This window comes from Mytilus trossulus, chromosome 3, assembly GCF_036588685.1.
Source record: "Mytilus trossulus isolate FHL-02 chromosome 3, PNRI_Mtr1.1.1.hap1, whole genome shotgun sequence".
Classification (NCBI taxonomy): domain Eukaryota; kingdom Metazoa; phylum Mollusca; class Bivalvia; order Mytilida; family Mytilidae; genus Mytilus; species Mytilus trossulus.
In genome coordinates, this window is record NC_086375.1 from 44,411,501 (window position 1) to 44,555,679 (window position 144,179).

Sequence of the window (144,179 nt, forward strand, 5' to 3'; positions counted from 1 at the left end):
CTGGCATGGTTCATCTGACCTTGACCTCATTTTCATGGTTCATTGATCAATGTTTAGTTTTCTTTGTTAATGTTGAGTTTATGTGACAGTTGTAATAAAGCTTTATATTTAGGACTATCAACACAATATCAATGATTCATACAGAAGGCGAGACATTTCAGCGTGTGCACTCTTGCCTTCATATAGATACTAGTAATGGAATACTTTTGGCGACAGAGGATTGCAAAGTCTTTATTATTATCCGTCGAAAGAAAAAGAAAAAAAAACAAACAACGCATCAATTATTTTTTATGACTAGCTTTTAAAATATATTTGCTTTATGAAAATTGGGGAGATATATAATATTCATAGATATATTTTTTTTGTGTTTACTTCCTTGATCCTAGATATGATCTCTATGTTTCATCTCAAAGAGAAATAACTTGGGAATGTTACCAGTATAAAAACACATGGCAGCAGTGAAAAAATAATTCTGAGGAAGACCCAAAGTAAAGGTAGGGGCAATACAGAATTTATTATACATTTTAACTCTTAGAAGTTCGTCGCATATACATGTTAAAATGTGCCGCACAGCACTATGTTTTGACCTTTGAATAAAAATGATCAACTGTCCGATCTAAGATATAACGTTTTACGAAACTTCATTGTAAAAGTGGCACAGCTTAAGCTGCAAAGGAAGTTCCTCTGGAAAATTGCATTGCCAACATTTACAGAAGTGCAACTATGACATATAGGATACATTCTATTTGACAAGAAGACTAACGGCTCAGTTTTCTGCAGATTCGCATCATGGACAACTTACTTATATATCTCCGATAAATGAGCTTACAATTTTTCAGTACGAATGTCCTGAAAAGGCTTTTTATTGTTTGTGGTGTTATAAGGTGTTACGAATCAATATAGTAACAACGGAATGATTTAATTAACCTGTAATGCAAGTGCTCAGCACCTTCGGCTAAGTCTCGGTATTTATCACCAACTTTGGCATTTCATTATTTCACAACACCTTGATTGAACGATATTTATGACCTACAAATATGACAGCTTTAAAAACCACCGAAAAGGATATATCTCTTTATATTATCTCATATTATCGCTATTTTGTGCATTTTTCCTTTGATCTTTTTTGTGATAATTTTCATATCATGCTTCTCGCTTGAGATGGAAAATTATCGCCAGAAACTAAGGAGACCACGTGGCGTTGTTAACGAAATTGACATTGAAATTGACAACGGCGTCATAGGTAAAATAGCGATAAACAGATTATCATTGGTCATTTCAACTCGATTGCTTTTCTCACTTTCGCTGTTCCAGCTCAAGCGAGAAAATCAATCTCGTTGAGATGATCAACGATAATCTATAATTATACCATTCTGGTTGTAGAGATTACAATATTTACAGGTCTTCGAGCTAGATTTATCCCGTTATAAGTATTTTAATTGATATTATGCTGTTGTACTTTTTGATATGGAAGGTGACCTCAGGTTGCAGCCCTTTTTATTCGTAGCGCATGTAATGTCGAGGGGTTAAATCCTATTTTGGGTAACAGCCGAATGCATATAAACCTACACTCCTAAATCATCTGTATACATATTTTTGATTTTGAAGTAATCTATAGAGGTACTACCACTTAAACATGAATCTGTCGTAGGGTACACCCATTCCTTAAAGGATGAACAGATGCATTGTTACAAAATTTGTTGAATTGGTACATGTACGTTACATACACAATATATTTAATAACAACACTTACCCCAAAACTGAGAAATGAGTTTCAACGGTGTAGCGTTAAAATAGTTTGCACTCTATAGATATAATACTTTAGAGTTTTAAAGCAAGACTGTAAATTCAGTAGTACGAAATGTCACAAATCTTTAAAAAACAACAACACCTAAATACAACTAATATACATTAAAAAGTAAAATCACAAAAATACTGAACTCAGAGGAAAATCAATTTGGAAAGTCCATAATCACATGGCAAAATCAAAAAACAAAACGCATCAAAAACGAATGGACAAGAACTGTCATATTCCTGACTTGGTACAGGCATTTTCAAATGTAGAAAATGGTGGATTAAACCTGGTTCTATAGCGCTAACCCTCTCACTTTAATAACAGTCTCATCAAATTCCGCTACATTTACATGATGCGTTAAATAAACAGTCACAATTAATAAAATAGTCAAAATATGGGTACATCAGTCATCATCGTATAACAATTTTAAAAGGAACAATTTAACAGGACACAAAAACATCTACTATCTACGAACACATGGATTGATTTGAGTGTCTGACGTCAGAAAAATTATATACGTCACATAAATTTGTCGTTCCAAGGTGTTTTTCCGTACATGTCAGTTCATCTGTGTTGGCGGTTATGATCTCTCTATTACGTGTATTACAATAACACATGATTTTCATAAAAATAATGTTCCTATCTATCAAAACTGTTTTTTGATAGATTTTGTTTCAGCTATATCTGTTGCAGTTGAAACGAATCACTTTTCAGTGAGAAAACCGGAAACATACACAAATTGGACATGCAAAGATTTGAGTATTGAGAAATTCACGTTTTTCCTTCTAATATGCATGTTCGTTTTGGAAATACAGTATACCGCCAAGTAGCTGGTATTTATATTAGAAATACCCCTGAGATTCTTTTGAGTTCAAGTATACAACTTTCAATTAAATAATACAGTTTATTTAAAGCTTTCTTTGAATTCGATTCAAAATACAGCACATATATATCTGCTAACTTAAGTAAAGTATATAACATGTATAAATAGTACAAATATAACTCAGCAAACAAACAAATTGTTTGATGAACTCTGAACGCAGGCCAAATAAAAAAAATATGTGTGTTTCCTATTACCCTTCCCTTCCTATTTTTAAGCTAAAAAAAGATACCCTACAGTTTTTTTTGGCATTTTTCAAAAACCCACGTTAAAGTCAGAATGTCCCTCCCGTAGATCCAATGGTAAAATAAAAAAATAATCCCTCCCTATTTTTTTCAAAGATGTAATAGGAAAGACACATATTATTTGTTTTGCCTTCTGATAATTAAAATAAGTATTATAGGTATCGCATGGATGATAAATTCAACAAAATAAAAGTCATGATTTACAAACAGTTCAAAATATCCAATTCTATGATGAATCAGCACCATACATAATAAAACAGTAATTCTTTGGAAATTTCCTGTCAGACCTTTGCCTTCCAAGTTAATTGTTATGTCATGAACACTCATCGGCTACTAATTATTGCTTAGTCTTGATTGTTTTCAGATAAACATCGTTGTTGTCGTCTCGATTCCATTTTCTTGACTATTGGTAAACCGAACATCAATAGTAGCGCCGACAATAGATTACCAACTCCCATTATGTAGAACGATCCGGTGTACGATCCTGTGCTGTCTCGCATGTAACCTTAAATAATATTTAAAAAAAAACTTAAGAATATAAATCAGTCATAAAAATAATTCCTAAAACAAAATTTATTAAAGGCTGAAAGTTATTAAACTATCTTTTATATTTAGGTTTACATAATCAGAAACTGATTGAAAAAATAACGGACGAACGAAAAATCCTTTACATATTGTACATTCAGGAATGGTTCATGTGAGAAAGAACTGAGGATGATTTGAAGGAAATTTCTTCTCTATGCTTTGTTTCCTTCGGTTTATGATCTAAGATGTCATAATTTTGAAAAATGTAACACTGTTTACATACCGAAATGGCCAGGTTATGTTTGAGGAGTTATCTTCTCACGAAGCACCTGATATTAACTTCGTTTTTTTTGTACGGTTACTCATTGCAGTCTTTACTTTTTTATGAATTGTTTTTTAGACCGATGCTTTTTCTTGTGTTTTACATTTTCTTCCATGATTTTGTCGGTCTTAGACTTTTTTTAAATTTTCCTTCGGTATCTTCCTCTCTATTTTTATTAGTCGATCATAAATGAACTTATAATTGGTTAACATCCTGAAAAAAATGTAATTGTAAGTATAGAATGCTTCTCATTGAAAATTCATATGATTGTAAAAGCGTTGACCGAAGTACATTTTGTATGAAGCCCAATGAAGTTACAAAAGAAGCATTCAATGCTTAATTGCAAATTATTTATATTGCCATAACGACAAATAACCCGCATTTTGTTTTATTAAATTACCATGATTACGATCGCGTTACCCGTTGAACTATTCAACATCATGGTAGAGATACATAAGCAAGCCGTTCTGTCTTAATATTTTTTGTAACAAAAAGTATGACGTAACGTTTTAAACGTTTAAAGATATCTGAATAAAAGCTGAAACAATCTGCCAATCTGCCAAGCGATCTAGCGACATACTTCGCAAAATTAGCATAAGTGAAGGAAAATTAAGCATCGGTGTCAGACTAAGAAGAAGAAGCTGTACAACACGGCAGAAAGCATTACAGGTTTCTAAGTATTCGTAAAAACATTTTACCTAAAATCGGCGCCATTGCTGATATTGAAACTCCGTGAACCTGGATTACAAATGCCAAAGCAGGTGACAAATTCTTTGGACCCACCGCATCAACCAGTAAAAGGGCTACCACGGAATTATACAGTCCACCAAATAGTCCATATATAACACAATACGCTATAAATGTGTGGAAATCACGAATAAAAGAATTACACATACATGTTACTCCCATTATAATAAGTGATGCTGATATAATAGAACTTAGTTTCACTCGTTTTGAGTCGGCAATTAAAGCAACACCAAACCTTCCAAAGAAGTCACACGTGCCAATGATGGTCACTAAGTATGAAATTTCTCTGCCTGAAATTCCACAGTCTCGTGCATACGGTGGAATATATGCCAATTGTAGTCTAGCACTAAAAACTGCGAGGAAACCTACAAGATACACTAGCTTCAAATGATGATTTCGTAAAATCTTGAAATTAATAACACTCAAGATGTACTTAGAAAAACATGTTTCTGATTCAACATCTTTTGTTTCTCGTTTAGTTACTTCCTCATTTTTTGCAAGGAAAACACTTTGCACAGAGGAAGACACATCCGCTAAACTACCAAAGATTGCTGACAAATTCGTAAACTTTGATGCATCGGCTGACTTTGGAATGCCAGCTTGATGAGGGACAGTTGTTACACGATATTCATGCAAGTTTTCTGAAAACGTTCTCATTCTGTAGTGACTATTCTGTGGCGGAAGCTCTATCAACAGTTTTTCATGTTCATTTTTTGCTTTTTCTGATTTGTAAAGTTTGCTTCTGATATCGTCGGCCGATAAAGACAGGTCTTCTTGATTCAGGTTGATTGTAATGTGGTTTCCATTTTTTGCCTCATCCTCATCATCTACGTTTACTTCCATATTTAATTTATCTTGTGGAACAGTGTTTGTCAATGGTCTTAATAATGCACCAGATACTACGATATTTAAAAGCATCCCAGAAACAACAATTTGAGCACCCTGTAGTCCATACGTCTCTAAAAGAGCCTGTATAATCAGGGGAAGCAAAAGTCCTCCAAGACTACCACCAGAGTTTGCTAAACTGTTGGCTAGACCTCTTCTTTTGTCAAAATATGAATTTAGTACTACTACTGATGGCCCGGATGCTGCAGCTTGGCCAATACCTGAACATAAAATACATTTAAGTAAAATGGTAGAATATACTGCAGTTGCATGATGTTTTCTGAAATATATTAGTTCAGTTGATAAATTCAGAAGCAACAATATCGTTTGTGCAAAAAAAGGTTATTATTTAATACCATGCGCACGATACATGTTTCTGTAAGAATTATTGTGAAAAAATGTGAAAGAATATGAATGTATTTATTAATGTTTGTTTTTATGCATGCATTTATGTTTAGTGTTTATCAATATGCATATATGTTAAAAACAACAAAATACTATCTCAGGTAAATATTACTACGACCATCAGAGAGGAAAAAACATTACACAGGTCAATATATCGTCCCATAGAAAGCAAACTATAAGTAATCCTGCATTGCAGGAATGTAAAAATCCCATGATGCTATGTTACAGAGGAGATTAAGCACGTTACACTTTACGTGTAATGACTTACCAAATAATACTCCTTGCGACAGGAGTAAGAATTGAACATTTGGTGCATATGCATTCAGGAAATATCCCGCTGCCATAAGAACTGATCCAAGTATTATTATAGGTCGGAAAGTAAAGAATCTATTTCCAAAGGTCAGTATTAAAAATGCTGAAATAAACAAAAATATATATATAAATGCATTTTTAAAACCCATAACTATTCTTCAAAATTTGTGAAACATTGGGTTCAGAATAAAAAAAAAAGCGTATTTTCATATGTCCAGTCATGCAGCCAAAATACAGATCATACTTCTATTGTTATATTATAGTTCGTTTCTGTGTGAGTTACATTTTAACGTTGTGTTTCCGATGTATTGTTTGTTTTCTCTTATTTTTTAGTGTAAATTCACATTACTATAGGACGTTTCACGGTACTTATCTATCCCAAATTCATGTATTTGGTTTTGATGTTATATTTGTTTTTCTCAAAGGATTTTGTTTAATGCTTAGTCCATTTCTGTGTGAGTTACATTTCAATGTTGTGTCGTTGTTCTCCTCTTATGTTTAATGCGTTTCCCTCAGTTTAAGTTAAGTGTAAACAATATTTTATTAAGAAAAACACAAGTATAAATTATAAACCCATTCACAATAAGGATCCAGTTTTAGTTTGTTACCACGATTTGGTTTTTTGTCCATGGATTTATAAGTTTTGAACAGCGGTATACTACTGTTGCCTTTAGCATCACTGGCTTTCAAATGTTTAGGTTTGAGATTTTCCGAAAAGGTAAATCCAGAAAAGCGCTTAGGACGTACGAAATTTATATAATGTTCATTTCATTGACCTAGTCGTCATATGCTGCCCCAAACCTCTAGTTTCACTATTCTGACCTCCATGAGACCAAAGGAGCGGTGAACAATGTCAGTGCAGAGAATTCTGGTGACTGAGGAACTTTTGTATTTACGCTCCGAGCTACTGATGTGCTAAATATATGATATACGGTTAGTTTATATATACCGATGTAATCAATACGTATACAAACACTTTTTCCTATTAACAACATAAACCAGTGTACAAGACAAGTTAAGTGTGTTTATATGTGGGTTACACTGTAACAAATGAAAGTAAAGTCGTTTAAATATGTCAAGAATGGTTATTGCAACTACAATAAACATTAAAAGGGCATTACTTAGATATTTTCAGTTCTAAATCATACTTACAAGACACACTAAACATTATTTGTTGTGTTGATATTATAACAGATACCGTTGATGCATTACTTTCGAAGGCTTCAATATATTCTACGAAAAACATCCCAAATGCTTTGTTTATGCCAATCACCATGAATGATCTTAGAAAACATGCTGAAATAACAGGAAATAACAGAAAAAAGTAAGACAAATGACACAGATAAAAGTTTAGATATAGTTTTTTCCTGTATACATGCTATTCGCCGCTATTGAAATTAGTCTAATTTGCAGATACTTATATATCTTAGATTGTTAAGATTCATAGTGTCTTTCTTTCTGATAAGGTTGAATATCTATTATTTCACCCCTAGTTTTTGGTGGGGTTCGTGTTGTTTATTCTTTAGTTTTCTATGTTGTGTCATGTGTACTATTGTTTTTTTCTGTTTGTCTTTTTCATTTTTAGCCATGGCGTTGTCAGTTTGTTTTAGATTTATTAGTTTGACTGTCCCTTTGGTATCGTTCGTCCCTCTTTTATATCTCTTCAATCAATAAATTTAATAGGAAGAAATAAAAAAACGTAGCTGAGAAAACAGCCATGCAATAGAGCTACCTTTTATAAATTGTTTAATATTTCATGATGTTTTTTGTCTCATATGCATTCATCTCACTTCCATTTTTAATATTTTTATGTATTTTCCTTTTTATTCGACTGTAAATGTGTGCGATAGGGAACAATAAAGAGATTTAATTGTAATGCTCATCTAATCGTTATGGTTATACAGATTAAGTGGAAGAATAAAAAGTCGCATGGTTAGTTTAACAGAGGATTTAATTTAAGTAAATTAAAGTAAAATAGGAGGAATATCATACGAACTTTCGTGTATAAGAAAGCGAGATTTTCTTTAACCCTGAACCTTCCACTCTTTTTTATAATTAAAGAAGAGAGTTAAGTCACCCAAAGTTTTTATATTTGTCTGCTTTCTTGCTACGCACTAATATTATTAAATTAAATATATCAGGCAAACAATACAAAGCAACAAAATGATATAAACTATAGGTAATCATTCCCTTATGGATATTAATAAGTACAGGTACATATTAATAATATATGTACATGTTGACATATAGTATTTGAATGTGTCCTTGATCCTAGAACATACTCTCTCTCTATATATATATATGTAGAAAATGAAAGGAGATTGTCTTAGATAGCATTGTTAATACATTTACAATGATGAAATTACTTGAAGTGATAAAAATAAAATTAAATCTGACTTTAAAGACGTATATGATTGATATTATTTGTTTCTGCATGCTTTTCTTACACATGATCGATTTCTGTGTAAACTCTGTCATTACATAGAAAGTTGACTATACCTGCTAATACAATCCAAGCCCAACCTCTATCCACGGATCCTTTCATTCTCTTTTTCTGTTTTTCTGCAGACTTTATTTCCCACGTCCAAGTTACATAAGTTCGTCCTACATTTTCACATGACCAGTTAATGTGCAAAGTATTTTTCCATGATAAGTAATGAATTTTTGTGGTGTTATATAGAATATTTGTCTCTAACGAGATGTTTAACCGGTATCAGTAGTATTTCGTTTGTTGATAACGATAAAATGACATTGGAATGTTCAAACTGACAATAAATACTCAGACTGATGAAAATGTATGTAGTGATTACACTAATACTACGATGTATTTCGTCAGAAAATAATAATCGATTTATGCTGAAATAGCAATAAGATAATCATCTGATTGTTCCTTGTATATATATGATTGTATATATTGATTTTTCAATTCTCCTTCGAGTGACCTTAACTTTTTGCTCATAGACTTGATATAAATATATGTAAAGTTCAATGAAACTTATTTGAAAATAATGGAATTAAAATTACATTATATAATAAAGTGCCTCTAAACTATCTCTATAGCAGTATCTACTATTAAATCCGTCGCCCAATCTTGCTCGTTTCTTACATGAATCATACGTCACGCAAAATGAAAAGGAAATAACAGTATTTTTTTACAGAATAAGAAGACAGTCTTCTTCATTTTCTCTTTAACAAATCCTAAAGAAAAATTGAAAAGGCTACTTTATGTATTCCAATAAGTTTAAATGTGCCCCTTTCCTTAAAAATGTGCTATTTACTCTCTCGAGTTTTGTAACACTTATATGAATTTGATGAAAATACAATAACGAAAAATTTGATCATAATAAATAAAATACAGACAAACTCAAAACTCTCTTCAAAAACAATCTTTAACTTGCTGACCTGATTTCAATAATTGGCGAATGAATGTATGGTTTAATTATCTCGCTTGTTTACAAATTTTGAATTTTTCGAAAAACTAAGGATTTTCTTATCCCAGGCATAGATTACCTTAGCCGCAATTGGCACAACTTTTTGGAATTTCGGATCATCAATGCTGTTCAATTTTGAACTTGTTTGGTTTTATAAATATTTTGATTTGAGCGTCACTGATGAGTCTTATGTAGACGAAACGCGCGTCTGGCGTTCTAAATTATAATCCTGGTACCTTTGATAACTATTAACACCACTGTGCCGATAAGACTGCTGGTTGACGTTTCGTCCCCGAGGGTATCACAAGCCCAGTAGTCAACACTTCGGTGTTGACATGAATATCAATAATGTGGTCATTTTTATAAATGTCCTGTTTACAAATTTTGAATTTGTCGAAAAACTAAGGATTTTCTTATCCTAGGCATAGATTACCTTAGTCGTATTTGGCACAATTTTTTAGAATTTTGGATCCTCAATGCTCTTCAATTTTGAACTTGTTTGGTTTTATAAATATTTTGAGTTGAGCATCACCTGATGAGTCTTATGTAGACGAAACCCGCGTCTGGCGTACTAAATTATAATCCTGGTACCTTTGATAACTACTATGACGAATGTCGTATAATGCAAAAAACAGCTAGAGATACATATACCGAGTCAGAGGTCATTAATTATGTGTATACAGCTGGATAATGCGTCACCAGGGTTCATTTGCACTTTACCTCAACTCATGTTTCAATTGCAAACAGTATGTGCGTTTCTTTATTACTTTTAAACTAATAGTTTAATCTCATTTGATGTATATAGAGTAGATATAAGATGTATACCTGTCCTTTTGTTAGGGTTAAAATGGGGAAATGACCCCAATTTCATGGTTCTGATGTAATTTTTAGCGTTTTGGGAATAAGTCAATTTTCTCAGTAAGCAGTTTTTAACATTATATTTTCAATCACAGTCGATAAAGCAGGTCTGACATTTCTCCATTGTTTTCAATTTGGATCTTCTTTTTTCCATTCATATCAAGGGTAATTCCATTAGTTTGACAGCCTTTCACCAGCAATGACGCGAACACTAACTCTGACACTGTTAATATATGATTTCATCCTTTAGATGTAGAATAATTTGATATTTTCCAATATTACCCTAAACCCTCAAACTAGACTTCCAAAATTGAATTCATAATTTTTTTATATAGATAAAATCACCTGTTAATCACCCTAGTTTTTAGTTGGGTTTGTGTTGTTTATTCTTTAGTTTTCTATGCTGTGTCATGTGTACTATTGTTTGTCTGTTTGTCTTTTTCATTTTTTATCCATGGCGTTGTCAGTTTATTTTAGATTTATGAGTTTGACTGTCTCTTTGGTATCTTCCGTCCCTCTTTTAGACCGTTGTTGTTTTCTGTTTAAATAGTTTCGCACTGGTCATTTTGGGGCCCTTTAAAGCTTGCTGTTTGGTGAGCCAATGCACCGTGTTGAAGACCGTACTTTGACATTTGCAAATTGTGACTTGGATGGAGAGTTGTCTCATTGACACTCATATAACATCTTCTTTTCTTTTTGTACTTAATCCCTTATTTCAATAAGTATTGTGATAAGTTGTTTTGGAGCGATATATAGAAATATGTTCGACCTTTACAGTAAGATTTGAATATATATTTTAAAACAAAAAGCTAATTTCATAAATGGGGGGGGGGGGGGTTTGATTCACATACGCTTGGGTATATGATACAGATAATATTTTATCATTCATATGATACTCCCAGGCACTTTGGTCTTCAATGGTGGTTATAAGAATTATGCTAATCTATAAACATAAGTCGCTGACCAGAAAGAATTCAGCCGAATTTAAGAATTACAAAAAGGCGCTATTAAGAATCAATTGAAAATACGAAGATGTTGTCTTTCTGGTCGCTACAGTTTCACTCAATCTTATAATAGAAACATCAAAACTTCTCAACGATATCGTTGACGATATTTCTGGGGGTAAATGTGGATCTTGCATGGTCTACTGGTCATGTTTGCCGCATATAGTTATTCTCTTTAAGAATAGTTCCAAGAAAAAAGCTAAATATTCAAAAAAAATAAAGCATTGAAAAATAAATGAGGCATCAACAACTCTAATCAATGTGTCCTTTATCGTTTTTGAAGGTCTTTAATGTTTTGACTGTTTTTGTTTCTGAAAGTATTTTTTACTCTAATATAGATTTTCAAAATATACAGACACATAAGATGAGTGGAAGAGATGTCGTCTGTTTGAAAAACAATAAATTGTAAAGGATTAAATTTGCAATTTCGATTATAATGCGTATGTGTAGCTTTTGTCTTGCTTAAAATTGCTAATGATGAGTACGGTCTTCAACACGGAACCTTTGGCTCACCAAACAGAAAGCTATACACTTTATATATATGTATAAAGGGTCCAAAAAGTGTGAAACCATCCAAACAGGAAAACCAACGGAATACCCATGATCTGGGAAACTCGTGGAATTTTTCTTTTATATGGCATGGTCATTTTAAAGAAAAAGAGAAAAGAAGGCCCAAATATAAAACAATGGTGAAATGAAAGGCCTGTTTTAAAGACTATGATTGAAAATGTTATGGTTAAAACTATACTAACCGACTTTAGAAACGCAACACTAGATTAATTTTTTGTTCTTTTTGAATGAATGTGTCACCATGAAAAGCAATGACTCTCTGTTACAAACGCCAAAATGATTGTCAGAAAGGTCAACAAATTCTGTCTGACAAGTTTTGGGTTCTGTTTTACACCTTCTGATTTTGCAATTGTCCAACCCATTAATTGGTTTTGGAAATTATGCGGTTGGAACTTGAGGGCTTTAAAGGTTTTCCTTCAATCGATTCTTGGGCAATTCAGTTGATGGGAAAGATTTATGGCATGAATCTGTACGCAATGGCACTCGGCAATTTGATTAGAAGTTGACGTTGTGGCCGTAAACATGTGTGGCAAATGGCGTTGTGTAATCAAATTCTGTTGACGTTTCACTGTCACTACACGTTGATCTGTTCATTGATGGCCAGCAACAAATCTTGTCTACTTGTATCCTTGTCGGAAGGACAGTTCTAAGACACGTTTCTGAAGTCATACAATATGGTTGCAGCACGTATATGTTTTCATGTTTGCAGTATTCTTAAGGGCTAATTTAGTTTTTTATTTCTCGGTCTTGGCAATATGGAGATGCAACATTTTTTACTGATTTCAGTCAGGCAAAAGGATTGAAAGAACTGTTTCACAAAGCAAAAAAAAATGAAACATTCTTTCATGGGTCCAAAATTTCGCTTTAAGAAATTCGTGCGACTTCAAAAATTCGGTATGTTCAATAACCACAGGTAAGTCAGATTTTGATATTTTGTAAAGTAAAAGAAGTATGATAAGCAAGCATGTAAAGTAGTTGTAAGAGAATCAAACAAGATTTGGTTAAAAAATCAACAAAATGAGTGTTGTTTTTTTAAAGTCGTTCAGAATACTTAATGAGAAATTGGACTCTTTACCGTAAAATTAAACATTAACATCCGAACCATGAATTGAGGTCATTTTCTCATTTAAACCCTCGCAAAATGACAGGAATACATCTTACAATTACTCCATATACACAGAATGAGATTAAAATGTTGGTTTAAAGTAATTGAGAAACTCACATACCGTTTTCCATTGATGAAACATGAGTTGATGTGAAGTACAAATGAAAACCCAGCTGTGTACAAATAATTTAGGACACCTCTGACTCGGTATATGTATCGCTATGTATTGCATTTTAATACGACATTCGTCACAGGCGAGACAATAAAACCATACATTCATTCGCCAATAATTGAAATCAGAGTTTGTTTATGAAGAGACATTTGATTTTGTCTGTATGTTATATATCATGACAAAACAAGAATTAGCGACGTGTTTAATGATAATTAATAGTAGATAATGTTATGGAGATAGTTTAGAGGCACAATATCATATAATGTCATTCTAATTCCATTAATTTAAAATTAGTATTATTGAACTTTATATTTATTTATATCAAGTTTATGAGCAAAAAGTTAAGGTCACTCGAAGGAGGGTTGAATAAAATCAATATACATATGCAAGGATAAATCTGATGATTATTGTTATCTTGTTGCTATTTCAGTTCTGCAAAAAAATCGATGAATATTTTCTGATGAAATACATTGTCGTAATGTACTTTTTCATCAATCTTAGTATTTATTGTCAGTTTGAACCTTCCAATATCAACAACCGAAATACTACTGATACCGGTAAAACATCTCGTTAGATTCTGTATAACACCACAAAAAACCATTACTTATCATGGAAAAATACTTTGCACGCTAACTGTTCATGTGAAAATGAAGGACGTACTTTAATATGTATCTTGGATGTGAGAAATACAGTCTGCAGAAAACCTTAAAAAGAGAATGAAAGGATCCGTGGATAGAGGTTGGGCTTGGATTGTATTAGCAGGTATAGTAAAATTTCTTTGTAATGACAGATTTGAAACAGAAATCGATCACGTGTAAGAAAACCACTCGAGACAAATACTATCGTGGTACCATACGTCTTTGGTGAAAGTCAGATTTTTTTTCTCGGTTAATTTCATCATTGTAAATGTATTAATAGTGTCCGATCTTATGTTTCACATTTCTCCTTTCATTTAATTTTTCGACATAACTATACTATGTTCCAGGGTCAAGGACACATGCAAATACTATAAGTCAACATCTATTTTTAATATATATACCTGTACTAGTAGTTTATATCATTGTTGTTCTGTATAGTTTGCTTGATATATTTTATGTTTGACAATTTGTTAATATAAGTGCGCAGCATGAAAGCGGACATGTATAGCAACTTTGAGTGACAAGATAATTAATGATAAAAAAATTAACAAACAGAACTCCCCAATATAAATATATTATAGAGTGGCGGGTTTATTCTTCCTGTATAACCATAACGATTAGATGAACGTTGCAATTGAATCTCTTTATTGTTCTATTTATCACACTCATTTACAGTCGATTAAAAAGGAAAATACATTATTCAAAAATAGGACAAATAAACGTGGAATGAATGCAAAAGAGACAAAAACCCATGAAATATTCAACAATTTATAAAAGGTAGCTTTATTGCTAGGTGCTTTTCAGCTACCTTATTTTTATCATTTCTTCCTATTAATTTTATTGATAGAATAGATATATAAATAGTTATCAAACCTTTTAAAAAAAGACTATCAATCTGAACAATCTAAGATATATTTCTTACTGTGATTTCCAATTATTTCAGCATGTTTTCTAAGAGCATTCATGGTGATTGGCATAGACAAAGCATTTGGGATGTTTTTCGTAGAATATATTGAAGCCTTCGAAAGTGATGCATCAACGGTATCTGTTGTAATTTCAACACAACAAATTATGTATAGCGTGTTTTGTAAGTATTATTTATAACTGAAACTATGATTTCTAAGCGATGCCATTTTAATATTCATTGTGGTTTACAACAATTCCTGGAATATTTTGAATTTTTCTTTTTGATACAGTGTAATACTTGAAGAGTTTGTTGATTACGACCCTTACTACCTAATCTGACTGAATCAATGATACCTGAGAGCGCCAAGAAATGATATTGTCCATGCTGTTATGGTCTCATTGAGGTCAGACTAGTGAACATAGAGGTTTGGGGAATCAAATGACGACTAGGTCAATTGTATAAATTGAATAAACCGTAGTGCTCTCCTGGATTTAGCTTTATCGGAAACTCTCAAACCTAAACATTTGAATGCCAGTAATGCAATAGAAGTATGAACTGTATTTTGTAGTAATCATATACGATTCATATACATGTACTGATTTTTTTACCCTTGTAAATTTAGAATATGTTGAAACTCAAGCTATGAATAACATAATTAATAAGTAGTTGCGTAGAATTTTTAAACCAATATTTCAACAATTTTGAAGCATTACAGTTTTGGGGTTTAAAAAAGCTTACATAAATATATTTTAATTTCATTTCAGCATTCTTGATACTGACCTTTGGAAATAGATTCTTTACTTTCCGACCTATAATAATACTTGGGTCTGTTCTTATGGCAGCGGGATATTTCCTAAATGCATATGCACCAAATGTACAATTCTTATTCCTGTCACAAGGAGTATTATTTGGTAAGTAAATATTGGTTTAAACGATGGGCTGTTAGTATTCTCGTTTTACATTTGTAATTTCGGTGCCTTTTATAGCTGTTTGACTATGCGGTACAAGCTTTGCACGGTGATCTATAGTATACTATAGTTGTTAATTCGATGTCATTTGGTCTCTTGTGGTGAGTTGTCTCATTGGCAATTATACCACATTCTTTTAAATTTAGATGGGGAGCTGTAGTTAATAACCGTACTTGGGTTTTTCTTTAACAAAGAATGATCTTCTAATAACTAAACAAATTCAGCATGATTGAGATCAATAATGGTTATATTTTTCCTTTCTTCGGTTCGATTCTTGTTTTGCAAAAACACTTTTATATTGCTTTAGAAATTATCAATTGAACTAATTTTGTTATGACAAAGAACTAGTATATGTCACAGTAAATACCAGTCGTACATGGTTTTATTATAACATATCAACTTTGTTTTAAATGAAAGTTTGCCCAATTTCAATAATGACCATGTTATGTACATTTTTCCTATATCACAAAAACAATTTGTTAAGAATTAGAAAATGTTTTGATTAAAGCATACATCAAGCAACTTGATGTAAAATAATATCAGGAGTGGTGGGTTTTTTTTTTGTACTTTATTGATATGTATTGTAAAACTACATTCTCAGGGGCCTTCAAGATTATTATTTAAACACTGTTCACCCTTTCCTAAAACATTATGCAACTGCAGTATATTCTACCATTTTACATAAATATGTTTTATATTCAGGTATTGGCCATGCTGCATCAGCCGGGCCTTCTGTAGTAGTACTTAACTCATATTTTGACAAAAGAAGAGGTCTAGCCAACAGTTTAGCAAACTCTGGTGGTAGTCTAGGAGGACTTTTGCTTCCCCTGATTATACAGGCTCTTTTAGAAACGTATGGACTACAAGGTGCTCAAATTGTAGTTTCAGGGATGCTTTTAAATATTGTTGTTTTTGGTGCATTGTTAAGACCATTGACAAACACTGTTCCACAAGATAAATTGAATTTGGAAGTAAAGGTAGAAGAGGATGATGAGTCTAAAAATGGAAACCACATTAAAACTAACCTGAATCAAGAAGATATGTATTTCTCTGCTGACGATATAAGTAGAAAACTTAACCAATCAGAAAAGGAAAAAAACGAAAACGAAAGGCTTTTGATTGAACTTCCGCCTCCGAATACTCATTACAGGAAGAGGACGTTTTCAGAAAACTTACATGAATATCGTGTTTCAACGGTCCCTCATCAAACCGGGAGTCCGGATTCAGCTGATACGTCGAAGTTTGCGAATTTGTCGGCCATTTATGGTAGTTTAGCGGATGTGTCTTCCTCTGTGCAAAGTGTTTGCCTTGCAAAAAATGTGGAAGTAACTAAACGAGAAATAGAAGATGATGAAACTAAAACTGAAACTTGTTTTTCTAAGTACATCTTGAGTGTTATAAATTTCAAGATTTTACGAAATCATCATTTGAAGCTGTTGTACCTTTTAGGTTTTCTCGCAATTTTTAGTGCTAGATTACAATTGGCATATATTCCACCATACGCACGAGACTGTGGAATTTCAGGCAGAGAAATTTCATACTTAGTGACCATCATTGGCACATGTGACTTCTTTGGAAGGTTCGGAGTTGCTTTAATTATCGACTCCAAACGAGTGAAACTAAGTTCTATTATATCAACATCACTTTTCATAATGGGAGTAACATGTATGTGTAATTCTTTTATTCATGATTTCCACACATTTATAGCATATTGTGTTATATATGGATTATTTGGTGGACTGTATAATTCCGTGGTAGCACTTTTACTGGTTGATGCTGTAGGTCCAAAGAATTTGTCAACTGCTTTGGCATTTGTACTCCAGGTTCACGGAGTTTCAACATCAGCAATGGCGCCGATTCTAGGTAAGACGTTTCTACGAATACTTAAAAAGCTGTAATGCGTTTTGCGAAGTATATAGTTAGATCAGCGATTATTCAGAAATCTTTAAACGTTTAGCTTACGTCTATATTTTTAAAATTAATCCTCTGTTTTATATTTAAGAAATCAGATACAAAAAATACAGAGCTATAAGTGAAACACAATTTTGATAGAACAAAATCATGGAAGAAAATGTAAAACACAAAAAAAAACATCGGTCTTCAAAATAATTCATCAAAAACTGAAGACTGAGTAACCCTACAAAAACGAAGTTAATATAGGTAAGGTTCCCCATAACCTGGCTATTTCGATATGTTTACAGTGTTTCAATTTTCTAACTTTGGACATCTTTTATCATGTTAACATGAAAAAGAAGAAAGCAAAACCTAGAGAGGACATTTCCTGCAAAACATCCACTAAAATACGAGGGGAAGGACGGGTAAATATTTCTCTCTTTCAGGTACTATTTCTGAATGTAATTGTGTGAAGGATTTTCGATCGATTGTTTATTTAGTTTGAAATCAGTATCGGATTACGAAAACCTAAATACAAAAGATAGTTTAATTAGATCTTTGACTTTCATCTTAAAAAGAATTTGTTTTAGGAATATTTTTCAATTTTTGATTTACTTACTCGAGTTGATTGTGTTTAAATTATATTTAAGGTTACATAAGAGACAGTACAGGATCGTACACCGGATCGTTCTACATAATGGGAGTTGGTAATTTATTGTCGGCGCTATTATTGTTGTTCGGTTTACCAATAGCCAAGAAAATGGAATTGAGACGACAACAACGATGTTTGTCTGAGACAACCAAGACTGACCAATCAGCAGAGACAATCAAGACTGACCAACCAGCAATAGCTTAATATTAGAATAAGTGTTCATGACATAACAATTAATTTGGAAGGCAAAGGTCTGACAGGAAATTTCCAAAGAATTACTGTTTTATCATATATTGTGCTGGTTCGTCATATATATCTATATATTTTGACATGTTTGTAGATCATGACTTTTATTTTCAGTGTTGCATTTATCAGCCATGCTATACTTATAGTACTTATTTTAATAATGATAAAGCGTTAAAAAATAATATGTGTATTTTCTATGACATCTTTGAAAAAAATAAGGGGAAAGGTAGGGATTGTTTTTTTAATTTACCATTTGTTTTACATTGGGTCTATTGTAGGGACATTCTGACTTTAACGGTGCTTATTGAAAAATGCAAAAAAAAACCTTTAGGGTAGGCTATTTTTTAGTTTCAAAATATGAAGGATAGGGTAATAGGAGACACACATATTTTTTTATTTGGCCTTAGTTCAGTGTTCATCAAACAATTTGTTTGTTTGCTAAGTTATATCTATACTATTTATACATGTTTTATACTTTATTTAAGTTAGCAGATATATGTGTCCTGTTTTTAATAAAATTCAAAGTTAGCTTTAAATAAACTGTATTAATTAATTGAAAGTTGAATACTCGAACTCAATAGATGAAAAACAAAACAGCCTCTCGTCAATACTATTGATATTAAAGGGGCATTAGCTGTCAAATTCATGTTCAGAGATATGACACAAATTCTCATATTTGATTTATTATATACACGTACTAAAACGTATATCCAAGTCATAAAAAGTCCAAAATAAACTACTTATTTGGCAGGGTTGTTGTTTTTTTGACACATTCCCCATTTCTAATCTCAATTGTACTTAATTTAATGCATGGGCTCGATAGTATGCATTATGTTCAGAAGTTGTCCTTTGTTGATGTGGTTCAGAAGTGTTTCTCGTTTCTCATTTTTTATATAGATTAGACCGTTGTTTTTCCCGTTTGAATTGTTTAAAACTAGTCATTTTTGTGAGGCCCTTTTTAGCTTGCTGTTCGATGTGAGCCAATTCTCTTTGTTGAGGACCGTACTTTGACGTATAATGGTTTACTTTGACAAATTGTGACTTGATTTTTTTCTTATCTATGAGTTTTTTGTTTATGTTCAAATCTAAACACCGTTTTATTAACCAGTAATGTGACCTCCGAAGACTGTCGACGGTCATGTAGAGCGTTATAAACATAAGTGAAGACATCAATAGTAAACAAACTCGTGCAATTTAATTGTTCTATATCTGTTTGATTTCATATTACTATACATGATAAACATTCATGTGAATCATCGTTTAGCCTGTATAAGAAAACGTTTTTATGGATCGAATCAGTAAATTAAAGGATTTCCCTTTTTTTTACTTTCAACGTTGACATTTTTTACTGGTTATGATAAATGAACACCTGAACATGCCCAATACATTGATTGATTGATTGATTGATTGATTGGTGTTTGCTTTACGCCGCATCAGCACAAAAAGGCTATATCGCGACGAGAGCTCATTCAAATAATTTTACAATTTACCACGCCTAATTCATGCGTCACAAGTAACACGTTGGAGTCGAACCACTACATAAAAACGTATACGTTGGAGCCAACGGAAAGAAAGGAATTAATTAATAGGAAAGGATAAACCGTCCCGTTAAATTTCAAGGGTTTTTATATTAGAGATTTTTAGGGGTGTATATAACTTGACAATATTTTCGTAGTTTCCTTTGGGATATTTGTTACATTTCGTACCATTGAATGCACGGTCATGCTTGAAATTCTAAAGTACTGGTATTATATCTATAGAGTGCCAACTATGTTAACGCTGCACTGTTGAAACTCATAGCTCAGAAAAGTGGTAAGAATTTTCAAGTGTGGTTGTTGATTTAAGAAGAAACAATGTGTATGTAACATACATGTACTACGGGGCGCCGATGGGACTTGAACTTTTTGTAATCAAAATCAATTGTCACAAATATCCTAAAGAAAACTAATGAAAATATTGTTGGTGATAATACACCCCTAAAAATCTCGGATATAAAAACCATTGACATTCAAAATTGATTTAATTTTGATAATAATAACTGTTAAACAATTTTAATTATAGCTTCTGATTTGTGCTCCTACTATCGTTGAAGAACTCCTAGACGCATAATCTTTATTAAAAGATTTTTTCCTATTTACCAAAACTGTTTTTCGATAGATCTTGATTCAGCTATATCTGTTGCAGTTGTAACGAATCCCTTTTCTGTGAGAAAATCGGAAACATACACAAATTGGACATGCAAAGATTTGAGTAAAGCAATTCACGTTTTGCCTGATAATATGCATTTTCGTTTTGGACTATGCCGCCAAGTGGCTGGTATTTATATTGGGAATAACTTTTCCTTCCAATCGCAAACTTATTATTTTACTGTTAACGCAACAAAAAATAACTTCGTTCTCACTGTAATCTTCATAGCCAGGTTTATTATTCCTTTCCTTCCGTTGGCTCCAACGTATACGTTTTTATATAGTGGTTCGACTCCAACATGTTACCTGTGACGCATGTATTAGGCGTGGTAAATTGTAAAAATATTTGAATGAGCTCTCGTCGCGATTATTGTATATCCTTTTTGTGCTGATGCGGCGTAAAGCAAACACTAATCAATCAATCAATCAATGTATTGGGCATGTTCAGGTGTTCATTTATCATTGTTTATCAAAACCGGTAAAAAATGTCAACGTTGAAAGTTAAAAAAAGTTAAATCTTTTAATTGACCAATAAAAACGTTTTCTTGTACAGGTTAAACGATGATTCACATATATTTTTATCCTATATAATAATATGAAATAAAACAGACATAGAAAAATTAAATTGCACGAGTTCGCTAACTATTGATGTCTACAGTTATGTTTATAACGTGTTACATGACCGTCGACAGTCTTCGAAGGTCACATCATTGGTTAATAAGATGGTGTCTTGATTTGAATACAAACTAAACTAATTTGCATACATAATTGACTTTTGTCGCCCATTTTTCAAATTAGGTTACAGAGGTAAAGTCTGTATTACAAAAATGAATTTTGTCATGACAAAGTAACTTTTGTCCACTGAAAGATAATTTTGTATGACAAAATTTAAATGTGTTGTATGCTACAAATTTTATTAAACTGAACTCATTTTTGTCGAACAAAACTCACTTTTGTCCGTACAAAATTGAATTTCGAGTACAAAATCACAAGAGTCCCATTCGGCGCCCCGTATGTACCATTTCAACAGCTTTTGTAACAGTGCATCTGTTCATCGTTTAAGGAATGTGATACCCTACGACAGATTCATGTTTAAGTGGTAGTAATTTCGTATCTCTTTAGATTACTTTATAATCAAATATATGAATACTGATGATTTTATAGGAGTTTAAGTTCATATGCATTCGGCTGTTACCCAAAATAGGATTCAACCCCTCGGCATTACATGCGTTACGAATAAAAAGGGCTGCAACCTGAGGTCACCCTCCATACCAGAAAGTACAGCAGCATAATATCAAAACAAAATACATATAACGGGATAAATCTAGTACGAAACTTTGTACATATTTACGTAATCTCGACAACCAGAATAGTATTATATGAGATAATACAAAGAGATATAGATTTCGGTGATTTTCAAATCTGTTATATTTGTATGTAGGTCATAAATATCGTTCTGTCACGGTGTTGTGAAATAATGAAATGCCAAAGTTTGTTCTTACAATTTATGATAAAAGCCGAGACTTAGCCGAAAGTGCTGAACACTTGAATTGCAGGTTAGTTTAATCATACCTATGTTGCTATATTGATTCGTAACACATTATAACACCAGGAACAATAAACAGGACATTCGTACTGGAAAACATGTAAGTTCAGAATATCGAAGTTATATTAGCAAGTTGGCCATGATATGAATCTGCAGAAAACCTTAGTCTACATGTCAAAAAAAAGTTATTGTAACTCAACTAATTCTTGCGTATACGAAGGCCTAAATTATAAAACACAAATACATCGTGTAAAGCTGGACCATTACCAATTTGTCTGAACAATTTGTTTTGTTACCATTAAAACGTTTAATCCCGCTGCGAATGTGTGCACCTGTACTAAGTCAGGAATATGATGTACAGTAGTTGTCGTTTGTTTATGTACTTTATACGTGTTTCTCGTTTCTCGTTTTTTTTTATGGATTAGACCGTTGGTTTTCCCGTTTGAATGGTTTTACACTAGTAATTTTGGAGTCCTTTATAGCTTGTTGTTCGGTGTGAGCCAAGGCTCCGCGTTGAAGGCCGTACCTTAACCTATAATGGTTTACTTTTATAAATTGTTATTTTGATGGAGAGTTGTCTCATTGGCACTCATACCACATCTTCTTATATCTAGTTGTATGCGTCTTTAAATATACATTTCAAATTTAAAGGCAACTGGATAAAAAAATACATACAGTATTTTAAAATCACGCATGCAGTATGCATTTCTTGGAACGAACTGCATTAATACTTATCTTCGTAAAAAGCAAAATAGCAAAAACGTGAACTCATATTGCAAAATCAAAAGTTCAAACACATCAAACGAACGGATAACAACGTAAAGTATTATTCCAAAATTAATGTCAATTTCTCAGGATATGTACATGTTGAATGTCACTGCGACGGTTTTGGTTGTTTGATGTAAACCATTTCTATACCCCTACCCCTCAAAACACATTACTGTTTTGGCTTTCCTTATTTTCATTACCCAGCACTAATAGAAAAAAAACAGATGCTGTGTGTATCATTTTTGTATAGATAACCATATAAAGCCTTCAGCAATGAGCAAAACCTATACTGCATAGCAATTAATAAAAGGCCAAAACATAAAAAATGTTAACTTGAAAATAATCAAACGTGAGAACTAACGGTCTGGTTTATGTTAGAAGCAATAAAGCTTTGCTTAGAAGTAGGAGATATTGTGCAAAATATAAAGATTTTTTATTTGCTATACATTTTTTTTACTTTAGAAGAAAATGACTGTCGTCAAAAAGACTGAATACCAACGACCAGTAGACCGAGGTTGGGCATGGGTTGTTATGTGTGGTAAGTTTGTTACAAATCAATGGTGATCACGTGTATTAGCAATGTGTTTGGTTTTATTTCGTGTGGTTGTTTTATTGATCTTTTTTTACGGTGGGTGTGGTTCGGTCAATTTTTCTAAGTATTGAATATATGATTTGACTTTGATGATTTATGTTGTAAATATCGATAAGACGCAACCAAATATTAAAAAACACTCAAGAAACCTAAAAGAAATTAAAAGGTTCCTTTGGAATATTCAGGTTTTTCTAACAAAGGTTTTTTCTATGATATTTTTTTGGCATCTTCAGTCAGTGGCGGATCCAGAACTTTTCAGAAGTGGGGGTGGGGGCTGACTGACTGACCTAAGAGGGGGCACTCAAGTCATGCGTCAGTGATTACCTATATAATCAACCAAATTTTCACCACGAAAAGGGGGGTAGGGCGGGCTCCCAGGGCCCCACTGGATCCGCCTAAGAGAGTATTGTTAGATTGATTGAGTATCATTGTTTGCTTCGACGATTATTTCAATATGTAATAAATATGTGTGACGAGAACAGTTGCATGTTTTCTTAGAAAACAGTAACACATTCACACTATATTCATTTTTTTTTCATTGTTGATTTATGTATTGCAGCCATATTCTTACAGCTATTCCTAAATGTTGGTATCTCCAAATCTTTTGGACTGTTCTTTATCCAGTTCATAATAGTTTACAAGACAAACGCTTCGCTGATATCAGGAGTTATAGCTTTGCAGACGGCAATGTTCAGCCTTTCGTGTAAGTTATTTGTTTTAAAATACAGAAAATTTAGTAGTAAAAACATAAAAATATGTGTCTATGCATTTATTTCCTCAGTCTGATATAAAAAGTTATAAGTCGATTTGCCAAATATATTTTTTCCTTTGTTTGGTCCCGCTTGCTGGTAGATTTTTTTTTATGGAATCTAGAAAATGTGAAAATTCCAAGATGAATTGCAGCTTTATTGCTAGCTTATTTTTTTTTCGATACGCTTACTTAAACTGCTTAAGTCTTGGTTAAGACTTGAAATTAATTGGTAAAATACCGCTATACTAACTAATATAACTTCTATACAACTTAGTTTACACTAATACAACTATATATAGTTGGTTTACTGGTATACCAGTGTTAAATGGCATGGACTGGATACGAACGCATATAGGATGATTGGGGTATTTCTTTCCATTTATCATTGTTTACAAAAAGAGAGACAAAATATACCAATGAAACATTTAAGGAGGTAGACCTTGATTAAGGGAAATAACTCTTAAAATCATCAGTACGTTTGTGTCAACCATTTTCATAGATATGTTCTAAGCTTCAAGTTACATAGATTATTTCCAATCTGTTTCAGGTAAATGCTTAAAATGCATTGATGAAACTTGACTTTTACAAACGTATAACTGACTTAAAGAGTTGTCTCCCTGAACCAAGGTCTATCCCCTTAAATAAACAGATATTGCTAGTTTCAGTTTGCCAGATAAATCTATTATCTAAGTAATATCAAATGTACTTGGGTACAACTATCTCAACATTATTTTCTTATTTTCTGTTTTACTATACTTGTGCTATATATTATGTTTCTCAATGTTCATTGATAAGATAGTAAGTATATTTTCAACCTTTTCAATAATGTTTATAAAAGGCTCTGGCATTTTCAGAATAACAGTGTTGGATTGCTTTTCTGTTTTCCAGAGAAAAAAAATGCACTTAATTTCGAATTCTTGCATGTACAATTCCTCAGTACTTGCTAATTACTAAGCAAAAACATTTTAAAAACCTATAACTTAAATTGTATATTTTCAGCATTGTTCATACTTTCTTCGGGAACAAGGTTACTTGGCCCACGAAAGTTAGTCATGATTGGTTCAATGTTTGTTCCTGCTGGATATCTACTGAATGCGTTTGCACCAGACGTAGCATTTCTGATTCTGTCCCAAAGTGTCTTGTTTGGTACGTTATTTATCATTACTAAGACGATTGGAAATTGGTGATAAAAAATGTTTCTTTCCCCATTAGAACTTCATAAAATTTATTAAGGACCCTGTATGCTATAAGCACACACGAAAACATTCTAATGAATAGTTTTGTTCATTGTTGAATGCGGTTTAATTGCTAGCATTCACTTCGTTTGATCTTTGGTTGACAGAGGTCTTATTTGTCAATCATACCACAGCTCAATTTTTTTTATAATTTCTATAAAAATGAAAACAAAGATTGACACCAACAGGTTACCACAGCATTGTAAGACAAAATTCCCTCCAAATATTTAATTTTCCTTCAAATATAACAACCTAAGCCAAAGCAGTTTATGTGAGTTTTGTGATCAATGATTTCATAATTTTGTATTGCAAACAAATTCCTGATATATGAACCCCAATTTATTTTTCTATGCATGTCTGTATAGACCATAGGAATACGCCGCCAATGTTGTTTTTTTCTTCTTTACGAAACAAGATGATATATAGCAGTTCACGATATCAAAATCAACTCTTGAAACACTTGAAATTTAAAATTAACAAATTCAAAATAAAAGGGACGTTATTTGGACATAAACATTCAAAACCGAGAAACATCCTTATTTAAAAATTAATTATCTTAGTCTACAATACAATGGCCTTGTACCCGTAATTGGTCACAACCGAACCGATGAGAAATTAAAAAAAAATATCTGATTGCCAAAGAAAATTATCTCATATTCCCCTTAGTTAAAGATGTATATAACTGACCATTACTGAATATTTATTTAACAACAATGATTTCTCAAAGAAATTCTATTTTCTTTTTTGAAATAATCTATTAAAAAATGATATTTTATAGGTACTGGATGTGCACTAACTTTAGGTCCTGGATTAGTTGTTCTGTCTTCATATTTCGATAAAAGGCATGGCTTTGCAAATACTATTTCAAACATAGGAGCAAGCATTGGCAGTTTGGTATTTCCGAAGATAATACAAGTATTGATAGATGTGTATGGATTACAAGGCGCCTTGATTTTTGTATCAGGTATTCTGTTTCACAATTTGATTGTTGCAATGCTTTTGCGTCCATTGCCACCATTAGTAGAGACTGCCGGGTCGATAGAGGGAAATATCGAAAAAGAAGAACTTCTTAAATATACCAAAAAAGAAGCTGAGCTTAGTCAGTCGGTCCATTCAAAATCAGTAAAAGAGAATAAACATTCAAATGGGGATGTCAAAGACCTCGGTTTCGGACCAAATCAAAATATATCTTCTTCCGTCGAAGAGAAAAGTTCGCAAATTTTTAACGACAAAGAAGACGAAAACTTAAAGCAACTGAAGGAGACTATTGGTATATCTTACAACGAAAAGAAACTGAGTATGACCAAGGAACTTTGTCGAAGCTCACTGGACTTGTATACCAGTACGGGAAGCATTTCATGTTCTATACACAACTTAAGCATAAATGAGAAAGTTTGTGTCTCTAGTTGCTCACAGTCAAAGGCAACATGTTTTACAAAGACATTATTAACAAGTTTGATTGATTTCAAACTTTTAAAAAACCATAAACTTCAACTCGTATTATTTGTAGCATACTTTTGTATTTTCAGTTGTGGCTTGACCATTACATACATTCCTCCGTTTGCTCGTGAAAACAACATTTCAGACGAAGAAATAGCTATCATTGTTATGCTTTTTGGAGCATGTGATGTTGTGGCTAGATTCTCAATTGCTTGGATTTCAGATTCTAAGAAAATCAAAAGAACGAACATTTTAGGAATTACATTATTAATAACTGGTACCGTAACTATGTTCAACAATTTCTTTACTAATTTTACTAGTTTTGCAATGTTTTGCGTTGTCAACGGACTGTTTGGTTCTATTTACTTTCCATTTGTTCCTTTATTATTGGTAGACAGTGTCGGTGCCGATAATTTACCTTCTGCACTTTCTTTATTGATACTTGTGCACGGTATATCAATATCGATCATGGCACCATTAATGGGTATGTTTTTAATTATTTCATCGTTATTAGAACTATTTATTTACCAATCTTCTAAACACGTTTGACTCAGTCATGACTTTGTTATAGTCAGTCCAAAAATCCTAACGTCCAATCAAATAAAACGTAAGCAAGAAAAAAAGGTTGAGAAAACACCTTTGAAATTACATAAGCTGAAACCAGCGGACATGGTATAACTGGACGTGGAAGAGTTGATTATTTTAGAAAGTAAGGCTTAAAAAAATATTTCAAAAAAATATTCAATACAACAAATGCATTTGATACCAAAGGGACATTCAAACTTATAAATCAAAAATAAAAAGACTAAGCAACACAAACTCCACCAAAAACTTAAGGTGATCTCAGGTGCTCCGGAACAGTAAGCGGATCATGCCGTAGTGTTGCTCATGTTAGTACACACCCGGTAATAAGTCATACCCGGTAGGTCATATTTGTAAAATGGAGACGGGATGGTAGTTACGACACAAGGAACATATCGGCTATCATCTGTGGATGATATCGGTTTATATCAGGTTAATTAGTGTAAATGTGTATTCATGTGTTGTTTTTGTTTTTTTGTTGTCTAAATGTACTTTAATCATTCTAATCATTTTCTGTGCTTTATTTTGTAATTCATTCATTTGATTGTATAGCTCAAATTTTGGGCACCATGATTGGTTAATAAAAATTATCTTATCTTATCTTATCTGTGGAACGGATAATCCATAACGGTCAACCAACTTGTAATGACGTCTGTAAGATTTACGAAGGGTGATTTCAACTTCACCATTTGAAACTCTTTATTTAATAGCTTTCTTGTGAGCAGCAACCCTCTATCAAGGAAATTGTGAATGGGTTTCTGAGTTCCTACGCACATATGTACTGACGGAGCTGCTTTTTCATAAAAAAAAAAAAAAAAAAAAAAAAAAAAAAGATTGCAAAAAAATCACGTCATCTAGTGGTACATATTTTAACTTTCATGTAAACTAAGTATACTTTGTTTTTCCCGTTTTTCTTAGACGTTTTAAAGTTCGCATTCCAACGTATGCCGATTATGTGAGAGGAAAAAGGGGTGTGACTTTAGTAATCTTTAATTTGTATACGCTTAACTCTTATTTTAGGTTATATACGAGATAGTACGGGATCTTATAATGTAACATTCTACGTCATTGGGTGTGGGATGATTATCGGAGCATTAGCATTGTTTTGTGATTCTTGGGTCATGAAATTAGAGAAAAAAAGATTACAAAAGAACAGAGAAGTTGATAGCCAGGTTGAAGAACAGAAATCTCAGAAAAACGATATGGGCGAAGAGGAAGTGGTGTTCGTCAATGGAGAATCAACAAATTAATTCGTCCTTGTTTAAAGATATTAAATCATTTGCACAATCAACTCTTATCTTATGTTTTTTATTTGTGATTGGTTGCTGTTTCATTAACTTTTTCAATCATCTTGTGTTCATACTTAATACTATGCATATACGACATAGATGACATATTCGAGAATAAAAAAAAAGTAGGTGTAGAGTAAAACACCAATATAAGACATCTCTGTGGTCTCCTATACCCACCAATAAAAAAAAACACCATAAGTGATCACCAAACACACACTGACGCAATCATGTTAGTAACATTTAATGGTCACCGATTAACTTTTAAAAATTAACCAGTAATCATGCGCGATGTCAATGTAACATTCAATTGTCACCTATTAACATCAATCAGACATCAATGATAAAAATTACAGTCATGTATGCAACAATAAATGGCCACCAATCAGCATTAATCAGTCATTAATGAATGACATCTCTGTGATCTCCTATACCAAACAATAAAAAAACCAAACACTTTAAGTGATCACCAAAACACATTAATGACCAGTCTTGTATGTAACATTCCATGAATGGTCACCAATAAATATCAATAACACATCAATGACAAAGTCATGTTAGTAACATGATCCAGTGGTCACCAATAAATATCATTATCGCTATTTTGTGCTTTTTTCCTTTGATCTTTTTTTGTGATAATTTTCATATCATGCTTCTCGCTTGAGATGGAAAAATTATTGCTAGAAACTAAGGAGGTCACGTGGCATTGCTAACGAAATTGACATTGAAATTGACAACGTCGTCATATGTAAAATAGCGATAAACAGATTATCATTGGTCATCTCAACTCGATTGCTTTTCTCACTTTCGCTGTACCAGCTCAAGCGAGAAAATCAATCTCGTTGAGATAATCAATGATAATCTATAAATAACACATCAATGACAAAGTCATGTTAGTAACATTCAGTGGTAACCAATCAATATCAATTAGACATCAATTACACAGTCATGTTAGCATTCAATAATTACATTAGATGTATGTTTCATTATATCAGAGTCTCAAATAACTTATTTGACACCTTAGTGAGACCTATATTGACTTATAATTCTGAAATAACATATTTGGACTCATATATAACATATTTCAAAGCTAAAAAAAGAGCTTTGGTTTCTGGGAAAATTGTGGACCCATTTAATTTTATTGACAAGACTCCAATAGAAAACTTGCATCTTGGTTATTGCAAGTTTACCCTTGGCACTAACAAGAGTGCCTCAAATTTTGGTACAAGGAACGAATTGGGAAGACTGTCTATTGAATGTCATATAAAAACCCAAACTATTATGTATTTAGCAAGGCTTTCACCTCAAATTTGAATCCCTTATTACATGAATCTTTTCAATTAACTAAAACTTTGGATTCTAGTGGCACCTATTCATGGTTCACTTTTGCAAAAGATATTCTTTCTGAATCTAACATTGATATAGATAGACTAAAAACCTGTGATAATTTAAAACAATTAAAAAATATTAAAAGCTATATTAAACCCCAAATAAACTCATACTACAACAACCTGTTGATAAATAAGTTAACATCTATTGATGATAAAAGTAAATTAAATTTTTATAAAGCACTTGAGCCAAATCTATTGATCAAACCTTACCTCTCTAACCCAAACTTTGAATTTAGAAAATTAATTACAAAACTTAGAATCAGTGACCATTCATTATTAATTGAAAAAGGGAGGCATTTTAAAATTCCTCGCGAAGAGAGACTTTGCAAAAAATGTAAAGTACTAGATGATGAGAAGCATTTCCTAATAAATTGTTCTCATAATTCAAATATTAGATTAACATATTTTGATTGCATTAATAGAGAAAGTAATTTATTTGCTAATCTCACTGACAATGACAAAGTTATATATATACTTAACCCATCAACACCAACACAAGTGAATAAACTAGGATCCTTTATAAAAAAGTCAATGGAACTGAGGACAGGGGACCCTTTAATATTTACCTGAATTTGTGTATATATATTGAGTTACTTAGTTATTGTCTTTATTTGTTTTTGTTGTTGTTATATGTCACAAACTAAAGTTTATATGGCAATAAAACTTTGAATTGAATTGAATTGAATTATAATACTTTATTCTGATTGGCTAACTGCACATCGCCTGTTATTCCGTAAGCAATTGCATCACTCAATAAAACTTTTCATTCATGATAGCACGTGGTCCCACAATAAAGTGCACAGGTTAATAAAATATATTTTTTTTATATAATTCGTGTTTTCATGATCATAGCTAAAAAATGTAATTATAAGTATTGAATGCTTCTTTTTGTAACTTCATAGGGTTGCTTCCGCGCTTCATACAAAATGTACTTCGGTCAACGCTTTTACACCCCAATGAATTTACAAAAAGAAGCATTCAATTCTTAAATGATCACCGATCAACATCAATGAGGCAGCAATGACACAGCCATGTATGTAACATTCAATGATCACCAATAAATACAATGAAACATCGATGACACATCAATGACAGTCATGTCAGCAACATTAAATGGTCAACAATCAACATAATTCAAAAAGACACCAATGCGGGCTTCTCTTGTTGTATTGAAGGTCCATTGATGGCATTCGGTGCTTGTCTGCTCTTTGGTCGGGTTGTTGTCTCTTTGACTTATTCTCCATTTCCAACCCCAATTTCATGTAACATTCATTGGACACCAATAAACTCCAATCATTCAGTCACCAACAAACTGCAATCAATCATCAATGACACAGTCACGATAGACTTTATTAAACACTGAATTAGCCAGAAACAATGTTCTCCTAAAAGTATGAATTTTCATTTTTTTCTAAATTGTAAATGATATGACTAGCTACAACATGTTCTAAAAGTTTACAGCATCTGCGTGTTAAGGATAGAGGGTGATGAGTTATAACGTTAGGATCGGGTTTGTCGCCGAACATACACTTGGGTCACGCCAGTCATCTGAGATGTTTACAGAGTTCATTGATATATGATTGATTGACAAGATATGAGCGATAGATGTCTTGCACACTTTCATGATTTTTCCAAGGATGAATTCAGTACCAGCAGCTTTGCTAATGTTGATGTTGTTTAGAAGCTTTTCTGTCCCCTGTTTTTATATTTTTACATCAGGCATCACTGGATGTTTACTGATGCCCTTATCTGGTATCAGGTCATCTGCCAGTACAGGTGTCATGCTTTTTGGATCTGTTCAGTTGATATTCTATTTTGTTTTTGAATCAGATGTAATCGAACCCTTTTCTGAAGAGGTGGCCATGATAATAGAGCGTTCAGACTTTTGGGTTTTATGTAGCTGAATATGTTTTTGGGGAATCTTTATGATTTGGTAGTAGAGTGCGTAGCCATCAATGGGTATGCCACATCCATGCACATATCAAATTTACAATAAAATATAATTTGTAAAGTCCTTTATTTTTTGTTTTTCATGTCAGTTTTTTTACATCTTTTTTTTAGTTGTTATTGTTTGACTTTTAATTTAACTTTTGATATTTTTTCAGTGTAGTTTTCCGATGATTTGTCTTTGACTGTGCCACTTTAAAATGTTCTGAATATATGTTTTAGTTTAATATATCTTTATTTGAAAATAGTTTTTAGGAGATCGTTGCTAGCAAGGCATGCGGTTACCAAAAGTTACCATTTTTAGTCAAATTTCCATATGTCTGATAATATGTTTTCAAGCTGACAGTACAGTACTGAAGTAACAATGGTTCATATATAAATCATTATAAAAGGCTGAGACTACTATAACACATTATAGTAGTCTCAGTAAAAGGTCATAGTTTTAGTGGTCCAGGTCCACTTTTGATCGAAAAACTTTTATTTCAAAAGTCAAACAATTTTAACAGTTCTCTACTTATCAACTGAAAACCTATATTTAATATTGTGACGGACAGACGGACATTACTGACCCCCCTTACTTGGGATACATGTGTAGCTATGCGTTATCTCCCTTTCATAACGTTTTCATTTACACCTTTCCCGCGTATCGATTATTGAAGAAACGAAACTGAAACCAAGCAAGGTAAAATAAAAAAGGAACAGGTAAATAACCAGATTAATGGTTGATGGGTATTGTTTAGTTACAAAAAAAATAGTATTATCATGCAGACAAGCTTTATACACAATTTACTCTTAGAAAAGGAGGTCACGATGACCGGTAGAGGATGATATAGGCTAAAAATTATCATATTCTCTTGCCTCTTGGGATTTTGAGTCCTATACTGTAGAAATACACACACTGGGACAAACGCAGGACACTGACACTGCCTTTATTTCATTTTAAAAGTATTGTTCTGTCCAGAGGCGGATTATGGGGTTAAAAATGGGGGGGGGGGGGGGCATCCGCTTATGCAGTCAGTTAAACTGGACCCCTGTTGTGTTCACTTATCGCTACACTGACAACAGGAATGGCCTAAATCGCGTGGTCAGATTTTCCCGTGGTCAGAAATCTGACCACGGGATTTGATAATTTGACGAGACTAGTACATCATGGGCTATGTTTAATTATTCATTATACTGATAGCAAATCAAAGAAAAATTAGCACTTTTATTACCCTACTGAGTTCTGAAGGGAACAAAAGATACCGGCTCAGTTTGTCAAGAACATGTTAACACGCTCGTTGGTAATTTATCTGCGATACTACCATGAGGTTAATTAACAGATACTTGTTATTTTGCGGCATCGCAGTGTTAACATTTGAGGTCATTTCCTATCACTTTAATTGGCCAATTTTATTAGCGAATGGTTGAGTTTGTAAGAATCGTCCAATTAATGCCAAGGTGACAATAGCTCCAACCCGTTCCTTCGGTGCGAAGCTATAGATAGAACGGTGGACCAGTTTAGCAGTCAGTGTGTGAAAGTAGGCATGTTATCATTAAACCTTTTTGTAATGTTGCACATTTGGTGTTATGTTTATGAGGGTAATTTTCATGCAAATTGTTATGCCATTTTTATTTCACTAGCAGTTGTGAAAAGTGTTCGTTATTCATTGTGTTTTGTGAAATTGGTAAAAAGATCAACATGCAAGACATTTTTTATTGTTCGTTCATGGTCAATTTTATTTCTCATTCTTTTGTGCAAATACCCCCCTTTCCACCCCTTGTTTATTATAGGCACTGGCTATGGTTACATCAAGTTGTAACAATAATAAAAAAGCTATTGTAACATTGGAGACTAATACACCTAGTGTGCCAAATTTTGGCTTGTAACTCTAAAACCATAGCATCTAGAGCAAATCTGACAAAGGGTAAAATTGTTTGTCCATGTGAAGATCTATCTGCCCTGAAATTTTCAGATGAATGGGACAATCAGTTATTGGGTTGCTGCCCCTGAATTGGTAATTTTAAGGAAATTTTAAAATTCATTTATGATTTATAAAATAATATAAAAATGAACTGAATACCAGGTAAACAGGTTTACACAGTTCATTAGAACAGCATACACAAAATTGCATCGATAAAGATATAACAGAGTTAATTGAATAATTGTAATTATAAGAAACACCTGTTGTCCATGTTGTTGGCTTAATTACACTGTGTAATCTGTATGTATACTTCACTGTACTGTTTCTTCACAAAAGTTTGTGGGTATATAATCATTAGTTACTTACAGGTAGCCTATAGTAATAGTAATTTATATCTAGAAAGTAACAAGACTCCTTTGTATCTTGCATGTCTGTTTTTCTGCTATGTATTTTGAGCTTAAAAACAGAAGTAGGTTCAGTAAGACCCCTTTTTGGCCCCAAAATATAGCAGTTTTACAAAACTATTAAAATGTAAACTGTTAGTTATTTATTGGAAAGTAAAATTCTTCTGCTACATGTACGTAAATATGGGCTGTTTTTGACAATACAATGCCCATATAGCGGGTAGTAGCACCATTAAGTCATGCAAAGTTACTGAAATCTTCAGAATTTTAGCATTTTATTTAAATTTTGACGGTTTCCGTCTTAAATGAAAGTGGCCGCATTTGTGTTCATTCTTAATATTGAAACGTAAGTTGTATTTGATGATAATACATAACATATACACAGGATGAGGATGAGCAGGGATGCAGCCGCTTTCATATAAATTTGACAAAAACCATTTGAAAAGTGACATTTTTTGGCATATTTGATAGATTTTTCATATTTAAGTTTGAATCAGTGTTTTTAATGACTTAAACAGTAAAAATCTTTCACATAAACTAATTGAATCAACTGAAATAGACACTGTAGTGTTTAAAAAGTGTCCAAAGTCTTTCCTCTGATGAACTTGAAATTTGAAGCCATTAAATCAGGCCATAATGAATAATAGGTTTGTTTGCCCAAACGCTACTTACCCAGAATAAAGCTGCCTACTCAAATTCTTTTATTGTCCTGATTTGAAGAATATTTTTTTTTCAAATCAAATAGGCATGAAGACTAATAAACATCTGATACTTCAACTTCTTTTTTTGAAAAAAAGAAAAGAAAATGTCTACCTACCTACCCACTGTCTCAACCTTTGGGTAGGGTTTGGGCAAACCAAAATATTTTTAAGTGTGGCCTCAGCCCTTACCGGACCTTTACTCCTTTGGAATAATTTATTTTTCGTTGATGTGTCTTTAAGTTAATTTATTTTATAGAGTAACAGAGCTCCAGATAAGCTGCGTATTTGCGTGATCACGCAATTCAAAAAATAGAAAACCCAATGCAATTGCCCATTGCAGGGTTCAATAACCCAATTAATTCAAAGGAAAACCCAATTATATGCCAAAACCATGAGTTCTCAACCCTTTTGTTGGCTACTGTTTGCGTTATTTACCCTTATCTGTTTTCACTTGTTGCGTAATCTATAATATTTTTATTATATTTATAATTGGAAATGTCCTTTCGTTCTAAAAATAGATTCCTGCATATCAAGTAGCTGAAATGGGTCCCTGTTGGCATTTTCCCTTGCTCAAAAGGTACACTTGGTTTTGAAATCATTTCGATCTTCTCGGCGTTTATCCGATTAGCGTGCGTCATGTTGTCATATTTTTTTTCGAATTGCTCGAGATTTATCATAACATACATTGAATTAAAACGAAAGTGAATGTCCGATAAAAATATTGAATAGAAGCATGTTTTCAGCTTCTTTTGCATAGCTGAGGGAAAGATATGATGATAACAACACTCAGCCAGTGTTTTTAGGAAGCGTCCGTCGAACGCATGGGCGTGTTTGCGTACCTCAACGAGAACATAATTTGCAAATAAACATGGGCCTTCGTCAAAAACTGAATCAGTTGCCGTTAGAAAATGTGAAAGGCCAAATCAATTATGAAATGATATGTAATTGGAAACCAAAAATTCTAATAAAGGATGAATTAACCCAGATGTATGTAAATTGAATAAAGCAAAAACATTCAAGTATAGTAAGAGTTTATATACTATTTTTTTTCTTTCGTTTTACAGTTAATGAGTGAATACACACATAGGTACTCCTCTCAGAATTTTTAAATAAAGGTATATAAGAGAAAAAAAGATCTGAGATGAGTGCTTGGGAATGCACATATCCGTTACATTATAAGTTGTGAGAAATTACAAAACTGGCAGAAGGTTAAAAACGGGGCCTACAATTGCTCGTCAGTGAATTAAAAAAATAAAACAGCTATAGCACATATTATTCAAAGAAAGAAACATACTTAAGATGGAAAAACCTCCGGGGTTGATATTGCCTAAATATTCAATAGTGTGTTGATGAAAAAACCCAATACATTAAGGAGCTTGGTGGTGAAAAACCCAATACATTAAGGAGCTTGGTGGTGAAAAACCCAATTTGATATTTACTTGAGGGGTGAATTGGAATTGATAATGCAATTGAAAATCTTTATCACCCAATTACATAAGAAAATGGTGGGTAAAAACCCCAATTTGTGAATTCTTATCTGGAGCTCTGGAGTAAAGATTTGGACAGTAGTTTCCAGTGTAAATCCTTTGAACTCAAGGGAAAAGTTGTACATTGTTGAAATGTGCAAGAATTTAGATTTTCTGGCAAACTTTTCAGCAGACAATACCTGTTTTTGTGAAATCACCCCCTCCTACAGGTTTAAACCCAGGTATTGAATCTACAATGTACACACCTTTTGAAGTTGTACACTGCACATTCATGACATTATGAAGTTGTGTTTAAAGATTACACTCGCAGCTTGTGCAGTAGGATGTTCTGCTTGGGACAATATTCTTTAATAGAAGTATAAGTGTGATAACCATAAGGCAAAATAAAATATGGGTGTTCGCTATTACACCTTATTAAAATAGGGTTGGTTGGTAGTTATTTTTTAATTTTACAATTATTGTTTTACATGAGTCTATGGCAGAGAAGTTCTGAATTCACAGTACAGTGCTTATTGAAAAATTACATACACAGCTATTAGGTAGGCTTTTTCTAAGCTTAAAATTAATGGATAGGTAAGGAAACAGGAAACACACATATTTTTTTTTATTTGGCGTAAGATATGAGATATTTTAAACATTGTATTTCAGATGTTTGTAATGCCACCATTATAAGATATTTTACACTTGTATTTCAGATGTCTGTAATGCCACCAATATAAGATATTTTACACTTGTATTTCAGATGTCTGTAATGCCACCAAAATAATATATTTTACACTTGTATTTCAGATGTCTGTAATGCCACCAAAATAAGATATTTTACACTTGTATTTCAGATGTCTGTAATGCCACCTAAATTATATCATGGATGTGGAAGAGGGGTGTTTGGTCTTAAACAATGGGATAAACCACTACGTAGACCAAGAGTGTTGATTCCAGAAACCAATCAAGGAGAAAATATAAAAAGTCCTGATGCACTAAAAAGTCCAGAGATTAAATGTGGAGGTAGGTAGACACTTTGATATAAAATTTGACATGCAGTTTGATGATACATTGAAATTACATAGAGTTACTTCCCTTTGAGTTTGAAGGCATTTTTCTATCACATTGAATTATAGCTTTTGTCAAAAAAAGGTGCACATGCTCTTTTTCAGTCTTATACTTTTAAGGCAGAGGCGGATCCAGCCATTTTAAAAAGGGGGGTTCGTAACCCAGGACAAAGGCGGGTTCTAATTACATATCCCCATTCAAATGCATTAATAGTCCCCAAAAAAGGGGGGTCCAACCCCGGGAACCCCCCTCTGGAATCGCGCCCGTAAGGGCTAAGCCTCCATTGTTAATCTTAAACGACCTTTCTTTAATACTAAAAGCAGCTAAAAAAAGACTATAAGCCACTGTAAACTTAAGAAGGATGGATGGTTGTGTTTTATTAAGAACACGTTGTAGAATGGTTTTGAGATGGGATGCTGCTTTGTATTAAATGTATTAATCTTAAGTTGGATATTCAAAAAGCTTTTCTGAGGGAACTTAACATCCCACACAGAGACATTTTCTACTCACGCATGTAGAGTTATTTCAAGTCCAATATTAATGTTAACATGCTGGTATTTTTGTCTTGGTTCAGTATTAGGCGATACAATATCCTGCTTACAGTAGCATATTTTTCTGCAGTGGATTTTGTTTCAAATAGACAGGTTGTTGCTTTTAGAAAAATAAAGTTGTCAATTCATTATTTTTATCAAGAAGGCTTCCTCATCAGGCTCATTACCTAATGTCTATTATTTACATGTCCACATGTCTTTTCAAGGTGTAAGTGGCAGTGAGTTGTTTTGCCCTGTGCTTTTACTTTTAAAGACATGTCACATATAGTTAAGAAATTTTATCAAAATTGAGATGAGAGGTAAGCTGCTGTCTTTGGATATTCTGAAATACAACTAAGCCTACTTCAAAATATTTTAAAAGCCCTGAATTCATTATCCTAGATTTTCCATTTAGATTCTGTCAAGGCACAATCTAATAATGATTTTATTTGTATTATAGACTGGGCTAATTATGCTGACAAAACAGATGAAGTCAATTTAATTCCAAATCAGAATTTAGTAGTGAAATACAGTTATAAAGCTAATGCAGACAGTCCATTAGGAGAACCAGAGCTTACCGTTACACAAAAAGATACGGCTATGTTTATATCATATCATCAATATAATAATCTGTGGTCTAAAATTAGAAGTTCTGACGGAAGAGTAGGATATGTACCAACGTCATATGTCATGGTAAAGTTATAATTAGTTATTAAACATGTTGAAAATAATTTTTTGTGCATGTTTTACCCTTACTTGAAGATTCAATTCCTCAGCTGTCTTTACATTTTTAGGCAGTTAAGCTGCCTTATGCGAGCACCCTGGATTTGTGTGCTACCCAATAAATGCTGAAATACGTGCCATTGTTATTATCTAGCTGGATATTATGTTATTTATAACTTATTGGACATTTTTTTCATACTTTTCATTCTGGATTACAAAAAAATGACCAAAAAAACCTGAAATGATCGTCGATTTTCCCAAAAGTTTTGAAGTTGCACATGGGAAGTAGAGCACATTATATATAATTAGGAATCCATATGTATTTTATTATCCCCTGAGCTTTTGGCTAAGATGTCAAAGAACAAATGTATGAAATATTTAATCGCCGAAAATCTCTAAAGACAAGTAGTTTAGATTTCCCAAATTGCAAAAGTCGTAGGAATATTGTTTGTCATCAATACGTAGTCAACTACGTCAGTAGTCTATTAAAATAAGTTCGACTGATCACGCTGTTGGCGGCAATTTTGAATTAGAATACAAAGTTTCGTATCTTTTCAATTTGGACGCAGGGCTTCAAATTAGCGGTGGTCAGAGGTCTTCGACCTTCTATTTTTGCAGTTGGACTTTCTACTTGGTTACTAGCTACACCCGACATACCTTGAAAGAAAATAAAAAAATAACTTTCCAAACATTTTTACCAAAGTTTTCTAATAACAGAATAAACGATCTCAAACTTATTTTCATCATTACTATCCATGACAGCGATGTTCAATTTGTTCAACCGCTAGATTTATACAGAAAATCGCCGACAAATAATTTGTAAATCTGAGAAAAATCGTATCTCACTCCATCTCAAAATCAACATTGAAAATAAAATGGCTGCCGGGGAGGACATTTACAATATTGGATCCGATTCCGGAATCGGATAATGGTAATCCCGGGTTTGGCTATCATTTAAAAAAAATACGGACTGGTGACAAAATACATCTATGCATGTTAAATATATATATTAAAACACTAGAATTGAAAACCAAAAGATATATGTAAAAGAAAGAAAAAGCAGAAAACATTATGTACACAAATTTTAATGTCAAAATCCAATACAAAGTGACAGCTGAGAATAGTTTATCTAACAATATATATGTTCCTGGTAACAGTATAAATTTTCTTTATCAGTGATAAATGTTGGTAATGCATGTTAGATGCTTTTAAAGTTAAACATATTATTGCAATTTCAAGGGGTATTTTTTTCTTCTCAATTTTGATGGGTCAGTTAAAATAGCTGGAAGTTTCTTATACAATGTATAAAAAAAGATGTGGTATGATTGCCAATGAGACAACTGTCCACAAGAGAACAAAATGACACAGACATTAACAACTATAGGTCATCGTAATGCCTTCAACAATGAGCAAAGCCCATACCATTACCACATAGTCAGCTATAAAAGGCCCCGATAAGACAATGTGAAACAAATCAAACGAGAAAACTAATAGCCTTATTTATATAAAAAAAAATAACTATGAAACAAATATGTAACACATAAACAAACGACAACCACTGAATTACAGGCTCCTGACTTGGGACAGGCACAAATAGTGCAACTACAAAAATGTATATATATGATACCTGAATGTAAGCAAATCTTATTATATATAGGTGGAGTCCATTGGGCCACTCTACCTCCTCCTATTTGATAACTTTGAAACGGATGGGATCCCCACCCCTCGACCATATACATTCATGTATGAGACTAAATAAATAATCAAATGAAATATAAGGGAAGTCCCCAGGGTCACCCCACCCCCTCATGTTTTAGAACTTGGAAACAGTTGAGATCCCCACCCCTAAACCATATTTATTCATGTATGGGACAACATATAAATAATCAAATGAAATATAGGGGTGATCCTTATCCTATTTTAGAACTTGGAAACGGTAGAGATCCCCCACCCTAAACCATATATATTTATGTATGGGACAATATAACAAATCAAATGAAATATGTAGAGGGAGTCCCTGGGGATCACCCCACCCCTCCTATTTCAGAACTTGGAAACGGACGTGATCCCCACCCCTAAACCATATATATTTATGTATGGGACAATATAACAAATCATATGAAATATTGGTGGAGTTCGTGGGGCCACTCTCCCCCTTCCGGTTAGAGAATTTGGAAACAGTTGAGATCACCAATCTTAAACCATATATATTCTTGTATGGGACAATATTACAAATCAAAGGAATAATGTGGGGGTCCCTAGGCCCTAGGGTCACTGTTCATCCTCCTGTTTGAGAACTTGGAAACGGTCGAGATCCCCCACCCTAAACCATATATATTTATGTATGGGACAATATAACTATTCAAATGAAATATAAGGGTTCCCTGGGGGTTACCCCACCCCTCCTGTTTGAGAACTTGGTAACGGTCAAGATCCCCACCCCTAAACCATACCGTATAGCGGGTTATTTTCACAGGTGTAAAATTTCGCGATTTTCATTGAATAAGGTATATGAAAAATTTTGGCGGTTATTATTTTGGCGGATTCAACATCTTTAACATTACCTTTGCATGTACACTTTTAAATTCGCGGAATTTATTTTGGCAATTTTGTTCTTTCCGCGAAAATAAGCGAAAATTAACACCCCGCGAAAATAACCCGCTATACGGTATATATTCATGTATGGGACAATATAACCAATCATATGAAATATAGATGGAGTTCTTGGGGCCACTGTACCCCTTCCTGTTTGTGAATTTATAATGGTCGAAATCCACAATCTTAAACCATATATATTTATGTATGGGATAATATTACAAATCAAATAAATTATAAGGGGGTCCCTATGGTCACTGTACACCCTCCTATTTGAGAACTTGGAAAAATTGGAGATCCTCACCCCTTAACCATATATACTCATGTATGGGACTATATAACAAATCAAATGAAATATAGGGGAAGTCCCTGTGGTCACCATACCCCTCCTATTTAAGAACTTGGAAACAGTTGGGATCCGCATCTCTAAATAAAACGAAATATAGGGAGAGTCCCTGCAGTCACCCCACCTTTAAATTAAACCATATATATTCATGTATGAGAACTGATCAAATGAAACATAGGGAGGGTCCTTAGGGTCACCCTACCCACTCCTGTTTGATAACTTAGTGTACTGTTGAACACAAACTCTGATTTCTTTCCAGGGAAGCAAGTAGTGTTGGATAATCGGTTGGAATTACCAATCGATTATCTATTACAATCGGTTGACAGCAACCAACCGACTATCGGTTATAATCGGATCATAACACCTTGCCCTTTTTTTTTTAAAGGAAATCATGCATTTAGTCTCATTGTACTTGTCTAATGTGTATATCCATATCATTTCAGAGTTTATATACCAGTATTCATATTTGATCTTTTGTTTCCATTTCATATTCTGGCATAATTACTACTAAATTATAATTCTAGTACATTTGATAATTATCTATTTAGCAGTTAAAACAATGAATTAATAAGAATCAAGATTCATATTGAACATATTTTATCTCATAATTACCAACAGTGACACTAACATTTCTAAATTTCAATGGTGAAACTCACAAAAAAAATTCAATAACATAGCTGTATATATATGAACATTTGGATGCTTCAAATTAGGAAAAGATATATAAAGTTTTTTTTAACTTTTAGAAATTTAAAATTACCAGAAAAAAATAAAACAATGCATTTGCATTTTACAGTAAACATGGGTATTAAGCCAATGTCTGTTAATTCATGTAGAACGCTTTTATTACTTTTGTAATCATTATTTTCTTTCAATTGTGTCATTCGTGTGTCTGAACTTATAATTGCAAGAATGCGGAATTTTTACATAGTTGAACCGTATCCGATTCGTGATTGTTATATTTTTATAAATGGCGGACAAATTTCGAAAAATTTACAAAAGTAAACGATGTTTGGCAAGCAATCTGGAAAGGAATATGACGTTTTTGATGCTACAAATGGATAACACATTAATAAAAGGCAACTTGCAACACGTTTTAATGAAGCAACAGAATTATTTTATCTAAAATCAGAATTATTTGTACGCTCTCAAGTAACAAGTCCCGGAATTGAAAGAAAGTATTTCATACCAAGTTAATAATCTTAAATACCATTCCATCAATCTGCAAATGCTTTTTGTCACGTTTATAAAGAAGGATATTAGTTATTTCTTTAATTATAGGATGTATGACATTGTTACTGTCATCGACTGATATTTTTTGTTAATACTGTTTGACTGCGCATATGAAATGCAAACAATAAACGGACCGGAAGTTGACAAGCTCAAAGTCCAGAAACTTTAACGACAAGTGATTGAACAAAATCCCAATCGATTATCGACATCGCCAGTCCCAACCAACTGATTTCCGACTTATTCCGATCATCGGAACAACACTAGAAGCAAGTCTATTCATACTTTTACAAGCTCGTACTTAAGTCAATTTGAACTTCTAACAGTCAACCAATACTAACGTTAACGACTGCAATAATTGCAAACTTGTACCACTGCAGACTCATGACCATGAAAAAAATATACTTGATATATGTGTTGCTTTTAAAAACTTTGACAAAATATGAATTATTTGCCTCAATGATTAATTCATTAAATGAACATAAATGTACAATATATGATTGTTTAATGTTTGTTCTTTTTAAAAAATCTTTAAAAAAACAAATTGAAACAACAATATTTGTCTTATTATATAAACTTCTGTCAAGTTTGCCTCTGCTTTTTTTACTAAACTGCCTACAGCGCCTTTGGTGCTTTGATTATTTTCATATTTTCAATTATGGGGAAATATTTGTCCTCAGAAAAAGTTCTCAAAAACCCCTTGGTCAACAGTTCTTGACATTTGTCAATTCACTATTAATTACAAAAGTATTCTGTTATTATAACCCGCAGAACATTAGGACTGCAATCTGGCACAACCTCAGAAATTATAAAAAATTATGAAAGTGCTCCATGAATTTTTGTTTTTTCTGTATCTGTATTTCCCACTTCTATGTATGGATGAGTACATCACAGATTCCTTTTGGCTATTGTGTGACTGGTTGGTCTGCACACAAGTTAGTCACACTTGCTGAGGAGTGCTGATTTAAACTCCTTGGTTGGAGTCCCACACATCTGAGTCCTCACGATGGTTCCAATCTAATGCAGTGCGCACTGCGATAGAGTTTACAAAAATGTATGAACTTGTTGGTGTTACTGTTTGGGACTATAGATATAGGAAGATGTGTTATGAGTGCCAATTAAACAACTCTCCTTCCAAGTCACAATTTATAAAAGTAAATCATTTAAGGAAAGTATGGTCTTCAACAAGTAGCCACTGAATGAAATATTATTTGTGGATGATACAATGTATGTTATAGTATTCATAATGAATTTAAAAGAATGTACATGGGGACTTAGTTTCAATTAGTATTTATGCATTCATTGGTTCAATTTTATAATAAAAAAAAAACATGCAAAAAGGACTTAGTTTAGTATTAATCATGTTAATGCATTCACTTATTAAAAAAATTCCTTAACATTATAATTTCAAGAAACTTGTGTCATATGACTTTTGATAAAAGTACATATCTATTTGTCACATACTTATTTTTAAAGTTGAATGGAATTTTATTATATTTGACATTTAAAAGAGTGAGTAGGCATTTAGAATGAAAAGAAACATCATTTAACTCCCACCTGGCACCTACTCATAGTTTTTGTAAACATCAAATGCAATTAAAAAACAAATTACAAATTTTATTGCTCTTTTAAAGCTTTGAAGTACAAAATTAGGTATCATCAATTCCACTTTTATAATGCTTTTTTTTTTTTATCAAACCCTGCAAGTTAATTTATTGTTTATTTTTATTTTCTTTTTAGTTTCAGAGCAATTCATCCAAAGTTAAAAAAATTATCAAGTACTTCATTTATTTCCTACAGAAAATGAAAATTAAAGTACAAAATATTTTACCATAGATACTGGTACACAATATTCCTGCTAATTCATTCAATAAAAATCATTAGTTATAGTTAAAATTATATCTTCAATTTAGTTTGTTAGCATTCCAGGAAGACAATGCTTATCTTCTGCTCATTCAAGAAAATCACTACAGAGCTGTGTTCCCTTAAGCTGGGGTCACACATTCACGATTTTTACTACCGTTCTTGACAGGACCATTCCCGATTAAAATTTATTAAAAGTCTGATCAAGATCCTGTGAATCGTGGATGGAAATTCAAACTTAAATTAAAATTTGTAAAAAAAATAATTTAATCACGACAACAATCAGATAGTGTTCAGGAAGCACCGATATTCAACCGTTTCTAAGCGAATAAGTCCCGATAATCCCGTTCTGAATCCGCTTCTAATCCGATTTGTATTTTTCGCCAGGTAAAATTCGACCGAGTCTGTCACGACTGCGTCCCGACTCTACCGAATGTAGTCCGACTGAGATCAGACAGTGACCAGACAGTGAACCGACGCTGACGGAAGTTATTTGTTCGAAAACTGTCGGCATGTTCGGGATGATCAGGTACTGTCGGAACGTAATCCTATCACGGTCCGCTCTATCGCATTGCAAACGGCTTTGTCTGGTCTCAGTCGTATTGTATTCTGTAGTTGTCGGGACTCTGACGTGGGTATCATTGACGAATTTCGTATTAATAACGGGACTGTTTCGGAACGGTTTCGGCAAAAAACGGTTCACAATCGACAAGATCTGGAAGCAGTCTGGACTCAATCGGCAGAAAAACAGCTATACAAAATTACTCCGGATCATTCCCGTTCTACAGGACACCATTCAGAATACACAAGACATTGTTAGGAATTCGATCCGATACAGCAGAATCTGTCACGACATAGCAACGATTGTAATCCGATTAGGCAAAATCGGCTGAGTTGCCCCGAATGTTACGGGACGCACCTAACTGTCGGGATGCTTTGCCGAACTATTCGGACCCTTCCCGATCCGTAGGAATCTGTTACGAACTAAAACGAATGCGTTCAGACAATGATTGGACATTCCAGATAATTGAGGATACCAATCCGACTTTTTCACTTTTCGTATCGTATTGCTGTCTGATCTCAAACGGGAGCAATAATCGGCAATGTGTGAACCCCGCATTAACAGATCAGTTTAAAGAATGTGAACATTTAATATGTTCACTTAAAGTTATTCCAAATTAAAGTTTTTAAAACAAATTCTGCCCAGGAATGATGCACATGTACACAATTTATTTACATGATAATAAATAATCTTGGTTTATTGTGTATACAGGTAAACAAGCAATTTTTTGACAACATTTTCAATTTTTACTTGACAAACAAATGCTTAAGGTAAAATAGATAAATGTTTATTTTTTATCTCCAATGTGGGATGGTGACCTTGTTTTGAAAAAGATCGGTCATTAGAATAAGATTTGAAAAGATATACAGGCTATTACTGATCTTTGAATTTCACATCTGCATGAGAATAGCCAACATTAAAATAACCATAATGATAAAAAAATTTCTCCTCATCTAAGCATAGCTGTTTTAAAAGTATAAAAAGATTTTTATGTCTCATTTATTGGCATTATATTTTCTGGTCTGTGCATCCGTCTGTTTATTTGTCTTTTGGTCCATCCATTCATCCGTCTGTCATGCTTCAGTTGAAAAATTTTGGTTGAGGTAGTTTTTGATGAAGTTGAAGTCCAATCATCTTGAAACTTAGTACACGATACCTATAATATGATATTTGTTATTTTAATGCCAAATAAGAGATTTTCCCCCTTTTTCAAGGTCCACTGAACATAGAAAATGATAATGCGGATGGGGCATCCATGTACTGGGGACACATTCTTGTTTTTTTGATATATTTATATAATTACATTAGATGTATGTTTCATTATAATACTTTATTCTGATTAGCTATCTGCACATTACATGTTATTCCTTGCACAATTGCATTACTCAATAAAACTTTTCATTCATGATAAAACGTGGTCCCACAATAAAGTGCACAGGTGAATTATATAAAACAATTCAAAAATTTGTGTTTTCATCATCATAGCTTAACAATGTAATTATAAGTATTGAATGCTTCTTTTTTTATAACTTCATTGTGTTGTAAAAGTGTTGACCGTGCGCACAGTTTTAGAAATGTACTTCGGTCAACGCTTTTACACCCCAATAAAGTTACAAAAAGAAGCATTCAAATCTTAAATGTTTAGACTAGCATTTGACCCCAAAATATAAAACAAAAAAAAACAATTCTGAAACGAAAAAACAAAATAGTCGCAATAACAGAATATAATACATTTGTATCAGTAAAGAGAATCAAAAACTTAATTAAAATGCAGCAAACATTGCCACATTTGATTTGGTACCAAGATAAAGTGTACATATTGTACAGTGTAAAGATTTTTTTTACATATATTTTTTGTAGGCAGTAGAGGAAGAAGTAACAGCATTACCATGGTTAAAGAAACCTGAGCCAGTCAAACAAGAGGAAGGTATGTTTATTCAACACCAAGTTTATAAACAGAAAAATGATTCTTTAATTAAGATAGGGTAGAAATTCATACTTGTGCAAAAAAAACATTTACCTATTTGAATAAGAATTAGTAGTAAAGCCATTTTTTTTCACAATGATTTTGATGGAGAAAAATGGGACTAATTTACTGCCAGCATGGACAGGAAATCAGTTGATTCAGGGTCTGATTTACCGAATTTTAATTGTATATGCATTAATGAGGGGTGTAAACATGGTAAAGGTGGGATATTTGCAAGGAAGAATGCAAAATAAAATTGGCATTTCACGATGCATGAACAATTAAAAATTTCTTGCACATTGATCCTTTGCAGATTTCACGAAACACAGTGAATAATGAACTTTTTTAAGGCTGCACGTGAAATAAAAATGGCAAAACAAGTTGCACGAAAATTCCCATTTAGCACCCTCATTAATGGGTTAGAAGTCAACTAAAAAGGACACCTGTATACATAGATCATTAAAAAAGAAAGTAAAGTTTGCAGACATAAAGTGAAAAAATCATGATAGAAAAAGATTCTACTACCATAGCCCACCATCTAATCTCATGTTAATTTTGAATACAGAAATACTGGCAAGCATTATGGTTTAAGTAGACAATTTAATTGTCTCATGTGGAGTTATAATGTTTTACACTTGATGCTGTTCTAGAATCTTCATATATTAGTAAAATGCACCATAACTCTTTGTCTTTTTTCCAGCGCAATTTAAACCCTACAAGTCAGCCTATGCTAAGAATGGCCCTGCAGAAACAGATGCTGAAAAAGAAGATAATTTGAAAAAGTATTACTGTGATGTGTGTCAAAAACAGCTAAATGGACCTCAGCCTTTCATAGCCCACATGAATAGTAAAGCTCACAAAGAGGAGGTGGAAGCCCAACAAGATTAGAAAATTTCAAACAATGTTTTTTTTTAGAATATGAACATTTTCCTCCAGGACAGGAGTTTGTTAAGACTATTGGCAGGGATGTCTTATTAGATATTATGATCTTCAAGAACAATTAATTTTAGCTTTTTCTTATTTTTGCAATTTTAAAGGTTCATTTTGTACATGTATAAGTTAGCTTTTGCTGTTTGTATTGAAATGTGTTTTTTTCCCATATATATAATCTGTAGATATTGTTCACAAACATAAAGACAGAGTTGTTTATTCGTTATATATGTGAACTTTTGATGTATTGGCTTATCTTAATAAGATCCAAGATATCTTGCCTTGAGTTTTTTCTTCAAATAGATCCTTTAACTGTTTTGTTTTTTGTTGTTGATCAAACAGAATAAAAAAGGCAAACTTTAAAAATTACTAATGTTTATAAATTACATCTAAACCAAATTAAACTTTAAAAATAAATGATTGCATCTTTTTTATATGTTGCAAAGCTGTGGGATTTTTCACTAGTGCTATTTACTTTTACAATTTATTAATATGATCAAATAGTGCTCTGATCCGTGTGATTTATGTGTTTTAACCCTCATCATGTAGCACTCATGCACATATGATGTTTAATAGATTTAATTGCCTTAATATTTTATAATTCATTTGAAAATTGGTAATGGTATTAAAAATTTTGTTTAAATAATTGTTGTTTATCATAGGGATGGGTTTATCATTATTATCTACCATTTTTGATGACTAAAATATTACTCATTTTGAATATGGAAAAAAGCATAGAGTTGGCGGACAGACTTTTTTTTTTTAAATTTTAGAAAAATTTCCAGATGTATAAAATTTTCCATTTCGTTTTGCATTAGATTTATGCCTCCTTTTATTGATTGATCTCACCAATAACTTATAGATGTTAAAAAGATCTCAAATTAAAAAAATATATAAGTTTTCTCCAAATCATGACTACATGTGGAAAGGGTTAAAGGAAGGTGCAATTCTTGCATGTATTGTCTTGCATGATCATCAAATGCCTTTTTGTATTTTTTTTACCTAATTTGTGCTTTTTCTCATATATGATTTTCTGTCTCACATTATTTTTGTTTTTGTTTTTCATATGCTATTTATTGGTGTTTAGGAAATGCATAATATCTCACATTTTATATACTGCAAGTATTATCACTGCTTTCTAACATAGGTAATGTTTTCATACTAGAGTGATATTAAAACACATAATTTCAGTGGCATAAGTTGATTTATTTTCTGTTATATGATATGACCACATACCAATTTTATGATTTGACATTCCAAACAATTGTTTCTCTTGTTAAGATTCAGTTATGTTTGCCTTATTTTTCCAATCTTTAATTATTCCTGTAACTTGTATTGATTATGTATGCATAAATGTTCGATAGTTATTAAACCCTGTATAGAGATACCATTAAAAATGTATAACCTGTTTGAACCTGGTCAACATGAATTTGTTTAGTTTTAGAAATGAAATAGAAAGCTGTAATACACAACTTTAGGTGCTAATTTAGAAGTTTTTTCCATACATTTTTTAAGCGAGTTTTGTAGAGTGGATTAAAATGCGCAAAATGCATACAAATAATACTTTCAGATTTGTTTTTATTTTTGGAATCTCCACCTGGAAAAAATTAAGAATTGTCCAATAACACTCTTTTAATGGTACAGAATGTAACATAGGGTTATTTTAGATTTTTCATTAAATTGTGTCACAATGTTTTGTCCTATCTGCCACTATGTAAAGTGGATGTCACCACATATCATACATGTCATATCGTGGCAGCTTATATTTATAATAATGAAATATCTTCATTAAATGACTTTCTATATCACATATAACATATCTGGGTAAGAGTGACCAGACAGCCTTTTAGATTATTAGTAAAATTAACCTGAATTTGAAGGTTGGAGATTTAACTATTTTTGCATTTAACAACCCAAATGATGGCTCATACCTCAGACAATACTATATAAATATACAAGTTACTTATATGGAACAAACTACCATTTATGTTGTGAATGTTGTAATTGTAATTTAGTAAGCTTATATTGTACTGTTTGTGCCATGATTTGTAGTGTAATTTCCCATACATTTGATAAATTTATCACTAGTTTTAGTCCTGTTTGTATGTTGTCAATTCACTTTTTTTTTCTCAGGTAGCCTTAGATCAATTATTTTGATATTTTAGCAGTCTGACTTTTGATAGAAAATAATGTTTGATGACCAGGATATGTTAAATCCATTTATTCCAATTGCCTCATTGTTGATTGTATGTACATTTTCATGGTATCCATAGATCAAACCATTGTATAGATATTCGAATATTTTAAATTTGGACAGAAAGGAACAAAAAATATGATGTAAATGGCAGATGAAAGATGTTAGAACTCCTAAAATAGTATTTTATTGATTGCTGAAAATGTACAAACCAAATAGTGCTTGTGTAGAAAAAAAAAACAGTCAAAGATTGACAGATTTTTTTTCAGGTTTGACCATATGCTTTTTCTTGCAAAATATTTATAAAGTTTTGAAATTATAAAATGAAGAAACTTCCATTATACAATGATGCATTAGGCAAATAATTGTAAGATTTTCTAGTCATTAATGTACACAGTAGAAGCTTTTCCTTTTTTGAATTAATAAATTTGATGTTTTTACAGTCTTTGTTTTATTTGAACACAACATTTTCTCATCATTGTCTACAAAAGAGTCATCAATGAGGCTCGAATAAAAATTTATTAGAAATATCAAATAAAGTACTAAGTTGAATAGCATTGAGGACCAAACATTCATAACAGTTTTACCAAATACAGCCATGCTAATCTATTCCTGAGGTAGACAAGCCTTAGTATTTCAAAAATTCTTAATTTTGTTAACAGTTTATCTATAATTATGAACATATCAATGATAACTCAAGTCGACACAGAAGTGCTGACTACTGGGCTGCTGATACCCTCAGGAAAATCAATCTCCACCGGCAGTGGCATCCACCCTGTGGTCGTAAATAAACTCATCATTGGATTAATATTTCATATTTACTTCAGACCCCCGTTTTGTCTACAAATGACTCATCAGTGAATATTAGGCCGAAAATAGAAAAACTGGAAGAGCATTGAGTACCAAAATTTCATAAATGTTTTACCTAATACAGCTATGGTAATCTTATCCTGAGGTAGAAAAATCCTTTATTGTAAGATATTGTTTCGAATTAAGGTATTTGTTTGAAGACTACTAAAAGAATCTGTTACATGTACATTATTTCATCATAACTTATCATGTACAGTATCTTATAAATGATAACTGGGTTCAAAAGTAAAATTTTAGTCTCGGAAAACTGAATATCCGTTCAAAAATGAATCAAAAGCAAATTAAACGGAACAAAGACTTACTACCATCAGAGTTTTGCTAAGCTGACATGAGGAGAAGAGTCTACACAATTTTAAAGAAAGAAATGGAATATGTAATAAAGGCAACAGTAGTATACTGATGTTCAATCTTAAGATACAAAAGTGTAGGCAAAAGTTTTAGATGCTATTTGTAAAAACTGATTACGTCCCTATTTAAGCAAATTAACTATTTTTATCTTGATAAAATAGTTTTTAAATCATATAAAAATATATACAAAACTGAAAAATCTGTAGGCAGAAAACTTTGTGTAACTAGTTGACTGCACAGTATACTTCATTATGGATGTGCATTGGTAGTGAACTCCACAGGTATTGGAGACGTATAAATAAAGTCAACAGTAGTATACCGCTGTTCAAAACTCACAAATCCATGGACAAAAAACAAAATTGGAGTAACAAGGGAAACGCTTTAAATATAAGAGAACAACGACACAACACTGAAATGTAACACGCAGAGAAATGGACTAAGCATTAGACAAAATCCCACGAGAATCACAAATATAACATCATAAACGTTAGTGTCAATTTCTATTGATGTTGAGTTTACTTGAAATTATTCAATACTGTATGATGCATACGCTTCTTAATTCTGATTCTGTTGAATGACTAGATTTTCCGTACAACAGTTCTGTGTCAACAATGTCTTGGAAAATTTACACTTCTGTGATCAAATGATCATTTTCGTCTATTAGGTCTTTGTGAGGGCAAACGTTTGTTTGGATTTTTTCCACATTGCACATATTATGGGATTGGTCCTCATGATTGCTGCAAAATACTTCCTCTCCAACAACGTCTGTCGAATGGCTTCTCCAGTTGCTTGAGATCAGTGTAAAAACAGCTGCCAGAAGAAATAGAACACATAAAATATATCCAGAATCAATGTGAAAAATGACCTTGTTGAAGCCAATCGGCTGTAGTGGTACTCTATCTCAATTCAATAGTAACCATTACAATAAAAAAAAAAATTCAAAGATTGAAAATTCTACGCGCTTGAAATATAGACCAAAACATTAAGAAGAACAGCAGATATTCAAAAACCGACTAAATTTAACTGTTAGTAATAAAAAGAGTGAATGGATCAGAGGTACTTGTCTCAAAATTTGTTTCCCCTACATACCTTAATAAATTTACCGGTATATAGGAACACATTGTATTAGAAAAGTGCCTGTGACATAGCATACATACATAAAAAGACAGTTATTCTCATTTTAAAAATACTTGAGGGTTAATTTGACGAATAAAATCGTAAACGGCTACCATCAAAAGTTGACGTTTATGTACAGGTTTTTTTAACACTATCACGATGAATAATATGTATTAGATATAAAGCTCCTAAAAAACTTGACTAACCACACAGAACAAAACTATTCTCGTATGTCCCACCATGATCAAGGATGAATCCTACAAAAGATCAAGTGTTCTTCTAATTTAAATACATGTAGATGGAAAACATTATTAACCGGAATCTACCAAACTCATATGTGTATTGAAAAATTGGGAAGTTTATAAAACCTGACAATGATTTTATCATCCAAAGAAACAAATGGAAAATAACTGTCATATACTGATCAATTTATATACTGGCAAATGAAACTGATCAAAATAGTTTGTTTTGTATGATAATAATGCTAATAATTTATAAGGACGTCTTCATACGACTTATCAAAACACTGTGAAGTTAAGGAACACCACTGAAAAGCAAAGCTCCTAAAAAGTTGTGCCAGATACTGTTAAGGCCATTGATGCCTGGGGGATAGAAATACCTTGGTGTTTCATAGGATATTTTCTTTTTATAAATAATTGACGGAAAAACGAGCAGCTTGTTTTGTGTGAGTCACTACTCCAACTTCCGATTATCTATTATAAAGTAATATGACTATGATCACTTACATTGCACCAACAGCACTTTAACTTAAGTTTGTAATAAGAAGGATATAATCATAATAAACTTCAGTCAATATCACGTTTCATAGTGCGTATACGGAACCTTAATCCTGTCAAGCAATAAAACAAACCAATTGGATAAAAACAAATTTCCAATTTCACAAAATTTCATAAAAAATATAGATCACTTTACTAACTACTGAGCTTTCAACGAATGAATTTGTCCTTTTCTAAATAAAATTTTCTTATATAGTTTTCTGCATTACTTACCAGCTACTGGAGGCCCTTTAATACATCCAACTCCACAAATGAAAAGCATTGTTCCAACACCACTAGACACGTTTGACACACCAATCAATTCCATGCAAAGTGGGTTTATCATTGTTGACAAACCACCAGCATACAGACCAAATACAAGGGCGAAAATTGTCTGACCTTGAAATGTACCGGAATATAGAGGGAAAAGAAGCGTTAACAATCCTATAATTCCAGTAAATCCAAAATTAAGCATCACAGGATCTAAACCATTATGACCAATCGAAAGCCCCGTTAAGATTCTCCCAAACACCGAACTTATTCCAATGTATGTTATTAGTAAGGCAGCATTTTCTTTAGTGGAGCCTTGCAAAACTGCATTATTTGCAAAGTGTAAAAGCAATATAGAGAATGGAATATTCCAAAGTAAATATTGAAAACTGCAAAACATAAACGCTTTATTCGATAAGATATCAAGATGAAGGATATTTTTGAAGGTGTATGTTAAATTGTTATAGCTGTGTGAAGTCAACATATCCATGTTCCGTTTCCTATTTAGATATTTTTTGTGTTTGTTTTCAAGAGCGGACGGACGTATCAGTATTCCTATTACTATATGATTGCTGGCCAATGCACCGAGCACAAGAAAAGCACCTGACAGCCCGTACTGATTTAGTAATGCTTGTATTAGTGGTCCAGCGACAAACATGCCTATTCCAGCACCGCTAGCTACGACAGCCAATGCTAGTCCTCGCTTCTTATGGAAGAAATATCCTATTACGACAAACGGAGGAGTTGCAACGAAGCCTAAACCCATTCCTGAAAAGACACTTGTAGTTATTTAAATGGAAAATTTTATTCATGGAGTTGTTTTTGAATTGGAAATGATCAGTTAAATCATTAGATTTCAACATCAATTGATCATAATAAACAATATCAAAGACAACTGTACTGAATTTTCACCAATTCTTTTTAAATTAACTTTCTACAAAAGATAACTCATCATAGCGGTATGTTTATAACAAATGTAATATAATATACAGAAGTAAAATAAAATAAAGCAACGTTTGAAATATAGATTTGGTAATGTTTTGTAGTTTACAAGATTCAATGAAAGGAAGAGTTTTATAAATCATAGGTATTGCATTGTAAAAAAAAGCTGCAGTATTTAATTTTGGAAAGAACTCATTTGATATGCCTTTTGAAGGATACCATCCAAAGGCAGACGTTTAATTGTTAGTGTAATAATATTCCGACATTACATTCCGAACAGAAACAACATTTATTCAATGACAAATAAATACCTTAACACATTTAAATTCTATTTTTTAATTGTTTTTTATTCAAATACCTGCTATAATTCCATATGTAATAAGAATGTAGTTCAAATTGTGACAGACAAAAAAGCTGGAGACAAATCCAATAAACAATGCCATGCCTCCAACTATCATTGTTATTCGACAATTGAAAAAGTTTATCAGCATGCTGGCAAACGGACCTTAAAAAATAAAAATACAACTTATAGAAAAACATACATAATCATTTCCCATTTTAATCATATATAAGGTAAACCAAGATCCAACCCAAGAGTGTTTGTTTTTATTAAACAATTTGAACATGGAAACGAGGTTTATTGTTCGTGACCTTGATAAACATGCAACACAGAATCATAACGCAAGTTTCTATTAAGTGAAATGATAGAGCGATGTTAATTGATTAATATTATATATATTCCATATGTATTCATATTTGTAATTGAACTTTGTCAAACGCAACCGTATTAGATGAAGGGTATAGGAACCCAATATTTCAATAGAAGTAAATTTCTGAAGATATGGATAAAGAAAAAGATTTTCTATATACAGTTAAATTGTTTCATAATAACAATTATTCATTCAAGTATATGTATACAAAACTAGTTCATCATTTTGTTAATTTGAAGGCTCATAAGACTTTAATAAAACAAAATGTATTTTGTTTACTTAATAGAAAAGCTAATGGTAGCAACATTGAATGCTCACATCAATGCAAGAAAATGATTAGCTTTGATATTCGTAAATGACTATGTACCTGTGACAGACAACAGACTGGTATATATAGAACCAATTAGTGCTGTGTATGCATTATCCTCCTCAAACCTCTGTAGTAAAGCAACATGGATAACACCAGCCCCGTAGAGAAGTATTCCTGTTATGATACCAGCAATACATGCTGCTACCATAATCACCCATGCCCATCCTTGATCTAAATCTTTGTTCTTCTCTATGTTGTATTTTGAATTCATTACAAGTAACCCTAAAATTAGAAAGAAAATATTAGACAAATCAGTATAAACTGGTTATTTTTTTCAAGTTATATTAAACAAAATGTTATTTTTCTAAAACACTAAAAGTAAAAGTTATTGTACATTATATTGAACGAGGTCATAAGTTAAGCAAAACCTGTTAAGGATATATTAAATCATCGTTATCGTTTTTCTACAATAGTAACAACATCAAGGAGATACAAAAGATGTATGACAAAACCATTAGAGTGCATTTTTTTCTAACGAAAACGATTCAATGAGTTCGGCGAGCACACATTTAGATCATTTGTTTTTAACATACGTTTGCAAAGATTACATAAAAAATGACAAAGAAAGGCAACAGTAGTATACCGCTGTTCAAAACCCATAAATCCATGGACAAAAAAATATATACACACGCTAAAAAAATGTCTGCAGTATGTCGATCGTCATTTGTTAGTACAAACACTACATCATTTCTAACTTAAGCATTGAATCAATTGTCTGTTCATATTTTTGTAAGTATGAATTATTCTAAATAATAAGGATGTTCTCATCCCAGGCAGAAAACCCTAGCCGTATAAGCACAACGTTTTAGAACTTTTGGTCCTCAGTGCTTTGTACTTGTTTTTACTTTTGAACTGTTTTTATTTGAGCGTCACTGGCTAGTCTTGTTTGGACGAAACGCGGGTCTGGCGTATCAAATGTGAAACCTGGTTCCCTTCGTTAGCTATTATTCGTGTGTCTCTCTGTCCTATATATTCTCTTTTTTTTGTATTGTAGTCCTGTCAGGTAACTTTGCCATTTTAATGTTATATTGAACATTGCCATAAAAGCGGAATGTTTTGCATGACACAAAGCAAGGTTCAAACAACTTTTTTGTCTTAAAATGTCCTGTACCAAATCAGGAAAATTGTCATTGTTATATAATAGTTCGTTTCTGTGTTTGTTACATTTTAATGTTGAGTTTCTGTTGTGTCGTAGTTCTCCTTTTATATTTGATGTGTTTCTCTTAGTTTAGTTTGTAACCGTTTGATTTTCTTTCTCAATCGATTTATGAATTTTGAACAGCGGTATGCTATTGTTGCCTTTATCTATTTCCCACTAAAAAAGATTGATTCTGACAAAAAATAAGAGGTATACTCGTTATTGTCATAACTCATAACAATGTCAACAATTACTCAAATTTGGGTAAACACGTATTATGATATGCACTCCTTTCCTTCAGTGCTGCTATTTTACATTCATCTGATGAAGAAGAAGAACTGTCAAAACAATTATATATGCACAGAAGTCCTGTTTGTGCAAAACAAACTTACAAACAATAACAAATAGAGTGTTCCCCTCTAATTACCTTATTGCTATGAAAATGAAAAAGAGCATGATAAAATTAACGGTACCAATTTTTCATGCACCAGATGCGCATTTGGACAATACATGTCTCTTCGGTGATGCTCGTGGCCAAAATATTTGAAAATCCAAAGCTTATATAAAAGACGAAGAGCTATAATCCAAAAGGTCCAAAAAGTATAGCCAAATCCGTGAAAGGAATCAGAGCTTTGCATGAGGGAGATACATTCCTTAATTTATAATAATTTATAATATTTTGTAACAGCAAATTTTAATAACACAAAAAATCCGTATTTTCATGCCAGCACCGAAGTACTGGCTACTGGGCTGGTGATACCCTCGGGGACTAATAGTCCACCAGCAGAGGCATCGACCCAGTGGTAGTAATAAAATCAACGGTACCAATTTTCTTGCACCAGATGCGCATTTTGACAATACATGTCTCTTCAGTGATGCTCGTGGCCAAAATATTTGTATCTGGTCGTTCGTCGCATCTAAAATTTGCTCTGAGTGTCGATTAAAGACATTAAAATATCTATTAATCAAACTGTTTATAGTTTAAACAATCCAGGGACAATTTCAGCGTTTAAGAAATAATCATCATCTTTAAAAATCCCTTATGATAGATTATATCCTACAAAGACTCTTATAAAAATGAGCATGGCGACATAGAAATATATAAACCAAATCTACTTTTGTAGCAAAAAAAAATCAAAAGATATAATACAGCATTCTACTGCAAATGCCGTCAAGGTACCTGTTTGGAGTGTAATAAGGGAAATAAAGTGAAAGTAATGAAAAATTAAATCCTGTATTATAACTTTATTAAAATTCTGTATCGTGTTGATAATCACGCAAGTAAATCGATATTATTGTGGTTACAGCATACATTTCATATCATACATGTATCTGGGTCAGCTCGCGACAAGAAACGTAATTGTAACAATGCTATGATATACTAGTAATAATGAAATGTTTTATTCATTTGTCATTTGTTATTATTCTTTTTGTTTTTCCCTTACCTGAGTCTTTTTTCTGACCAAAATGCACCTTATATGTCACGTGACGATTGGTGTTTTCGTAAAGCTTCAGTAACAATAAAAGTAACATAAATAGAATATACGTTGGTAAACTGATCGATAGATATCGTTCACGTTGATTTGCTCCCTATGAAGATCGTTGTTTATTCATTACTTTGGAAGTGTGTGGTTTTTTTTTAATTCCAATTGTATGTGCTCTGTAAAGTTTAACGATAACTCTTATTAACTTTTTTGGTTCTTTGAATGCCTAAGTGTTCCTTACTATTTATAGTTAATAAAGGTACCAGGATTAAAATTTGATACGCAAGACGAGCGTTTCGTTTTTATAAGACTCATCAGTCATGCTCAGATCAACTAAGTTAGAAATTATATGAGCTCGAGATGAAAATTTGAAAAAAAAACATGATTGCAATTGAAACAATAATACCAAACATAAAATCAATTAAGTAAGAATAATAATTATTGATCAATAATTGACCAATGAAGGATATCGACACACATTAACTTTCTAATATTTCTAATACTACCAATGGCAGAATAGATATAGATATATAGCAAGGATGTATAAAGAATTGAATACATATACTGAAATAAAACTGCATATAATATGTAAAATATATATGCAATGTTGTATTTTTTTTTGTGAGATTCTCCTGGTTTCAACATATTATATGTACAACAAAACTTGAATTGTTTTTCTAACCGGTGATTTTTAAACTAATAATTAGCCATTATGCTCATTCCTTTTTACAGTTGTTTTGAGCTTTTGATTATGCCATTAAATCTTTGATGGGATGGGTCAATAAGGTTTTGTCATTATAACCTTATATACCTATATGGAGTTATTTTCTTTCAGGTTCGTTCTTTTTCAGAAGCAACCCGGACGATACCATGTTTCAATGGTATATGCTCCAAGGCATAAAATAATGACCTGTGTAAGGTCATTATTTTCCTTGATAAATATGCAATCTATGTTTTACTTCAAAATGTTATTCGTGTAATAGTTTTTTGTTGCCGATTTGGAAATTTTTTTTCTGAAGTTCAGCCAATAATAGATGTAAAAGAAAACGTCATTGTAGTCCCGCAATTTAATTTTAGAAACAAATAACGTGAAGTTTTGTTGATTTATCGCTATAATAAAGAAATATTATCAGATATGTCAGATGAATTTTAATTAAGACTTTCATAAAATAAATCCAGATTTAACATATTCGTGTGTAAGATTTCGAAAATCTTATTGAGTCAAACTGAATAGGTTGATTGATTTTTGGTTGCTTGCTTAACGTCTAGTGGCAAATATTTCATGCATGTTCAGAACGATACAAACTGAATAGGAAATCATACTGTGACCTACATTTATTCATATTCGTCTTCGTGTCAGTTCTTAACTTTTTAAAATTTATGTATACCTTTTACTCTATCAAATGATCAACTAATAAAATAATCTATGCTATTGAATAACATTAACGTAACTCACGAAAGGGTCGGGTGCGGAGGTTATATAATTTTATCCTGATTATCTTATAATAAAATGTATTGCTATTCGAAAACCATTTTCATTCGATTTAAGTAAAATGGTTAAATAAATAACAACTTTTCCGCGATAGAAATAACATAACAAATAGAAAAAAACATACCCCCTCCCCCTTTTCCATAAGCTAAGTGGCACAATAAATAACTAACAATGTGTCTTGTATTTGTCAGACACCGTTATCGAATGGTAACAATACATTTGTGTCTTACTTCATGCAGTCACAGTAATATTTTTATTGTGTTTGGATAACAAATTTTAAAAGGTTTATATCTAAATTATTTGGTGAGTTTTATTTCACATTTTAAATGAGCCGCAGGGCGTATTAAAACCTGCACGCATTAGACAGGAGTATCCCACTTTAGTGTTGTCGTTGAAAAAAGGATACTAAATTTTACAAATCTTTATAACATCAATATTTTGTGACAGTATAATAGTCAGATAATGCATATTTTAAGTTTTTTCTTGTCGTAGAACACGCCTCGGGGTGTCAGGATTGTTCAAAGAAGGACCTCCCTCCGGTCGGTCTTTCATTTGATCAATCCTGACACCCCTCGGTGTGTTCTACGACAAGAAAAACCTTAAAATATGCATTATCTATAACATATATGTTGTTTATAAATATGATTTATTGATTTCATTATACATGTTTTTCATTGTGTTGCATTGCTTCTTCGTCATTTTGATAATAAATGACAGTTTTCAATTCTTAAATATTTGTTTGTTTGTCATTCTTTCATCCCATCAAACAGAGCAAGCCTGTGTTGACAAAAAACACTTTTAAAATCTGTATAGTTTTGTACCGTTCATTGTAATATTGTCATCTGATTTTGTTTAAAAAAAAATAGTGCATATGGATATAATGCAAAGGATGGTCACAAAAACTTGTTATCATTTATTGCTCAGACACCAACATCAAGTTCTGGTAATTAAGTTTAGATCAAAGTTAATATCAATGATAAGTTAAATTCTTTTCAAATATATTTGACCTTTTAATCTTTATTTTTCGAGCATCCCTGATGAGTCTTTTGTAGAGGAAACGCGTGTCCCGGTGAACAAATTTTAATCCTGGTATAAATGATAAGTTTATTGCATTACTATTTTGTATAGAATGATAACTTGTAATACTTTTGTGATTAGATCTGTTTTTCTTAGATGCAATGAGTAAATGAGAAACCATTTGGCTGAACATAAGTATTACAAGTTGTTTATGTTCGTCTAGAAGAGTTTGTTTGACATTAGCATATCTTCTTTGTTTACTAGTCAACCCTACGTTTTAATGGTTTCATCATTTTTTTGGATACTATAAGTAGTATGGTAAACTGCATTGGGAGTATATAATGGTTCGAATGTGTACTTATCTAATACAATTGAATAAGAGAGGGGATGAGGTCGTCTGAGATTAAGGTTATTTTCATTTATCATGCCGTTGACATTGTGTTCGTACTCAAATGAAGTAGAATATTCAAAATGAAGAAATGAAAAGGACTTTAGTTTAACATCCTATCATTTTAATAGCAAATCTGGGTTATTATTCTCCCTATTGTCAATTTCCCTTTTCTGAGTAGTAGTATAAAATTTGTCCATCGTAAGCAATTTGTATAAACTCAGAATTAAGTTTTTTACAATATTTGGAATTCATCACTATGACACAATAACGTTTCTAGATAGTGAGCAAAAACGACTGGAATTGGCATGCCAGCTAAACGAGTACCAATTGTCTCATCTGTAAATTTTCCAAGTGCGTCATATTCCCTATTATGAAATTTATACATAATTAAAATTCACATGTCAGGTGATGCATGTAAAGCAAGACACAAACTGTGTATCTTGTCTTTTGTTAGTTCTTGTGATTTTGTAGGGAAACACTTAATTATTACAGGAAAACAACAGAGCCAAACAAAATGAAACAAACGGACTATTTGATAACCATTGCCATATTCCTTACTTAGTACAGGACATGTTCAGAAAATAAAAGATTGGATGAACATAACAGTGAAACTAAAGGTACTGTGAACAAGCTCACAAAGGTGGTATCAATTCTTCTTTCTATCCCGCCTTCAACTCATGAAAAATACACATATCTTCCATTTTAACAATTTGACTGTAACCAAATGTCTTTGTATATTATGTGTTACACGTGTGTGCAGTATCAATGAATTCAGGCGTTCGGGATCAATGAATGTCAATTATGTGGTATTTTTTATAAATTTACTGCTACAAAACTTTGAATTGTTCGAAAAAGTAAGGATTTTCTTATCCCAGGAATAGATTACCTTAGCCGTATTTGGCAAAACTTTTTGGAATTTTTGGGTCCTCAATGCTCTTCAACTTTACTTGTTTGGCTTTACAACTATTTTGATCTGAGCGTCACTGACGAGTCTTATGTAGACGAAACGCGCGTCTGGCGTATTAAATCATAATCCTGTTACCTTTGATAACTATTGCCCTTACACGATCTATTGACAGACAAAAATACTAAGAGACAGGGTGATTCCTTTATTCAACCGAACTATGTTTGTACAGAATTAAAAACTTCTTAGTTTTGTTCCTCATTGCGTAGATTTATATCCATACTTCATACGCGTCTTAATGTAAATGGATTGTAACACAACTATGCATGTGGCAAACAAGTACCTGGTACCTCAAGAATATTGTTAAAAGGTACTTGCTTTAAATTCACTGAAAAAAATCCCTCTTGGTATGCAAGGTAAAAATATCTAGTTTGACATAGAATTTCAGCCCCTAATGAGAAGTCAAATTGTCTGTGCCTTATTAATGCTTTTTGCTTTCATTGATACGTGAGACAAAAAGGTCAAGACCAATGAAAAGGGAGCAACACGATACTCATTCATGAATTGTTGACACCTTATATTTACGTATTTAAATATGTGCATACGGTTGCACAAAGAATGATATCTTAAAGCGGGTGTATTAATTATGGCTATTTAATAGCCGACTTATGTGTAGCAATGATCTTTTTTAACAGAGGACATATTGTACTATACAGGTAAGTGTTAAGTTGATAGACAAACAGCAAAAGCGCTGTGCAAGACATACAAATACGAAGCAGGTCCATGTGTATAGAATTGTAATTAATTACTTTGGAACGACGAACCGAAAAAATAGTAACGTTTGTCGAAATGTGCATCTGGTGCAGGAAAATTGGTACCGTTAATTTTATTACAGGGAATAAATGGATTTTTCATTTGTTTCATTTTTTTTAAACAATCGCCTTCCAGAATCAGTGTGATCCAAAAATAAATCATTCATTAGAGCAAATGTAAAACAAGTTACAGTTTTTAAACTACTATACATGGACGTCTTTCGGTCAATGTAAGTAGACATAATATTTATGTAATTGTATATATAAAGGATAAGTTACCGTTAAATATGACCTTGTTTAAAAGGACAGCATGCTTCAAAATGTTTTCTATCTTATTATCTCATATTCTTATGATTTATCTATTTTAATGTTTTTATACAAATTCGTCAATTTCGTCTGGCGTATATACTAAATTTAGTCCTGGTTTCTATGATGAGTTTATTCAGTAATTTCTTTGGCTTTGATAAATTATATCTGATATTGGTAATTATATGTACATATATATAAACATAAATCTATCTGTACTACTAAAATAGCAAGATCAAATTTGGTAGCAAACATGACGTACAAAGGGCAAAATATTATTATCATTACCAAAAATACAACTCACGGTGGCGTAGTGTTATCTTTCCTCGTCAGTAGAATCTAGAGTTGTAACACAGTACATCATATATTTGGAATGAAGATGATATTAATTACAGATTAGCTAACTATCTATCGTAGAAGATGTCGTCCGTCGTCCGTCGTCCGTCGTCCGTCGTCGTTGTTAACTTTTACAAAAATCTTCTCCTCTGAAACTACTGGGCCAAATTGAACCAAACTTGGCCACAATCATCATTGGGATATCTAGTTTAAAAAATGTGTGGCGTGACCCGGTCAACCAACCAAGATGGCCGCCACGGCTAAAAATAGAACATAGGGGTAAAATGCAGTTTTTGGCTTATAACTCAAAAACCAAAGCATTTAGTGGAAATCTGACAAGGGGTAAAAATGTTTATCAGGTCAAGATCTATCTGCCCTGAAATTTTCAGATGAATCGGTCAACCTGTTGTTGGATTGCTGCCCCTGAATTGGTAATTTTGTGGAAATTTGGCTGTTTTTGGTTATTATCTTGAATATTATTATAGATAGAGATAAACTGTAAACAGCAATAATGTTTAGCAAAGTAGGATTTACAAATAAGTCAACAGAACCGAAATGGTCAGTTGACCCCTTTAGGAGTTATTGCCCTTTATAGTCAATTTTTAACCATTTTTCGTAAATCTTAGTTATCTTTAACAAAAATCTTCTCCTATGAAACTACTGGGCCAAATTAATCCAAACTTGGCAACAATCATCTTTGGGGTATCTAGTTTTAAAAATGTGTCCAGTGACCCGACCATCAAATCAAGATGGCCGCCTCAGCTAAAATAGAACATAGGGGTAAAAGGCAGTTTTTGGCTTATAACCCAAAAACCAAAGCATTTAGAGCAAATCTGACAGGTGGATTGGCAATTTTAAGGAAATTTTGCTGTTTTTGGTTATTATCTTGAATATTATTATAGATAGAGATAAACTGTAAACAGCAATTATGTTCAGCAAAGTAAGACTTACAAATAAGTCAACATGACCGAAATGGAGTTATTGTCCTTTATAGTCAATTTTTAACAATTTTCATAAATTTGTAAATTTTTATTATCATTTTCCACTGAAACTACTGGGTCAATTTCATTATAGATAGAGATAAATGTAAGCAGCAAGACTGTTTAGTAAAGTAAGATGTACAAACACATCACCATCACCAAATAACAATTTTGTCATGAATCCATCTGCTTCCTTTATTTAATATTCACATAGACTAAGGTGAGCGACACAGGCTCTTAACCCGTCAGTAGAATCTAGAGTTGTAGCACATTAAATGATATATTAGGCATGAAGATGGAATATACTAAATCAAATTCCCTCTTACAATTATCCATAAGTTTGACAAAAAATCTGTCCCCAGTTTAATAGATATCTCCGGAATACTGTGAAATGGTGAATCGCGTAGAGGTATTAATCTGGTTGGCATTTTGTAAACTGTGATTTTTTTTCTACCTATATATTTCTGGATTGACATAATTTTATTTAAATGACTATCAAAAATCTTATGATATTTGAGGCAGATTTTTAACAAAAATGCATTCATATAATGTCTATGGTTATACATACACCTATTTTAGGGTGAAATAATTGAACCAGTTGAAAAAACAATTAAATTTATAATAAAATTATATAATGTTTGAGTAAAATTTGCCGGGAGGGATTCTAAAAGCACAAAAGACTTTCTGTATAATTTAAAACTCGATCTTTCCCTGACATATATTTTATCAAAACCATTGTTTTTTTTTTATCTATTTAAACCACCATTCCCCATCTGAAAAGAAAAAAAAATCAAAATGGTCGAATACGTTATGACACCATATCTTTGGGATACCATACTATATATTTTGTTAATAGTGAAAAAAGACATAATGCATGCTACACAGAACAAATGATCAGTATGCTGCAATTTTCATATTAACAATGTTTTGAACAAATTGTCGGCATTCCAACGGGATGGAACTGTGTTCTTGTCCTTATTTTCATATACGTAGGAGTTTCTTCAGACATATGTAAAACACGAGAAGATCAAAGAAGCCAGATAATTTAATATGAAATTAAGATATATTGATGATGTTCTTTCCATTTGCATCAATACATAAACTTCATCTGTATATGGGGAAAAGTCAAATCACAAAAATACTGAACTCAGAGGAAAATCTAATCAGAAAGTCCATAATCACATGGCAATATCAAATGACCAAACACATAAAAAAACGAGTGGACAAGGATATATATATTTCTCTTATTTTTGCGCTATTTTCACATTTCTTGATCAGTGTGAGAAAAATATTTGGGACGTCACGAAAAAGGCGTCCATACCTGATGACGTCACATAAAAAGTACACAACTTTCTTTATATCTTTGAAAGGAAGGCTAAAAATCATAGGTGATACAGATTCCACTCGTGTGTTATGATATTTCTACAATATCGACAGTTAGATTTTAATTATTATGGAAGCCTCGTGCTTTTTAAAAATATTAAAATTGAACTGCCTCGAGTGGAGAAATATCGTAACACACTTTTGCAGTTGTGGAATCTATATATCCCCACTTATTCGGTATTCGTGAGCTTGCAGCTGCCACTCAGAATTAATGAAATGTCTCAATAGTTTGAGCAAAAAGTGGATTAACCAGGATTAAGTATAAAAAACGCCTCGTCATTTTTTTCTGAAAAAAAAATCATCGGAAAATACCGAGACCTTGTACAAATTCGGTGTTCAAAAATTAGAATCAATTAATAACTATCCATGTTGTTATGTCTGAATCAAGGATTGTGTAACATCTAAGAGTATTACCATATTCTCCACTCAAATATGAAAATACTAAATCTAATACATGTACGTGGCTATGTGATCGTCTAACTTCTTGCATAACAGATAAGATAATAAATCAATCGTTGTTGAATATATATCAAAGTTGAATGAGATAGGACCATTAAACACCTCTTAATACAACTGAAATATGATAATTCTTGTAATTTCTAGGTTAGAATATTTAATAAGTTCATCTTGTATTCTAGTTCGTAATCCTTTGATTTCTGACCTCATTTTTTAACCTCAGTTTGACAAAGGACAATGAACTGGTTTTACAGTGTTAGCTGCATTAGTAGATAAATTGATCGGTAAGTTTTTCACTTATTATCATTTAAGCAATAGTTTAATCATTTGTAGGGAAATTTGAATATTTTTAAGTTATTATTTTAAGTTATTAAACCACAGAAAGTCATGCGATATGTATGAATGGAATTATGATATCATTAAAAATGCTAAGACAAGAAAAATTACGTAAGAAATGCGTTGTGCTATTAGTTAATGATGACTTTATCAATATGATTTAATTGTGTTCCATTCATTTTGACTTAGTTTGAAAAATGAAATATGTTTACTCTCCCCATTCTCATTGGATAAAAAATTATCGATAAATATTCAAAAAGTCAGTAATGAGGATCCATAAATTATGTTTTTCTTTTGTCTGTATGTTCGATGGTCTTCATGGTTTATCCGCAACAATCACAATATGAAACTCTTAAAAAATCATCAGTACATACTATGGTTTGGTACACAATAGACATATATCCCACTTATATCTAATGAAGTGTTGTCTAACTGACAAACAAATGTGTAACAAAGAAATACAAAAAGCCATATAGACTAAGTACATTAACAAAAAATGAAAGACAAGAATTTAGAAAATTTTACAATAGGTGTCGATAATGGTATAACCGCTACCATACATGTAGATGAATACAGACTCCCTACAAATTGGTCAATAACCGCTCACGAGGTTTGACGTTTTCATATTGTAGATTGGTTAGCGATCCAAATAATACCTGTCAAAAAATACCATAGCGACACAAAATGGTTCAGAAGTACAACGATCAGCAGAACAAAGATTTGGATCAGGGTTGGGCTTGGGTAATTATGATTGCTGCAACGGGAATCATTATGATTAACGCAATACTCCTTTATGCCACTGGAGTACTACATGTCGCCCTTCTGGAGAAATTTGAAGAAGACAACGCTTACACATCATTGATTGGATCAATATACAGCAGTCTTTTTTCATTCGCAGGTAGGTTGTTATTAAAGCAAAACAAAAAAAAATGCAATTCACAAGAAAAAACACACAAAACGAACAAACGAACTAGCAAGCAAGTAAACAAATTTTAAACTAAACAAACCAACCAAATCATACGATTTCCATGCTAATACTACTTGCTTCTGGTATATCGTTCTTTTCAAACGATCGTGAAAAAAGAATCGAAAATATGAATCGTTTTGTGCAAATCCATATATGGTCATTTTTCTTGAAGGAGTTGTAATCTTAGTTTTAGCTCATATAACATTATCAAAAATTGCGTGCTACTTTTGTTTTGTTTGCAGTGTGATGATTTTAGTTTGGTCTTCGTTTTAACCATTCTGTGATCTATTAAGTATATACCTCAATTGGCTCAAAATCGACAACATTAGTTAAATATTAACCTTTCAATTAATTCGATAGTTCAGTTGATTAAAAACCCCATGATTTATCTACTAAAAAAGGGCATAATTTATCATTTATGAATTTGCCCCATAGAATCGTGATAACTTGATTTAATTGTATACAGGTCCTTTTTCCAGCATCGTAATAAATGCATTCAGCTGTCGAGTGGCCGTGATGTTTGGAGGAGTTGTAATATTAGTCGGATATGGACTGAGTTTTTTTGCTGCTGTCAATCTCAACTATTTACTTGTAACATATGGATGTGTTGCGGGTAAGTAAAAATAAGTTACCTAATAGAATCATTTCATAACAGCGTAGACAAGACCATTTCTTGGCGCGCTCAGATTATTAAATGACTAGGTCAGATTAGGTGAACAATCGTTTGTAACGCACACTTTTCACTTCGTACCAGTTATTGCATTTATAAATATTGTGGGTCGCAAAGGTTCTGAACGTCTAAATCAAATAATATATCTAGCAGAGAAATAAAGCCAATACTGTCATGAAGCTGAGAGAATGAATTCACCCTTCCGGAGAATCAGAGATCCCTCCAAGTTTTAGTAGGATCGTGTTACTTAGTCTTTAGTTTTATAGGTTGGGTAGATCTTGCTTCTGTTAAGAAAAGTAATCATAGAAAGAAATATAATATCTCTTAGTTTATGGGTATCTTTTGTTTTGATATAACTTGTTACAAGAATGTGTTCTTGTAAACTTTTACATGTTTTATAGGTATTGGCGTTGGTCTGAGTACGATTCCAGCCATAACTGTTATTGTTTATTTTTTCAACAAAAAGTATGGTGTTGCAATCGGTATAGTAACGAGTGGAGCTGGTATTGGCACATTTATAACAGGTCCATTGGTGCAATATCTCATCATGGAATATGGACTTGAAGGTACTTTCCTTCTCTTGGCTGGACTCGGGGGAAATGTTATCGTCATGGGTGCTTTGATGTTCCCTTCTGACTTAGAACATAAACATAAAAGAGAAGCAAAGTTAAATTACAGCAAAGAAACAACAACAAAACAACATTGTTGTATGAATTTCGATATAGAAAACATTCTTCATTTTGACATTTTTTTAGATAAAACTTTTATGTGTTGTTGTGTTCAGTATTGCCTATGGAGTATGGCTTTTTCTATACTAATGCTCCATTTGATTAACTATGCAATAATTCAAGGAACTTCAAATGAAGCAGCTGCATTTCTCATGATATACGTTGGTATTGGATCGACTATCGGAAGGTTAATATCAGGTCTTTCAGTCGGTTATAATGGTTTAGATCCAGTTTTGTTAAACTTCGGATGTAATGGCATACTAGCCTTAGCAACTGCATGCTTTCCCTTGTATTCAGACAAATATGTAGGACAAGTTATATTTGCTGTTATATTTGGATTATACTCTGGTGGCTTAAGCACAATGATAAGCCCGTTGTGTATGGATTTACTTGGGGCAAAAAAGGTTGCTAGTGGAATCGGTACTTTATTTTTCATTGGTGGAATAGGATATCTTGCAGGACCACCAGTAGCTGGTATGTATATAACTCATCATAATTATGATCAATTAAATTAATAATAAAGAAACAGGATTCAACTCCATACCTCAAGCTGGCACAAGCTTGATTTGGCTATTATTTTAGGTCATTTTTTATTACAAAATTCTTCAACTGGTTTTTTTTTCACATAATTTTCCTTAATTTTTTAGCGTATCCAGAAAAAAAGTAAAATCACAAAAACACTGAACTCAGAAAAATCAAATCGGAAAATCTTTGATGAGTTTATCCCTAATCACATGGCAAATTCAAATTACAAAACAAATAAAAAACGAATGGTACAGGTATTTTCAAATGTAGAAAATGGTGGATTAAACCTGGTTTTATAGCGCTAAACCTCTCACTTTGTACGACAGTCTCGTCAAATCATATTTGCATTGACGCCTAAACTAAACAGACATAATGAATAAAATAGTATAAATATGGGTACAGCAGTCATCATCAAAAGCGCTTCTGACGCACCAACATTTGAAACTTGTTGTTTTTATTTTTTAGGTAAAATAAAATCCCAAAAAATGATGTTTATTCATCAATCTCTAATTTAAACATCGGTAAACGTATGTCTAATTTACTATATAGGATAAGATGTTATTTTTTTTTAAAGGACTTTACCTTTTAAAAGCAACTCAACCATCAATCTCTTTACAGGTGCAATTTTAGACTACAGAGGAGAATACAAAGAAAGCCTGTATTTATGTGGTAAAAGTTTGGTTTTTTCTTAATTAATCTTGTACTGTCAACGGAAGGATAAACCATTCTCCTGTTTTTATACTATTTTCAAATTTCTCGATCGATAGGAAAAAACAATTGTCATAGCTCGCTAGTGAAAACTTCTTTCAAGTAAAATTTTCTTGATATATACTTAATCTTATGTTGTGACGTCATGAAAAAGTACGACCATACCTGGTGACGTTACATAAAAGGAAAACAATTTTCCGAAAATCTTTGCAAATATTTCGTAAAAAAATATATTAGAAAAACAGATTCCACCACTTTATGTCGTGTATTACAATATTTGCCCTATCACAACAGTTAAATTTGACGCAAGGTTGGAATCGATATCTTTAAAGTATAACAAATTCACTTTTTTATAATTTATTAGAAAACTTTATCAGGATACAAATAAAACCAGGATAAATGCCATGATTAAGGACATTCCTGTTATACTTACGCTCAGCATATCCCTGACGTCTGTTGATACTCTTATAAATGAAATTGCATGCTTACTATGATAGTAAAACATACACGAGTTCAAGCACAATTAGTAAGTCGATTGTTCATTTTTTCATTCGTTTTAACCTGCAAAACATTACAAAATGTAATTTCATATAGATTTTTATTTTTATATCTCGAAGAAGGACAATCGTGGGCTATTAGGTTGAGAAATCATGACATTATTATTAGACGAAACATGCGACTCTTACAGAAAAGTCAACACACTAAACAAGGGGTACAATCAAAATCACGTGATGGATATACACACACCGGAAGTAACAGTCGAGCAGACCGCTTGAAAGGTAAGTAGTCGTATTACTTGTTTGTATCAATAAAATTTAATAAATAAGATAGTGCACCGAATGTCGGATACTATCTAGTTTTGAAATACACAATTATCCTTGCTGGAAAGCGTGCAGTTAATGTAACATTTCGACACAGTTCCAAAATTTCACCAGATAACTGTGTCGAAGTGTTTGCAATAACTGCACGCTTTCTAGCAAAACAAAATGTGTATTTTAAAACTACATACTATCCAACATTCGGTGTGACAACTTATTAATCAAAATTTAATTGATATAACAAGAAAATGCAACTACTAACCTTTCAAGCGGCGAGTTCGACTGTAACTTCCGGTGTGTGTATATCCATCACGTGATTTTGATTGTACCCCTTGCTAAAGCTGTCTTTTAAAAGTTCGATGTTTTTATAAGATCTCAAAACATTTAATTGAGTTTATGTGTGAATAAAAGCATGGATCAAGCAGAACAGATACATCAGTTCACGTATCTATGCTTCTCCATAGGAACTGTTTTCCAAATAGCTACATTATTATTGTAAAGTTAACAGCTTATCATTAATGGGCCTTGCATTAAAACTTAGGGTGTAACATCCTAAGGTAAACTTTATCTCACCACATCATTCTTGATAATTGTTAATATAAAAAAAGAGATGTGGTGTGATTGCTTATGGGGTCGAATGAAATGGATGTATTTGAAGCAGTAAAATGCAACGGGCTTTAACAAGAGAAAAACTTATACCGTAAAGTGAGCTATAAAAGGAAAATATACAACAATGCAATTGAGAAAACAAAGCCTTATATAAAAAAAATAATAATATATATATATGACAATCATGAACCAACGACAACCACTGAACCACATTATTAGGACAGGCACATTAAGAACCAAAACCTTATAATGTTGATGCCATTAGTGTTTTGTCTTCCAAATTTTCTTTGTATGAGTCAATCAAAATTGTTTCATTTAACACTGTATCATGTGCAATAAAACAGGAGCATTCGTTTATGTAAAATGTCGATAAAAATTAAGTTTTGAAAGGTTATTCAATATTTTTTAAATAATCAGAATAAAACCTTGGGAAATTGAAACTATGCATCTAGTTTCACAGTAACGAATTACAATCTCTAACACTTTTTATATTCTTTTTTTCCAGGTTGTCTTTTCCTCCTATCCGCCATTTTTACGCTTGTTTCAAGTTTATTCAGAAGTCAACCCACTGAACACGAGGTTACGCTTTCATTGGGCAATTTAAAAGATTCAAATTTTAAAATATTTGATGAAAAATTGTTAAATAATTTGAACGTATCAGTAGAAGTTCTTCCGGATCAAACAGCAATTTGTAATAGGGAAAATGCTGTACATCAATATTTTGTTGCAGATGATAAAACAAATGAACAGACCCCTTTAACAACATATTGTGCAACATAATAATTTAGATTAAAATGATGTGAAACAGTAGTATTAATTATTTATAAGGTTGCAGCATAATTCAGGTAGGTCTACTGTATCGTCGAAATTCTGAAACACAATGCTCATACACCTCAATTCAAATGTTTGAATATTCAATTTTATTTTAATCATAAATAATCATAGAATATGTGTGTATATAGTTTCAATATTATGAACATGCACACTTTAAGCTTTAAGTAAGTTTTGATTAAACTGCAACATACATTATAATGGAATTTCAACTTCTTTGGAAATCACTCGGAAATTCAGTGGACAGGATCAGCCTTAAAAAAAGATAATTCAATAGTGCTTCAATGTATAAAATAACACTCGTTGAAATACGAAATACTTTAATAGTGCCTCAGTGTATCAAGTGACAATCCTTAAATTAGTGAATCCTTCATTAGTGGCTGAATGTATAAAGTATGACCATGAACACCTTCTGTTCTGATGAAGGTCATACAGGTGACCACCTCACAAACTGCTCAGATCATATTTGAATAATTTGTCTTGTTCAGCAACGGCTCGCGTCAAAAAGAAGCGACCGGTTAGAGACAAAAGTGGTTTTCCGATGTTCAAATTCTATAAATTCGTTTCTCCCCAGGAATGGCCTACCTTAGTTGTATTTGGCCAAGCTTTTCGGAAAAAAATTGTGTCCTCAAAATGCTCTTAAACTTCGTACCTATGATGAGTTTATTGATATACATTTACTATGTGACAGCCATACGATGTCGTAAATAAACTCATCATAGATACCAGGACTAAATTTAGTATATACGCCAGACGCGCGTTTCGTCTACAGAAGACTCATCAGTGACGCTCGAATCCAAAAAAGTTTAAAATGCCAAATAAGGTACGAAGTTGAAGAGCATTGAGAACCAAAATTCCTAAAAGTTTTGCCAAATACAGCTAAAGTAATCTATGCCTGAGGTAAAGGGTATATACTGCCCTGAAGTCGTAAATGGCTTAATCCAAATATTTATTGACCTGGTTTTATTGATTTACTTATTACTATGAATATCTCTTAACTTAATAAAAGGTTATGCATGTTCATCAAAAGATACTGAAAAGGATGACGCTTTATGCAGTTTATCAATACTTCTTCATTACCGTATATTAAATCATTAAAATTTAGCTTTCTCGAACTAATGAAACCTTAACTTAAGCAAACAGATACTAGCACGAATGTCAGCTAAAAAAATACGAACAGAGTTGCTTCACAACATTTTGAGATCTCAAAATAAAGGGACGATTGCTATCATATTTTCTTATGGATAGACTCAAGACATTAACTACTTAATTATTATATGATGCTTAAGCGTTTAACATTTCAATTATAAACAATTTATACACAAAACACAAGATGAAAACATCAATTGTAAGTGAATGGCATTTAGCTAAATAAGATTAGTATGCCCCGAATTATGTATAATCTATAAGATAGAAAAATGCTATGGGACTTAAGCAAAATGTTCGAATGTTAATTGAAATTAAGTATATTACAATGTAATCTTGTTGTGCAGGCTAAATAAGTCAAGCACGATTGTTTCCCTACAAAATATGTTTGTAAAAGAGGGACGAAAGATACCAAAGGGACAGTAAAACTCGTAAATCTAAAACAAACTGACAACGCCATGGCTAAAAATGAAAAAGACAAACAGAAAAACAATAGTACACATGACACAACATAGAAAACTAAAAAAGAAACAACACAAACCCCATCAAAAACAAGGGGTGATCTCAGGTGCTCCGGAAGGGTAAGCAGATTCTGCTCCACATGTGGCACCCATCGTGTTGCTTATGTAAGGACTACCAGAAGAAAACAAATATGGAATATTATAAGCGGAATACACTTTTTTTTCAAGTTCGACCATACACTTAGTTATTACTATCAGATATTAAACAGATACTGCTGATATATATGTAAATTTGCGTTGCTATTGGGACCATAATCACTGTTGTTATATGCTAACATTGGGGATCCAATTAAGAATGTTTGGATTGCTTGTAGTTAAGTAACTACTCTTACCTAATATAAAAGTCTTTTAGCACATACTACGATGATTATGCACATACATGTACAAGATTAAATTAAAGATAAAGATATTATCCTTATTAGGTCCTAAAGTCATATACCTTTACAACATCCTATATGTTGACATGCCATTCATATAATAAACCTAAGTATTGATATAGAGTCATACAGGCTACATTTGCCTTATCTCTGGAGTAGCAACTCTCGCTTGATTTTCTCTGCAGCTGTTTCTTGATATAAAAAAAGAAGATGTGAAATGATTGCCAATGAGACAACTGTCCACAAGTAACCTAAATGAAACAGACGCTAACAATTATAGGTCACCGTACGACCTTCAACAATGAGCAAAGTCCATACCGCATAGTCAGCTATGAAAGGACCCGAAATGCCAATGTAAAACTATAATATTGTTTTAATTTTATGTTTGCTAGAAAATGTTTATATATACTTGATTGCTTAGCTGCATCTCGTACGAAGGGAAGATGTTTTATGATTGTAAACTTTATATTCTTTAACACAAATCATCAAACGTGATGCAAGGAAACAAACACAAAGGTAACAAAAGTTCAATTTTCTTCACATCAAATATCCACTTGTATTTTTATCTATCTGATTTTAATATTTCGTTCTTATGTTGTACTGTTATACCACTGTCCCAGGTTAGGGAGATCGTTAGTATCCCGCTAACATGTTTAGCCCCGCCCCATTCTGTATGTATGTGTCTGTCCCAAGTCTGGAGAGAGACTGTAATTTCGTGGTTTTCGTTTGTTAATGTGTTACATATTTGTTTTCCGTTCAATTTTTGTACATAAATTAGGCCGTTGGTTTTCTCGTGTGAATTATTTGACATTTTAATTTCGGGCCTTTCATAGCTGACTATGTGGTATGGGCTTTGCTCATTGTTGAAAGCCGTACTTTGGCCTATAGTTTTAAATTTCTGTGCTATTTTAGTCTCTTATGGAGAGTTTTCTCATTGACAATCATAACACATCTTCATTTTTATATGTAGTGTAATAATAGGTTGGAAAGGGATTGATATAAGTTGCAAAACTTGTTTCCTAATCCATTATAAATACATATGCTTGACTAGAAGTAAAGTAATAGGGTTTAAAGATAGTGAATATTTTCTTACTGTGCAAACAACAAAGGGATTGTGTTCAATGAACTATTTTTCCCAAACAGATCTCCTGGTGACTGAAGCAGACATGAAAGCTGCATCATTACCTATTTTTAGAAATAAATTTACAAGCAGTGAGAATTGTCTGATATTATGTGTATAATATCAATAATATGGTAATTTTTATAGATTTACTGTTTACAAAATTGCAAAATTATGAATTATTTGAAATACTTAGGATTTTCTTATCCCAGGCATAGATGACCTTAGCCGTATTTTGGACAACTTTTTTGAATTTTTGGTCCTCAATCTCTTTAACTTAATACTTGTTTGGCTTTTTAACAATTTTTATCTGAGCGTCACTGATGAGTCTTACGCAGACGAAACGCGCGTCTGGTGTATCGAATTATAAGCCTGGTACCTTTGATAACTATTTATACCACTGCTGGTGGCCGTTTTGTCCCTAAGGGTATCACCAGCCCAGTAGTCAGCACTTTGGTGTTGATATGAATATCAATTATATGCAATTTTTATAAATTTGCGGTTGGCAAAATTATGAATTATTCGAAATACTAAGGATTTTCTATTCCATGCCATATTTCCTTAAAGTAAGCCGTATTTGGCACAACTTTTTAAAAATTATCGGTCCTCAATGCTCCTGAACTTAATACTTGTTTAGCTTTTAAGTTTTTTTTATTTGAGCGTCATTGATGAGTCTTATGCAGACGAAACGCGCGTCTTGTGTATCGAATTATAAGCCTTGTACCTTTGAGAACTATATTCATCAACCATATCAACCATATTAATTTATTCCTTGAGTTAAGATTCAGAAAATTAGGACGACTTTTAGTTATTTGTTGAAATAGTTGAATGCGGTCTCAAATTTAACACATTGATATAGGAAATGATATTCATCCTGCACATCTCCAGAGTTAAAACGAGTACTCCATTCTTAAAAGAGGAAGACATAAACCAAATTACAATATTTATCAAAAATACATTTTTAGTGATATTTAGTTCTAATCTATTATTTTTTTGGAAGAATAAAACGAAATTAACATTCAAAATGAAGTTATTTTTTTAAAGAAAATCAACTTACATACTATTTAGCGCCAATATTAAACACTTTTTCAATGTCACTATCATTATGATTCCTGGTTAATTGTAATGTGTTGTGATATCATTGGATCTATTCATGATTTAGGTAAGTCCAGAGAAAAGAATTATGTTAAAAGATCTTCTAAGAATAGGCAACAAAATTGATTGCTCATGTTTTAACAATTCATTTGAAATGTAATTCAACCCAGGGCTTTTGTTAGATTTTAGTCAAGCTCGTTAAACATTTTATTTTCTATACTATACAGTACCTTGAATTTGTCTTGTAAAGTATTCGGATTTTGAAAGTTAGAAAACCATGCCAATCTAGATTGGGTGTGTTTTTTTACAACCGGTGGAAAAATATACAAAACGTATATACAGATCTTCTGTAAAAAAAAATTTTTTTTGAAGAATTACCCATTTATAATCAGGGTGAGTATTATTTACGATTTTCATATATGGTTTTTATTTGTCTTTAATCAAAAGTGTTAACCGTTAAACAAATATCTGTTTGGATTGTTTTCTGCAAATCGCATAAAATGAAGAGATACAATTCTGTTCATGTATATGTAAGGACCTTATGTGTTTTCGCTAAATAGAGCATGTCATATTTTTCAATATTTTTTTTATGAAAAAAGGATCAGGCGTTTTATTATTATCTTTTAAATTCAAGTCCCCACATTTAAGAAAGATATTTTTATAGAAGTTTGGTTTGATAATTTTCACATGACAGTTTTACAGTAAGTTTTTACAGAATATAGAAGTTTTATAAAAAAAAAATATATGAGTCAAACAAAAATTATGATTTAACCAAGCAAGACCTCTTTTTTTTTTTTAAATAACAACAAATTACAATAAAGCTTTGCATGTAATTTGTTAATTCAATCTCAGATATGATATATTCTACAATAAGTATATCTGATACTAATGATCGAGAGAAATAAAATACAATGACGGGAAAAAATTAACAGATCAACCTACTGTTCAGATTCATTCATAACCATTACCACATCCTCAACCCCGGATTTGTGTCTGCCTGGATTTACTTCGGGATCTTGTACGTACAAAATGTCCACCACAGTGTGCATTCTCTTTTGATGTTGCCGGTAAATATTGAAAACATTTAACCAAAATGATACAGAACTCCGATGGAAATTTAAAATGGAAAGTCCCTAATTAAATGGCAAAATCAAAAGCGAATGAACAACTGTCATATTCCTGACTTGGTACAGACATTTTCTTATGTGGTAAATTGTGAAATAATCCTGGTTTAAAAGCTAATTAAACCTATCACTTGATGACAGTCGTATCAAATTACATTTTATTAACAACGATGTGTGAACAAAACATGATAAAAAGGGGTACGGCAGTCTACATTGTGATATAATCTTGATCACTATAAAAACAAATATGATTTCCATTTTCATTTAAATGAATTTCTCGTTGCAGAGCAGAATTGTCTCAGCTTAATATTTGGTTTCTAAGAGGATTAATTATCTTAGCATTTGTAATTTTTTTTAAACTGTCCCTCTTTAATTGGAGTTCTAAAAGATGACATGATACATTTTAGTACTGGTTATTGACCTGATAAAAAATATAATTTTGCGACAAACTTGACATATACCATGTATACGTTTCAAAATTACAACAACAACAAAAAATATGGCACTCCGATTTTTTTTTGTATAACAAAAGTACAAGTATATTTCAGTAATCGGGAAATATTTGGGTTCATGTTACCTTAAATACATTGCTTATATAAGTTCTCTAGCTGAACAGAGGAAACAAGGACAAATAATTACAACGATATATACAAATATATTCGATAATATAACGATTAATTTGGTAAAAATATTTTGACTAAAAAGTAAAATCTAAAAAATACTAAACTCCGAATTCAAAACGGAAAGTCCCTAAAATTTAAGTAACAACAATAATACTTTTCCGACCAAATGGGGTCTTGACTTCGTATTCTTTTTCCATTTTAATGTTTTATGATGATTAATGTTTTGTTTTTCTTTGCAGGTCCTAGCCCTAGCTGATGATAAGTTGCTAAATAAGCAATAGTTAATGAAAGAAAGTGACTACAAGGACAAACAAAAATATTCTAACTTTTGACTAGTTTTTCCTCCTCTGTATAGCAAATGACTTCGCATTCTTAAAAATCGATGTATATATATATTTTAAGCATTTTTGTTGATATTTTCATTTAAAATTTTAAAAAAGAATTTATATGCGACAAATGGATATAAAAAAAAACAGGGAATAGTAAATAAGAAACAACAAACAGTAAAAAATTAAAAACAAAATGTCAGTAAACATGGAAAAAGAAAATATTGTCTCCAAGTTTATGTGTATATATGTGTATTCAATTGGCTCATTGATGTTTATACATATATATATATATATATACTGCTTATTTATCGAAGTTGAACATTGATTACCTCCCTTTTCTTTTGATAATTGACGGAATGTTATCTTTTTCTAATTTATTCCGTACAGACAGCATATACTATCAAAATTAGCATGATAATGATTTATGATATCTATTTTTTTTTTAAATATGTCATTTGTGATTGTTAATTTATTAAAGGGACTGAGTATTTGCAACACGTTTTCGTCATTTAGTTCAATTTCAATACCATTGTAAAGAATTTATCCTATTGATATACAAACGAAATTTTTTCGGCAATTAATTACTCTGGTTTCTCTTCAAACCACGAATAAATCTTTCGCCTTTTACTAAAGCTTTCCGTGGAGAGGAACAATTTAATGAGTCTATAGACAATTTTTCTCAACCCTGTTAACTCAGTGTGACATAAGACACAAAGAATACCCTACACTGCTACTCTGGCATTGATACTAGTTCTATACCAAAAGTCTGTAGTACTGGAAGTCTACTTTTAGTATTCAGTACTATTTTGTTCCTTTAAAAATTTGTAATATTTAGGTACCTTTTTTTGCAGTACTTGATTTGTACTTGAAATTGTTGGTATTATTTTTGCACCAATATTTTAAGTACAATTCATGTACTGAAAAATTCAAGTACCTAAATATTAGTATAATATAAGTAAAGAAAAAGTACTAACTTTTAAAAGGGAATTTCCAGTACTTCAGATTGTAAGTATAGAAATAGTACCTATGCAAAAGTAGCTATGTATACACAATTCATAAAGAAACCTATTTGAAATTGGTATCGATGTCCGTTTTGAAAAAGAAAAACATGCCCACAAAAATTTAATATTGAAGGTTTAAAACCCCTCCTCACCCCTATGATAATATTAAATGGTCGTTCCTTTTTGATACGTTTCCATATCCATCAATATTATAACATGACCTTTGACGGAATCGGATGTTTTGTTGTGGTCTCTTAGTTTTGGTGTTCTTTACTGTTTTAATTCGATTTGTACAATAATTAGCTTTGGGTCAATTTTCTGTCATCAATTATAACTAGCGACAAGACAAAAAAAAATTAATGTTTACTGATTTTGAACATTGTTAGTTGGTGGGGATCAAACATGAGCCTTATAAATATGCTAAAGTTTCTCTCTAGCTTTCAATATAATCGTGAACAAAACAAAAAGCTTATCTTTTTATCATTTACCATGAGTATGCAATGAAAGTTGAAACAGTGATCTAGATATAAAGTGGTACGACTTCTTGCTGAGGTAAGTCAATTGGTACACAACGTAATTCATTTAGAATCAACAATAATCTTTCACTATATGCTCTATCGTTACATTATAATTCAGATACATTTTTTTCTTTGATCTCATTATCATCAAATAGGTTTAAAGTACATCTATTTCAATCGATTTTCCCGTTTTATCCAATAGGCGTAAAAGATAAGTACATTATTTTTTAAAGCGACATAATTTTGTACTTATCACAGATGTCTTTCATCCAGTGATAAATAATGTAATTGTTTAAACATCCTTGTATGTTACAGTTTATCTGTTTGATTTAGTTGTTTTGCTTCCATGCCACACCAATATTTTCATAACTTTTGTTATCATCTTCTTGCTGAAACAGGTCGCAGGACAAGCGCAGAGGCGCAAATAGAGATAGAACAAACAGGCAAAAGCTTCTATACAAAGAAGAAAATCACAAGTTACGTACAAGTTCTCTCAATTATTTGTTGCAGATATCGAGGAAAAAGATTTTCCCAAATCATGGATGTGACACGGTTATTTTCAACATCTAAAGACAAAATATAGCCATGCCTTTTGGAGTTTCCTTAGTCTGACAATTTTCTCAATCGACACATTTGTCTTTTTTGGGTGAAGACATAACATATATTTTGTTTTTTGAATCCCTCCTTTTTTCCCAATCCTTTTTTGGTCAACTTTAAAAAGACAAATATTTTAAAGACAAACATAGTATAGCGTCATAAAGATATATACAACTTTGAAAGTTGGAGGCCCATTTTTTTCCTTGTTAGCAGCTTCTTTGTATTGACATAAAACGCAAACCATCTATATGATCATCCAACCAAGTAATGTTCTATTTATTTCGATAGTTTTACGGGCGTCATCATGATGTGGAATACCCTTTTCAGATCTCTATATTTGGCCATATTAATGTGAAATTCAAAAGGAATTTAATTTATTTATTTGACAAAATGCATCTTAAACATGCAGTCTTATTTCAAACCATATAAAAACTGAACACACAAATGTTCTTACCAAATCATACACAGTAAAAAGAGGTAAAACATAATTTTTCATATCAATTATACACCGTATAAATAGGCAACAAACGAATGGTCTTATCAAATAAACTGTAAAAAGAGACAACACCCATTGGTCATGTTAATTATACACAGTATAAAGAGGAAACACATAATATGTCATATCAATTATACACAGTATAAAGAGACTAAATAGAATTGATCATACCAATTATGCCTTGAATAAAAAGGCAAAACATAATTGGTTTTATCAATTAGACATTGTATGAATAAATACATAATTAATAATCTCAATTTTACATTGAGATTTAAATATCACATTATACTAAGCATGACTTATTCACTAAACAATTCAAAATTTGGTGACTATGTGGAACGCATCTATCCCATCGAATTGGAGATAAATGATACTACAGATACAGTTAAGTCAGCTTCATATCTTGACTTACATCTAGAAATTGACAGTGAGGGTCGGTTGAAGACAAAACTTTACGACAAAAGGGATGATTTCAGCTTTCCAATTGTGAACTTTCCATTTCTAAGTAGCAACATTCCAGCAGCACCTGCATACGGGGTATATATCTCTCAATTGATACGATATTCCCGTGCTTGCATTTCCTATCATGATTTTCTTGATAGAGGGTTACTGCTCACAAGGAAGCTATTAAATCAAGAGTTCCAAATGGTGAAGTTGAAATCATCCCTTCGTAAATTTTACGGACGCCATCACGAGTTGGTTGACCGTTATGGAATAACCATTTCACAAATGATATCGGATATGTTCATTACGTCGTAACTACAATCACCTTCCCTTTCATGAATTTGACCTACCGAATTAGACTATTTACCGGATTTGTAATCACATAAGCAACACGACGGGTGCCGCATGTGGAGCAGGATCTGCTTACCCTTCTGGAGCACCTGAGATCACCCCTAGTTTTTGGTGGGGTTCGTGTTGTTTATTCTTTAGTTTTCTATGTTGTGTCATGTGTACTATTGTTTTTATGTTTGTCTTTTTCATTTTTAGCCATGGCGTTGTCAGTTTGTTTTAGATTTATGAGTTTGACTGTCCCTTTGGTATCTTTCGTCCCTCTTTAATTCCAGAAGATTTTCGCACTTTTGTCAGTTTTTAAATTTTTTAATGGAAGGCCTTTTATTAACTGTTTAAAGTGGCAATACAGAGTTGGTCATATCTCATATAAACTGTCTAAAAAGTCCACAATTGTTTTAGTCATATAAATTATTCTGTGAAATTTTTTTCCCCCAGATAATCATATCCCTTCTACGACGAGATTAAGTTCTACATGTATTTTTTGTAACATTTAGATTCACACATTCAATATAATGATATATTTCAAAATTTGAATCGGTATAAAATAGATAAAAACACAATCATGTTAATAAACGATATTTTTAAAGAATACCTGAAATTGTTTAAAAAAATAAAGGTATTTCCAAAGTTAATAAACCATAACGAGTTAATGATTAAAACATAGAGATATATGCGTTAACAAAAATCTAAGATTGTTCATCTCGCTCATCAATGACAAACATAAGTTATTTTCCACTTAAATGCACTGAGCAGTAATAGGGGTACTTTCGTCTGTAATATGATCCTGTTGCAGTATATGGCCATTATCAGACGTATAAGATGGTATTTCAACAGCCTTGTGACCGTTTCCTAAATTATGCCTGGATTTTTCGTACAACAGTTTTATTTCAACACTGTCTTGAATATGAGAATTTACGTCAGGATTTTTATCAGCAACATCACTATTTTCGCTTATAATTTCTTTGGAATGACATATATGATTTGGAAAAATATCAATCGTTATGTCAACGTCAGGATGCAGTTCATCATTCCATATGCTTAATGAAGGATCTTTGAGATTCTCCAATGATAATACAACTGCCTCTTTTGTTTGAATTCTCCAGTTGTTTAAGATCAATGTGAAAACGGCTGCCAGGAGAAATAAAACACCTAGAACATATAAAATAAGATGAAAGTAAAATTGTTTTAACTTAGATATTTCCATGAAATTAATGACCCTTCACAAGTTTTCAATATCTTCCATACTGCTCGTGTGATAAAAAAAAGAGTTTCTCTGCTAATTCCATTCTCCTGAAAGACAACACACGACTGGTATACATTCGAAAATTTAAAAAATACTTGATATTATATTGACCACTGGTGGTATATTACAAGTATGGTCTTTGTTAAGAAATCTTCATCATGGAAAGGCGAATATTTTGTATAGAAGAAGTTGCATTGTATCGTTGCGACTATATACTTATCAACGTCCAAACGCAACAGGCAGTCCTTATAATTATAAGCCTGGTGTCTTTGATGAGTTTGTACACACTTACAATCAAATTTAGATGTATTCTACATTTTTAAAAAAACAAAGAAAATACAAATTATAGTGTATAAAAAAATATATTAAAAAGATAAAGCAGTGCAAAGTGATAATTAACTGTAAATAAATGGTTTCACAAATGTGTGTAAATTTATAATCGTTCTTTACTGATTTTTCTTGAATTCTTTTCATACAGATATTTCGTTTAAAATATCTAATTCCATTTATTTGCCAAAAAAATAAATGGCATAGATTTTTCTTTAGATTTGCATTAAAATTCAACATGCATAATTTGTAAATGTTTTAAACTGTTTGCAACATCACCCATTTGCTGTTATTTCTGTATACAATAATTTATATATTATATGATTGAAAATTGTTATAAGCCCATTATTTAGCATTTGTATATTCTTTTACGTGTCATGACTATCGAAATAAGACTTCAAAATTGTAATCATCCACTTCCGTTTAGAAATGATATTATGTAAAATTGTTCATATCTTAAATTCGACATCATCTTTTCTGTAATAAAACAAACTTATTCAGCCCACCAGAAATATTTAAAACATTTCTTCATATCACCAGAACAATAAAATTTACAAAAAGAAAAAGATAAAAAAACTCAAATAATATAAATCGGTGTCTGCACTTACCAACTGTTTAATCCAATTTCTTTTATATCGTAAAGTACCTTTTCATATAGTCATGTGTGTATATAGTAAGAAACTATAAAATACGTATTTTTCAAAATATGTCCAATTGTATACTTACAAAACTTATATCTATAGATGTTATAATTGTTATCAAAGGTACCAGGATACTGTTATGAAATTGACTTTCATTACAGTTAAATAGCAATCAAACCCATCTTGTCATCAGACTTTTTATAACTTCTTTTTTTAAAGTTATCCAGAAATGTGCTACAAAAATAAATCAAATGTTAAAAATTTAATTCTTCGGGTTCTTTGTCTTTTTCTCCATACTGCAGGCTGGCTGTGTTGTCTGTAAGAAACTAAACAATTTTTTTTAAACATTAAACTGTTGTTTTTAAACGATTTTTCAATTATCTTGCATTACAATGTTTGAAATTAACTAATTCCAATTCTGATCAAGATTTTATAATTTCAAAAATCTTTGATAAATTTACCAAAACCATTTCCCGAGAAATTGGAAAAAGACATGTATAATGCAGTATAACTATTTTACCAAACTGAATTATACAGAACTAATTACTAACCACATCCTCTAAAACAACAGTAACTTACCACACAGTATAAAACTATCTTCGTATGTTCCTCCATTGTCAACGAGGAACCCTTGAAAACAAAAATGAAACTCTTTGGATTGCCTAGAATACTCCATTAAATGGTCGTTTTAAAAAATAACAGCGAAAATGAGATTATATACTCTACTTTAAAAACTTTAACCCTTATATGTTACAAAATTAAAATCATATCTCAAGTTCTACGATTGATGTAAGAATTGGCGGAATTAAGAGTGTTTCATAGCAAATCCTCTGTCAACTGATAGACAATACTATAATCATATGCATTTAGAGCAAACATGTTAAATAAATAAAAAAAAAGTTATCCGATCGCCCCAACAGGTTTCTGCGTTTAAGAAGAGTATTACTGCATTTCATTTATTCAAAAAAATGTCCTATACCAAGTCGGGAAAATGGCAGTTGTGATCAAATAGTTCGTTCCTATTTATGTTGGCGTTTGTTTGTGTTGCACTTCAAAATTTTCGTTGTTCCATTGTGTTCCTCTTATAGTTCAGAGTTGATGTGTTTCCCTGTGTTTTAGTTTCTCTCAATCGTTTTATGACATTTAAACAACGGTATACTACTGTTGCCCTTATTTACAAACCTGCAATTGGAGGCCCTATGATATATCCAACTCCACCAATGAAATACATTGTTCCTATACCACTGGATAGCTTAGATACACCAATCAATTCCATGCATAGAGGGTTAATCATTGTTGCCAAACCACCAGAATATAAACCAAAGAGAATTGTAAAAACTGTTTGACCTTGGAATGTACCGGAATATAGAGGGAATAGTATTGTCAACAAACCTACGATTCCATTAAATCCAAAATTAAGCATAACTGGATCTAGACCATTATGGCCAACTGAAAGCCCAGTTATAATTCTACCAAAGACGGAACTAATTCCTATGTATGTTATAAGTAAGGCGGCATTTTCTTTGCTGGAGCCTTGTAAAACTGCATAGTTGGTTAAGTGTAATAGCAAAATGGAGAATGGAACATTCCAAAGTAGATACTGAAGACTGCAAAACATAAATGATTTATCTGATAAAATGTCGAGATGAAGAAGATTCTTTAAATTGTATGATATATTGTTATTACTCTTTGAAGTCAACATATCAATATCACGTTTCCTTTTCACGTCCATTTTGTGTTTGTTTTCAAGGTCAGAAGGTCGCATTAATGATCCAATTACGATTTGATTACTAGAGATTGCACCGAGTACAAGAAATGCACCTGGAAGTCCATACTGGTTAATTAATGCTTGTAAAATAGGACCTGCGATAAACATGCCGAATCCTGCACCGCTTACTACAACAGCTAATGCTAGTCCACGTTTAAGATGGAAGAAATATCCAATCACTACAAGTGGAGGCGTTGCACACAAGCCTAAACCTGTCCCTGAAAAAAATGTAGGATGCTATTATAAGTGCAAAAACAACATTATGTTCTAGAGAAACAAATTAAACAAATTCTATAGAAAAGATTTAGCTCAAACTGAAGCAGGTATAGTTTAGTTCGTATAGGTTTTCCTCGCGTTTGTGTAAACTGTATTCACGTTTACTGGCACTGGTTTTAAAGCACTTCATATGCTCTTTTGAATGTCAAATTCTCAAAAAAATAAGAATACACTTAAAGTCTGCGACTTCACAAATATGTGTATCATGTACTCAGATGAACGATCTGTTAAATAATGTTTTTCTTCTTCTATTGGATATCTTTTAAACAGATGATTTTAACTACCACTTTATTTTACAGAAATTGGCTGCTTGATGTTTTATGTCACTTTATAAAATTCCTGTTACTAAACTTTGATTTCTTTTTTTTTTTTTTTTAACAACATAAATAAATATTTATTTCAAATATTGGCTTGTTACAATATCATTCAAGAGTCCAAGCTCCTCCTGATGTTCCCTGTTACAATCCACTAATCACTCAGGGTAGTGATTAGTTGCAAAATACATATTACATTTTTTACATCATATTAGATATATATATATTAGATAATATCAATTAATCACGTAATATGTTTTCTAATAGTTGCTAAAACATTACTTTTAACCTTCAAACATACTCTTCTATTGAACTCATTGCGAAAAATTGAGTAAACATTGACATTTTTTGTCTTTTGATCAGATATGTAGTAGGCTTTATAAATTGAAAAGCCTACAATTGTTAAAAAATAGTTTAAGTCAAAATATTCTTCTTCAGAAGTTTTATATCCAAATACTAAGTGTCTTAGTTTTACCTTAAAAGTTATTTTACTGTTATTTAAAACTTCATTTATTTTATTCCAAAAAAGTTTTAAATACGGACACAGTATAAAGAAGTGATCATAATCTTCTTCTTGTGTACAAAAATTACAAGAACTATTGTTTACAATTTTCCACCTACATAAAAGTTTCTTTGTAGGTAGAATATGTTGTAGTAATTTCCATCTAAAAATTCTAAGTTTATTTTCTTTTAAATATTTGAATAAAAATTTATATAGATAATTTTGATATAACACATCATCTATATCAAATATACGCAGCCATTTTTTGGGTCCAATAGCTGGTTCAATTTTTTTATTTATCAGAGACTTATATACAAGTTTATTTGTTAATGCTTCTAATTTTATAGGTAAACCATCCAATATAAATTGGTTTCTTTTTATATTAACAATACTTTTTATAGAATTTTCCGATTTTAATATTGCTGCCCAGTCTTTTGGTATAGATTTCTTAACTAAATTAATTTCAGCCATCCAGTTTGATTTATTTTTTAGTTTATTTAAAATTATGTCTTGAGAAATACAACCTTTTTCATCTATGATATCATTTACATAAATAAGATCGCTTTTAATCCAATATTTTAAAAATATAGCTTTATTTTCAAATTTAATAAATTTATTGTTCCATAATATTTGTTTTCTTATATCTGTAAATGTTTCTGGTTTTTTTGTTAGACCTCCACCAGTTAATTTCCAACATTTAATAATATCTTTATAAAATTCTGGGATGTTTTCAATGCTTTCGTCTGTCTTATCCCCACTGTTTGTTTGAAACACTAACCAGTTTGACCCAAAATTATAAAAATAGTGTTGAGGTATAATTGTCCAACTTCCTTCACAATCATTTACTAATCTTTTTACCCACATAGCTTTTAGAGCGGTGAAATAACTTCTGATATCTATCATATTCAAACCCCCCTTTTCATATGGACTAATAATTGAATTTCTTTTTACTTTATCTGGTTTATTATCCCAAATAAATTTAAAACAACTTTTTTCTATTTCTTTTAAAAATTTCTCTGGAACTCTGCAAGCAGATCCCACAAAAGTAAAAATGGGCACAATTAATGTTTTAATTATCAAAATTTTTCCAAAAATAGTAAGATTTCTTTTTTGCCAAGAATAGAATAATTTATTCATCTTTTCAATCTTATTTTCCCAATTTAGTTTATCACATTCCTCCGTACAATGCCCAAAGTAAATGCCAAGAGTCTTAACTGGTCCATTGCTCCAGTTGATTCCCTCAATTTTGTCTTTACAAGATTTAAGTTTTCCTACCCATAACCCCTCTGTTTTGTTTCTGTTTAATTTCAGCCCTGAATAAGAACCAAAAATTTCAATTTCATTCATAGCTACTTGAACATCATATTTAGAACAACAAAATAAAGTAGTATCATCTGCCAGTTGCGAAATTTTTATAGTATGATTTTTGCAATCTAATTTGACTCTGATACCTTTAAAATCAGTATTGCTTCTTAATCTGGAAGCCATAATTTCCACAGATAAAACAAATAATAATGCAGATAAAGGACACCCTTGACGTATACCTCTTGTGTTTTTAAAGACCTCAGATATCCAACCATTATTCATTACACATGTTTGAATATCACTATATAAAGTCTTAACCCATCTTATAAAAGATTCGTTAAATCCAAAATGTTTTAAAACTGAAAACATAAAATTCCATTTGATTTCTTCGATAAACTAAGGATTTTCTTATCCCATGAGTAGATTACCTTCGCCGTATTTGGCACAACTTTTTGGAATTTTGTGTCCTCTATGCTCTTCAACTTTGTACTTGTTTGGCTTCTGAGCGTCACTGATAAGTCTCATGTAGACGAAACGCGCGTTTGGCGTACTAAATTATAATTCCTGGTACCTTTGATAACTATTATCCATATTTAAGTTTCGTTACAATTTACTTTAAATGATCAAAGTTTTTTAAGATCTGTAAACGCGGTTGGTTTATTTTTTTCACGTTCCTGTGCTCTATTCCTCTTTTTAAACATTTCAATGGAACAACAAAAGTTACAAGGAAAACGTAAAAAAAAGTTGTAAATGTTTAAATCCATATTACATCAAAAGTATATTCCTCTAGGTTATACTGGAAACAGACAAGATAATGAAATCAGAGCTAATAGTAAAAACTCCAACATCAGTATTGATCATATTGCAGAGATGGTCACATAATAGTATCGAAGGTAAAACTGTCATCATGTAATGAATAACATGCAGGAATCAGTAGACAGTTTTAAAACACTTTTAGAAAGAAGGAAAGTATTTGAATACTTGAGTTCAGTTTGCATATCTTTTTATAGTCCGAGATTGCTGGCACAAAAGGGGGTTAAACACCCTCAGTGGTCATAGAAATCTTGGACAAAACATTTCAATAGTCTATTATCTTTGCACATTGGTTTAATGAAGATGAACCAAGTACTATATTGAAACTAGAAGTTCAAGATCTTTCCAAAATATGGTATTATCAAAATATAATAGTAAACAAAATAATTAAAATGTACAAAATGTTTGTTTTTTTAGTTTTTTACATTAATTGTAGACATATCATATATTTAAATATTTTTAAAAGACTAATTTCGTATAATTCGTATACCTGCTATAATTCCATAGGTTATTAGTATGTAATTCAAATTGTGAGAGGCGAAAAAGCTGGAAACAAATCCAATGAACATTACAATGCCTCCAACTATCATCGTCATTCGACAGCTATAAATATTGATGAGCATACTGGCTAATGGTCCTGAAATAGAAAACAGTGCGTCAATGTATAAAAAGTCATATATCTAGAATATCAATCTTATTCTATGTTAAGATAGAAGCACATAATTTAGAAAAACTCAATGATCCAAAGCTTATAGTTTGGTACGACAGCCCAAAGTTTCTTTTACATTAGACTCATCTTGGTAGCCGGCATCTAACCAGCTTGCAGGACTTATCAAATGCGGTGTTAAGTCGCACTACGAAATCGAAAATTACGGTAGAAAATCCTTAGTGTTCCGAATTATTGAATATTCCACCAACAACAAAATAAAAGAAAATGAACATATCGGTGATCATATGTTATAATGGTCCTGAAATGGACGTTTTAGTTGGTGACGAATGGATTTGTGATATCAGTATCACGAAGTATAAGTACCTACATTTCTAAATTTGCCTTGTTTTAAAAAGGCTATATATTTCAATTAAAATAAGATATGTAAATGTGTACATATATTTGATATGATATTCTCAGTATCAATAAACATTTTCCCGTTGCCACCAAAGGTAACGCAAAATTGTCTATGGGTAATGGGGTCGGTAATAGTGAATTTCGTTTCTGTTGAATATAAATGCGATGTCTAAAAAAAATAAGTGAATTGCCTAAACAAAAGAAAGTGAGCTTCAATCCACAATATATATATTTGTGTTTTTCACTAATTTAGAAATTCGAGACTTAAAATGTTTATAAATGTCTTACTATTACAGCTAATACATTAATGCTAGCAAGACAAATCTTTGTTTGGCTTGCTTGCTTTGCTTGTATCAATGTTTGCCCAAGCATGACAATTAAGATAGGCGGGGCTTCAGCATGTATACATCATACTTAAATTTTATTGGACGTTATGTTTGAAGTTAAGGACACTAAATTTTAAAACATCACAGTCAAGTTGACAAATATAAAGCGCAATAGTAGAAATGGAAGCCAAAAAATTGTATTTGTTTTTTCTGGAAGATATGCATTTTCATCACCCAACTGAAAGACTGTCGTCAAGTACTTTTAGTAAAATAAAATAGCTATTCGAACACACCTACTCTGATTTAGTGATTCATTACATAGGTATTTCATTTGACCCATATATGTCATCTTTTAGTACTGTTATTTTTTTATGTTATAAAGTCAACCTGTAGCTATGCTATATAAAAATGATAGAATCTGAAGCGAGATGATGTATCAAATGTTCTTTCTTTGTACGTTTTCAACACAAAATATTAATCTCAAACACACCCTAACATAAGAAGGTGCACTTGATTTTCTAATAAAAGGGATAACTTAAGTAGGGGGTTGACTTAATGTATCCCTTTTATTTATTATGTCTATTGTTATGGAATATTGCGCACTTTTGATTAATTTTGCTTGTAAACCTTCAAACTGATTATTCTTTGTTTATAGAGAAGGCGATAACTGCTTTCTGTTATGTTTACTTTAGTAAGAAATTTTTTAAAAGTGAATAGAAACAAATAAAATAACAATTTTCTTCTCAAATACGAAGTGTTTTATTGTAAAAAAAAAAACCAACCATTTGCATAAGTTTTCAATTTATCTATTACATAGTTAAGCAGAACAGTTAGATATCAAGTCGACGACATGGTTATCTATCAAGTTGGATGAAGAAAATACCTCCATTTTTTTTTAAATTAATACGGACAGAGAACATATCAATCTATAAGTTTACTCATTTCTGTTTCTGTCCTTCCATTACGTGACTCAAAAAACAAAAGAAAAAAATTTGTAACAATCAAAAAGAGAAAATCGAGCGAACCCTCTTATGTTAGGGTGTGTTTGAGATGAATAATTTGTCTAAAAAACATACAAAGGAAGAACATTTGATACATCATCTCGCTTCAGATTCTATCATTTTCATATAGCAAAGCTACAGGTTGACTTTATAACATAAAAAAATCACAGTACTAAAAGATGACACATATGGGTAAAATGAAATACCTATGTAATGAATCACTAAATCAGAGTAGGTGTGTTCGAATAGCTATTTTCTTTTTCTTTTAAGTTGGATGATGAAAATGCATATCTTCGAGAAAAAACAAATACAATTTTTTGGCTTCCATTTCTACGATTGTGCTTTATATTTGTCATCCTGTGATGTTTTAAAATTTAGTGTCCTTAACTTCAAACATAACGTCCAATAAAATTTAAGTATGATGTATACATGCTGAAGCCCCGCCTATCTTAATTGTCATGCTTGAGCAAACATTGATACAAGCAAAGCAAGCAAGCCAAACAAAGATTTGTCTTGCTAGCATTAATGTATTAGCTGTAAAACTTTATATAAACAATGTTTACAATACAAACCGCAATGGTTAAGTATATGAAGTACCTATTAGAGATAGTAGACTTGTAAATATAGAACCAATCAGTGCTGTGTATGCATTGTCTTCCTCAAACCTTTGTAGTAGAGCCACGTGGACAACACCAGCACCGTAGATAAGTAATCCGTTTATGATACCAGCAACACATGCTGCTACCATAATCACCCATGCCCATCCTTGATCTAAATCTTTGTTCTTCTCTTCGTTGTATTTTGAATTCATTGCAGCTATAAAAATAAGAGAAGAGAAACATTGAGAGGCAATGTGACAATACGGGGCTAAGAGAGAACAATTAAAGATAACTATATAAATTCATCTCCAATTTATTCCAACAATGTTAACTTAGATCTTAAAATTTGCGTTAGCCGCGCAGGGGCGGATCCAGCCATTTGAAAAAAAAAGGGGGGGGGGGTGTCCCAACCCAGGACAAAGGGGTTTCCAACTATATGTCCCCATTCAAATGCATTGATCGTCCCAAAAAGGGGGGTCCAACCCCTGGAACACTCCCCCTGGATCCGCCACTGCCACGTGTTATACGATGAAAAATATTTGTCTTATTTAAAAGTTGTCACATGTTTAGAGGTGTATAAAAAAACCTCAGTAAAATTCAATTATGAAATCACTGACTCTTAAAATCACATTTCTTGATACTGCTACGCAAGTGAAGGAAAGAAAAATGTCTGTTTGCACGCCCACAGACAAACATTAATATCGTTTTCTTTTGAGTTTTCATCCTAAACATTGCATCAAGAGAATTCCTTATAGCCAGGGCATACGAATAAAACGGATTTGCATCACCAATGATACTGCAGAAGGGGACTAAAATATCGGCGCTATAGGAGAAATGACAGTTTTCTCTTCTGCCAACAACATCAACCGAGATGAACTTTTACATATAAAGACAAAAAGTTCAAAAAAACAAAAATTACTCTCAACATATCATAACAAATCAATATGTGCATTAGCACAAACGCATTGAAATAATGTCATTATAAGATATGACCCAGCACGAACCAATGCAGTTTTTTTGCTTCAATATTAGAACGACGACCACGAAATAGAAATGAATCAGAACGAAAGGATTCCCTTTGTATGATAAAAATGATTACTTCCTAAAAAAAAATGGGTCCAGTTGAGCTTACTCTTAACAAACGATGCATAATTATGGAAGGCAGATGCGAATCTATGATATTGGAAAGGGGGCACCATCAAGACAACGTTAGGGTTTGTAAAACATATATCAATTGAAGATAGATGTACCTTAATTTAGAGGGGTGTTCAGCCCTGAGCGCCCAAAATCCGCCTCTTTGACGATCTTTTATTCTTGAAGGATTGATTAACTGTTGTTTGCCTAACCTCCAGTGGTATTTCAATAATTGCTATAATAGGTAATTCCTGTAATATTTGTCAGTCGGGTGAATAGTGGGAAGTATGGAATGCCACTGAAAATGAGGGTATGATTGGATAGGTAATGGTATTAAGACTTTTGACAGGCCACCTACGGACTTTGTGTCTGACAACACACACACTCTTCATGTCGATGAGGGTGGTATTCCGTAAACCGGATAAACTGTGTTAATTTTTAGTACTCCGTGGTTTCCTTTTTTGTACACGTGACACAAGCGTGATACCGATAAAATATACTAGGTTTTCAACATTTAAAAAGGTCAATACAAGTCTTGATTTATGATGCAATGCACCGATTCTAAGTTAATATATAAAAAGAAAGATCGGCTTAAAATTCTTTTTACAAAACTATTATCTAAATCTAAATACTGAAGAAACGATTCCGAACTATTAATTGCTTTGTTGACAATATTTAAACATGACTTGTTGTTAAAACCAAATACCATGTAGATTATATAAATGTTCTTTGTATGATAGTTTTAGATGACACATTTGCATCCAAACATGCCCTGGTATCGGCGTTTCTCAAATTTGCGCGTTGTGATTTCGTATAGCATATAGCTATAGGTCCACAGAGGCAGATTTAGGGGGGGGGGCAGGGGGCCCGGCCCCCCCTTTTTGGGAAATAATTTGGTTGCTTATATAGGGAATCACTGAAGCGTGACCGGAGCGGGCCCCTTCTTAGGGCAGTCAGTGGGCCCCCACTTATGGAAATTTCTGGATCCGCCACTGGTCCAAAATTAAAGACCTCTTTACTTCCTACTTATACTTTCCTATACTATGACTTATATCGTTTTCTCCTAAATTTAATGATGTTTAGGCGAATAATCTGAATAATAAATAGCGAAATAAAATGTTTTGAAGGTCGACCCGTTTGTGTTTTATACAAATATATAACTCATTAATTAATTCTCAGATATTTTAAAAACAGGTACAGCTACTATGTGTATCTTTGCACGGTGAATGATACCATATATAAAATTGTAATTACTGTCGGTGCTGCAAAACATCGGAAGCATGAAATAGTGCTATAAAGTTATTGATCTTACCTGATATTGTCTTTTAGTGCAAACCACTGGTGTGAGTACACACACACACACACACACATGTAAGTTTATCACGTGACCATTGTGAACTTTAAAATGTTGTATTGAAATACATATATCCGTTATATAAAAAATAATGTTGTATAAAAAGGTCTTTTATACATGTATAAAAGTAGTCATTACCATGAAAATGGCCATATATATATGTAGAACTCAAATCTATGGTAGGGTCCTAATCTATGACAGATTCCTAATCTATGGTAAATGTGACGTCATGCCATCCCAAATCTATGGCAGATTTTTTACAATCCTAATCTATGGAAGGTTTTGTAGTTTCCTAGTCTTTAGCGGATTTTTGTTGTTATAGCCGGGTGAAATGGCTATTCGACTATATGTAATTCAAGAAGGAAGATTTCGCTCCTAAAACTTTTATTTGAGCAGTCCGGCAAGACCGAACAACAAACTCCAAACTCAATGTAAAGTAACATACAAACAATAACAATATATATAAGCACAATCAATTAAAGGATTAAGAAGATTAACAGATGACAAATTAGAAATAACAATAGATTAAAAGAGTAATTAGTGTCCGACACGTATTTGTAAATTATAGTCCAAATTGTCACAGAGAATAATTAATGAGATAAATAGAGTAAAAGCATTTATAAGACCTTTGTCCAAGATTATGACACATAATCCGTGTGAAACACTTATGTCTAAATTTACGACAAAGTCCAGAATATTGAAATAAATGCAAAACCTAAATATACATTAAAACATTTGAATTACTGAAATATTGTTTAAAAAACTAATTTCATTGCACTGTTCAAATTGTCCGGTCATATTGTTTCCAAATCTAAAAGTATGGCAAATATTGTGCAAATGGAAAACAATGCAGTAAATTAAATATACGACTAATGATTTGTCCAAAAGACTTTGATGTATACATGTACGACAACGGGAGCCTGTCTATAAACCTTTGTGGAATAAACATTCCATGATGGTCAAATCGTGAACAACTCGTTTCAACTAGTACATGTGAGTCCCTTAACAAACAAAACGGAGGTTTAATTTCTAAAACAAAAATATAAATAAAAGTGAACAGTTTTGGTTTTCAAATAATATTTATTTCATCGTTCATACATCTTTTTTTTTTTATTCGAAGACGATTTAAATCAAATTGGTACCCGGTAATTCTTTCTTTCATTTTAAAAACTTTGCCAGTCGTAGATAGCTTATTTTCTTAAAATATCATGTAATAATTAAATTTTGGATGTAACGCGTCTTCTGATTGGCAGACGTTATTTTGTTATGAGCCCATAGACATAATTTAGTCATGTGACCGTGACGTCATCAACGTTTTTCATGGTTTTCTACGGTTTAAAATGAAATTTAGAATTAAATTATAAGAAATGACTGTAATATTTGTTCTGTCTATTCGAAATAACATAAAAAAATGTGGTGCACACTGATAAATAACTCGCTACGCACGTTATTCAGTGTGCACCAAATTTTTTATGTTATTTCTTCATAGACAGAAAAAATATTACAGTCATTCCTTAACTGAAAAAACGGTGCCATCGGTCATCGCGGTTAGGACGGTACAGCACATTATGTCCCTCTTCCGGATAATAGGTCACGTCTTCCTGTAAACCTTCCTCAAATTAAATTGTTTTCGAGAGACATATCTTCATCTGAAATGTTGCTTAAATCTTTGGGTTTGCCATCGTTAGTGGCGGCGACGATGTAATATGGCGTTATTCAATTGTGACGTTATGTGTTCAATCTGCCATAGATTTGGAGAATACAAAAATCTGCCATAGATTTGGAGAATACAAAAATCTGCCATAGATTTGAGTTGTTTGGCGTTTGTAACGTCATATTTACCATAGATTAGGAATCTACCATAGATTTGGAACCCGCCATAGATTTGAGTCCTACATATATATTCTAGATTGAATCCATAATGTAAAAAGCATTAAGTTCAAATTTCAATAACTATAAATCAAGATTTGGAAATTGGCAACAGAGAAACCGATATTCTCTGCAGTATCTTCACTTTAGAGTTGATAGTGATACAATTAGACGATAGCACTGATTGACGAATTCTGTTAAGTATTTAGAATTGACCTCAACTTAGTGTCTATTCTGAAAGAAAATTTGATATAGAACGGATATTGATGTTTTTTCTTTGTAAGTCACTTGAAATGTTTTATGTAATAATTGTTTCACATGAGCAACACAAGAAATAAACTGTTGCTAGGGATACATATTAATCATAGAAACCATCAACAAACTATAGTAATTCTTCTGTTCATATACATTGTCAGTTAAAAATTCAGCCAAGGAGTGTGATTTTGTGTTCAATCAGCACTGCAGTCACCCACTTTAGGGTCGACATAAAAAAAAATAAAGGAAGGATAAAAAAAACTTGATTCCAATAGTTTGGGGTGGGGGTCAAAATTGCTGCAAGTTTTGTTTAATTGATATCGATTTTATATATATCCTTTATATATTGTTCAATCATTTTTTCCCAAATAAAGTTAAGAGGGGGTAGGGGGCAATGAAAAACTATATGAATTAAGTTTTTTTTTTATCCTACATTGAACTTTTGATGCATTCTTTTGTTAAGAAATGAAAAAGTTTCGAGTAAAAATGACGAGACTCAGAGTGGTGTCCTCCATAGCTAGCTTACACGATACCTTAAGCTTGCCGATCACATCGTTATATAATAATCAACTCGAATCATGTAATTTACAATTCCGGTAACCGTAGTACACAACTCTATACGTAATATTCTATAAATACACATAAATCACACTCCAGAAATCGTTAATGCGGATGTATTTATAATATGTCTTTGTCAGTACTTTGTCATTCTTATTCACAATGTATATATATATATTTTGTAAATGTGTATTATTAAATAACAATGACTTACTTTTTAAGTAATTGCAGCGTAATATCCATTTGTTTCAATTTCAAATTACACATAAAATTATTATTTATAATTATGGCATAAATGCAGTTTCATTTTGTTTCTGATTTGTATTGGCAAAATCGATGCCGTGTCAATGCGCAGCCTCAGTGACTTGTTAGGTTAGTTTTCTATTTCTTTGTTTTTTTCTCTTTGTCTTTTTCAATCATTTTTTAAAATCATTCTTGACTTACCTTTTTCTCTGTGTTTTGTGGATTTTACAGCATATCAATAGCCACGTGAATATAGCTGTTTATTCGACAGCCATCAAAAGCTATAGTTTTTGTATCAAAACAAGCATTATATTGCTATTCAGCAAAATATAAGAAAACGAATGTATATTCCGTTCATCTGTTATAAATGATTTAAAACATTTAAACGAGAACTTGTGTCATTGTCCATTAAAATACATTACTAGAACCATTGAAAGTTACAGATTTTTGCTATAACAAATCGTATAATAAAAAAAATGAAAATCCGTAATCTTTGTAGCATGCCGCCAATATACGGAGCCCTCCGTTTGATAGAAAAGGTCATGTGGTAATGGACCGTAATGGTAGCAGCAATCGCAGGAGAAGTTAAACAACGCGGACTTTACAGTGCATATATGGATTTACATGTTAAACACCGATATTCCGATCTATTCCAAGGGCATTTGTATACTTCCTGTTAGCACGGTACATCTTGCTGCAAGGGACCTCATTCTTAGTGCAAGTAAACACAATTATTAGTTGTCAACTATTCTTTTTTTTAGGATTGTGATTGAATTTATATAATGATGATCTGTGGTGATCATTATAAATTTCTAAGGAACAAACATTTTTTTCAGAAGGGCCGTATTGACGGTTTGTACAAAAAATATACCTTTTTTCTATGTTGTGATGTTATGCTATTGTTTCAGAAAAAGGGAGAAGGTTTGGTTACATTAAAACGTTTAATCCCGCTGCAAATGTTTGCACCTGTCCTAAGTCAGGAATCTGATGTACAGTAGTTGTCGTTTGTTTATGTAATATATACGTGTTTCTCGTTTCTCGTTTTGTTCATATATATTAGACCGTTGGTTTTCCCGTTTGAATGGTTTTACACTAGTAATTTTGGGACCCTTTATAGCTTGTTGTTCGGTGTGAGCCAAGGCTCCGTGTTGAAGGCCGTACTTTAACCTATAATGGTTTACTTTTTAAATTGTTATTTGGATGGAGAGTTGTCTCATTGGCACTCACACCACGTCTTCCTATGTCTACTTTTGTTTTATTTCGCATATTCTAAAATTGTTATCAATATTTCAAACGAATTTGCCTGTTTTTCATTTCTGCCGGTCATTCTAATTTCAATATGTCTCAAATTCCCCCACTATGCCACGGAATTTGCTATATGGATATTTCTTTTTTACCTTCGCGAGCCTCTTCCCGCCAAATTTATTCGGAACCTTTCTTACTTTATTCGATTCTTAATGATTGAGCAATAGTGATTGATAGAGGTAATCCGAAAACTGTAAACAAACATGACTGCACCAATCTCGTGGTAGTATATTGAAGAATGTGTTGTGTATGTAATTTTGGATATCTATGATCTTTAATGATGGAATGACAATGACGTTAACACATTATATATAAACCATGGTGTAACATAAGGACAGCTGTACAGAGAGTTTCAATCAAAATCTATTCAGTCAAATGCTGCAGCCAGTGTCGCTCCTCCATACATTTAATATCTGTTCAATATAGAGAAGCGTAAGCAGTTCGTAGTCTAAGACTTTGTATAATATTTTTGATTCATTTCTGGCGTTTTATGCTGTTTTTCTTTCATTTTACGGAATCGCGATTAATTGACAACAAATATGCCTACAGTTACTGTAACAAATTAAGTAAACCGAAATAATATCTTCAACTATTTAGAATAGACACCCTTTTAGCATTATGTATCCGTCCCTAGGTATGCCGATAAGTGTTAAATTTCGACGACTTAGTATAATCGAGAGTATGAACTTATGTTATTGAAGATTAGTAACGATAACCTCCCTTTTATTTGGATATTGGACGGGATGAAAACATTTTTAATTTTACTTTAAACAAATAAATTATACAGTTAAGTTAGCAGAATATTTCTATTTACATACTTGAAATTAATCAATTTGTTTATTCAAGAATGAAAATTATATCAAAAGAAGCAAGTATTTGCAACAAGTTCTTCTTGTTTAGTTTCATTTCAATACCATTGCCAAGAATTTATATTATTGATATATAAACTGAATATTTCCTCATCGATGTTACTCTGGTTTCTCTTCAAACCACGAATAAATCTTTCGCCTTTTACTAAAGATTTCCGTGGAGAGGAACAATTTAATGAGTCTATAGACAATTTTTCTCAACCCTGTTAACTCAGGGTAACATTAAACAAATATAGACTTCCCACCAAAACAAAAATAATAACACTTACAGGTGAGGTATAACCTCGAGGGTATAACTTTTTAAATGGTCTTTAGTCGTTTAAATATACCTGTTATATCTGTGTAGAACTCTATCAAACCATCTTACCCTTTAAACAAAAAAACATTTATATATGTTTCTGTCAGATATCATTACCTAGATATAGGAAGATGTGGTGTGAGTGCAAATGAGACAACTCTCGATCCAAATAACAATTTATAAACGTAAACCATTATAGGTCAATGTACGGTCTTCTACACGGAGCCTTGGCTCGCACCGAATAAAAAGCTATAAAGAGCCCTCAAATTACTAGTGTAAAACTAAGATGTTTTAATGTGTTTCAAATGTTTTCTTTTAAAGCCTCAAGCTTCAAGTTGGTTGTATGTAGGATATGAAAATTGATACGTGCTTATAATATCAAAATGACACCATGCTGCAATTATTTATAACTTTAAATGTCCCGAATGTAGCTTCCTATCTTTTGTAAGAATGCAAGTCCACAGATCCGTCCTAGCTAGCTTTCAATTTACAATAATACAATACAATTAAAACGTAAAGATAGTTATCTGAAGTCGATTTCACACAAAAAATAAGGGCTTAGGCTGGTCGTATTCTGAATTTTTCATGACTTACGATTAATATTAGTCGTCGGTATTTTTGTGAAATGAACTCCTGATTCTTAAACTGATTTATATTTTTTGTGAATCAATTTATCGATTCACGGTTTTTTTCCGCTTTGCACACAGAAAGGCGTCAGGGAAAACTCCTCCCAATGATGTGCACGTCCAAACATGTCTCTTTACAAGATAAGTTTCAAGTTATGAACTTCTTGTTATGTCGTTGCTCCATTTCGTGAACCATTGTCTAAATAAAGGCAACAGTAGTATATCACTATTCAAAACTCGTAAATCTATGGACAAAAAACAAAATTGGGGTAACAAACTAAAACTGAGGGAAACGCATTAAATATAAGAGGAGAACAACGACACAACATTAAAATGTAACACACACAGAAACGGACAGAGCATTAGACAAAATCCGATGAGAATAACAGATATAATGTCAAAAACAAATACATGCAATTGGGATAGAAAAGTACCGTGACACATCTTATAGTAATGTGAATTCACACTCAAATTCTACATTGACGACATTAAAAACAGTAGTTACACATTCATAGAATCAGCAGTGATTCGTGTATGAGCATTTACTCTAAACGTTTGTTACAATTCTCAATGAAGACAACAGTAGTTTAACGCTGTTCAAAATATGATTTATATCAAAATCGACTTTGTACTTTATTTGGTCGTTTTATTCTTTTGATTCGAGCGTCACTTTTTAGAAGCGACACGATTTTGTATAACAGAGAAATCCGAGTTGTCTTTCTTCCAGTGATAAATCTAAAAAATGCTGAACCGATCATACGATTTATGTTTTTTTCTTTTCTTTCCAAGGCTCTCCCACTGTTTGTATGTTTTGCCTTCGTTTACCAATTTGATGAGACTGTCATTAAAGTGAGAGGGTTGGCGCTATAGAACCAGGTTTAATCCACCATTTTCTACATTTGAAAATGCCTGTACAAAGTCAGGAATATAACAGTTATTGTCCATTCGTTTTTGAGGCGTTTTGTTATTTGATTTTGCCATGTGATTATGGATTTTCGGAATTGATTTTCCTCTAAGTTCAGTATTTTTGTGATTTTACTTTTTACCAGCGTATCTTACGAAACACGTTACCGAAGCCAGTTCAATACGCATGTAATTCATACAATAAGATTTGTACATCTTTTACAACTTTTATTCAATTAATCAAGGTAATCTCAAGGAACCACCCGACCATTTTATTTTCTATTTGTGAGTAACCATGAAACAGACCTTCACCCATTGTCATATATATGGTATTTAGTTTCATTCTTTTCAATCAAAGAAAATCAAGTTAGCATCCGTAAATTGAATATGACTTTTAACTTATTGACATAGAAATTAAAAGACTACTCCCTCCTTTCGTCTTCCAACTGTATACTTTTCATTCCATTCAAGCAAGGGATACCCAAATAATAATCCGGATGCAAATTATTTTGGACTCACAGACTGCAGGACAACGTAATTACGTAGTGGTGTAGTTTCCGTTTAGGCAACTGAGGAAGCTTCCTCGATAATTATTATCCATAAAAAAGAAAGATAAAAAGTACTTATAACCTCGTGTGTTTTAAACAACTTCTTCTAATGAAACAATGTACAGCAAGGCATGAAGCTCATACTCATTGCGAAGAGCTACATAGAGAATCATTGTTTTTAAATCCTTTTGAAACGTTTATTCAAATACAATCAGGTACAAGAATTTTACCGCTATCATTTGTGAATAAATTCATCAAAGATACCAGTATTACAAATTTATATTTACGCCAGACGCGCGTTTCGTCTACAAAAGACTCATCCGTTACGCGGATATACCATATCGGCCAACCTACTCGTGATGGCGTCTTTAAAATTTACTAAGGGATGATGTCAAGTTCACTTGGAACTCATGTATAAAAATCTTCATTGTGAACAGCAAGTCTCTACCATTAATATAATTTTAGGAAATATAAGTCCTGGAGTTTCGTATCAGATCGGAGATACTAGTATATACTCCGTATACATGCACTGCTTGAATCTGGCTACATGGAAAGCTAAAATCATCTCTTATGTCGTCATTTTTTCGATTGACCCTCATTTTCAAGTTAAAGATGTAAGTTAAGATATGACGCATACTTTACTGTAAATGTATAAGTTGGATATGATAGATGCGTTCAAAGTTGTGGCCAAATTTTGAACTATTCAGTGAAAGAACATCATTAATGTATCGGAAAGTAAGGTTAAAGAGTACTTCCTTGCTTTATTTCTTAGAATATCTCGACTGAAGTCAGCCTCATATAAATGAAAGAACAAGTCGACAGGAAGAGGAGCACAGTTGGTTCCAATGAGAATCACGATTGCCTGAAATTTGTTGATTTAAATTTTGTGTTTTAATTAAACTTGCACAGAAAAATTCTAATGCGAATCTAAAAGCCCATATTATCACGTTTAAAGAATTACCGAACCATTTTTCAGAAAGGTGGCGGCAAAATATTTTACAAAATGCCATTGTTGAGTATTCGTAACTTTTTCTTTAGGGTATTGCAACCTCCTATTACATTAAATGCTGCGGATTTACTTTAATTTCTAATTAACAATACTGTTGTCACTTGTGAAGCAGAGTCTGTTTTCCCAGCCGGAGTACATGATTTCATCTCTATTTTCTATTGGGGTTCGTGTTACTTTAAGTTTTCTTAGTATTCGTCTTTAGTTTTTGTCAATGCGTGTAAGGTCCATCTTTCGAGTTTAAATGTCCCTTATGTATTCAGTCTCTCTTTTTTAAACATAGCCCTGCTGTATATACATTTAGAGGAATTTGCTCCCACCTCTCTGTAACATTATTTCAATATTTTAATATTATACATAAATCATATGCATGCATACTTTAAGTTATTCTAAGCCATTAAAATTGTCTACCCTTATAGTACCTGTCGTTCATATCTAGTTTAAAATCTTTCGGTCTGTTAACTTTTCTTTGTAAACCAAATACATCGGATTTCATTTGTTTTGTCTTTTTGGTGAACTTTTGTTTAGCTGTTTGGATTGTTACATTTATTCCATCTCTCGATTTGTTTATAATTATTTTCTTCTGTAACAATTTCTGCTACATTTTTTTGTATGTTTAAAACGATTTTTTATGGGTTTTTTTTAGAAGTAATTACATGTTACGTTTACTGTGCAATTTCTAAACTGTTCTGCTTTGTATTATTATACGATTATTACTTACAGATGGTGGTATTCTGCTTTTCTGCTGTCATATTCTCTTGACTGCTCATCTTTCTTCATATTTGAATCCCTGTCGCTCTCTGCCGGGTGCTTTGATGTCTTCAGATGGTTCCAACCTTCACCAGATGTTTCGACCCTGTACCATTACATCCTCCGGTTGGCGGGTCAGTAGAGGTGGCCAAACCTCTACTCATCAGCACTCGGCTTCCAGCTCAGATCATCTCGGCGATGCCATAACCAGCAAGATGAACGCTCTGCTGCTTCCCCTAGCTGTCTTACTACTATATATCTCTGGTATTATTTGATATTCTCTATCAATAATTAATTTGGATGATACAGAAACAGTTTCATGGATACCTCATTTTGCATACATACTTTGCTAAAAGTTTTTTTCTAAACATTTCAAATGGCAGAACCATGGGAACTGCTAAAGCCGAATGTGTTATTTTAAGATTATCTATATTTACATTACAATGTCTACCACGGGTGTGTGTGCATAGTCTTTGCCGCAACATTTTATACTGTTTCTGATACATCAGACCCTCTCATCAGTAGCGATTGAATCAAAACAGTTAGAAGGCCAAGTTAATAACGAATTTGAAGAGCATTTGTACCAATTACGGAAAAGCAATCTATTCCTTGAGGAAAAAACTTAGTACTATTCATAATAATTCAACTTTTCATTAACAGTACATTTAAAGAAAAACATAGCAATGAAATTTCCAATCAAAACAAAAGTTCTGACTACTGAGCTGGGGATAAATGTGTTACAATAAACATTGTCATACATGAAGACCGTAATGTGACCTATATGTTTAGTTGCTTGATTATTGGAATATATACGTCATATTATTGGGGATATTTAAATTATTGGAACTTATACCACATTTCCTTTTATGTTAAAGGAAAGATGAATATTAAAGAAACTCATGATATTTCAACCCTATGCCTTTATTCAATGCTGAATTAACAAACACACAACAAGTGTTTGTGTGACGGACAGTTCGTGGTTCTGTTGTGCTGTTTTTGTGTGCTGTGCTAGGTTGTTTTACGTGTTTTTGGTTAGCATGTCGAAATGTACTACTGTATTGTTAATGTTTGTATTTCCCTGTCCTGAATTTTCTTGCGTTTATTTGTACTGAATTCCTGTCACGTAATGTTGTCATTTTTGTCGAGCCTTTCGACTTTAGTCGAAAAAGAGAGACTAAGCGATCCTACTTTCCGTCGTCGTCGGTGTCGTCGGCGGCGTCAACAAATATTCACTCTGTGGTTTTTGAAATTTTAATAACTTTCTTAAACTATACTGGATTTCTACCAAACTTGGACAGAAGCTTGTTTATGGTCAAAACATAGTATCCAGAAGTAAATTTTGTAAAAATAAAATTCCATTTTTTCCGTATTTTACTTATAAATGGACTTAGTTTTTTTCTGCGGGGAAACATAACATTCACTCTGTGATTAAAGTTTTTTAAATTTTAATAACTTTCTTAAACTATCCTGGGTTTGTACCAAACTTGGACAGAAGCTTGTTTATGATCATAAGACAGTATCCAGAAGGAAGTTTTGTAAAAAAATAAATCTCTTTTTTCCGTATTTTACTTTTAAATGGACTTAGTTTTTCTGCGGGGAAACATTACATTCACTCTGTGGTTAAAGTTTTTAAAATTTTAATAACTTTCTTGAACTATCCTGGGTTTGTACCATACTTGGACAGAAGCTTATTTATGATCATAAGATAGTATCCAGAAGTAAATTTTGTAAAAAGATAACTTCATTTTTTCTGTATTTTACTTTTAAATGGACTTCCAGTTAACATTAAATACAGTCTGCAGTTAAAGTTTTCAAAACATTTATTAGATTCATTAACTATCCTAGATTTTTACCAAACTTGGAGAGAAGCTTCTTATAATCAAAAGATAGTATCAAGAGGAATATTTTTATTGCTTTTTTTCCTCATTTTTGATGAGCCTGCGATTTACAGTAAAAGTAGGCGAGAAACTGGGTTCCGCAGAACCCTTACAAATTTTATAATTTAAATTATCATTAAAGCGCGAGGTTTGGCTAGCCATATAACCAGGTTCAATCCACCACTTTTTTTTAAAATGCCATTTAATAGACAATGTTTAAGATTCTCAAAGACGATAGTTATAGTCAGATATAGACAATCTCTAAAAAAAAATGCATTGAATTACTAATATGTCTTAGTACAACATTACTTCTAAAGAGTTTCTACTATTTCTTTTCAGGCGCATGCATGCCTTTTGCCTAAAACAATGCATAGAAATACAATTTCGGCTAAGTAAGAAGACAAATCTGGTACTTCGACATATCTGTAGATGCAAACATTGATAACAAAAAGTAAAATAAAATCGACAAAATACCGAACGCCAAGGAAAATTCAAAACGGAAATTACTTAATCATATGGCAAAATCAAAAGCTCAAATTAAGACATCAAGCGAACGGATAATAACTATTATATTCCTGACTTGGTATCGGCATTTTCTTATGTTGAAAATTGTGAATTAAACCTGGTTCTATAGCTAGCTAAACCTCTCACTTGTAAGACATGATGTGTGTAGAAAAACAGACATAAGAGATACAAAATCTTAAAAATTAGGATTAAGCCGTTCACATTGTGTTATAATTCTAATCACTATAAAACATAACAAAAGAACGGAACACAACAATGGCATATAGACCAAGCACATTAGTAAAATGAAAGACAAGAATACAAATTGTACCATCATAAAGAATATATCTGGGAACCGTAAACAAAATACTAAACACCAATTAATCAATCAATAAATCGAATAAACGGGTTCATGTGTTAATGGATGCTTTAAGAATAAATTACCTGGTGTTCATAGAAATAATTATGTACATGTGTTGATTGTAACTTTCTCAACATCCAGTTGCAAGTTTTCGAGGATATTCAGGACGATTATAAATAAAAAAAAAAAAAACAATAATAGGTCGACAGTGCAAAATAGATTGGTCGAGTTGAGGGACAGTTAACTTAAACAACCACTGGTGTGTTGAACGGAGCAGCTGTTTTCAATACAACAGGAATCTTACAGATCACTCAGAGTCGGAAAGTTGTTGCTAGGGTTCCAAAAACATACAGAAAGCGTGACATTCACGCTAAACGATGCACAAACTTTAATGTCTTAATTTTAACATTGATGATCTGCATATCTTAAATTGTATATAAAGATGTAAAAAAACTACTACGATGTGTGTTACTGTAAATGTATCATGATGAGTGGATGTAATTCAACACTCGTGACAATTTAAGAGGGTGATGAGTAATATATTTGTTTCCTTCAATGTGACGTGCAGAGGAAAATTACTCATGCTGTTAAGGTAAAACGGTTCCTCTTTTTAAGGTTAAAGCGAAATAAGAAATTAGACAATTATATTTCAAATATAGAAAATAATGTCCATATACATTTCATGTGTGGTCGACAAATGAAGGACGGATATCATTTCAAAGGTCATCTTTTTAATCAATAATTGCTTGAATCAAAGAGGTAGGGTCAATTTTCCTTAATTTACTAGTATTTAAAACAACCATTTTGAAATTAATTTCATTTTTGACTTTAAGTTACTGTAATTTAAGTGTGTTCTATGTGTTTTTTACCAATTTTATGGCTTTAAGTTATTTTATTACAGATAACATAATTCATCACGCCTGAAGAAAGCAGTTTTGTATAATTTTGGCAAATTGTGCGTACTGATATTTTTCATAATTAAATAAAAGAGAAGGACATTCTTAATCAAAACCAAAACTATTTTGGTTGTAAAGCGTTATCTTGTTTTTCGGATTCAAATTGATTTATTTTTGTTCAGTGACGTACATCTAAATGGTTTTTGGTCGGATTGTTGTCTCTTTGACACATTCCACTTTTCCCACTTGTATATATCCACAATTTAACAAAAACATGTTCAATGTGTTAATTTGTATATCAAAATGCCTTTAACAGGAAAATCATAAATCCTTGAACAAAATCATTTTTTTATGGAAACGTGTTGAATTTTTGAAGAAATATGCTAAGTAAATATGTAGTATAAACTCTTTTATTTCCAAATTCCAGTTGGATTTGGAAACTTTAAAATTTTTACAATGCCAATGTGAGTGATGCTGATGCCTCGGAATTAGTCCCTATACTTCTTTGTTAATGGATTTGTATGTAACCTTTAACCGGTGATCTATTATTCTGTTAACTCAAAGTTGATCAACCTTTATGTTTTGAAGTCATTTTATAGATTAAATGATTTAAAACTTGGCTACGAAGGTATTACAGAATGACGTCTAAATAGAGGACTGTCTTCTTTAAGGTAAGAATATATTTAAATGTTAACAAAGGTTAAAATAAAATTTTAAAACTTTAAGATCCACAATTTGTGTTCCGTAAAGAAAGTCAGATAAGGTTGATAAAGACATTGTTCTAAATAAGTCATGTAATTAGTCAACAATAAATATGGGCTGACCACTAACAATCTTTTTAACACCTGAATACTTTTTTTCATATCTCAAGTAAGAATCTCGTTACTAATTGTCGTTGAATGCTACTTGTCATGTTTGTCTTTCGTTTTCTAATTGTAGCCAAAATAATGAATATGCTGTCCCAGGTTAGGTTAGGTTGCTGATCATGTTTAACGCTGCAACATTGTGTATATCTCGAGTAAGGTACCCGTTAGATATTGTCGTTGGAAGCTACTTGTCATGTTTGTCTTTCGTTTTCTAATTTTATCAAACAAATGAATATACTGTCCCAGGTTAGGTTGGATTGATCGTTAACGATCATGTTTAACCCTTCAACATTGTATACCTCAAGTAAGGTGCGCGTTAGTAATTGTCGTTGGAAGCTACTTGTCATGTTTTGTCTTTCGTTTTCTAATTTTATCAAACAAATGAATATACTGTCCCAGGTTAGGTTGGATTGATCGTTAACGATCATGTTTAACCCTTCAACATTGTATACCTCAAGTAAGGTGCGCGTTAGTAATTGTCGTTGGAAGCTACTTGTCATGTTTTGTCTTACGTTTTCTAATTTTATCAAACAAATGAATATCCCGTTAAACGTAAGGTTGGGTTGATCGGTAAAGATCCATGCAGTAGTGCCATATTGTTGTTCCGATCTTAGTCTTTTGGGTCTTTTTTTTTAGCTGGAGGGAGGGGGTAGATGTCTTATTGGCTTATTATCAACCAAATAGTCTTATAAGTATATGAATATAACGAAACAATGAGAAAGGAACATTCATTCGAGATCACACATTCATACCATAATTCAATTAAGCATATCGTCAGAGACAAATGCTATTATATTTCTTTGATAGATAGCATATTGATCTTTTATCAACATCCACCATCAATTGAATCGTACGGTAAAGATCTATCTGAAAAAATCCCAATATAAATAGCTCATCCAGAGACCTGGTCCATCTTAACGAAACATTTTCAAATCAAGAGCTACCATAGCTACGGTACCTAATGAAAACTATTTTCCTTTACAATGAATATAGAAAGATATTACATATTAGAAGGTAGCAGGTGTTCTTCCGGTGTCACAAGGTCAACACCATTATAAGGTAAATATTTTCCGTTTGTTTAGTATATTATTGAATTTATTGGTGATAATAGGTACATTCGTTCAGACAAGGCCAATATATTCGATTTACCGAACGCATTCTTTATAATTGATGATGTGTTGCACTGTGGTTGTGTTTTGCAAACTAACATATTATATGTTGTAAGGTATGTAATGATTAATCTTGTCTTCTCTAATAACAATATGTATTTCTTCTCTCTCTCTTTCTTCAGGTGTTTCTGTAGTTAAAATTATTTTAAATGACGTTATAAAAACACTAATTACCGTAAACTTTTAATTTTATAGAAAACGTTTGAAGTGTTTAGTCGTTTAACATTTATTTTGTTTACATGGTTTTTGATTGTTTTAGTTAAAGTCTGTGTTTATTGTTTTCTCTGTATTGAACAAAGTGTTTCAATGTTTTGATTGGCTTACTCTTTCGCTTTGAATCTATGCACCGTTTCAATCTTTATTACTTATCGATTTGTAAAAATATTATCTTACTTTTTAATAAATTGTAAGCCTAAAATATATTAATAACATTTGATATCCGCCTCAGTTTTTCACATATGTAGGTTGTCAGTACACTGTCTCTGAACTTTGGTGGATAGTTGTCTCATTGGCAATCATACCACACCTCCTCATTTCTATATTAAAGCGTTTTTCATTTCAATTGATTATAAATTTATTTGTTCGTGAATATACACTCTGATGTACTGCCTTGACATTTTGAACTTCAGTTATAAATGAGACAATTACTGGTCAAATACACTAAATGAATCAATAATACATGTAGGATGGGTCAAAAGCGGTAACATATGAAAAGCAAAACACGCTGCTTATGTCAAGGACGATATTTAACCTTAGCGGATGAACATGTGGAACGTTTTTTTCTTGATCATAAGTTAGCTAACCTTGATGTGCTGTTTGGAGTTAAAAATAAATCATATCTACGGTAGTAAGTGGTAATGATAACAGCAACAAAGCATGCATACATGTAATGTCATTACCTGCTATGATTTGGCAAGAATATTATCTTTCTGTCGTAAAAAAATATCATTCAAGCTTTCTCAAAGCATATAACTATTCATATAACAGCGAGGTAAAAACATAAAGACTGTATTTTAAGAAAAGCAGTATCAACAAAGACACGTTTTATGAACCATTGTCTTTTTGTATGATCACTCACAAATGATAACAAAAAATAAACTATAATAGATATAGGAAGATGTGGTATGAGTGCCAATGAGACAACTCTCCATCCAAGTAATAATTTATAAAAGTAAACCATTATCGGTCAAGGTACGGCCTTCAACACGTAGCATTGGCTCACACCGAACAGCAAGCTGTAAAGGGCCCCAAAAAATACTAGTATAAAACCATTCAAACGGGAAACCAACGGTCTAATCTATGTTTATATATTACTAGGTTTATCTATTTTTTGAAAAAATGCATGTATTGGTAGTACTAGATCACTGCGATTTAAAGCTAGTCGCTCAAATTATATAATAAAGGTCGGGGTGGCATTTAAATTGAATTTTCAGTTATCTGATAGTTAATCGAATATTCTCTTAAACATATATTACAGAAACTTAGCATATAATTATACTACAGCAATAATGATGTATATAAACAAATATGAAAGCAGTTCATTTTCGCCACATAAGCAGTACATTTATTAAATTGTGCATATGTGACAATTTAAATTATACGGGAGGGACGACTTTCAAAAATATATAATAAACATGATAAATCTTGCGAGTTATTCTTATACAAGTCAACAAACTCACACGATAATATCACTTGATGAGCATAACAAATAAAGTGCAAATTATGCATAAAGTACTTGAATTATTTTTTTTACAATAATGCAGTAAAAACTTTATTAAGAACTAGCAAAGTTACAACCTATAATCAAATGACACTCATCACCTCTTTCGTTTGAGTCACATGGATTACAGTTTATAACTTAGCTTGCGGTATTCTTCATACGAAATACACATCAATTTAAAACCACCTCTATATGATTGAACACAAACTTTGAACACGCATCTAATTAATTAACCATAAATTATGACAGAATAAAAGAAGCTATTGGACACTAATTGAGTTGATTAAATTTTGACAGATCACTACTAAGATCATGAGTCATTTAAATATTGTACATATCAGTCGATAGCACACCAATTTATCATATATGAGTGAATTTGTGGTTGCATCTAGACCTTCTGTTGTATACCATAGTGGAAGATAAACATTTGTAACCTAACGTAAGTAAACCAAATTATGGAAACAAGAATAAGAGACATAAAAAGGGGAAAGGGGGTCGAAATTATAAACCCATTTTTATTTTTTTTTAATTATCACATATTAATTGTATTGAATACTTCTATTACAAAAGATCCAATACCTTAATCACAATGAATTTGATTACCAAAGTGGCCAGACAGTTGATAGATACTTAATTTTAAGGATGTACTCCCCGTTCAATTACGGATCCAGAACTTTTTGTAAGGGGACCCACTGACTGCTACAAGGCGGAGGTTCCAGTCATGCTTTAGTTATTTCCTTTATAATCAAACATATCCCATCCCCCATGGATCTGCCTATTCCGTTTAGTATAATGTTTTGTGTTCGAATTTAAAAAGTTTTTTAAAAAAATTAAATGAATTTTCTAAATATTTACAAGAGCCACATAGTTAAGTACTCAATCTCGATAAAATTAAAGTATATGTTCACTAAATATAAATGTCCTGCTTTCAACAAAACGAAATGATGCACACATTAAAAAACTACATATCTATCAGACTGTCAAAAAGTAAGAAAACTTCAGTATCATAAGTATAAGCTATTTTATGTCACTGCTTGTATAAAATCATACTCGGGTTGAATATATAATGCAGCAATATTCCTCCAAAAACACTTAATTACTAACAGTAAAATTGAATATCCTATGTTAATTATAAAATCATATTGGATTGGATTCTCACGGCATTTATACTTGTGAGTCAGTCTAATTTGCATTTAACCAGAAAGGAAAGCAGCAAGAATTAGATAAAGCGTGTTTCCAATTTAACGTCATTTTTATGTTACACTAAATGGTAGCAATATCTGACGTTGCGTCACAGTTAGTGTAAACCCAAAACGGGAAAACTAACGGTCTAATCTATATAAAAACGAGAAACGAGAAACACGTATTAACTGTCTGACAACAACCTGGATTGTCCTATCTATAAGTCTGACGCTTGCCACTTGTGAAAAAATATCAACCTAGACAACAAACGGCTACTCCAACTGGCATAGCCGTTGCTTGCAACGCTTTACTCTTAAAACCCACTACATATTTAAAAATGTTCTGTAATAAAAACAATGATGCCTATACATATGTTACTAACTCGTCAGTCCTCAAACGCAAGTTGACAAAAATGCATTTCTCCCCACATTCATATAGAAATAAAGATAATTGGTATGAATGTCAATATAAAGATAACTATGAACAAGAGATATACACAATAAAGGTCCCTGTATTGCCTTCAACAATAAGAAACATCCATAACTGAATTGACAGCAATATAGGACTCGGACAGAAAAAAAAGAAAAAAAAGAAAACAATCCAAGGAGAAAACCAGTGGGCAAAAAGTGTGAATAATAGAATAAAATGGCATACAAAATGCCATAAGAGATGAAGTTCTTCCCATCAAGATCCTCCATCAAATGCTCTTTTGCAGTCTGTAATTGTTTGCTCATGTTGGAAGAGCTAGAGTTGTGGTGTACTGTCTTTTTTTAACCTTATCTTTATCCTCTTTCATTTTAGGTGCCACACAATGAGAGATGTTGATGAGGGGCACGCTTGGTTGTGTTTAATCGGAGCTATTGGAGCACAGTTTCTAAATGGAGCCATGACTTATGCTTCAGGAATAATTCACGTCGGTCTCCTAGATTATTTCAAAGAAGATGTGGCAAAAACAGCTTTAATAGGATCTCTTTTTGCAAATATACTATGCCTACTTGGTACGAATATATTTTACTTCAAAAATTGTATTCCTACTCTATGTAATGTACTTTGTGCGCATAGATAGTTGACAAAAAGCAGTACTATTTTTCGCATTTGAACATCTAATTGAAATCAAATAACTACTAAATATCTCCTTTATATTATCAAGAATTCTTACAATGAATGGTTTATTTTCTTTCAAAATTTACAATTAAACTTTTTTCAGCGAATTCAATTGCTGATGGGGTGAAATATTATCCCTTTCCACTGTTAAATCTACCAATGTAAATATTGATCATTTCACGTCTTAAATAAACGAGTTCAAGGTTTTAAGGTTTTAAAATATATGACAAAAAACAGAAGATAAACTTAAAATGTTCGACAAAAGGTGATTACTATTATATAACATTTCAATCGATAAAATCACAAAATGACTATGTTATGAGTTCTAAACATAAGTATGCAAATACTTTTAATAAGAAAGTATAAAGTTCATCCGTTTCGTATGCAAAATGAGGAACTCATCGTTTTCACAATTCCTTTGTAAAGATATTTCAAAAGATTCATTTTCAATGATATCACTTCTAAGGCGGTCTTGGCTGACGTATATATAAACCATATCTCCCTTTACTAGTATTCAATTTGATACACAAAATTAATATATTTTCCATTTTCCTCTTTTAAAAGCTGTTATGCAGTTTATATTAAGAAGATATTTGTCAACTAATTTTTTTTGTTGGTTTGGTTGCCCACAACTGTTAATCTAGTGTACGTTCAATTTCGTTAATTCCAACACGGACCGTAGTCTTATATTTGTTCATTTTTAATGAAGGGGATTTATTTTGATTTACATGTTTATAGAAATGCATTTAGGACTAAGTTATTAGTATGAAAATTGGGAGATGTAATATGTTTGACAATGATACAATATATTCATAAAAGAAAAAGATATGAACAAGACTGTCACTTGTTATTTTGGGGCCCTTTAAAACTTACTGTCGATGTGAGCCAATGCTCCGTATTGAAGGTCGTACTTTGACCAATAATTGTTTACGTTTTACATTTACACTGTGACTTGGATGGAGAGTTGTCTCATTGGGACTCATACCTTATCTTCTTATTTCTATTGCCTTGTCAGATCGGTAATATCCACACATTACACAAGAGAAAAATACATATTGTAACGAATTTGTGTTGTGGTTTCTCATATTTGTAAATATTGTTAAAAAAGCAGACACAGTTTTATTATATATTTTCAGGGCCACTTGCAAGTATAGCTATCAATTTGACAAGCTGCAGAGTTTCCATAATGATTGGTAGTTCTTTAATCGTCATTGGATTTGGTGCCAGTTTCTTTGCCAAAAATTTGAATGTATTATTAGTAACCTACGGCATCATTGCAGGTATAGCTTGGATTTATTTATCTGCCCAGTATGCATATATATTTGATTAACAGAGCAAATAGTGCATATTTTTTTCATATATTTTTTTTTCATTTCAATTAAGATTTTTTTAATATTGTCTATTAGGTGCTAAAGTTTTCTCATGCATTTACATTTAAGCTTTAGTGTTTTTAAAACTACTTGAATGAAACAGGAACTGGTCAATATTGAAGAAAAATTACAATTATTGTACACGTGCTTCGTTATTTCGGTCGCCTTTTCGAATATTGAAATATTTTACATTCATTATTCAAGTGTTTGGTTATATCGGACGTCATATCGAACATTGAGACGAAAGCTCATGTACAGTGTATACATTGAGAGCAATCTTTCATCTCATGTACAGTGTATACATTGAGAGCAATCTTTCATCGCATGTTATATACGTTGAAGGCATAATATTAAAACAGTTAAGATCTTTATTTTAGTTCTCTATGCATTATAAAAGGGAAACAAGAGGGATATCACACTGGCAATATACGTAATAATTGTAATTTTCCAATCCAATTCCAATTCCATATTGATGAATTAAACTGAACAACGGTTGCCTATCTATAAATACTTTCATCCACTTTGTCTTAACTTTGGTGTATAATTGTTGCATTGGCAATCATACCACTTATTTCTGTAAAATACAGAATTAGCCATCTATCAGAATCATTGTTACTAGAAAAGGTAATAAATGACGTCTTCTAAATGGCAGATTGATAGCTGTCAATTTTAACACATTTGTTGTTGAAAGGGTCGATTAAATAGTGCTATAAATATCGCAAAGTGACAAAAGAAGGTATTATTTTTCAGTCTTCTTCGTGGTGCTCTAGTCAAATTTTCTGGAAATCCATAACACTCATTGAAACTGAAATGAATAAAGGCAACAGTAGTATGCAGCTGTTAGGTTTTCATAAATCGATTACGCGATAACAAATCAGGGATACTGAATAAAATCGAGAGAAACACAACGGATTAACAAAAACAATGAACTGCAAAAAAAACAACCAAAAAAACAACATATATAGAAAAGACTACTTGCTAACAACTACCATATTCCTGACTTTTACCGGACTTTAAAAAAAAATGGACTCAGAGCTGAACATTGTTTAATAGCGAGCAAAACCTCCCGCTTTTATGGCATTGTTAAAAATACCGCCGCTAAAATGACAACATTACGTAAGACTATTTCAATGCCTAGGGAATGATCACTAAGTTTAAATTTTGAGAGTAACTGCCTATGTATAAAATTATTACAATTTAGATATTCCTCAGACTGACACTGCCGGTTTTTAATTTTCGATAAAGAAAAATTTTAGATATATATTGTTTTAATTTTATCTTTTATTGTAATGTAGTATGGGTACCAGCATTAACACATTACATAAGTGATATCAAGGCAAGTTAAAATATGAAAGAATATTTACTAAGGAAAAACCCACAAAAACACAAAAAAGTATATAGAAAAATGGAGGGTCCAATGTTGTGCAAAGCTGTTGCTAATGCATCCGACCGTCTTCCTTTTAATTGACGGTAGATGTCTTCCTATCAAAAGAGACATCGTATTGCCTTAGAGAAAACTCTTCATAAATGCTCAACTTTGTTTTTATCAATTATAGGAACTGGCTTTTCGTTTACTGTTACAACGTCGATAGTGATTCTAGGATATGCATTTGAAAAATACAGAAGTGCGACTGTTGGGTTAAGTATGGCGTTTGCTGGTGCCGGAATGTTTGTCTGTGGACCGTTGATCCAGTCTCTGATCGACCATTATACTGTACTTGGAGCTTTCCTTCTCCTTGGTGGAATTGCAAGTAACTTTTTTGTATGCGGTGCTTTGATGAAGCCATCTGGACTTGAGGAATGGCATAAATATTTCTTAAAACAAAATAAGCAGAATACAGGTGCAAGTAGTATTTTAAAAAGGTTTCTTCATTTCGGAGTTTTCAAAAATATATCATTTGTGTTTATACTATTAGGTGCTATATTTGTAGGACTTCCATATAGTCTAGTACTTTTACATTTACCAAATTTCTCTGTGACTGAAGGTTATACACATGAGGATGGCGCCTTTCTAATGGCCATGATAGGACTTGGTAGCACAGTGAACCGGATACTTGTCGGCATTGCCAGCGGAGACGGCGGACTTGATGTTTTATTGTTGTATTTTGGATCACTTGGTTTGACCGGTGCCAGCACTTTAATATTTCCGTTGTTTTCCGGATATTATATCGGTCAGTGTATTTATTCGTTTATATTTGGATTATACAGTGGTGCTTTCTGTGCCCTGACGAACCCTATATGTTTTGAAATGGTAGGATTAGACAATCTGCCCACCGCCATAGGACTTTATTTCTGTGCCATTGGTATAGGTGGATTAATAGGACCGCCATTAGCAGGTATGCATACCAATTTATAATTATGGCTATTTATCAAAATGTACATGTGGTTTTAAAAGATGTTTTAATAAATATAATATCCAACCAACTCAAATCAAACTTTTCGCATAAATGAATTGAAATCTTTTTTTTATTTCAACTTTTAATGAACTCTACCCTTTTTGAACTAAAAAATAAATTGATCGTGAAATTATGTATAGTTAGAAGATACTTAGCATGTCATCTTCCTGGTGTCCACTGTTTTGAGTATTTTCCCACATATTTTCTATTATTCAATGCATCCCCTCCTTTTTATTTCATCTTAGCCGAAATCACCGAAGTTCAAAGTATAGGCGTTTATTAATTTACTTTTGTGTCGTAAAACTTGTATAAACCCTCCAAACAAATTTAGAAACCATAGAGTGTGTGTTGATGTGTACTGAAAACAACGTCTATATATTTTTTTGTATATTTGTTTTCTATTAGGTATAATAATTGATAATGGTGGTACATATGAACACAGTTTTTATATCTCAGGTAATATAAGTACAAATGTTGTAGCAATTCACACATGGTTCTTTTAAATATTTCTACAAATATCTAAAAATATACCCAAAACCAGAAGTTGAAATGTCATCTCCACACAATATACATAACAGTTTGACCAAAACGAACATACTAATGAGTAGAAAACAACATTAAGAAAGAAAATACACAAGGAGTTCAGTCAAAAGATTAGCAAAAATTAGTACGTTATGTTATTGAAGCGAAAAATAAAATAACAAAAAAAACCGAACTCCAAGAAAAATTCATAACAAAAAGTCCCTTATCAAATGGCAAATCAAAAGCTCAAACTCATCAAACGAATAGAAAGTAACTGTCATATTCCTGACTTGTTACAGACATTTTTTTATGTAGAAAATGTTGGAACATATGCAGAAAAGTGTTTTTGTGTCAAAGAGGGACGAAAGATACCAGAGGGACAGTCAAACTCAAACAGACAAACAGACAAACAATAGTACACATGACACAACATAGAAAAACTAAAGAATAAGCAACACGAACCACACCAAAACTAGGGATGATCTCAAGTGCTCCGGAAGGGTAAGCAGATTCTTCTCAACATGTGGCACCCGTCGTGTTGCTCATGTTATAAAAAATCCGGTAAATAGTCTAATTCGGTAGCTCACATTAATGAAAGGGAAGGGGGTTGTAGTTACGAACATATCCGATATCATTTGTGGAACGGTTATTCCATAACGGTCAACCAGCTCGTGTTGGCGTCATTAAAATTTACGAAGGGATGATTTCATTTCAACTGCACCATTTGGAACTCTTGGTTTAATAGATTCCTTGTGAGCAGTAACCCTCTATCAAGAAAATCATGATAGGAAATGCAAGCACGGGAATATCGTTTCAATTGGGAGAAATGTAACCTGTATATAGGAGCTAGTGAAATGTTGCTACTTAGAAATAGAAAGTTTACAATTGGAAAGCTGACCTTATCTCTTTTCGTAAAGTTTTGTTTTCAACGGACACTCATTGTCATTTTTTTTTATGTAAGTCAAGATATGAGGTCGACTTAACTGTATCTGTTGTATCCTTTATCTCTAGTTCGATGGGATAGATGCGTTCCACATGGTCACCAAATTTTGAATTATTAAGTGAAAGAACATCATCTATATAGCGGAAAGTACAGTTAAAGGATATTGCTAGCTTCTTATCTTTCTTTCTAAGAAGTTCCTGTTTGAAGTCAGTCTCATAGAAATGATGAAACAAGTCGGCAAGAAGAGGGGCACAATTGGTTCCCATTGGAATGCCGACATTTCTGTTGGAAAACACGTCCTCCTAATGCAACAAATATGTTGTCAATCATGAAATCAGGCATCTTTATAATGTCAGTTTCAGAGATTTTTTTTTTAAATCAGATTGATCCTTTAAAAAGTCGGATTTATCCCTCCCTAAGACAAGATACTTGTATCTACGTTGGCCATTCTTTTTTATGAAACAAAGCAATACCAACTCTTGTGTAAAGTGTAGAAAAGTCAAATGCTTAATACTATTGCGAGATGAAAGAGAGGTGGAGTGTATGTACTCCAAAAGATGTTTTGAATTTAAAAGTATCCACATCAAATTCACGCTACCTCTGGAATAGGCAGTTTCAAAATAACACTGAAGCCTGTCTTTGATTGCTGATAAAATAGATGTTAATAATTTAGAAAGAGGTTTCGTGGCGCATTTGGAAGACCCAGCAATATACCGTTGTGTGTAAGGACACTTATGTAGTTTAGGTATCCAATAAACTACATTAATGTTAAAAGAGTGAGTTCGAAGATAGTACGCAAAACAATATTTGCAATCATCGTGCTTGTGCTTTCTGTTGCTGTGATTTGCATTAAAATTTCGTACAAATAATCTCTTAAATTTTATATTTTAGGTGCATCGTTTATATTAGCAGCACTTTTGACACTAATGGCCACAATAAATAAGCCAAACATTCCAACAAACCTTATACAGAATGGAAATATCTCATTGAGCATAGATTCCAATGTTGGAGAATCAGCAGCGCCCGCCATGCAAGGGTCGGGATTCCTTAAAGGCTCTGGATTCTTCCGCGGATCCGGATTCATGACAGCACCAGAAATATTTGGTGGATCAATATCACTCCGAGGATCTGGGTTTCTTTCACTAAGTCAATTTTCAGATTCTAAAGATAACATTAGACAAGCAAAAGTAGTGGAAATAACCCCTTTAACCGAATAACTTGGTAGGTTAAATGTTGGTTAGGAAATAACACGAAATAGACTGATATAATTTACAACGCAACTTGAAAAGTTTGTGTCTAATAATGATAAGGTTCAGTTGAATTTATTCAAGACGAACATTCGTTTTGTCAATGAGGCAACTTTGCTATGATTGCCAAAAAGTCAAAGAAGGGAATATACAGATGACCTCACTGTCTAAACGACTACCAAAGACTTATCATATGGTTACATTTTAAAAAGGCTTCTGGAAAATCAAACGTTAAAAGCAATCAAAATATTAATCCGAATAAAATGGCTGTCGTTATTGACTCGCTCGTCTTCCTTTGGACAGGATGGCAGGTTGTTACCAAGAGAAAACAAGGCAATTGTTATTTAATTTTTTATACTGCATGTTTTGTTATTATTGTTATCCATAAAAAAAAAATAATCAACTTCTTCTTTTGTGGCCAATACTGACATTCCAAAAAGTTTTACTATTTGTTACGCAGAAACCTTGAGTTTGAATATTGTCACAGGAAAAGATTTAACACTTTGTCGATATGGTGGAATATTTAAAACACAAATGAAATTTGACTTAGAAATAGAAATATGTATGATCATCTAGTAAACTCTCGTCCGATAGAAGAACTATTGCTGACGGGATGTTGTGTTTAGCTCCTGTGAATAGAAACAAGGAAACACTTTCAGTCGCATGAATTCAGACAACAATAGTTGACCGATGTTTATATTTCACAAATCGATAGCGCGAATAAAAATTATAGATAAATACGGAGGGAATTGCACGAACTCTAAATTGAGCGAGTGTAGGTGCATCGACAGTGTAAGTGTATACAAGACTCGTCAATAAAAATCCTGTCAATCAAAATGTCATATTGGGAATAAAACTCAATCGGTAAAATCACAGATGGTAAAACTTCAAAAAAAAAAAAAAAAAAAAAAGCACTGAAAATTTTTGCTAGTGAGTTGAGACACCACTGACATATCGTATCGGCCAAACGATCCGTGATAGTGACTACAAAAACTTGCGTAGTGTAATTCTCTGTTGAAAAAATTTTCATGTAATGAGCCCATTCTGTTAATAAGGTGTGAATGATGAGAACATTCACGCGTGTAATTAAATTCGTCATAGATACCAGGAATGAAATTTTGTAATTGCGCCAGGTGTGCGTTTCTTCTACAAAAGACTCATCAGTGACGCTTGAATATAAAAAAAGTTGAAAAGGCCAAATAAAGTCCGAGCTTGAAGAGCATTGAGGACCAACAATTCCAAAACGTTTTACCAAAATCACGACAATACATCTACCTATGTATTCAAATGATATCAACATTTCGATCCTTTTGTTCCATTGGAGTAGTTTTTATGTATGATCATGATGACGTACGTTGTCAGATTAGATTTTACATAAATCAGTTGTCATGATCCAAAATAAAAATAAAATCTTAATCAAATTCCTGTGATACCCGTAAGTAGAAAATATAGATTTTTGAAAAATATTTAGATATTTATCGTTCAGATAAGGCACTGCCTTGTTAAACTTAAACTTGAAAAAAATGAATCATTCAAAAGATGCAGGATTCTAACAATATTTTAACAATTCACCAACTTTGAGAACAGCATTCGAACCCATGTACAAAATTATAAACAGTGTGTTGATTTTTTAGAATATTGATTTATTTTTCAATAAAGTGGCAACAGTAAAGCTGAATCTCGGGTCTAGCAGGGATCAAATATCATTATAACAACACATCGTTGCTTGGTCAAAGCAATAGATTGTGTTCATATATAACTACCTGTTACATATGGTTCACGTTCAACCATTTCGATTTTGTAGAAAGTGATAATATGCAACACTTATACAAAAGTATAAAATTCACACATGAATTATTTGTTAATTTTCATTTGAGGTAATATTCATCATATGTCATAAACATGTTTTGGCTCCATATAATTTTGTTCCCAAATAAAAGAGGGACGAAAGATACTAAAGGGACAGTCAAACTCATAAATCTAAAACAAACTGACAACGCCATGGCTAAAAATGAAAAAGACAAACAGAAAAACAATAGTACACATGACACAACATAGAAAACTAAAGAATAAACAACACGAACCCCTCCAAAAACTAGGGGTGATCTCAGGTGCTCCGGAAGGGTAAGCAGATCCTGCTCCACATGTGGCACCCGTCGTGTTGCTTATGTGATTACAAATCCGGTAAATAGTCTAATTCGGTAGGTCACATTCAAGAAAGGGAAGGGGATTGTAGTTACGACGTTAGGAACATATCCGATATCATTTGTGAAACGGTTATTCCATAACGGTCAACCAACTCGTGATGGCGTCCGTAAAATTTACGAAGGGATGATTTCAACTTCACCATTTGGAACTCTTGGTTTAATAGCTTCCTTGTGAGCAGAAACCCTCTATCAAGAAAATCATGATAGGAAATGCAAGCACGGGAATATCGTATCAATTGAGAGATATATACCCCGTATGCAGGTGTTGTTTGAATGTTGCTACTTAGAAATGGAAAGTTCACAATTGGAAAGCTGAAATCATCTCTTTTGTCGTAAAGTTTTGTTTTCAACCGACCCTCATTGTCAGTTTCTAGGTGTAAGTCAAGATATGAAGCCGACTTAACTGTATCTGTAGTATCCTTTATCTCCAATTCGATAGGATAGATGCGTTCCACATAGTCACCAAATTTTGAATTATTAAGTGAAAGAACATCATCTATATTGCGGAAAGTAAAGGTAAAGGATATTGCTTACTTCTTATCTTTCTTTCTAAGAAGTTCCTGTATGAAGTCAGCCTCATAATATCGAAGAAACAAGTCGGCAAGAAGAGGGACACAATTGGTTCCCATTGGAATACCGACAGTCTGTTGAAAAACTCGTCCTCCAAATATGTTGTCAATTATGAAATCAGGCATCTTGATAATGTCAGTTTCAGAAGAAGAAAAAATGTTTGAATCAGAGTGATCCTTTACAAAGTAGGATTTTTCCCTCCCTAAGACAAGATACTTGTATCTACGTTGGCCATTCTTTTTTTTTTATTAAAACAGAGCAATATTAACTCTTTCAATTTGTCTTTTAGTTTGGAATGTGGAATACTTGTGTAAATAGTAGAAAAGTCAAATGTTTTAATACTGTTACAAGATGAAAGAGAGTTAGATTGTATGTACTCTAAAAGATTTTTGGAATTATTAAGAATCCACATCTGATTCACGCCACCTCTAGAATAGGCAGTTTCACAATAACTTTGAAGCCCGTCTTTGATTGCTGATAAAATAGATGTTAATAATTTAGAAAGAGGTTTCGTGGAGCACTTGGAAGACCCAGCAATATACCGTTGTTTACTACCTTTGTCGTGACTTCCTTCGAATCATTACAGCTGCATTAATAAATTTGTGTGTTTGCCTGGGTATATATTTAAACAATATTTCCTATTTGATTCAGGTTCGATTGTACGTAATCCAAATAAATCAAGCACACATCTAACAGTTAATAATATTGTGCAATGAATATTGCGACTAGCATTAGAAAAAGTACCAAGAAGGGTGACTAAGGGGGAAATTTCTACTAGTACTTAATGTAGATCAGTCAAATACATAAATAAATAAAAGGTATTTGTGAGATATCCTATATATGAGAAACAACAATAATCACTAGCGACGGTGGGTGCTACAGAATATATTGCACATCAGGTTTCCCAGAGTATACGAATTCTTACTGAAGAATTAATATTTGTCTATGTATGTTGGCGTTTGCGTTTGTGGTAGTTCAGTGTTTCAGTTGTTCCGTTGCTTTCCTCTTATATTTGATGTGTTTTCCTCGTCTTAGGTTTTTTAATCTGGATTTTTTTTTCATTCCTAATCGATTTTTAACTTTTGAACATCGGTTTTATAATGTTGCCTTTATATGGCCAACTTTTTCAATCGCCAGTATTTTGTATCTCAAAATCTCAAAATGCCAACTGAAGTAATTTCCTTTTCAATCTATATCATGTTATTTCATAAAAGTTTGTAACTTTTCAACATCTTAAGTTCGTTTCTTAACCACTTTTCCTGAAAGTTTTACTAGTAAGCTCGATGATATTGTTTTGATAGTGTGCATGTCATTACTTATGTTTGAATATTGCCAAGTGTAAAAAGTTATATTAGAAAACTACAAAGAAAAGTGTGAACTTAAAAACATAAAATTTCCCGTTCTCTTTATCTCGGTCGACTGAACCCCTTTGCGAAAATCGTAGGCTTTATTAATTTGATTTCATCTGGGATGTGCATTATTTGTGCTTTTTGTAGATTATGTTAAATGTAAATCATATTTTTGAGTCCGATATTGCTACGGCGTGCACGTGCTGTCAGACGTGAGAGCGATCTTTGGGTAGTTATTTTTGTTGATGAAAAGGAATACGGTATTTGAACACCATGATAAGTTAAGAAAATTTAAAATGCAATTATTCACTGAATTTTCCACAGTAAATGGTAACAGCTAAAATAAATTATTTTCTAAAAATTGCAATAGAGGGTCAAAATTATACCCAACTTCCTAGCGTATGAAAGTTTAGGTATATCGTGGGGTAAATATATGAATTGGTGATTTACATTAGGGTTATACATAGAAAATCAATGCAAATTTCTTTGATGCAAATGAAAAATGATAATGATCAGGATGCATAAGACTAGAAATACATAAGTATTTATAACAAGATATATCCTTCATCTTGTCCTTGTCAAATATAAATTTCTATCCACTGCATCATTTCTTAGAGAGAGGGTCATCATTCGGTGATTAGTATCATTCGATAACGCAAGAATTGACAAACTTTGAACCTAAATATTAATGCATAGTGACAGAATTTGAACAAGACATAGTTGAAAATTAGAATCTGAAAGGATTATAGGGAAAATTGCATATCCTAAAGTTTCGTCGGAAAGGATATCGGTTAGCATATTACCCGAAGAGCAGTACGTGTTGATACTGAGACAAGAATATGACACTGACAACGCTTTTATTTCGTATTATTTCTTCCAGAGTCCAAGGCTTACAGTAAAAATATACTTCCCCGATAAAATATGATATTTACTACAGTTTCAAAAGGAACAAGATTTTAGACTTACAATACTAAACCTCATTCTCAAAAAGTAACCAAAACCCTTATCTAGATTAAAGAGGTATTTGTGTGTAGTTTGTTTTAGACTTCATGGTATAAACTTAACATAACATATTCACCCGGAACCAGCACTGGATATGAAAATTAAGAGATTGAAACAGGAGCTTTCTACTCTCTGAAATCATGAAACTGAAGATGAATTATATCTGACAAAACAGACACAGAAAGTACGGAAATTTACGCACATATTCTGATTAAATTTTTTTAGAAAAAGCATAGTTTTTTCAGACTTAGATAAAAAAAAATCTCATTCCAAAGAGGTGAAAAAAATATTCTCGTATATAATTTTGAAAACGATCCATCCCCTTTTTTTTCCAGAAACAAGAAAACTTATGGACAGACATAATTTATTGATTTTAATTGTCTAAGCGTTCTTGTACTCAGCACAAATATCCTCGATTGAAAATGGTTTTGGTCCGTGTGTGAATTAAGATGTGCGATATACCTGGATAACCTTAATGTAGACAACAAAAACTTGGTTTTGGGAAATAAAGGAAGTGTTTTGAGCTGTAATAAATTGTTCCAGACAAAACGTTTTTCCTGAAAGTAGGGGGAAATAGTCATATGAAAATACGCACCTAAAAGCTCAGGAATAGATTACCTCAGCTGTAATTGGCAAAACTTTCAGGAATTTTTTTTCTTCAATGCTCTTCAACTTTATTTGACCTTTTAACTTTTTTTAGATTCGAGTTCATGTGTCTTTTGTAGACAAAACGCGCGTCTTGCGCAAATACAAAATTCCAATCCTGGTTTCTTTAATTAATTTAGTTATAGACGTGTTGGTCAACATTTTGAAATAAAGAACCACCAGGTAAGTATTAAGATTGCAGACGTCTATAGTATTTCTATTTTTCTAAAATAGAAACAGAAAGAAAAAATAGAAAAGATAACTCTTCGATTTCATTTTCTGTATAAAAAAAACAACAACAACAAGAGAGCAACAATTGAAAGAAAATTTAAAATAAATACAGATAAAAAAAACAACGACCACTTTATGACTATGACAATTCAAAACAACATATATTAAAGGTAACAAAAAAATGCAACAGTAGTTAACCGATGTTCGTTTCTCATTGATCCATCAAATAAAGGCAATAGTAGTATACCGCTGTTCAAAATTCATAAATCGATTAAGAAAAAAGCAAATCCGGGTTACAAACTTAAGCTTATGGAAACACGTCAAATATGAGAGGAGAACGACACAACAGAAACACTAAAATACAACACACATAAGAACGGACTACTAGTATATTATAACAACTAACATTTTCCTTACTTGGTACAGGACATTTTAAGAATTTAAAGAAAAAACTAGTGGGTTGAACCTGGTTTTATGGCTTACCAAACCTCCCGCATTCATGGCAATGTTAATTATATCACTAAAAAGACATCACATGACAGGAATTCAATACAAATAAATGAAATTTTATTTAGGACAGAGAAATACACATATTAGCAATACAATATAAAACTACGACATGCTTACAGTTATAAATAAAGGCAACAGTAGCATACCGCTGTTCGAAAGTCATTAACCGATTGAGAGAAAACAAATTCAGTTTGCAAACTAAAACTGGGGTAAGCACATCAACTATAAGAGGAAAACAACGATACAACAGAAACATACCCAAAAAGATAATAATAATGGTAAATAACCAAATTTGAGTGAATCACATGAACTCCAAAAGGAGGTTACCAGTGCACCTGCTGCTTACATGACATGCGAATCTAGACTATGGAAAAAACACGACAGGAAATAGAACAAATCGGTAAATTTACAGACCAGACGGGGGAAATCGCATCAAAGATAAAGGGCTATATTCTGGTATCTAAAGACTTAAGACTACAAAAACATATTACTTGTAAGTTGGAAAACAAACAAATTCGAAATAGTGACATTCAAACTTATGTGGTGTTGACTTTAGTCGCTCTTCCTTATAAGAACTTTGATGGAGCAGTTTTTGTGTAAGAGTACACACCTGTAAACTAAGTCCATAACATTAGAAATAAACTCATCATAGATTCCAGGATCAAAATATTGTATTTGCGCCAGACGCATGTTTCGTCTACAAAAGACTGATCAGTGATAATCTGAAAAAAATGCTAAAAAAAGCCAAATAAAGTACGAAGTTGAGGAGCATTAAAGGACAAATTCCTAAAAGTTTATCAAATACATCTAAGGTAGTATATTCCCGAGGAAGATAAGCCTTAGTATTTCAAATATGCCCAGCGTAATGCTTCAATTTCCGTACATAAACAGCATTTAAAGATTCAGATGGTATGTGATTGAAATGTGTAGGATTTGATCACATAAAACAAATATTCCTTATTCCAAAATCTCAAATTGTCCTGCCCACCCCAACATTCACAAAACATGTATTAAATGTCAGATTTGTACTTAATGCAACTCTTTAAAAAATCTATAACTCATATGATATCTTTGTATTCTCGTTATTCGATTATATACTAGTAATAAGTGTATGGAAGAAAGGGGAGCAACTATTTTCTTAAAGTCGGAATTAAGTCTAAAGTAGGTTATATACTCATGTTATTTTTACCTCATATCCTTGAGTCAACCAAAAACTGAAAATGCCAGTCTCGTCACTAAATGTATTCGTGTTGGGGACAATACAGCAGGAGGAGCAAATACTTCTTGTTTTCCTTAAGCACGTTGGTTAGACTCAGCTTATTATGGTTGGGTTCATATTGCCCCATCTTTATTTTCATGTATATTTTTTTGTGGACTGTTGGATGTTTTTATTGAATTGTTAAGTTTTATCAGTCTTTTTTTTCACCGTGTGGTTGTAGATTTTCACACAGGAATCTTCTTATATTTTACCACGGAGTCGATGTCCCTGCTGGGTGACGTTTCGTCCCCGATGGTATCTCCAGCCCAGTAGTCAGCACTTCGGTGTTATTGAATTATAATCATGGTACCGTTGATAACTATCAACATGAATAACATTTATGTGGTCGTTTTTATAAATTTCCTGTTACAAAACTTTTTTGAAAAGTAAGGATTTTCTTATCTCTGGCATAGATTACCTGAGCTGTATTTGGCACAACCGTTTGGAATTCTGGATCCTCAATGCTCCTCAACTTTGGACTTGTTTGGCTAACTATTTTGATATGAGCGATACGGATGAGTCTTATGTAGATGAAACGTGCGTCTTTGTACTGAATTATAATCCAAGTTTATTTGCTAACTCTTTAGAGGGATACTAATATGTTTTATCCTTATTTAGTAATTTAAGAAAAAATTGTCAGATAATGTACTTGAAAGAGGTCAAATCTAAATAGAATTGGTAAAATCAATCACTTTGTTAAAAATTGTTGTTTAATTAGTATGATAAACATCGATCGAATAGTATTCTCAAAGATAAAGGACTAGTTTGATACACTTGGTTCTAACAAGCAGAACTTATATAACTGCAGAATAATTCATTTTCTTATTGTAATTGATTTCATCTTGGTTTGTTGGTGGTAACATTGCATGCAGAATTGCATCTACTTAAACTCGTACCTGGAAAGGTTATATAATATTTGTTTAAAACCACTATTTGCAAAGGAACCATTTGGATTACTTTGGTTAATGCATGGTTCTATTTGGATGTAAAATGTGGGAGATGTTGCATTGAAAATCTTCTCAACATACGTAAATGGTTTCAGTCCTTTTGATATCATATTGTTACATTGTTTGCAGTTTACAATGTGTCTTATATTTCTAGTTTTTGATATAACAACCACAATGGTTCAAACTGGCATAGTAGGTCATCAATTAAATACAATATCTCCTATAAGTAGTCCTCTGATAAATTCAGAAAATCTTGATATTATGCTATTTCACATTTTCTCTATTACCCATGTTAATTATAATTTTGAAGCCATTCAATAATAACTTCCATTCTACCCTTCTTCTATTTAAAGTAATGTCAGGCATGTTGGTTGATCAGTGTGAACACCAGGAACAAATTGAAACTAAACACATCCAAGAGCATTGGTTTCATATGGCCTTTCATCTTCATACCAGAAAATCTGACAGTTGTTTTGGTTTGATCTTTTCATTTTGCAATTTGTTAAGAAACATTCCAATTAAAATTTTCTTTGAAGTTCCCAATTTATGCTATTTTACTAACTTTTTATGTTCAAACTTTTACACAGACCACAATGGTTACAGATGACCAGTGGTGAGAATAGTTGACATAGGTCAGGAAAGTTGTTACGTTTTTCTTTTTCTTTCTTTTTTTATTATTAAAGCTGTTTGATGACCTCTACATTACTTATGTTTGTTTGAATTGCAATCCTTTATCATTGATGTAAACACACACATTCTTTTTTTATCTAATGTATATTGTCAGACTGAGTATCATATCTTCGTTTGAAGACTGGATCATCTTTAAAACTTAACACATCAATAATATTTTAGCCAAATTTGATTACATTTGGACCAACAGTGTCAAAGGAGAAGACTTTTGTATAAGTTATCAAACAAGGATGACTGATGACAACAGGAGAAAGAAGCTAAAAGATGAGAAAAGGCTTACTTGGCTTTTTATGCAAGGTGAGCTAAAAATCAATTAGATACAAACAAATGAAAACGGAAATGTAATTTCTATCATTAAGCAAACTGAAAAAAACTTTGCATTTCGTACTTACGAATGGACAAAACAAGAATATGTTTGTGTCTGAATATTAGTTTTTTGATCAGGTAAGATTAGAAGCACTATGTCAGTGATATAGACTGGTATATGTGTACAGATATTTGACACATGAACAAAACCTTGATTCTATTGTTCATGATTTTAAAAAAAACCAAAGACATGCATATACTTGTAAAAATAGATTTATGTAACATAATAAATAGTCATACATAAATTGTAAAATAAATAAATATTTAAGACACATAAATTACAACCATGTCATTATAAAAGCTCCAATTTCATTAATATGCCTTAACAGAAAAGTTAATTTATGCCTTATTCAATTTCATTTTAAAGAAAAATGTGTACAATAATCTCTAAATCTTTTCAAAGTTGAAAAAAATAGTAGTCTTAACTTTGAACTAAAAACTCATTAAATAAAACTTCTTATAAGCAGTCCAAATCAGATTTGGAGATTTTATATTTTTACTGCTACAAATTTGTAATCATTACACGAATTGCTATGAATTATCTGTTGAAGATACAACCACAATTTATAATTCTTATTCAGATCTTTAAAATAAATATGTAAAAATTCTTCTTCATCATTTCCATGCAGCATTCTTTCCTTTATTTTGAATATGTCTATTAGGACCAACAGATGCTACTTTTCTTTCTATTTTCTTTGTCTGCCCTTGAGATTTTCCATTTTGACCTTGACTGGTATCCGGTCTTGATTGAGCACTATCTGATACCTTTAATATACAATTTAAAAATACAGATTTTCTTATAACTTTTTATAAGACCAGATAATGAATTATACAAGGTTTTACTTATGATACACAATTGACTAAATATTCTTAGCAGTTGATTGATTGGTGATGGTTTTAAACTGTGTCAGCACTTATGAATTTCAACAGTTTCTTAATCATAATAGAAACTGACATTTGTTTAAAAGCATTTACATTGTAATAAAACTCAAAATGTTTATATTTTTTTTCTCACAAATCTTTCCCTGATAAAGGTTGCAGAAGCCTTTTTTGATATACAGGGGAAAAATAGGATTTTAGTGATATCATTTTTTCTGCAAATCAATAACCAAGATTGATCAAAAGACAAACAAAATGGTAAACCATTAGAGACGTGCAAATACCTATAAAACCCTTTTTTATGATGATTACTGTCTGAATACTAGTGTTAGTGTTCTCACCTTTGACATCTGACCTCTCAGATTTTTCTTCACTTTATCCCTAGGCGACCTTGGTGATTCAACTTGTTGTCTAAAATTAACTGTTTTTTGTGGATTTCTAAAATATATATTTTCTAAAGTATTATGATAGCCAATGTCTGTAATCTTATATAGCAATAACAGTGTACACTACTAGAAAATCAAATTATTTCAATATTTTTATCAATGCTAAAAATGTGACAAGAAAAACTGGTAGTTATTTGTTATCAATATTCTACTGCATCATATTTTTTAATCATATTTATCAATCTTGCATTATTGTTGGTTGTAAAAGATTTGTATTAATAAATCTGAATTTTGTTGATTTTTTTTGGTAATTTGGTATCTTATACAAAGTACACAATCAAAACTTATGCATGTCAACATATTTTGTCCATAATATACAGTGATAAATGTTTTGCAAATCAAATGAATATTATACATTGGAAGAAAACGCTTTTTTTCATTTACTTCATTCATTCATTAAATAAGAATGTGTCTAGGAGGGCTTTTGTCTGGTGGTGATTTGTAAAGGGGTCTGTTGTTTAGGGCCTTATGTCCTAGACCCTAAACATATTTTCTATCTACATGATATAATACATACTGTATCTGCATATTTCTAAGTAAGCTGACAATTTCTACTAAATGTTCATCCTCATTAGTTTTCCCTGATAATTGATCCTTATGTTTCTCAAGGTATTTTGAGATTTCTGCCAAATGTTCTGGCTGTAGTACTCCTTGGAAAGAATTGCCTTTAAAGAAAATAATTTCATTATCTCAAAAAATAAATAATTACAAATCTTTAGTAAAACAAGTTAATTGTAATGTAAATTTAATTAAGAAATAATGACATAAGATGTATGTTTCTTTACTATACGTTATTTTGATTGGCCAACAGCAATTTTGCTTCATTCTTCATTTCAAAATAAATTGCAGGAATTGTAACATACATGATGACACATGTTTCCACAATAGAGTGCACAGGTAAATAAAAGAAAACTTGATAGTAATCATGTTTTCATTGTCATAGTGAAAAAATGTAATTATTAGTATTGAATGTTTCTTTTAGTAGTTCCATAGAGTTGTTACAGCATTAGGCATGCATACATTTTTAGAATGAAACAGTTCCGCACTTCATACAAAATTTACTTCAGCCAACACTTTTAAATCCAAATGAATTAACAAAAAGAACCATTCAATTCTTAAGTTATCATGTTGAAAGGCAGAAATTTGACTGATTCAACACTAATAAATCTCCAAACTCAAAGAGGGCTGAAACAAATTTGCATAGGGATGGCCAAGTTGAAATATTTTTTTTACCACAACTTTCACTTTAAGCTTATCATTTTTTTATGTTGCACACCTTCTAGCAGTGAATAATAATTCCAAGTTTCATTACCAAACTCCAAAAAGAATAAAAGTTGGAGAGTGCAACAATTTTGACCAACAGATGCATGCATTATAAAGCTGATTACTTTCAGTCTTCCCCCAATTAAAAAGGGGGCTCTTATAATTCATGATATACATACCAACAGCTTTACTGCCCTGTGCTGTTGGTACTTTAACAGCTCTTCTGTCTGTTTCATCATGCAATGCTGGTTTCTCCCGTAATTCTTGTATCCGTGACAATTCTCTCTGTATCTGTGCTGCTTGAGCCGTATCGTTTAAATCTAATTCTTCTACAGTTAAATAAACAAATATTAGTTATAATTGGTGCATCAATACTTTAATAGAACACAACCTCCTAAAAAAGACCAGGATTGAAATAAAAAATGTACTAATGAAATAACTGAGATATCTTGTACTAAATTTTGTTTTTAAAACTAATTATTATGCACACCTCATTTTGTTAATGAAATAATTATTTATGCATTTTAGTTATCAATTTAAGAAAAAATGATTAATTAATAATTAAGTTTTGTACTTGAAAAATGGTTGTATTGAAAATGAAAATTGTTGAATGTTTATTAATCTTTATTAGTAAATTGTCCTATATCAATTATACTACATTGTGTACTAAGAAATATACAATACATACCTGTTTGATCATGAGAAAATATTGATGCATGTTCATCTTGATCTATCCCTGGATCACCAGGGGGTTTCTGTAAAAGCTGTAAAAAAATGATAACAGTTTCATTTTGTGATCATCACTTTTAAGCACCTCATTTAGGCTATTTAGTGGCAGCAAGTTTTTATTGGTGCAGGAAGCCAAAGTTCCTTAAAAAACCATTGACTTCCGATAGGAAAACTGACAATCCTAGTCAATTAGGATTGAAGTCGAGTTCATCCCACCAGCAGGATTTGAACTCACAACCTCAGTGTTGACTGGCAAGTGGTTACAGTAGTAACTACTTGGACCTTTTGGCCACGAAGGCCCTTCTAAACTTTAAACTTGATAATGAACATTCAATCTCCTGTTTTAATTAGCTAAGAAGGAGTCAACAAACTATTATAGCCATGTTGAAATTGTAGATTTTGTCCTGATAAATCTTGCTAATTATTAAAAAGGTTTTTTTTTTCATATTATAGTTTTTAAGCTAACAAATAAAAACACAAAAAAGTAAAAATCTATAACATCTATATCATTTTTACCCTCTATTCATCCATGCACTCATTGTTTAATCTGTTATTACTGATTATTTTTTGCAATTTAAAGTCTATCTATCAAATTTTTCAATATAATAGGCAAACATTTGAAAAATTGGTTAAAATCATCCTATAAGGGCAATATCTCCTATAAATAGTCATTCAACAGATTTATTTGCTAGGGCTTTTCTAGATAATAAACATCCTTGTTTTAAGCCATGACCACCATGTTGGTCAACATTTAAGAGATTCACAAAGCAGAGCATCCCCTGTATGAGTCAACATAAATTCCTACCTACCATGTGTATATAATGTTGTAACTCTCCCTGTCTGTACTCATGCTCTTCAACTTTATCTGAGATCTCATTGTATTCATTGGCAAGTCTGAAAATCAGGATAAGAAATTAAGACATGATGTATTTTTCTAAAACTTAATTTAATATCATTTAAGCCATCTATTTACAACTGTTTTATACTATTTTAAGTATAAAAACATACTTAAAGTGTAGTAAAAATGTAAATGGTGGCAATTGAAAGGTAAAATGTAACATATTTCACTAACTTGTAACTTAATGTTAAGATCATTTTGGCTATCTGTATAATATGTTGGGGCCTTTTAGTGTACAGTATGAGTTTTTCATTGTTGAAAGCTGTACAGTGACCATGTTTATCTATGTTATTTGAGCTTTGATAGATAATTATCTAATTGGCAATCTCACCACATCTTTTTAGTAATAAATATACACTTAAAAGTGGTTAAAATATAGATGGTGGCAACTGAGAAGTTATAATGTATTTTTCTAAACCTCAATTTAAGATCATTCTAGTCATCTGTATACATCACTAATAATATAAAGTGTAAACATATCCTTAAAATGTAGTTAAATCGCACAAACTATTTTCACTCCAAGATAGTGAATGACCATTCCAAGCAGCAGTTATTACTTATTCTAATGCTGCAAGACATGTTACACCATTTTGGTTCAATCACATCCAGTGGCTAATTCAGGGGAGAGGGTTTGATAATAAAAAAAATGTCATTTTTTGGCATCAATTCATCAAAAAGTAATTTGCCTCATACCACTCTGCTTTATTTCAAGTATTACAGACAAATACTCCCCCCCCCCTTTTCCCTTTTCCATGACTCCTCACATCTACCATCAATTCTATGGAAATCTAGTCTACAACAAAGGCGCACAAATTTCTAATTTCAAAGTAAGTAACTACCTGACAGATTCATTGAGTAAAGGATCATGGTCCTGTTGTAAAGCTTGCGTTCTTGTCTGTTTAGTTGGCGGGGAGTAACATGCTGACTGAGGTTGCTGATGAAGATGGGACATATCTGTAATTGAATACATATAAGGATGAACAAACATGACACACGAGTAAAAAAATATTGAATGTATTCATAAATATGAACAAACATGATACAAAAGTAACAGAATATTGAACTATATTGAACTGTCAATGAATTCTACACAGTTCAGCAAAAATAATTAACAAATATGAAAAAAAAAAAAACTATAATAATTAATCTTATGCATGATTTTTATTTTTTTAAATGTTTCTTTGTAATGATGTAATTTTTTATATAAATTTACTAACAAAGCTTTTAAGTTATAAGCTTCAAAATAAAGGGTCCCAAAATTGTATAAATGCAAAATTTAATATATATGCACTATTCTATAGATAAATGAGGTAAATAAAGAAGAAACATACAAAAAAAGTATAAAATAAGTCTTGACATGTTTAACCCTGCCACATTCTGTATGTATGTGCCTGTCCCAAGTCAAGAGCATGTAATTCAGTGGTTGTCATTTGATGATGTGATACATATTTGTTTTTCATTCATTTTTTGTACATTAATTAGGCTGTTAGTTTTCTATTTTGAATTGTTTTACATTTGTCATTTCAGGGCCTTTTATAGATGACTATGAGGTATGGGCTTTGTTCATTGTTGAAGGCTGTACAATGACCTATAGTTGTAAATTTCTGTGTCATTTTATCTCTTGTGGAGAGTTGTCTTATTGGCAATCATACCACATCTAATTGATTTTAGGATAAACTTTTTTCTTGAATAGTGATACTAATTTATATTTACCTGGGTGATGACTAGATAACTCAGAATCTGGTGGAGCTATAAAACTCTCTTGTTGTTGTGGTGGACGGATAGGCACAGCCATTCCCATTTGGCCAATGTAATCATCCTGATGACTACTCACATGACTAGCATGTGACTTGTTTAAATCATGTGACTGATTGTCCTGTGACCTCAATGATTGTCTAAGCCAATGATCAACAGATTCACTATAAGTTTGTCTATGAGGGTGTTGTTGACCTTGAACTTGACTTGCATTTGATTGAACATGTCCATAGTTTTGTGAATCATTTTTTAATCCAACCACAGAAGACATCTGGCTCATATTAAGAGCATGTCCTTGACTAACAGAATCATTCCTTGACCCTGTTAAAACTGGAGGGTCAGGTCTGTTGGCATTCAGTAACATTTGTAGATGATTATTAAATTCATCTGTTTCATCTACAGGATAACTCAGAGGAGGATGTGAATAACTCATAGCAGGACTCTGAAGCGCATGACCTTCAGAATCATTTCCTTCGGGATAACTTTCAGATACATTTTCTTGATGATAACCTTGAGATACATTTCCTTGGTGATGACTTTGAGATAAATGTCCTTGGTGATGACCTCGAGATACATTTCCTTGGTGGTGACCTTGAGATACATTTCCTTGATGATGACCTTGAGATACATTTCCTTGGTGATGACCTTGAATTAAATTTCCTTGGTTATGACCTTGAGATATATTTCCTTGGTGATAAACTTTCTTAGGATTAGGAGAGGATGGATAAGATGCAGATTTTGTCTCCTCATGGGTACTGTATGACATTTCAGGTCTCAGAGGAAGGGTCTGGTGAGGATCAGGGTAAACATCATTGTCCTGTTGGTTAGCAGGTTGTCCATTACCATATGCTGGGAAAGGCTGTGTTGTGAAGCTTGAAAGACTGAAAAAAGACAGCATAGTTCAAACAGTACAGTGAATAAAGGATATATGTTTGTTTACACGGGACTCCAAGAATTCTCAACATGAAAGCAATAAAGCAATGCACAGAGGGAGGCTAGAAGAGAAAGGATAATTGAAACATGCTTTCAAGGTCAGATGTGTTATCACATTTTTGATGTACATATAAAGAGTCTAGTACTTTCCTTAATATACTTAAGTCAAATAAATTCACAACTAACTATAATATAAATCCTGTTGGCGCCATGTGTTGCAACTATAATTGATCATACCTATACTAAATTATAATTACTTGAATCTAAATACAACACTGTAAAACTTTTCTTACTGAAGATCCATAAGATTTGCATAATGGTATATGTAGTTCAAATACTTTTTAAAAGTTACAAAGAACAACTGTGTATATCCTAACTGCACTTAACATAGCTTATCAATACTGTAAATATAAAGTATGCATGAGCATGTGCAATGAGTTAGCATAAAAGACAACAACCCAAAAACAAATAGTAGTTTACCTTTGTAAAAGTTGTTGCATATGCAAAGATGTCTGAAAATCTGTCAAATTTACTTCAGTGGAAACAGGAACATCATCTCTTGTCATACGAGATTTATTTCCCCTTTGTGCAGCAGACGGTGCCTGTTCTCTACTGCTAAGGTCAGAGAGCTGAAGTGAGTTGTCTTCTCTAGGCCTAGAATTAGTTCCATTTTGGGAAAGACTAAACTCAGCAACTTTTGACGGGCCATTGAACTGTCCTCTCTGTAACATATACAAACATCCAAATATATTGTTGTTCATATAAGTTGAAACACTTTTCCTAGAGATAATGTGTAAACATGACTATTTCACTAACAAACAAATGTAAAGTTCTGTGGAAAATGTGATTAATCTTAACAATTCTTTTGTTTTTTAACATCTGTTGTTATTATGTTTTATTTTTTCATAAGTAACATGAATTCAAACGGTCAAGTTGTTTTTATTGGCAACACAAATTTTCCTGTGAAACAGTCTATCAACCAGATGCTCCGCAAGGCGCAGCTTAATACGACCGCAGAGGTTGAACCCTGAACGGTTTGGGAAAGTATGGACACAACATTCAAGCTGGATTCAGCTCTAAATTTGGATTGTGATTAAATAGTTGACACAGCATAGGTTTCTGACACAGAATGAATGTGGTCTAATGAAATTAAAAAAAAATTGCCTTTGAGCAATTCACTATGCTGTTGAATATTAATCCTCTCAAAAAAATGTTTGAAGAAATTTTCTTTTTATTTATGAAATCTGAAATGAGAAAAATTGACCCCCTCCCCCCCAATTTTGTTTTCACATCCCCCTTTCCCTTATTCCAAAACTGATCTCAATTCAAATTTCTAAGGGAGTTTGCAACAATAACTGCTCATTTATATACATCATAAAATATTAAAATGTATAAAAAGTGCTTGTTATCACTAAATGGTAAAGATTGTTTTAATTTATTAGTTGGTAGTAAAAGTGAAAATGAAATGTATATTGTATAAAACAATGATTTAAGTTGATTCAACTACTATTCTGGACAAAGAACAATAACTAAAATTTCAAAGAATATTGAAAATATCTTGCTTTTGCACAAATATCTATTCTGGACAAAGAAAGATAACTCCAATTGAAAATTGATTGCTATTGCACAATATTGTGCAATTAGATATTTCTTGCTATTGCGCAATACTGTCAATTGAAGATTTCTTGCTATTGAACCATTTTGTGCAATTGAAAATGTCTTGCTATTGCACAATACTGTACAATTGAAGATTTCATGCTATTGCTGAATACTGTGCTATTGAAAATTTCTTGCTATTGCACAATACTTAATATAATAATTTTGAATCCTGATATGGACCAACTTGAAAACTGGGCCCATAATCAAAAACTAAGTACATGTTTAGATACAGCATATCAAAGAAGCGCAAGAATTCAATTTTTGTTTAAATCAAACTTAGTTTAATTTTGGACCCTTTAGACCTTAATGAAGACCAATTTGAAAACGGGACCAAATATTAAGAATCTACTAACACAAATAGATTTGGCATATCAAAGAACCCCAATTATTCAATTTTTGATGAAATCAAACAAAGTTTTATTTTAGACCCCTATCTGGACCAACTTGAAAACTGGGCAAATAATCAAAAATCTTAGTACATTTTTAGATTCAGCATATCAAAGAACCCCAAGGATTCAATTTTTGTTAAAATCCAACTAAGTTTAATTTTGGACCCTTTGGACCGTAATGTAGACCAATTTGAAAACTGGACCAAAAATAAGGAATCTATATACACAGTTGGATTCGGCATATCAAAGAAACCCAATTATTCAATTTTTGATGAAATCAAACAAAGTTTAGTTTTGGACCCTTTGGGCCCCTTTTTCCCAAACTGTTGGGACCAAAACTCCCAAAATCAATCTTGACCTTCCTTTTATGGTCATAAACCTTGTATTTAAATTTCATTGATTTCTATTCACTTATACTAAAGTTATTGTGCAAAAACCAAGAATAATGCTTATTTGGGCCCTTTTTGACAATAATATAACTGCTCATTTAAATACATCATACAATATTAAAATGTAATAAAAAGAACTTGTTATCACTGAATGATAAAGATTGTTTTAATTCATCAGTTGGTACTAAAAATGATAATACATTGTATATTGCATAAAACAATGATTAAAGTTGATTCAACTACTATTCTATACAAAGAAAGATAACTCCAATTGATTTCTACTTACTTAACCTAAAAAAAAGAATATGCTTATTTAGGCCCTTTTTTAACCCCTAATTCTTAACTGTTAGAACCAAAACTCCAAAAAATCAATCCCAACCTTCCTATTGTGGTCATAAACCTTGATTCAAAATTTCATAGATTTCTATTTACTTAAACTTAAGTTATTGTGCAAAAACCAAGAAAATGCTTATTTGGGCCCTTTTTGGCCCCTTATTCCTAAAATGTAGAGATCAAAACTTCCAAAATCAATCCCAACCTTCCTTTTGTGGTCATTAACCTTGTGTTAAAATTTCATAAATTTCTATTCACTTTTACTAAAGTTAGAGTGCGAAAACTAAAAGTATTCGGACGACGATGACGCCAAAGTGATAGCAATATACGACGAAAAATTAAAATTTTTTGCGGTCGTATAAAAACCTCACCTACAACAGAAATCATTGCAAAAGTGCTTTTAACATTGATTTTAGGAAGTATATATAACTTTTAAATAAATATGAATATGACAAGGTTAATGCAAGTAAAAATTGTAACTGTGTCTTAAAATAAACAATACCTTTCTCTGAGGAGTAGTAGCCAGCAGACTGAGGGCTTCATTCCATTGTGACTGCATCATTTGTTGAAGTTTCAGCAATATATCAGTTCTAAAAATAACCACAGAATATTATAGTCATTGGGTAAGCTATACTAAGCATTGCAGTAATAACATGATTTCTGATTAAAAACTCCAGTGTGGTGACAAGTACAAGTGACTGACATCAAAATAATATGAAGATTAAAAAAAAAAGGGAAGTACTTAGATAAACAATTTTTTATCACCACCACGGCAACATGTGATTGTTTCAGTTGTTGATTAACATGACATGTGTTGTATGAGTATGAACTTTCACAATATAGAGAGATGTATTTGCTTATTTGATTTCCAGTGTGTACATGGCAAGCATTTTCAAATGAATTTGACATAAGTCTACTCCAATGTAATTATCAAAATCATAAACCTACAGTAATTTGTTTGCTACTTATATAATGTCATAATTAATTCATTAGTTATGTAAGTATATACATTGAATATTTACCTCTGTTTCTCCAGTTTTTGTTTAGTATCCTGTAAATTACTTATTTCTGCTCTGTATGCTTGAAGCCTAAAATTATACAAAACTCTTCTAGTTAAGATTTAAACAACTTTAAATAAACATTTCTGTTAATTCATAAATATTCATTGGGTACAAATTTCAGTGGATTTTGTGGGTAAATGTAAAACAGGTATTCAATTTTCAACAAAAAAAATACGTCAGACTTTAGTGAATACACTATTTCAAAAATCCATGAATACACAACTTTTTCTCAATCCATGAAAATAAATGAATTTGCAATATATCATTTAACTTTATCATGAAAATCATTGTTCTCTCTTCTGAGTTATACAAGTAAACTATAAAACAAAGATCCCTTCAGATAAAGCCATACTTTTCTTCATATTCCTGTATTTGTCTACGATTTTCATCATCCCTATCTTTTAGCTGTCTATGAAAGTTAGCCAGGTGTTTCTCTAAATCTTCTTTATGACGTTGATTTAATTCCTTTGTATGTTCATAATGTTTTTCTCTCATCTCACTGTCATTTTTTTCAACACGTTTTTGAAGGTCTGACATCTGATCTGAAATCTAAAATGAACAAAGTCAATGATAAATACCCTTGTATGATACTAAACAGGAATAATGAGAAATAGCTTTAGCTAAATGTAATGAGAAATTATTAAAGATAAAAACAATAAATACTGTTAAAAATTAACAGATAGAATAAATTTTAACTAAAGAAATATTCTAAAATAAAAATTGAATCCTTTATCATAACATCAGCATATTTTTTCTGTAGTTTTCAGACAAATAATTGTACATGCATCTTTTTATTCAAATTTTAATCAAATTTTAATAAATGCAGAAAAAATAATTTTCAGATATTTACCTCTTTTTCCATCTGTGAAGCTAGCTCAGCCTCTAATGTTCTCTGTGAACTTTCAAACTTTGCTTCCATTATACCCATCTCTACTTTGAGGCTTTCCTAAAACAAACATTATTCAATGGTTAAATAACTATCATTCCTATCTGACTTGTGAATCACATACCCCAAATAAAGTAACCACCACTTTGACAGCTTAATTATCTAAGTGTATGGCTACCAATACAAATCATAACCTTTATCAGAGGTTCCAGTTTTGCTATGTTGATTTCATTAACTCACAAGGCACTTTTCATCTGCATGAAAGTCATAACTGTTCATTTACAGATAAATGTTAAACAACTGTGTTGCTTTAACTAAGCACTTCTTGTTTCTGGTATCAATGAAACAAACAATTATGTAGTTGGATTCATAATCTTCAATACAAATAGAAGGTATAGTTATTTACCGGCCTTTTTGTGCAAAGTTTTAATTTGGTGGTGACCTATCTTATTTCTTCCCAGGTTTGAGTCGGATGGTTAAAATGTTTAACAAATTTTACAAATTCATTGTCATTTTATGATCTTGCAATCTGTAGAAAAGAAACAAAATAATCAATGTTGTCTTGTCATGCAAGCATTAACATTCAATTTTACATATTAGAGAAGTTTAAAAACATAATAGATTTAAGGCCTAAATCATAGTTTTTCTTCAGAATGGTTTTTAAGTCATGAATAGAATACCTTTTCTCTCAGAACAGCATCATGTTCCATTTCCATCTTCTTTATAATTTTCTGAATTTCATGTACTTCTTCTTCCATCACTCTGTTGCGATTTGACAATTCTTCATTTTTGTCCTGGAAATAAACAAGAATCATTACAATTCTTCATTTTCTTATATTTTAAGTAATGTGGGAAACTCAAAAGGAAGCCATTGAATTAACATATTACCCATACACCAAAAGGCCAAAGCAACTTTGCTTTTTTCACATACAAATTGTATTGGCTTTATCAATATTTGGGATACACAACAAATATCCCTATTCTAAGCTCTTATTGTTTCTAAAAAATATTATTTTTAATGTAATAAACAAAGGAAAGTAAAATTTCTATGTCAACTTATATAAGCTCAAAAGGCAAATCTTCCATTTCTCTAATTTTTGTACTATATATACATTTCCTGAGCAGTGTGAGAAAATTATTTCTCCTCACTAGTGAAAAATCTGTTCTCGGCAAATGATTAGTCGAAATTTGATTATGACATCTTCATGTTTTGTTTTCTTCTGAATTTTCCTATTGTGACATCATGAAACTAGAGGCTCTCAAGAGCCTGTATCGCTCACCTGATTCTACTTGGGTTTTTGAAATCATATAAAAAAATATAAAATTTGGCTAAAAGTGACAACACAACCTCATTTATAAGGAAAGGAACATCTTTAATTTCATTCAAAAGTCCCCCACTGGCGGCCATCTTGGATGACGGATCGGCTACAAAGTAACAACACTTGGTCAGCACCTCATAAGGAACATTCATGCCATGTTTGGTTTTATTCCATTCAGTGGTTCTCTAAAAGAAGTCATTTGTATGCATTTCCCATAGGGTCCTATGTTAAACTAAGTCCCCTGCTGGCGGCCATCTTAGATGATGGATCGGCTACAAAGTAACAACACTTGGTCAGCACTCATAAGGAACATTCATGCAATGTTTGGTTTTATTCCATTCAGTGGTTCTCTAGAAGAAGTCATTTGTATGCATTTCCCACAGGGTCCTATGTTAAACTAAGTCCCCCGCTGGCGGCCATCTTGGATAATGGATCGGCTACAAAGTAACAACACTTGGTCAGCACCACATTAGGAACATTCATGCCATGTTTGATTTCATTCCATTCAGTGGTTCTCTAAAAGAAGTCATTTGTATGCATTTCCCATAGGGTCCTATGTTAAACTAAGTCCCATGCTGGCGGCCATCTTGGATGATGGATCG

General features: G+C 32.1%; 9 protein-coding genes and 2 non-coding genes across 25 annotated transcripts in view; 7 read left to right on the forward strand and 4 right to left on the reverse strand.

Moving 5' to 3' along the window:
* Window positions 1–2,732: 2,732 nt before the first annotated feature.
* Window positions 2,733–17,029, reverse strand: LOC134711574 (monocarboxylate transporter 12-like). Of its 5 annotated transcripts, none has more exons than XM_063572245.1 (5): window positions 16,946–17,029; window positions 7,269–7,412; window positions 6,073–6,219; window positions 4,466–5,620; window positions 2,733–3,425 (listed from the first exon to the last, which is right to left on the reverse strand). In XM_063572245.1, the coding sequence occupies exons 2-5, from the start codon at window positions 7,390–7,392 to the stop codon at window positions 3,265–3,267; spliced, it is 1,587 nt and encodes a 528-aa protein (XP_063428315.1). In that variant the 5' UTR covers window positions 7,393–7,412; window positions 16,946–17,029; the 3' UTR covers window positions 2,733–3,264. The 5 variants fall into 5 exon arrangements, with proteins under 5 accessions (XP_063428315.1, XP_063428314.1, XP_063428313.1 ...); XM_063572244.1 differs by lacking the exon at window positions 16,946–17,029 and adding an exon at window positions 16,795–16,915; XM_063572243.1 differs by lacking the exon at window positions 16,946–17,029 and adding an exon at window positions 8,616–8,939.
* On the forward strand, window positions 13,643–19,311 carry LOC134711573 (monocarboxylate transporter 3-like). Its single transcript, XM_063572242.1, has 5 exons — window positions 13,643–14,018; window positions 14,838–14,981; window positions 15,566–15,712; window positions 16,472–17,632; window positions 18,313–19,311. The coding sequence occupies exons 1-5, from the start codon at window positions 13,973–13,975 to the stop codon at window positions 18,516–18,518; spliced, it is 1,704 nt and encodes a 567-aa protein (XP_063428312.1). The 5' UTR covers window positions 13,643–13,972; the 3' UTR covers window positions 18,519–19,311.
* A 4,217-nt stretch (window positions 19,312–23,528) lies between these two features.
* LOC134710811 (monocarboxylate transporter 13-like) lies at window positions 23,529–28,910 on the forward strand. The gene is made up of 5 exons (XM_063571209.1): window positions 23,529–23,606; window positions 24,226–24,355; window positions 25,403–25,549; window positions 26,417–27,562; window positions 28,681–28,910. The coding sequence occupies exons 1-5, from the start codon at window positions 23,529–23,531 to the stop codon at window positions 28,908–28,910; spliced, it is 1,731 nt and encodes a 576-aa protein (XP_063427279.1).
* A 3,956-nt stretch (window positions 28,911–32,866) lies between these two features.
* Window positions 32,867–51,214, forward strand: LOC134711576 (uncharacterized). 2 transcript variants are annotated; one of them, XM_063572248.1, is made up of 5 exons: window positions 32,867–32,989; window positions 37,620–37,788; window positions 38,824–39,056; window positions 47,543–47,609; window positions 48,349–51,214. In XM_063572248.1, the coding sequence occupies exons 2-5, from the start codon at window positions 37,620–37,622 to the stop codon at window positions 48,534–48,536; spliced, it is 657 nt and encodes a 218-aa protein (XP_063428318.1). In that variant the 5' UTR covers window positions 32,867–32,989; the 3' UTR covers window positions 48,537–51,214. The 2 variants fall into 2 exon arrangements, with proteins under 2 accessions (XP_063428318.1, XP_063428319.1); XM_063572249.1 differs by having other exon boundaries at window positions 32,880–32,969.
* Window positions 51,215–53,307: 2,093 nt separating this feature from the next.
* On the reverse strand, window positions 53,308–60,139 carry LOC134710812 (monocarboxylate transporter 12-like). Its single transcript, XM_063571210.1, has 5 exons — window positions 60,130–60,139; window positions 56,172–56,396; window positions 55,453–55,599; window positions 54,117–54,920; window positions 53,308–53,363 (listed from the first exon to the last, which is right to left on the reverse strand). The coding sequence occupies exons 1-5, from the start codon at window positions 60,137–60,139 to the stop codon at window positions 53,308–53,310; spliced, it is 1,242 nt and encodes a 413-aa protein (XP_063427280.1).
* Window positions 60,140–63,207: 3,068 nt separating this feature from the next.
* Window positions 63,208–73,044, forward strand: LOC134709460 (monocarboxylate transporter 12-like). Of its 2 annotated transcripts, XM_063569617.1 has the most exons (7): window positions 63,208–63,316; window positions 67,097–67,157; window positions 67,842–68,107; window positions 68,643–68,789; window positions 69,248–70,048; window positions 70,718–70,768; window positions 72,740–73,044. In XM_063569617.1, exons 3-7 carry the CDS (start codon window positions 67,894–67,896, stop codon window positions 73,012–73,014), a joined length of 1,488 nt encoding a protein of 495 aa, XP_063425687.1. In that variant the 5' UTR covers window positions 63,208–63,316; window positions 67,097–67,157; window positions 67,842–67,893; the 3' UTR covers window positions 73,015–73,044. The 2 variants fall into 2 exon arrangements, with proteins under 2 accessions (XP_063425687.1, XP_063425688.1); XM_063569618.1 differs by lacking the exons at window positions 63,208–63,316; window positions 67,097–67,157 and having other exon boundaries at window positions 67,883–68,107; window positions 68,656–68,789.
* A 6,937-nt stretch (window positions 73,045–79,981) lies between these two features.
* On the forward strand, window positions 79,982–80,101 carry LOC134712908 (U5 spliceosomal RNA). Its single transcript, XR_010106338.1, has one exon. It is a non-coding gene; the product is annotated as a U5 spliceosomal RNA (small nuclear RNA).
* Window positions 80,102–82,787: 2,686 nt separating this feature from the next.
* Window positions 82,788–98,911, reverse strand: LOC134711577 (monocarboxylate transporter 12-like). 5 transcript variants are annotated; one of them, XR_010106197.1, is made up of 7 exons: window positions 95,435–95,910; window positions 92,987–93,205; window positions 90,487–90,633; window positions 86,201–87,004; window positions 85,598–85,648; window positions 85,104–85,252; window positions 83,817–83,956 (listed from the first exon to the last, which is right to left on the reverse strand). XR_010106197.1 is itself a non-coding variant. In XM_063572254.1 (6 exons), exons 2-6 carry the CDS (start codon window positions 93,198–93,200, stop codon window positions 83,544–83,546), a joined length of 1,629 nt encoding a protein of 542 aa, XP_063428324.1. In that variant the 5' UTR covers window positions 93,201–93,205; window positions 98,603–98,911; the 3' UTR covers window positions 82,788–83,543. The 5 variants fall into 5 exon arrangements, 4 of the variants coding, with proteins under 4 accessions (XP_063428324.1, XP_063428322.1, XP_063428323.1 ...); XM_063572254.1 differs by lacking the exons at window positions 85,104–85,252; window positions 95,435–95,910 and adding an exon at window positions 98,603–98,911 and having other exon boundaries at window positions 82,788–83,956; XM_063572252.1 differs by lacking the exons at window positions 85,104–85,252; window positions 95,435–95,910 and adding an exon at window positions 98,373–98,499 and having other exon boundaries at window positions 82,788–83,956.
* Window positions 98,912–100,674: 1,763 nt separating this feature from the next.
* Window positions 100,675–100,794, forward strand: LOC134712907 (U5 spliceosomal RNA). The gene has a single exon (XR_010106337.1). It is a non-coding gene; the product is annotated as a U5 spliceosomal RNA (small nuclear RNA).
* Window positions 100,795–107,969: 7,175 nt separating this feature from the next.
* LOC134711578 (monocarboxylate transporter 12-like) lies at window positions 107,970–121,312 on the forward strand. Of its 5 annotated transcripts, none has more exons than XM_063572255.1 (6): window positions 107,970–108,040; window positions 114,083–114,279; window positions 115,522–115,665; window positions 117,312–118,091; window positions 118,557–118,607; window positions 120,508–121,309. In XM_063572255.1, exons 1-6 carry the CDS (start codon window positions 107,979–107,981, stop codon window positions 120,831–120,833), a joined length of 1,560 nt encoding a protein of 519 aa, XP_063428325.1. In that variant the 5' UTR covers window positions 107,970–107,978; the 3' UTR covers window positions 120,834–121,309. The 5 variants fall into 5 exon arrangements, with proteins under 5 accessions (XP_063428325.1, XP_063428326.1, XP_063428328.1 ...); XM_063572258.1 differs by lacking the exon at window positions 107,970–108,040 and adding an exon at window positions 108,838–109,015 and having other exon boundaries at window positions 120,508–121,308; XM_063572257.1 differs by lacking the exon at window positions 107,970–108,040 and adding an exon at window positions 110,090–110,269 and having other exon boundaries at window positions 120,508–121,308.
* A 9,523-nt stretch (window positions 121,313–130,835) lies between these two features.
* The window catches only part of LOC134711579 (uncharacterized), a 27,141-nt gene continuing 13,797 nt past the window's right edge, over window positions 130,836–144,179 (reverse strand). Inside the window, exons 12-25 of the mRNA XM_063572261.1 lie at window positions 142,939–143,052; window positions 142,223–142,318; window positions 141,725–141,921; window positions 141,334–141,399; window positions 140,814–140,901; window positions 138,022–138,263; window positions 136,567–137,489; window positions 135,693–135,807; window positions 134,765–134,849; window positions 133,915–133,990; window positions 133,406–133,555; window positions 132,481–132,628; window positions 131,859–131,955; window positions 130,836–131,403 (exon numbers count right to left, since the gene is read on the reverse strand). Of these exons, the coding sequence (XP_063428331.1) occupies window positions 131,254–131,403; window positions 131,859–131,955; window positions 132,481–132,628; window positions 133,406–133,555; window positions 133,915–133,990; window positions 134,765–134,849; window positions 135,693–135,807; window positions 136,567–137,489; window positions 138,022–138,263; window positions 140,814–140,901; window positions 141,334–141,399; window positions 141,725–141,921; window positions 142,223–142,318; window positions 142,939–143,052 (2,547 nt within the window). The 3' untranslated portion in view covers window positions 130,836–131,253. The remainder of the gene's footprint in view (window positions 131,404–131,858; window positions 131,956–132,480; window positions 132,629–133,405; window positions 133,556–133,914; window positions 133,991–134,764; window positions 134,850–135,692; window positions 135,808–136,566; window positions 137,490–138,021; window positions 138,264–140,813; window positions 140,902–141,333; window positions 141,400–141,724; window positions 141,922–142,222; window positions 142,319–142,938; window positions 143,053–144,179) is intronic.

Coding starts and splice junctions, on each gene's coding strand:
- LOC134710811 (XM_063571209.1), top strand. CDS start 23,529: ATGACTGTCGTCAAAAAGACTGAATACCAACGACCAGTAGACCGAGGT. Junction 23,607..24,225: donor TTGTTATGTGTGGTAAGTTT/GTTACAAATCAA, acceptor ATATTCTTACAG/CTATTCCTAAATGTTGGTAT. Junction 24,356..25,402: donor GGCAATGTTCAGCCTTTCGT/GTAAGTTATTTG, acceptor GTATATTTTCAG/CATTGTTCATACTTTCTTCG.
- LOC134710812 (XM_063571210.1), bottom strand. Junction 55,600..56,171: donor CAGTCTGTTGTCTGTCACAG/GTACATAGTCAT, acceptor TTATTTTTTAAG/GTCCGTTTGCCAGCATGCTG. Junction 53,364..54,116: donor TAAAGGGCCTCCAGTAGCTG/GTAAGTAATGCA, acceptor GATCTTTTGTAG/GATTCATCCTTGATCATGGT.
- LOC134711573 (XM_063572242.1), top strand. CDS start 13,973: ATGAAAGGATCCGTGGATAGAGGTTGGGCTTGGATTGTATTAGCAG. Junction 14,019..14,837: donor GGCTTGGATTGTATTAGCAG/GTATAGTAAAAT, acceptor CAATTATTTCAG/CATGTTTTCTAAGAGCATTC. Junction 14,982..15,565: donor AATTATGTATAGCGTGTTTT/GTAAGTATTATT, acceptor ATTTCATTTCAG/CATTCTTGATACTGACCTTT.
- LOC134709460 (XM_063569617.1), top strand. CDS start 67,894: ATGGTTCAGAAGTACAACGATCAGCAGAACAAAGATTTGGATCAGGGT. Junction 70,049..70,717: donor TGCAGGACCACCAGTAGCTG/GTATGTATATAA, acceptor ATCTCTTTACAG/GTGCAATTTTAGACTACAGA. Junction 70,769..72,739: donor AGAAAGCCTGTATTTATGTG/GTAAAAGTTTGG, acceptor CTTTTTTTCCAG/GTTGTCTTTTCCTCCTATCC.
- LOC134711578 (XM_063572255.1), top strand. CDS start 107,979: ATGAGTAATATATTTGTTTCCTTCAATGTGACGTGCAGAGGAAAATTA. Junction 108,041..114,082: donor AAATTACTCATGCTGTTAAG/GTAAAACGGTTC, acceptor CTTTCATTTTAG/GTGCCACACAATGAGAGATG. Junction 118,608..120,507: donor ACACAGTTTTTATATCTCAG/GTAATATAAGTA, acceptor TTTATATTTTAG/GTGCATCGTTTATATTAGCA.
- LOC134711574 (XM_063572243.1), bottom strand. CDS start 8,661: ATGAAAGGATCCGTGGATAGAGGTTGGGCTTGGATTGTATTAGCAG. Junction 7,413..8,615: donor GGCTTGGATTGTATTAGCAG/GTATAGTCAACT, acceptor CTGTTATTTCAG/CATGTTTTCTAAGATCATTC. Junction 6,220..7,268: donor AATAATGTTTAGTGTGTCTT/GTAAGTATGATT, acceptor TGTTTATTTCAG/CATTTTTAATACTGACCTTT.
- LOC134711577 (XM_063572254.1), bottom strand. CDS start 93,200: ATGAATTCAAAATACAACGAAGAGAAGAACAAAGATTTAGATCAAGGA. Junction 90,634..92,986: donor AAGTCTACTATCTCTAATAG/GTACTTCATATA, acceptor TTTCTATTTCAG/GACCATTAGCCAGTATGCTC. Junction 83,957..85,597: donor AGATAGTTTTATACTGTGTG/GTAAGTTACTGT, acceptor TATATGTTCTAG/GTGTTTTATTTCTCCTGGCA.
- LOC134711576 (XM_063572248.1), top strand. CDS start 37,620: ATGTCTGTAATGCCACCTAAATTATATCATGGATGTGGAAGAGGGGTG. Junction 39,057..47,542: donor TACCAACGTCATATGTCATG/GTAAAGTTATAA, acceptor TATTTTTTGTAG/GCAGTAGAGGAAGAAGTAAC. Junction 47,610..48,348: donor GCCAGTCAAACAAGAGGAAG/GTATGTTTATTC, acceptor TCTTTTTTCCAG/CGCAATTTAAACCCTACAAG.